We start from the raw sequence: 137,320 nt of genomic DNA, 5'->3' as shown, positions 1-137,320 counted from the left end.
CTCTATATGCATCTTTGAATCTGTGTTTGGTTGCACTGTGCATGCATCTTTGAATCTGTTCTTTTGGGTTTTAGAGAATTGTGGTTGCAAACGAATTACTTAGTTGCTGAAAAGTCTTCCTCTATGGGGATGACTTGTTAGGAAGCTAAGCAACATGCAACATTGCGTTAAAAAGAAATCTCAAGAAGGGTAAGGCTGCCCCCTGTCCTTGCTTGGAAATTGTTTGTGCATTTGTATTAAATTTTGATGTGTATTTGAGGATGCCAATCCAATTTCTGTTATAAGAGTTATGTGTATTCTTAGTGGTCATTAAGAATAATTTGTTTTATCAAGGTTAAATGATAGTGATAAATGTAAAACAAAGGGTTTAAACCCAATTATGAAGGAAGGAAGTGGTCTGAGAAATTGAGTAATTTAAATGGGTCGTATTTTGGGTGTGGTTGATTGCAGCGTGATAAATTCTTTTTATAAGCATTTATTGGACTACAGCCGTTCAGGACTGCATCTGTGGAGGTAATCTCCGAGTGAAAGGATTGCTCTCTTTGCTCCATTTTAAGGTATCGTATGCTATTGAGCAATTTATTAAAATCAAACTCGGTGAGTTTCTTGTGCATTGTAGCACATGAAGCTGACAAGATAGACATGCTTGGAACTGAATGACAGGTATAATGCAATTCCTAATAGGGGAACCACACAAGCACTTTGAAATCAACAAGTTTAAGACTTTAGCAATCTTGGACTGCTCTAAAATAGATCTCTTTCACCACTGTTATGTAATAAGCTAAAAGCTATATGTGCGTGAAATGGATTAGTATTTTCTCTAGTGAAGTGATATGTGTCCTCGTTTAAGTGTAACAGATGACTGTTCAAAGACTCGTGAAAAGAAATGAGATAGTACTAAAACATCTATCGAGTACGCGATTTCCTATATGGTGTAGATCAAGAATAAAGTTATGGTAAAAAACTTAATCAGCGCCCATATATTAAGTTAAGGATGACCTTTGACACATCTAGATAGAATATCAAGGGTGTTAGAGGACATCTACTATAACTTATTGACTTTGATTATAGAAGAGAATTAGAAGTTCAAACATATTTAATAAATTGAGATATATTGCTGAGTGTGGGTCATAAGAAAACATACCACTTTGGAACATGCCCCATAAACTGTTCATCAATATTTTATAAATTGAGATACATTGCTGAGTGCGGATCACAAGAAAACATACCACTTTGGAACATGCCCCATAAACTGTTCATCAATATCCCGTGCCAGATCCCTGCCTCTCTTTGGTTGCTGGTGGATTTTCAGACCCCTCACTAAAGGTTCTCATCGCATACCTAACTGGGTAGCTATCATGTTAGCCACTGCTGTTGCTAATTCCGATTTGTGCCTCCACAGGTTTGGGAGATGTCAAAGCAATGACAGCAAGCTGTCAATTGTAAGTCCATCAAAGTATGGAATAGTTTCAGTGTGATGGTTTGTTATTTCTTTGATTCTCAACATGCTATTATGAGTGCAATGCAAATGATCTTTTAAGGCAGTATACTTATTGTTTAAACTGTATTTTGATGGAATCAAATGCACACAATTAATAGAGTATTCTGTGAATTCTTTATACACTGATTACTGGATGAGAAATGTTTTCAAATATGGTCAAGCAATATAGCAAGTACCAAGACATATAACGAGAAAACACCATAGATGTTATAAAGCATTAGGAATAACACCCACTCGTATCTCTTTTTATTCAGAATGTGAGTCGAGATGTGTTTGCTTGAGGTTTTCTGTGAGACATGACTTGTTCGCTTTGTGTTAGTAAACTTGCAAAGCGCATGTGTTGGTATGTCCGCTTTTATTTTTCAAGTATAAATCATGAAAATGATTCCTCTTGAATTTTATTTTTGAGTCTTAGTAATTATTGGTGTGCTTGTTTTGTTTCGTCAAAATTCTATTTGTTAAGTATGACATCATTGCTTATCAATAAAGGATTATGGATTTAGGGTTTGCTTCATGCTTGCAGATTTAAAGGTCTGTTAGGGGTTAACTACTGATTTTGATGTATATGAGATGCCATTACTCTTTTTCTAAAGTATTTAGAGCGAGGTTAGATCTTTTTGTGGGTCGAATTCTTCAGCATGCCTAGGTTGCATCTTGCCGAAGCCTCCTGTGTTGAAGATCCAAATTTTAGTTTTTGTTTTGTCATATGAGCTGAGATCTGTATTTCTGGAACAAGTACAGAGCTTCTTCTTGTCTCTTTTTGATGTTAGTGTGCGAACATATACTGTACTGGCATAAAGACACGAGTTTCATTGAAGATGATCATAGCGTGAACTTAAGATTTTGGCATGATTTGATTGCCTTAAGTTCTCATTTGTGTTACGAGCTTGGTATTTTTGAAGTTTAGTTTGGAAGCATCTTCCGAATTTGTTTGTTAGTTTGGATCAAGGCATGAAAATGTGCCTACATGTTTGTTGTTCAATCATTATTTTAGTCAAATAGGTGGCCTGGTTTTCGTGTAGGTGCTTTTTGTGGTTGAATTCCTTTTGATATGCTTTTTAATGATCAACTTAATGATATAAAACCGCTATTTCAGCTTTTAAAGAACTCGGGACTCATTGTGACAAGGAACATAAGCTCAGATCATCATTGCTGCGGTAAGGTAATAAAATCATCAGCTTCGCTAGGCCAATTCTATCAATGTTTTCACTAGGTAACCTTTCTTGTGTGCTTCAGCTAATAGTATTAGCCACTGTTTTTCTGATCCAGTGATCTTTGATTCTTAATTTTCATTATTAATTCATATCAGAATCGTTCTTTCCTTTCGAATCTCAACTGGCTTTCATGTTTTGCCCTTATTTTTTGTAGATACCATCAAAAACGTTTTATATTGAATGGAATTTGTCAGTTGTTACTGCTTGTGTACCCTCATCCGATTCAATTCCCTAGAGTTCCTCCAGGTAATTCATGTTCTCAAGAGATGATCAAAACTTCGATGTATAATAAAAATAATGAAAATGCCATCCTTCACAAAGCGGCAGGAGCCCTACTGCAATTCTCTCTCTTTTTTCAACAAGAGGACAGATTTGAAACCATAAAAAAGAGAGAGCTAGAATGAACATTAGACACACGTTTTGATTTAGAGAAACTCTTGGACTTTCAAGAATTCCTCCATCCAGAACCTGAAGCTTTGGACATTGAGAATCAGGTCCAACATTCTCCTGTTTTTCAATCTCTTCAGTCTTCGTTATTGTTTCCTCAAGAATCTGTGCTTCGTCCTCTTTGTCCAGAGCAATTTCTCCACAGGGATTAGATATCAAGCTTTGTTCCGCAAAAGCCGCTCCTCGCACACAAAGCAACTAATTAGAAGTATGGTACTATAAATACTTTTCATACGGTACTCTAAAAAAGAAAACCCCACCCTTTTATTTTTGAGAGTTTTGGCCCAAGACTAAGAAATGGAGGATGGAATTTTACTTTCAAGTGATGAGTAAATTATGCTTAGAAATGTTTCTTTTATTTTGAATATATATATATATATCAGGGAGTCACTTCACAATTGCATAAACCATATAGGTGATTTATCCATTCTCCATCTGGAATATGAATATTTGAAGTAAAAATAATTGTATTATTTTTTACAATTTGTTCATGATATTTTTTATTTTTTTATTGTTTTTGTTGAGGGTATTATTCTTTTCCATTTAACTCTCAAATAAAAAATTTGTTACAGTCCATTAATTTATTTTTTATTTTAATTTTAACCCTTATTCTTTTAATTTCTATTTTTGTTTTGAATACTTTTATGTTGTTTATTTTTTTCCTTTTTTTTTCTTTTAGCGTTTCATTTCTTGGGAATTAGGCTTCATGATTTTTGCATGCATGACACTCCCAATCTGATGACCCGAGTTACAAGTTTGAAAAGTTAATGAAGGTTGGCTTCCTTTTTTTTTTTTGCTTATTTTCTTTTCTATATTAGTCATTAGATGTTTTTTTTTAAAAAAAAATTGGCTTTGTGGTTTTATTCAATTTCTTTTATATCAAGTTATCCTGATCTCATGACTTAGTATACGAGTTTTGTGGGTTAACCTAAACTGACTCGCCCTTTAATCCCCAAATTACATGTTTATCATGCTAGCTTAATTTGACTCATACGAGTTTTTTTGTCTATTTTTTACCATATTTCATCCTTCTATATTTAATTGGCTGAAAATCGAACAACATTGTATTCCGCTCTTGGATAAAGTTTTTTTCCTTAGTTATCATAACCGTTTTTTTTTTATCATTTTTTTTGTTTGATATTGTTACCTTTTTTTTTCATCTTATTTAAATAAAACTAACTCATTTGGCTGATCAGGTTATAACACGGGTTATTAATTTTTTCTTCTTTAATTAAAAAGCACTTACAACACTTAAACATTTTACAAAAAAAAAATATAACACAAACCCATGGTGTAGCATTGGGCCAATAGGCCCTTTCTAGTCGCTTGCTGATTGTTGGTACCAATCCATGTTAAATTATGATTTATTGAAAAACAAATTATCCTTAGAATCAAAATTTCTTTAACTTTCGTTCATGGGTTTTTTTGTATTTTTATCATAGTTTTTTTAGTTATAATCAAATTGATTTAAAGAAAATTTTGTCTTTTAATCAATTTATAAAATAAATAAAAAACAAAAAAATGGTTGATGTGTATGACACATGTACTAGCATATGGGATGCCTTCGCGTCTTCAGGTAGCGCGTGTGGAGGCTCCTTACAAACAAACATAGACTTCTACAGCAGCATTTGAATCTTCTCAGCATCCTCTTTATGCCTGGATGACATGTGTTGCCAATAGACCCGTGGTTTGACGCTGACAACCTTTTTCTCTCTCTTAGTTTTCAAAACAGCCCATCTATTTTTTTTTATTTTTTTTGGATTTGGTCAATGTTCTTTTGATTACTGTTTTTTTAATTTGATATAATTTATAAAATTAGATTTTTTTTTCAATTCATTCTTCAATTTTTTTCATCTATTAGATTTGGTGATTATTCTTTTGATTGCTATTTGTTTTGTTTTGAATCATTTTCTTAATTAATTTTTTTTTAATTTTTTCCCTTAACATTTTATTTTTGTATCAAAGTTAATCTTTATTTTTTTTATTATTATTTGTTTTGTTTCAAATATTTTTATTGAGACTTTCTTTTTTTGTTGAGAGAAAATTCAGCATGATAATATTTTTGTATTTGTCTTTTATAAAATAATCTTGATCTTCGAACTTGAAATATTAGCTTAAGTTGACTTATATCTTTTTCAAAATCTTATTTTTACAATATATTTTATTTAATTACATAATTTAATATTAAATTTATTAAGAATTAAACTTTATTATTTTTTTCTATAAAATTATTCCAATCTCATATATTAAGCTCCAATAAAATAATCCAAAAATAACCGAATAAATTAATCCAACAAAGGACCTCAACAAAACCCATCTTTATGATCCTCTACACCAGCCTAGAGTCCTAGACCTCAACAACCCAAATTTACGACCTTCAATCCAACGCTTCACATAGCAAGAAAGCAGAACTTCAACTTTAACATGATCACAAGAAGCGTTGCAAAGCATTGAAAAAGGCCCTACTAACCTCGTGTGGTTTGGTCAAATTTGACCACCCATGGGAAAAATTCTTTTCAAAAAGGTCCTGAGCTCAATTCGATTATGGTAGAAAAAGCTTCAAAGCTGATAAATCCCCAATAACTCAACTCAAGAAAGCCAGCCACTTGCAAGTACTAAAACTTAGTTTGTTTATGAATATACCATTTCTCTTATGACTTCAGTTCTTATTACAACTCAATAATTCATATTACTGTGCATAGAGAGTATCACTAGGACAATACAGCACTACTGCTTCCATTTGACACATTCCTAACCTACTTCAGTTATAATTAGGAGACTCAATAGGGACATTTACAAATCAATTTCAGCATCTAATCAAAGAGGATAACCCGAGGTTGGCTCAAGAATCTGTAGGCAAGAAAGTGTCCCCGTCCCATAATGTTTCGAGATTGATCAGGTCATCAAACTCAACCATCGCTTCCGAATTGTTTGCCCATTCATACATAGCCTGTAAGATTTACAAATCATAAAACCAATCAGATTATCAAAAATGCGTTTGCTGCATCCCCTTGAAAGCTAATGGTTGTCGTTGATTAAAGCCTTGCATTAAAGAAGGTTTCAATTAGGGATAATTCCAAGGTTACAAACTACCAATTTAGAAATTTTGAACATTTTCCCACTGATTTACATGTCCACAATTCATTTCAATCTTACTCTGCAGAGTGTATGAGGGCTCGAAATTCAAATCATTTCCCATGGTCCCAACCTAGTCCGCTTACCATCAGCTGTTTAACATATTTCTACCAGTAAAAACCTGACTTGGCATAATATACTGAAGAGAAGTTGTTTTAGTGAAACAACTACCCTTCACTGTTGTCTCTAATGCAAACAACTGTCAAGCAACTGCAAGGAAAACAAATAAAATAATAATCCGTTACCTTGGTCTCTTGGATCTCAGCAACAACATTGCGCAGCCTGTGATACTGTTCCCTTGCCTCCGGATGCTGATGCATGGATTTCACCCTTGCAAGGGCTATTTGTGATCTTTCTTCTGTTTGCTTTCTGCCTTCTTTAAGGAAATCATCATCATCATCCTTTGAAGATACAACTTGCATGCTGGAACCCTCAGTAAGTGCTTCAGATTTGAAGCCACGCAAACCGCTTCCTTTTCGTCTCCAACGCAAGATAATTTTATCCAAAATGCCAACAGACCAGATTATCTTCCTATAGTTTTTCCTGACCTGGTGGCCTCGTACATGGGCCTTCACAATAAAGCAATTAGAGTTAGTTTTCAAGAGTTCTATGCTTCATGCAAGGAAATAACTTGTAAGAGAGAGTTGATTGTACATAGAAGTCTAAAATAAGAAAATAGAAACTATAAAATAAAGGGGGCAAGAGCAATAAATGCACCTGAATTTTAACAATTCGCTGCCGAATTATCAAAAATTCTTTTCTACCCTTCCAACCGCGGAACTTGTTCTGAATTCGTATTGCCGCATGAACTGGCTCATCATATTGTCCTGCCTTTTGTGACTTGACTGCAATAAGCGAAAGAGCACGCTCATGTGACATTCCAAATTTATCATCACCGTACTCTTTTAACTGCTTCTTTTGGAAGGACTGAACTCTGAAAACTTGATGAATACGAGCAGCAGCTTGAGTAGCATTACAAACAGCAGCCAATGAATCCTTCAGGGACAGTCCAATTGGTATGTCAGCATCTTTGACTGGAGTTTCATTACAGTCTGAAACTGTCAGTGATGCTGGTATTCCAGAACTTTCAGCAGCATCACCATCCTGCTTTTCCAAATTCAGAGAAGATAGGTGGGCACTCAAAGCAGATTCAGCAAGAAAGCCGGAAATCCCTTTGTGTCCATTAGCAGAAGCTAAGTCCGCAGGTGTTCTGCCTGTGGGATATTTGGGAGTTGGATCTGTTAATGCTCCAGGAGCAGCGCCGAGATGGATTAGGGAAGCAACTGTTCGCTCTCTGATATTTGAGCCAAAGTAGAATAAATGAGTACCAATTCAATAAGCATTTTGAAAAAGGTAACCGACAAGAAATTGTAAGAGCCAATAACTGAGGATGTAACTAGATCCCAGCTAGGATTAAAGCTAGAATTGATGCCACTATAATTAATAATAGCATGCTGTCATTTGCAACATGATATTTGGTGATATCCTAACATCACCAATAATATATACCCCCGTGCATTCTAGGAGGTTTGCTGCCCAGTTTTTATATGAAGGTGGCTTGTTACCCTAGTTAACATTTTTCAGTAGCTTATTTGGTTTTCATATGGTACATTCATCAAGAATTCCTAAGTCCAATAAACTATCATGGTATAGCCCCAGCATGGAATATGAAGTGCAGAGAATGGAAAGGAAGACAAGGAAATGAATAAAAAACTCATTTCTCTCACCTGCCATAAGATGCTGCCCAATGAAGTGCAGTCCATCCATTAACATCGCGGAAATTGACACTTACACCAGCAACTATTGTAGGTTCCAGGGCCCATTCATAGCCAAGAGCAGCTGCAAAATGTAGCACCCCTTGGCCACCCTCATCTAATACACTAGGGCCTTTTCCCCCTTCAGCTACCTTCTGCAAAAGCCATTCATGTAACTGTTCCTTGAGTGCCTTTTGAAGAAGCTGATCCTTTAGTTTTTCTGAGGAAAATCCCTCCAGTGAAGTAAGCTTTAGCATCTGGTCCCATGTTTCATTGCCCTCTTTCAGCAATGAACTGATTTTATTGCTCAATTGGGAAATCTCATCAACATCACTGGAGTCATATTTTGAAGGGAAGGCAGAGCTCAGAGACAACAGTTTTGCTAATCGCATATGAAGATCTTCAGTAGCAATGTTAATATAGTTATAGGTAATATCTTGGACATGGCTATATTCAAATTCGCGCACTTCACTACATGCTACCCTATTCGAACATGTAACATAAAAAGGAACCCTTCCAGCCTTATGCGAAGGAGTAGTGCAACGAAGAATACCATCAGCTATAATCTCTGCTGGAACTTCAACTTCTCCAAACATAATTGACCATTTAAAGTTTTCTGCTTCTTCTCGGCTCTTCAAGAATCTTCCCATGACTAGGACCTGTATAAATTGTACAACAAATGAAAAAAAGAACATAATTATATTAAAATGAAGTGATTTATGAAACTCCAGCAAGGAGTGGTAGCTCAGCTTAGAAATCTCAGCATTCCATTCTATACTCCAGTACCTTGATCTCTGTGCCTGCATATGCCCAGTTGGGTGAGAAATCAATAATGCTAAAGAGTTGGTCCTGGGAGAGAGAAGGACCAAGCGTATATGTGTCCAGGTGTCCATGTGAGGGATTGTCAGCATCAACCACATTTTCACTTTCAGCCGAAATCCAGTATGTCCCAGAACTGGATTGCAAATGTGGCTGATCTACATCTTCAAGTTCTTTGCTCATCCATCGGGTGAAACTATCGAGCTTCTTCAAACCTTCTGTCCTTGAATCATCCAGAATATGCTGTTTCATAGATGTAGAGTAGATGGATTTCCCCTCTAGGGTCATACCATGATCTGAATTTGCAGGCTGTATTTGAAGGTCATTTTGGATATGATTATCATTTTCCTGTGCACAGAAAGGTTCCAAAGTATTGATAAAGTTGCCACTATCAAGTTGTTGATCATGAAACCTAGCAGTGAGATCCGAGTCCAGATGCAACTTTTGATCCAAGGACCACTTTGGCCGATGCGAATACCCACCCTCGATAGTCTGTTTGAAAGGCAAGTTAAAATAAGTGAATCGGAAAAAGAAAAGATAACACATCTTTAATTAACATATAACGAGACAAATGCATTGATTTAATAATTTAATGAACATTTAGGAGGCAAGTAATTCACAACTCAGCTCAACTAAGAATCAATCCCAAATTAGTTGAGGTTGACTACATGGATCTTTCTCCTTCATTCAGTTCTATTATGGGATAAGCTTTTTCTAAACTATTATAACACTAGATACTCTATTAATCAGAATGGGTCACTTCTGGTCTACATATCCCCTGGGTTGACCACGTGGATTTGTCTCCCTCATTCAGTTCTATTACGAGATAAACTTTCTCTAAACTAAGAAGACACAAGATCATTCTTTATTAATCAGCACACGTCATTTCTGGTCTAAGGCCCCCCTGCTTTCTCCTAAAACTTCAATATGATCGATTTTTCTCCCCAGCACATCCATAGGTTGAAGTTAAAAAATGGCAAAAAGAAACAACCATTCTCAACTTCCTAATCTTCCCACAGATGCACTCATTTCTTACTCAGTCTTATCTTGCGTTATGACTCATCAATCTTACAATCACATCCCAGCCATACACATGTATGAAAATTCATCTATTATAGATATCGACATCTGATATGTATGTTATAATCAATTGCATGAGAAGCAATTATGAGATTGAGACTTCTGTATAACCACTCATCAATTTTACTCATGAAGCATATGAATAAAAAATGGCTACCACCATTCTTCCATCCTTGAAGATTCACATAGAAGAGTTTGTCATTCACAAACTACCATTTTATCTGAATTAAATATGTGCTGAAAGGATTTATAACATACAGCAAGGATCACACCGACCTGCCATGCTTCTTGATCAAGTAGGTGACTCCCAATATCCTGACTTCTATCAAAGCTATTGGTAAGAAACTTCTCCAGTATATCTTCTTGCTTAGGGATGACTCCCACCATACCCTGCCTTTTATCAAAGCTATTGGCAAGAAACTTCTCCAGTATATCTTCTTGTTTAGGGATGACTCCCACCGTATCCACTTGTGACAGCAAAGTTGTCTGGAAAGGCACAGATTCAATTCCACGAGAACAATTTTCTAATACATCCTCCCATGATGGTAAGTCAAAGACTTTCTGGGGCTCGGATGCTGGTTCAGTACCTATAGTGTCTTTAGCTGTATCCACTTGGGCAGGTGAGATAAATTCCATCACAGGAACAGCTGGCATTTTTCCTTGATAACCACCTATTAAAATACAAGTATTGTTGTGTAAGTTCTTATGTATTACCTGAAAATATTGGCGCAGTTACTCTAGAAAGATAAAACATCAGAACCAATATACTTGAAAACAGCATGTGATCATAAGGAATAGATGTGCCTGTATCCATTTTCTCCATTGCTGGCCTTTGCACTTCGAGAAAAGAGTGAAATCTGGAACTGGCTTGGTTATTATATCCTGCGGTAAATACCATAGCCACATATGAGAATATGGAAAGCCAAAGCATTTGTCATCCAGAAAGCATTTGTCATCCAGAAAGCTGCAATACATCTTCTAAAGAAACTGACCCAGAAATTCTTGTTACTAGAAACTAATGCACAAGAAATGAAAAAAAAAAGGACCTGATTCAGCATCTTCATATTCTGATGCCAGAGCGCTATTCATGCTTGTCGAATCTGTCGTTCCTGTGGGTACCTGGTAACCATTAGAGTGGAAACTGGAAGAAACAGAAGTTTCCATCTCTGAATTCGGCATCATGTCTTCGGTTTCTTGGGAATAAGGTATAGGCTCTTCATACTCTTTAATGCGGTTAAAATTTGTCCTGGTTCCCTGATGAAATATGAAAATTAAAGCAGTTTAAACCCAATAAGAAGATTGCTAAGTTAATAGAAGATAAACACAAGCTAAAATAAGAGAATTGAGAAAATTTGATGAGGTCAACCTTGTTCCTCTTCTAGACTAAGTGATGCAACACTCATGACATCCGTTTAGGCAATAGCCACAAGACAACAATCATAACATAAGCAACTGTACCAAATTAGAGTAACAAAAATCTGAAAAACATGAATATCAAAACTGAATCGTGATTTTAAGCGTCAAAGACAAGAAATAAGTGCACATAGATTCTCCTGTCAGTACGGTGGTGCAAAAAGATTCTCATGAGCATTTCCAGCATGACATTCAACAGTAGACCTGATGTTTAATTATTTGAGATGGAAAAAATTCCAATCCCATGCGAAGGTATCTTATTAAATAATTTATTTGAGATGGAAAAATCTCCAATCCCATGCAAACTTGCTAAATAATTTCTGTTTACTGTTCCTGCTCTTAAGTCTGAAACACCAATCTACTTGTTTTCATACATGGCTATTGTACATATATTTCAGGTCTAGATTCAGCACTGCAAAAGTGCTACACATATTTATCATCATTTTATCATGCCAAGAATGCATCATAAATTTTTGTTCTTATCCAATGACTGCTATTTTAGTCTGATTCACAAATACACAAACAAATTATCTATTTTCAAAAACCCGTCTAAGGCTCAAATCTAAACATAGATTTATAATTTTAAGTACTCAAAATTCATCTATTAGCTTTTACACCAAAGATACATGATAGTCACTTAATCCTCAGATAAATAGTTATGTTTTCATTGAGTTTGTAAAAGACATCCATTCATTATAAAATGCTTCAATATCACAAAAAAATTTACTAGATACCAATTTAATGAAATGACACTCACAATCCAATGATCAGTTAAGGCATCATTTTCACCAAAAGGATCAAACCCCATGATATTCCTCTCAGAGCTAAAAGTCATCATTATATTCCTATTCCTAACTTAAAAAGGCCAGATGTTGGATCCTCAGAGGTGTGGCCAATCATGTTCACCATTATCCAATACATATTGACATTCTAAATTGTGGAGACAGATTGCTTTCCTTTTCCTTTAATTTTTTTCATTTCTATTCCTTTTTCTAGCATGAGAGGGTTCAGAGTATTGCTGTTGTGAACATAATAATATGGAAAATACAGATACCAACCCATTCAGGTAAAAACCCACGAAAGAAAAAAAGGCTAGGTAATATAAGTATTGGATTCTATCTTTCCCAGCACAACCAAATAAATATTTGACAAAGAATAAAGGCAGCAAAAAGTAGAGTCGTCTTTAAAGCAATCCAACAAAACCAAACCTTTTGGAAGACAGGGTGACAGATTAAAATAACTAAAAAAGACAGAAAATATAGGAGTGGGGAATAAAGAGTTACCTTTACTTCCCGATAATGGACAAGTACAATGTGTGAAAGTTCCCTGCAGTAGAGGTCAACTATGTAAGAAATAGTAGAAGGTCATCTGTCTCAAAAGTGGAATCTAGAAGAAAGAAACCAGCTATTATTTCAAGTGGGCATTTTAAACCAACGAGATCAGCTAAAAAGATCAGGTGGTGGTCAAAACTGTCAAAGGCTTTAGCTAATTTACACTTCACATGAAAGGGCACAAGCATAAAAAGATTTTAAGCATCAAAGCACTATTGTGCAGTATATGTGTGCTAAGAGAGAGAGATGAGTGAAAGTTAAGCATAACAAGAACAAACTTAACTTTCAGGCACAAATAAAGATTTTTTTTGTGTGCGCGCACATTGATAACTTGATATGCATTAGGCCCAAGGTTCTTCAGAAAGTTTGTGACCAAGCCTATAATTTTTTAGAAACACTCACCAAAAGATAAAAAAAATAGTGAAGAATTACATAGCCATGGAACTCATGTGGGTCAATAATTTCCTTAATTGCACAAAAAACTTGAAGCCTTGATTATCATGCCTCTGATTATTGGAACCCCAAATTAGAAAGTGAAATAATAGCAAAATCATATAGTTACATAGTGTTCCAAATAATATAAAATGACAGCTATAATTCAGTGTGGAATCCACATATATCAACACAATCAAGGTAGAACCAGTCCAATCTTCTAAATCTTGCCAATTATGCCACTTTATAAACTATTGCAAGTATGAGACCAGACAAATAGTTTGAAATGCAATCATTTAGATCCAAAAACAAGAGATTGGAATGATCAGAAATGAAAAGATTCAAGAACTCACTCGTCAAGCATCCAATAACTGCGCCTTTGAAAATTTTCATTGTCTTCTCCATGTGCATAATAACAATGCAGAACATCAATGCTTCCAGACTGGAAGAAAATACACTTTTTTCAGTAACTGTGATTTGGAAGAACACAAAAATAAAATATAAATAATGTCTCTGCACCTGAGTAAAATACGTTAGCTAGAAGACAAAGGCATACGCTGAAAGATGCTAGAATTAAAATTTTCCACCTCATATTCTTGATCAGTGCTTATGTCAATAGATAAAATACCTAATATGCTTACCTTAAGCCTCTCGTGTGCTTCTTTCACTGTTTTCCCATCTTTTTTCTTTCTCCAGTTATGGCCATCTTTTCTGAAGTATCTGAGCACTTTGCGATCAAAAAGGAACAATGAACCACCTGAAATTAGAGCCAAGATATGTTTATGACTGCAAATTACCCCGAGGAACTTAATCAAATTGAGGCCTATGTGCCCATAATGGAGAATATATCGCACTAAATGTAAATAAACACTAAAATAGGACAGAAGCACTCACACTACAGATAAGGCTGCTATCTATGAGCTTCTCCTAATGTAAATTACCTAGACCCATTAGTATTCAAACAAGAAAGGGGGAAGAATCCTTATGTGGGAACTCGTCATATAAAAGAAGCCACAGAAACTTGGAACTCAAAACAAATAGAATTGTATATGAAAAGCGACTGGAGTTGAAACAAACAGAGTTTTATTGGATAAGCGAAACTTAAACAAGCTGTTTTATCATTTCCTTTAAAATTTAATAACAAAACAAAAAATCAAAATCAAATCGTTGTTTTAGAATAAATGTGATTGCAATTTAATGTTTCAACTGCTGTAGACCTGTGAGAATGATGTCCAATCTGATGCCCGACAGAAAAGGTTCAAACAAAAGAGAGTAAGAGACCAAAAGGTGAACACATGATTACTGATCTGACAATCACTTTGATCTTAGAAACATAAAGCTACTGCAAATGAATCTATCAAACATATGCCGGTTCTATGGTCTTCCATCCCGTATGACACCTTTATCCTCAGGATCCACCCATTAGGCGAAACGAAAATAATAAAATGAGAGATAGGTCTGAAATGTTGCTTGCAAGACATTATCCTTGGCTCAAAGGCAGTTAGGATTTTTAACGAAACTTGCCACATGGATCACATGCAAAACAAATTTCATTGTAGATTCTCACAAAAGAGCAGAAAATAACTGGAATGAACAAGCTAAAAACAAAAAAGAACTACTGTTATCCCCCTAAAGACAATGCAAGGCAACTGGAGTAAAAGATTCATTGAATGATTTCTCAATGAAGGCAATGTGGTTAAAGTCTTACTTGGAGGCATATGTGCGGGTTCTGGGGCAATACGAAATCTCTGATAATTGCTAAGAATTTCAACTATTTCAGCAGGGCGTAGCCATCGATTCTGTGCTTCTAACAGTATCTGCTGAATATCTGCATTCCAACATAGGAAAATTTTTTGTTCTTTTTAAAAGCACAGCATGAGCAATAACTTTACAACATTTAAGTATTAAAAAGAAGAAGAAAAAAGACAAGAGGAGTGTATAAAGCATGAAAACCAATGCCACCATTGCTAAACTACTTTATTTCACCTTAAGCCTGCATGAGAGAAGAAGTTAGAGACTGATATAGCATGTTGAAACTATATCCTTAGCAATAAAACAGAAATTTCAGTCCAGTTTTTATCATTACTCTGAAATCCAGCTATCAATTGATGATAACATCTTGACTAAAACTTTCCTTCTTTTTCACAAATTCCCCTCAAAATCTCAAAGCCCTCCCCCAGAAGAACATCAAGATTATCACTAGATTCGGTAAATAAATTATCTTTGCTGGACTATTGCACTGGCAAACAAATAATAATGCTTAAAAGCTGTCCCTTTCGTCCTAAAAGTAAGAACTCACTAATAAAAAACCAAGCTTTGAGCCCGGATCACAAACTGAGTCCTACTAATTAATATCTTCTTCTCTTAAACATATACAAGCCAGTCATAAAAAAAAAATGAAATCTTCAAAGAAAAGTTCTACAATACACTATACAAATGAATCCAAAATCAAAATAAAAAAAAAGAAAAAGAAAAGTTGAAACACTCTTACCTAGCTGGTTACCAAGAGGGTAACGTCTAGAGTCAGCCATGATTGATCAGCTCCTCCTTTTCAGTCTCTATCTTTGTTTCTCTGCGATGTCAAATCTTGAAAAGAGGCATTAATTACTGTGTAAAACAAATAATTAGAAGCTATGTCTTTTGATCTAACTTTCTGGGAAGAAATCTGAAGGAAAGAAGTTGAAGAAAGTGAGTTTCTTTATTCTGATTGGAAAATTAAGAAGGAGATGGGAACAGAAGGAGAGGGATCGGGTAGCAGCCAAAATGGAATTTCGGACAGGGAAGGAGGGCAAGGCGAAAGTGCTGAGTGAGTTGAGTCTCCCTTTGACGTGATTTCCGGGATAGTGCTTGTTATGTTTCAAGTGTGAACACTGGACAGAACAATTAACTCTTTGACTTGCCCTTTTATTAACAAGGAAACTTCATTTAATCCTCTAGTATTATTATCAATTTTATCCAAATGTAATTGATGTTGGCAGGATAATGTCGCCATTCATCCCATTAATTGTTATTATTAACAATTAACGTTAACAATTAATAAAAAATTAATGTTTTTACTGTAGCTCTGGTCACAAATCAATATTTTTTATTTTTTTAATAATTAATTTTTAAATAATAATTAAATTTGAATTTTTAGTGTTCGTCTCACTTTCATAATACAGTTTATGAATTTTGTAAGTTGAACCTGTCTATTCAATTATTATTTTTAATTTTTTTTTAATTTTAAATTGATTGAGAATTAGACTTTATAATTTGTTTTATTTGTTTTCTATTAGGTTATTCTATCACCATAACTTAGAAATAGTGCTTAAAGAGTTAACCCGAGTTGATATGGTTTATTTTTTGTGTTTTTTTTATTTTATTTTTCTAATTTTATCATTTAAGACTGAATTAATTATGAATTCAGTTTCGTAGTTTATTGTTATTTATTTTCTATAATAATATATTGGTCTCGTGGTTAGGATTGTGGATTTTGGTATTTTAACCCTGATAAAATCATGTTGTTTTTATTTTTTTTTTCTAAAAGATTATATTGGTCTCATGATTCAGGTCATAAATCATTTAACATTAGATCTGCTTTTTATTAGATTGTCCTCATCTTGTGGCTCAGGTCACGAGTTTACCAGGTTAATCTAGTTTGCTTATTTTTTTCTTTTTTAAATTGATTTTTTTTTCAATTTCATAATTTAATATCGTGTTTGATTGAGAACTATAATTCATGATTTATTTTGATTTACTTTTTATTAGGTTATCTCGACCTCATGACTCAAAAATAATGCCTAACAATTAATCCATATTGACTCCACTCATTTTTTTGTCATTTTTTTAATTAGATTTTTTATGAATTTCATCATTCAATATTTGATCCGACATGATTAATTGAGAATCAAGCTTTGTAATTTATTTTTATTTTCTCTTCATGAGTTATCTTAGTTTCATGACCAGACTCATAAAATTGACAAGTTAATTCGAGTTAAATTATATTATTTTTTTATGTGAGGTTATCTTGGTCTCAAAACTTAGGTCATGGGTTTGAGGATTTGACTCGGGCTGTTTTCTATGTTCTTTTCTTAATTGATTTTTTTAATATCATCCTTTAACACTGGGCTAATTGAGAATTGAACTTTGTAATTTGTTTCGATTTACTTTTTATAGGGTTATCTCGGTCTTATAACTCGAGTTACGAGTTTGACAGGTTAACCCGAGTCGCTTTTTTAGGTTCTTTTTTTAATTTCATCATTCAACATCAGGTTGATTAAGAATTAGGTTTTATAAATTATTTTGATTTACTTTCTATATGGTTATCATATTCTTATAACTCGGATCATATATTTAACATGTTAACCTAAGTCAATCTAATATGTTGTTGTCTTAATATTTTAAAAATTAAATTCTTGAAATTGTTTTAGTCAAAATTTATTTTGACAGGTTATTCTAGATTTTTTTTGGACCCACAAAATCAACCAGGTCACATTGAATTAATTTTTATATGGTTTTAATTTTTTTATACTAAAAAAAATATTAGCAACATTTAAACATTTATTTTTCACATTCAAGAAAAATTGACTCAACTTGCAGCACAGTACAAGAAATGCTCTAGTTAATAATTAATAACAAAATCTAAAAAGCATAGATGTTTCACTATAGAGATCCATATTCAAACATTAATTTTTTCCCATTGAAGATAAACCATATAACTAGTTACTGAGGATAATTTAATGATTTTACACTTAAAATTAAGATTTTTTATACTGGCATGCAAAGACCTTTTTATATTTTTAATTTATCAAACATAATAAAATAATTTAAATATCCTTTTGATTACTATTTTTTTTATTTGAAATAGTTTATAAAATTAATTTCTTTTCAATTTAATCATCCTTCAATTTATTTTATCTCTCATATCTGATTTTTATAGACTTGATCCATGTTCTTTTGATCATTAGAGACTTGATCCATGCTCTTTTGATTATTATTTTTTTATTTTAAATAGTTTATAAAATTAATTCCTTTTCAATTTAATTCTTCTTTATTTATTTTTTATCTCTCGGATTTTGTCTCTATTTTTTTTTTATTATTTGTTTTATTTGAATTAACTTTTACAATTGAATTTTTCTTACGTTTTCATTCTTTTTTTGTTTTTTTATATCAAATTTGATTTTTATTTATTTGATTATTATTTTTTTATCCTGATAAATTTTTTAAATTGATATTTTTTTATTCTATTTTTTAATATTAAATTGATTGAAAATTGAGTTTCTTGATTGAACGTAAGTCTAGAATTTCACATGTTACGAATTCAGAAGATTAACCCAAGTTTAAAATATTTGTCAAGGTTTACTTTTTTTTGTTTTCTTATAAAATCTTTTTTTTTCCAGTTTCAACCTTTAATATTTATTTAATTAGAAATTGAGCTTTTCTAATTTAATTTTTTTTTATTTTCTACATGATTTTTTACTAATTTTAAAAATGACTCAGGTTATCTCAAGTTTTTTCATTTATCATCATCCCTTGTTAAATTTAATTTTTTTAAAAGATATTTAGTTTTTTAATTTAATTTAATTAATTAATTATAAGTATAAAATGCACACTTTATAATATTTTATTTAATTTGATGAAATATAAGCAAGACAAGTCATTAGATTTCATTATTAACCCATTGGCCATCCAAAAAAATTCTCATGACTTAGATTATTTTTTTCCGAGCACATTTTTTTTTTAATTCAGCTTGCTCAGCGTGTACTCCTAGCTAGTTTATTATCTAGCTTGCGTGTAATTGTTAAATGTTTCCGTCCAGGATGCTAAGAAATTATTAGATATACTTGAATCCTTTTTCTCATATAATATACCATAAAATTTATTCAAGAATTTAATTTTAATATAGTAAAATGTGTATAACTCTTGTTATACTGAATAATTTATTTCAATGTGATAAACTAAGCCCCGGTGGTTTTTTTTTTCTTCTATCCATTGCATTATCTTGTATAAAATAAATTTTTATTATGATTTAACATCCTTATACTTTAATATTTTAGATGGAATATTTTAATAGATGGATGGAGGGTAGCATTGTTTAACATTGATTACTTAGTTTCAAGGCAAAATAAATAAACTCAAGAAGTTGGAAACTTAATTGATCATATTAATTAAGGGCTAAATTAAGTTTTTCCCTTTTATTTACTCACCATTCCCTAAAATGCACTTCTTCACCTACCTTCACCCTGCACTGTGTCTGCTATCCGATGCCCATTTTTAGCTGGCGAGGGAGTGTGGAATTAGCAACACAAATAATATTTTATTTAAGTGTTTGTTTTTTTAGTGACACTAGACTTTTAAAAAATGTAAATTTATTTTTTATTTTCAATGAATTTTTTTAATATTTTAAAATTATTTTAATGCACTGATGTTCTTAATATATTTTTAAATAAAAAACAATCATTATCACAAAATCAAACACTACCGTGACATGTTTTGCTGGAGATGTTCGGGAGTAGCGGTTTCCAAGAAAAAAAATATTAAATCAATAATACATATTTTATTTCAAATAAAAATAATATAGATTCCAAGATTGTAAGTATTTAATATTAAGAAAATGTCTAGGTATCATGAATAAATAAAATTTAAGTTGCAGGACCAAAATTTATTTTTTTCACCATACGAGCAGTGATAACTTTTTGCCTCATTGCGGTTTTGCCTGTAATTAAGACCCCCTGGTTTTAATGTTTATAATAACAACGCCGGCGACGAGGAGGAGGATTGAAGCTACATAATATACTTCAATACTGCCAGGTGCTGACTGGGGTAGATTTATTTATTAAGCTGTTTTGACCACCTTGCCAAATACATTTGAGGATAATTGCACTATTAATTAGTACACTCTATTTATTCTCAATCCACGTGAATTTCAATTTTTTTATTTGAGTACATTGATTTTTTAAAAAGAAATCTCAATTAGGTATTTTCATTTGCCTTCTGTTAATTATTTGCACTGGCGTATATGAATTTTACTCTTTTTTTTTAATTCTGATACAGCAACTTTTTTATTGTTTAGATTAGATATTTTAGTCAATTTTTTATTTTTTTAATATGCATTTCTTTTTAATAAAAACAAACAGGGCCTTAAGAGTTATATTGAGAATGACAACGACTTTGTCAAGTAGACAAATTAGTGTCAAACGTTGATAGTAAATGGGTCCAACGATGACGAGCTGCATGATATATTGAACTCTCGAACGTTATTGCCATGTCGTGTCTGGAAATTGAAATTACAAGATTAATAGGTGCAGTTTTGTTGCTCTGAAAGTCAACCCTGTGCTTTTCAACAGAGGGTTTCAATTCTGGAGATCGCAACTGGCAATCCATGAAAAGTCAGCAACAGTTGCAAGATTGATTTCTAATTCCCTTACAGCACAGCCAATGTCTGGAATCTGCGAGTTCATGTCCAATTAATGCTTTCTGCTCCCGTTTTCCTTTGAACTAAACTGGGTTTTTCCCTTGCACTTCTCCTTTAAAAACAGGCAGGAAACTAGTGGATGGTGATTTTCCCTCATGGAGTTGACAAAGATCAGCCTCTTCCAGGTATTTAAGCACCAGAACAGCAGAAATTAATTGTTTGTGCTGCTCGACTTTGAACACTATCTTCATGGATTCTGATGGCTGTGCGTGGACATCACCCCATGCTGTTCATGGCTGCCCAACCACACCACTTGTTTTGAGCCGCTGTCCAAATGACCAGATTTTCTCCTCCTCCCCACTCCCACCTTTTCTGTTGCATAGTCTCTCTCTTTCTATCTCTCAAGAATCTTCCACACATATTTGCACCCATCTAAATATTTTTCCAATCGCGATGATATGCACCGTCCATTTACAAAATATTATTTTTATGATTAAATGATATATTCTCTATAAATACATACTTTTATATGAATTGGTGACACCACCTTTTACAAGGCATTACAATTAATGATGAGTACCAACATATTCATCATTCCTCAAACTCTCTCTCCAAATCTCTAAGCGTTATCATGATTTATAAATATTTAAAATTATCTCCTCAAAATTATCGGGTTAAGTTATAATTTTTATCTCCTCAAAATTATCGGTCTTCAATTAGCATCTGAAAAAAAGCACTAAAAAGAATATTCATTATCACTTGGCATTCCCGAGCTTTTGATATTAGTCTCCATCAAGAAAAAACTTTCTGCAACACCCAACCATCCACATAAAAAGTTCAAATACAACCATCTAGGTGGTGGTGCAGTGATAAGAACTTGGAACCAAGATGTTTGCTCTCTCTGTGGTCTCAGGTTCGAGCCATGTGATTGCTCATATGATAGCTACTGGAGGCTTACATGGTCGTTAACTTCAGGGCCCGTGGAATTAGTCGAGGTGCACGCAAGCTGGTCCAGACACCCACGTTAAACTAAAAAAAAAAAAAAAAGATTCAAATACAAAATCCTAATAAGTTTTATCTCTTTACATAATAATCATGGACATTACATTAATAAATGCCATCTCTTGAAAAAAAATAAAAAGATTAATCTCTAATCAAGTTCTATAAATACCTTAATTTACTAATTAAACTTGAAAGAATCATAATTTTTCCTAACACAATATTTCTCTATATATTTTCTATCTTGATTTATATCTCTCATATACCTACCAATTTAAATATTAAAAAATCTCTCTTTTCACGAGATGCTTATTTTCTCAAGAACAATCGAATCCATAACTAAATCAATCCAATAATCAAGTCCACATCTCTTGACCCGAGATCACAAACTTTAAAAACCTAATATTTTTGTCAAGTCTTTCCACGGCTTCGTCAAATTCGTACACAGAGTAACTTGTTGCATCTGATGGGAAAACCTGCTGGTTCTAGGTCGGTCCCAGATTTATCTCCCGAGAGAATGTTTCATCAAACACTGCAAACTTCAGCTAATTAAGCGAGATTAGATCATTTAAAAAGAAATTGGGAAAAACATCCGCATCAGCAGCCAGCTCCCATAAATCAAAAGTGCCCCTGAATCGATGCATTATGTACATACAGCAGTCAAATCCTGAACTGATTATCTTCGGCACAACGCAATTACAAGTCATAGATTCCCATCTTCCCATTGTTTAAAAATTGTTTTCTAAATTAAACAAGTTAAAGTTTATTTTTTAAAAAATTATTAATTCGAGTTTAACAAAAGTAACTGAAAAGTTACATAGTCGTTAATTTCAGAACTCGTGAAATTAATCGGGATACATAAACTGGCTCGAATATCCATGTTAATAAAAAAAATTATTTTCTAATCCTGAAAAATATAACCTAGTTGATCAGGTTTTAGATTTGTTTTCTAGAAATCATTAGTTTGAGTTCTATAAATTTTAGAATCATTAAAAATTTATATTATTATTAATTTTAAAATATATAAAATTAGTTAAGATAGGCAATCTAATCTTACATCTATATTAATTTTTTTTAACAAAAAACTGTTTTCTTCATGGACGATTTGAATCAAATAATGCAACTTTAAAAAGTAGCTGGAAATGTGTGGCTAAAAAACAGCTGACATTAATCACTCCCGAGCATAATCCATTGAAAGGACGTGTGATTGTGCAAATCAGAAGTTCTCAAGTCACAGGATTGTGTGGTAGGGGCAAATACCATAGAAACTTTTCTGTGTTTCAATCAAAAGTTAAAAAACAACTTAAGGCTACTGTTTAGGAAATTATTTTTCAAATTTTTATATATTTATTTATTATTAAAAAAATTAGTTAATAAAAAATACTTTCTAGTTAAAAAAAAAATTTAGCCTAATTTTTTTAAAAATATTTTCCTGCAAAATTTGGACAAAAACACTTTCTGAAAATTATAAAAAAATTAGAAATATTATATTATTTACTGATCATATCAAATTTGATCTCTAAACTTTTGATTGCTATATATATTTTATTTTGAATATTTATTTTTTAATTTCATCTTTTAAAATTTAATTTTTATATTAATTTTGATCCTCATTTTTATAATTGTTATTTATTTTTCCCTTATTATTTTTTATTGAATTGTTTTATCTATCAAATTTGATCCTCATTCTTTTTATCATTACTTATTTTATTTGAAATAATTTATGAAATGTTAATTATTATTATTTTAATTTATTCATCTTTTTTTTATTTTTTAGATTTGATCTCTATTATTTTGATTATTATTTATTTTATTTGAGATAATTTATGAAATTATATTTTTTTTCAATTTTATTCTCATTCAACTTTTTAATTTGTAAGATTTGTTCCTTATTATTTTAATAAATTTAAGAAAAATAAAATATTAATAAGTTATTTTCCAACTCATTTTCCATGACATAACCAAACACTGAAAAATGCTTTTCAACTTAGTTTTTATTACATTATCAAACATTAAAAAAATAATTCACTTTTCCATTCATTTTCCTAAAATTTATTTTTTTTAAAAAAATATTTTTTAGCAAATAAACATTGCAAAAGTAGTACCATATAAAACCTATAACGATACGTTGAGGTTATATCAATTTATAAATGTGTTTGTCATTACAATAGCTTTTACTGTTATAATTTTTTTTAAAAATTGATTAATTAAGTATTTTTAAAAATATTGTGAAGGTAAAACGTTACCACGCCTTAACACAGTACCAAACAGTGCCGCTTGACGAGCAATGCAGGACAAATCATGGTGGCAAAGACCGACAACCAGTCAAATCGATGGAGTTCTCAAGGAAGATGAGGGCAACTGCTGCTTTATGTTTCGAAAACTGCATCCAACTGTAAACTTTATGGACCATTATAATCTCTCTAAAGTCTAAAGTGTTGTTTCCAGCCCCAAGCAAAGCCTAAAAGCATTTATAAAGTGGGCGGTGGAGATAATTTTCTTTGTATTTATGCCTTCTCCACACAAATTCATGTTTATGCTGTTGGAACAGTGCTTGCTCGATTCCTTGGTCATCCATCCAAAAATTATTTTAAAAAGTTCATTGTAGTAAATGATCTGGCATTCTACAGCGTGGCGTCTATGTGGCAAGTCAAATAAAATACTGTTTTAGTTTAACGTGGATGTCCAAACTAATTTGCGCGTACCTCGACTAATTTCACAGACCCTGAAATTAATGATTATATAAGCCTCCAATGGTCATCATATAAGCAACCACAGGGCTCGAACTTGAAACTATATAAGAAGCAAACCTCTTAATCCTAAATTCTTATCATTAGATCACTATCTAAATGGTTATTCAAATGAAATACTTGCTCACAGAGGATATGTACAGTCATTTCGCACCTGGCCAGTATGGAATTAGAAAACAGTGCTTACTCTTTTCTGTAAAATCAATTTGTTTTGGGCCAAGATGTCTACGAGTTTTCGATGTTGTTCGAGGAAAGCAACGCCACTTCAAAATGTACTTCTCAACTAGCAGCTTTGTAGAGCTTCCTCTGCCAACAAGGAAGCAGATGTGCCTGGATGCTCAATTCATTTGCCAGAACCTCCTTGATTTACAGATGGATTCTTATTCACCATGCGTTGTGGATATAGAGGTTGAGGTGGAAACTATTGCGAAACCCAAATCTGCTGATATAAATGTTCGAAGTACAAAAAACGGAGAACGGATTGAAACCTTCTTGGATGTTCTGTTTTATTGCAGGTGCTTTCTCCTTTACCCTCAACTAGACTTGGGCCAGTTATAGTCGTGATTAGGTTTAATAAATTGATTTTATTTTAATTAGATAGTAAAAAATTAAATATTGATACCAAGCCCAAAAAAAATTGAAAAAAAAACCATAATAACTTTAAAAGAAAAATTTTTGGAATTATAAAATTAGATAAAAAAAAAACTCAGTCTTAATCAACACTTGAGATAACGTACTAGATACGAAACTTGGTTGATAAAAAGCGAGGCAACCCAACCCATATTAACCCATAAAACTCATAACTCATGCCATGATATTGAAATAACCTGACAGGAAAGAAATTGAAGAAAACTATAAAGCTATTTTTTTAAAATAATATCGAATGATGAAATCAGAAAAGAAAATAAGACAAAAAAATATCAACTCACGTTAACATTTCAAATCTATAACTCGAGTTATTAGACTAGAAGCACTACACATGCAAAGACCGTGAAATATAATTGCCAACAAATCAAACATTAAATGATGAAATTGGAGGATTGAATAAATTATAAAAAATAATAAAAAATATAGCAAAATAAAAATAAAGATAAAAGATAAATTAGAGGGTGAAAAAAATTGATTGAAGGGTGAAAAAAAAGTTTTAACAAAAAAATTAAAAAACAAAAAAAAGAGGTTCAAGTTGAAAAAAAAAAACTTTATAAATTTAGATTGAAAGATGAAATTGAAAACCAATAAAAATTATAAAAAAAATCAAGACGATCCAATTAAAAAAATCAAAACTTTATAAAATCAAGAACAAAAATTAAAAACTAAAAAAACAGAAATCGAATTAAAAAATAAAACAAATTAAAAGGTAACTTTAAAGGCCAAACACGAAAACAAAAGAGAGGAGATAAAAAAAAAAAGAAAAAAAAGAAAAAAAGAAAGGATTTCCGCCACCAGACCAGAGGTTGGTTCATGATACATGTCGTGCAAACATGGAGGGTTGTCGAGAGGATTTGAACTTGGCTGTTTGTGGTTAATTTTCATGCTGCTAACACGGTCTAATTCCGATCTCATGTGAGATTCCACAGAGACGATATTTTGTGTGTGCATGAAAGCTTTAAGTTTTAATGCTCTTATCTATTATTAAAAAAACATAAATCTTTGTTCTTTTACTTCACCACTCTATTTATAGTTCTTGTTGTGTTATTCGCTCTGAATTTGTAAAGGGTAAAGGCTGTGAAGCAAGTTCATTGTGAAACAGTCATGGCTTTGAAAAGAAAACCTAACTTGTCTTCCAATCGAAATCTGAGTGCGCTTTGACAAAAACGCAAGGAATTAATTGAAGAAGATCGACGTCGTTCAACTGTCATATATGAACATCTACGAACAGTTCATTTTCCTATACAACAAATTAAAGCAGGAACTGCAGCAACTTCTTATTGATCTGAAAGCACAGCTCCTGTCCAGATTATCATTCGCAGTGTATATATTCTAAGTCAAACTCATTTCCTACATCATAAACAAGTGAAGAATCCCGGATTTGGATTATTGGCACAGGACTCCTAAATCTCCATGCCCAGCAATGTCCCTGTGAAAAACAACACGCTTTCAAAATCTCGAACCAAGATTTGATTGATCATGAACCAAGATTTTTGACAAATAAATGATTAACAGGTCTACAGATCATCAAATTTAAGGATTTCATGGAAAAATGCGTGAAAAACAGTGTTTTTTTCCCCTGACTACTTCGAATTTCTTATGTTTCAATAATCGGCTTCAAGGTTAAGAGTATTTTTGAAGAGGTTATCAAACAAATGAGAACAACATTAGCTTCTTCAATCTAAAAAAAATGGTATTGTTCTTTTTTTTATTTAAAAAATAATATAAAACTTATAAAGGAGAAATATGAATAACTTCTAAAATGTGTTTTTAGTACAAATTTTTTAAAAATGAAAACTAGTTTTTCAATTTTCTAAATAGAAAAATATTCATTTGAGCAAAAAATTTCAATTTTCCTTTTCTAATTACAGTTTTCTTAAAAAAAGTAAAGTATTACTATATTTTTCTTCAATGATTTCATTGGAAAATAAAAAATCCAAATGCAAAAGGATTACACTTTTCTCCTTTACGTATGATTCTGATTGCATATACGGTTATGTTGCCTTACCAACTACTACCTCTCTGTTCTCAATATTTTGAAAACATTTTTTTCCCCTGTTTCATGCTCTCTCACAGTTTTTTTTTTTATATATATATAATTTACAGTGATAAAAATCAAGCCATCATCGAATAATCATCTTAATTTTTTTAAGAAAAATTATATTATATTATAAAACTTGAAGAATAGTTTTATATTGCGCCTTAACATCCAATAAGTAATTGTTTGGTTTCTCGGTGTCTTGCTAGCAAAGCAAGTTCCAGACGACCAAGCCAGAGTACTACACTCATTGGGTTGGCTGCCATCACTGCATAGTGCTGGCTTGAACTATCTTTCTTTCTTCTTCTTTTTTTACGTTAAACTGGGTGCTGGCATGAGTTGCTGCGTGGACTTTTGATGATGATGATGATGATGGGATGTTTTGTTCTTCTTGGATTGAAGACAAACAAAGAGGGTGGCTGGAGGAGGCATGTGAGCGAAGGAGTTGAAATTGAGGACTACTAATGTTGTCTGGATATCAGCTTAATATGGATTTATAAGGAACTTAATGTAATAAAATCTTAACTATAGGAGTTCAAATACAGTATACCACTTGTTGGAACCACAATCCAGAAACAATATTGGTTTTGAGATTTCAACTGGCTATTATACTTGTCTGATTTACTCGTAACGAAATTCGCCAATGATCATATCAACATATATCCATGTCATGAATTTTGTTCCACCAAGATCCAAAGAAACTTTATACAATGAATTCAAAATTTCAAATTACAGCCATCAATTTTCTTGAATCACAAAATGGGTAACCTAGAGATTACCTCCTATTGCAGTTAATATCTGATAATGGTTTTCACAAACATATCAAAGATTTTCCAAAATACAAAAAAGAAGAAAAGAGGAGAGATGTTAAATGGAATATATCTGAACGGTCAATTTTCCTATTCAACAAATAGCAGGAATCTGCAACTACGTCTTATTGATCTGAAATAGCTCAAATAAAAATCATCATTTGTCGGATTTCAATTCAGTTGGTATAACCTGGTATTGAAGGTGCTTCCTTTCCTCGATCTTCCTCAAATCCACTTCTCTAACATGCACAACCCCCTCCTTGCTGCTCTGCCTGGGAAGAATTGACAGTCGGCTTGAGGTTCACATCAACCATGTCTTCCTGTTTTGTGGAAGAAAGGGTTTCCATCCCTGGCAAGGCAGCAGCAATCTTGCGGAATAGAGGCTGCATTTTTTCATTCAGAAATCAGAATACAAACAATAACTAATAAAAAAACTTTAGCTACCTGCACAAGGAGAAATGAAATTATATGTTCACATAAGGCCTTATTTCCCCTAAGATTGGAGCAGCTTGACAATATCAAAACCTTGTGTCTCACTCTCACCTTTATATTAAATCCTGCTTTCGCACTGGTTTCTATAAACATAACTCCAAATTCACGAGCCTTGCCGTCTCCTTCCTCTATTGAAACTTGCCTGTTTGATCACCGAATAACATAATGAAAACAAAAACAAATAACAATAGTTTTGAATTGTTTCAAGCTAAATACAGAAGGCAACTAACAGAGAGGACTATTGACTCCAAGTTCTAAACAAAACAAAGGATCGCAACCAGCAAATTTCTTAATTTTTCAAAAGAGAAAGAGACTAAAAGAATCAAAGAAAAGCTTTCGTCCTCATAAAATTTAAGACGCGCGGCTAGGCATTCATCTTTCACTTCTCAATCACAGAATGTAACAGAAACCAAAATTAACTTCATGAATCGAATAGGCAGCAGTACCATGTAGAACTGCTGATACAGTTCCCCAGTCTTCTCGCTCAAACAAAAATGAGAACAAGAGGACTAGAGTAGAGCATACAAATTAATAAAGATGTTCATATTTCTCTTATGGAAGATGATGCTCGCTTCTCTAATGACATTCCTAGACGCTAAAAAACAGAGTGATCTCACCCACAAGGTGCCACGTAAAAGAACAAAAGCCGAGAGGTCACTCATATCTAAGTAATGTGGATATCAAGCCAAGAAACATCATCCATCATGCTATTCTCATTAGTTAATATCTTACCTCTTATCAACAAGATCGGTTTTGTTTCCAACAAGGACAACAATGACATCACCACCTCGCTCTGTCCGTACCTCCTCAATCCATTTAGAGGTGTTTAAGAATGATTGTCTATCTGCATGGACACAATTCAGCAAGCAATTTAAGAATTACTAATGTTACATGAGTACAACACTAAATATCGCCTTACAGGCAGCGTCCCCTCCCTTCCCCTCCTAAAAGAAGGGTGGAGGTACAAGCACACATGGGAAGATGTTATACAAGAGATCGAGGTTTATTTTCTAATGTACACACTAGAACATATATTTCCAATAAAACCAGAATTCAGTTCTTAAGATAACTCACTAGCTACATCATAGACAATTACAGCTACAGAAGAATCCCGGATGTAGCTCGGTATAAGACTCCTAAATCTCTCTTGACCAGCAGTATCCCTGTGAGTTAACATACACGAAGATTCACAAACTAGAAACCACAAGGAAAAAGAAATATACCATGGAAACAAGATACAAGAGCATTACAGCATGAATCAAGTTCTTTGACAAAGTAACTGAAATGTTGCGTATAATTATAACAGAGTATTTCATGAAAATTCGACTGACACAACACATTGTGCTCAATTCAGACCAAGGTAATAACCCTGTCTTAAAAGGGCATCATCTTGCACAAATTTTTTTCTTTAAAAAACAATGAAACAACGTTGTAGGTCCTCTCCACTCAATTAGCGATGCCAGCCACTACAGCAGCTTGTAAACAGCAATATTGATTATTTAGGGTGTCCATTTCCACGATCATATGCATTACCTTACTACTAATTAATTAATTTCCATAACAAAATCACCGACCACATAATTTTCTCAACCTTATACGCCTGCTAGGTATCGACATGATCTGGTAATCATCGTCTTTCGACTAAAGAATTATGATACAGGTAAAATGAAATGCATTTTCCCCCGATTTCATTATATATATGATAATCTTAATTAACAAAGATAAAATTGAGACAAAGGGGCTCACCAAAGTTGCAACCGAATGGTCCGATCTTCAAGGTACATTGTTTTGGACAAAAAATCAATTCCAATAGTAGCCTACAAATTAACAAAACAAAAAAAATAAGGGATCAAGAATTGAAATCAAGACTAATTAGCGTGCACAGCACGTAAGATTGCTCTTGGAATCCAAACATTGAAATTAATAATGATTAGAAAAGGAAGGAAAGATGGAAGAACCTGATAAGTGGTGTCGAATTTATCATACATAAAGCGAGTGATAATGCTGGTTTTACCAACGGATTGATCGCCAAGGAATACCAGCTTGTATTTCGCCAGAGGGGATACTGTTGCCATTTCTTCTCCTTCTTTCTTCTATTTATCAATATATATCAGATCTGTCTCATCCGATATATATTTATTTTTCCTCCGTGAAACAACTGTTGAGAAAAACGCAACGAAATTACGCAGAAGCGATGGCAGAATGATGCTTCGGTTTATGTGGAGGAGGGAGACTCTTTTAAGGGAATGAAAGAAACCGCCAACCAGGATGGGATGATGCGGCTCAGTCAAACTCAGTTTTTTTGTTGATTGACGTTTATGTCCTCCTTGGAAGACCCACCTACAAGGCTTTTGTTTTTACGCGTTAACAATAGCTGTTAAAATAATTTAAAATCAGTGTAATTATTCATGTTACGCTGTCAGTTTTATTTAAATTTAATGAATAGTATTATTTAATTTTAAAATTTATATTATAAATAAAAACTTAATGTATGCGCATAAGTTAATCTATTTAATTTTTATATAAAAAAAACCCATCACGAAGGTCAAATTATTTTCATAATAAAATATTGAACAAAGAGTATTCAACAAAAATAAATTCAAGAAATTGTCAAGACACAATTATATCAGAAAATAGTTTTTTTTTTTTATGAATCATTTTCAAAAGTTTTTCTCCATAAAACCCACTTCTTTTTTTATATATCTTTTTTCTTATATAAGAACATAATTTTTATTTATAGAATAATTCTTTTAGTGAAGACTTGTTGTGATTTTAAAAGCTAGGTTAAGTAAAAAGGCAAAAACATTATGATTTTTTTTAATAAAGGAATAATTCATTTGAGAAAATTGTATAAAACTACACAGTAGAAAAAATTAGACATTTTATTTTTATTGAATATTCATGACCTTCTTTTTGAATAATAGACATAGTAGTTTCATATATATAAGACTTTAATTTTATTTAAAAGGTATATTGTTATTGTATGATTTTTAAAATATCATTATAATTTTTTTATTTGAAAATAATTTTACTTTAGAATTAAAAAAATTAAGAAAAAAAAGTAGAATGGCCAGGGGAGCATTGTCTAGATGGCCAGGCTTGTGCACTAGTCTTAAAAAGGAATTAAAACGCCCATGCCGAAGTGCCTGCTTTTTTAATATCGGACGAGCAAAATATCATCAGTTTCGGTAGATAATAAATTCCAATAACTAGGGCTTGAGAAATTTTTTACACACACGTGAATTTAATTAATTAATTAATTGATTGAATACAAATAAAAAATTGTAATTAAATTCAATTAAAATAAAAGGTTTGTTCCAAATAGCCTATAAATAATCACAATATATAGCACTCAAAAGGGTTTGGTTAATTGAATGGAACTCCTTCCTTCCTTCGTTGCCTCGGACGCCCTAAAAACAATCTTGTGAAAAGTCTTCTTTCTTATTGGGACGCAAAGTAGTCATTAATTTTATAGTATTTTAGGAAGGATGCCGCTGTGATGATCGGCCGGCTTCTTGGCACAAATTTGACGAACTCTCCCACAGATTTCATTGTTTTGCCTGTTCAAAAGCAATCATCTAATACACGCAATTGACAAGATCAAGCATTGAATTTTAATCTCTTTTTTTTTTTTTTTAAGTTTAGATGAAGCATTCTTTTGTTTGAGCCTTTTTCTCCTTTCCGGCAACGACAATTTATATAAGACTGCATTTACAACTGTTATCAAACCCAAGGTGCGGATGCACCTTGGTCTCTTCCCGATTCCAAGAGGTTTTTTTATCCTTTTTTAAAGATATTTGGCTATTTTTATAAGGTCCGGTATAGTTTGATGTTTTTATTTTTTAAAATCGTAATTGAACTGAACCAAGTTTATTTCCTGGTTTTTTAAATTAGTTTAATCAGTTTTTTCTCTTAATTTAGTGTTTTTGGTTATTTTTTTCTATTTTTTTTTATTTCTTTGAACACCCTTGATCTTCACAACTATATTTCTCTACTTTCTCTAAAAAGAAAAAGGAAATCCAATTGCAGAATGAAAAGAAAAGGGAAAAGATAAATTAAAGTCTCTCTCCATAGACACACAAACACACACCAAGTTTGGTATACACGTGTAACATCTCTAATCTTCGAAAATCTTTCCATGGCTCTTAAAAGAAGTTGTTGTTGAAGGTAGTAGAATCCATAGCTATCAAGCTCGGCTAGGCTAAAGTGTCGACTCGGCTAAGAAAATGGGTTCCAGGTTATATAGAAAAATTAAAAAAAAAATGAGGTTTTAATATTTCAAATTAAAAAATAATTTAAGTATATGTAGATTGTATGTGTTACAAATAATAAAATTTAAAAGATTATTTTAAATGGTTTTTTATTTCCATATTGAAAAGATATTATATTCTTCTTTTAAGTTGAAATATTTAAATTAAATTTTTTTTATCCCATATTAAAAAAATATAATATTTTTTTTCTTATGAACATATAAAATACATAAGAATGGGCTTCCAATCGCATGTTGAAAAAATAAAAACTTCTTTTAGTGTTTATATAGTGAAATTTAATATGAGTTAGTAACCAACAAGGAAAAGATGATAGATTTATACAGATAAGGTTGAGCAAAGTAAGAAAAAAAAATCTATAATTGCCTCCCATGCTATAGAAAAATACTAGCGATTTGACTCGTGTCACACCGCAGGTCAAATAAAATTTTACTTATATATGTAATCAAATATGATCAAAATATTTTATTGGGAGCATGAGGGTCTAAACAAACCATCATCAAGGCCCTCTCATCTCATGTAATTCATGGACACCAAAACAATTCATTTTGGTGGTCGGAAATTGCTTGAATGATGATTTTTTCTCTCATTGCTGGAATCCAACTACTCTTCTCTCTCTTCTTTTTCCAATCAAGGATTGAAAAATAATGCAAAAAAATTTGATACCAAAACTGATTTTGTTATTAAACCTAATCAACTAGTCCTTGTACTATTATGCATAACTAAGCAATTCCTTGACCGCAATTGACCATCCCTAGTGTAATTTTTTTATCCAAAAAAGTTTGTTTAGTGCATACCAAAAATACATTAACAATTAATAATTAATAAATAACAAATAAAACTAAAAAATATTTTTTTTACTGTTCAAGAATTCATTACTCGTGACTCACAAAAAACTATACTTTTTTTAAATTTTCACTTTGATCCTGTATTTTGCATGTTTTATAATTCAGTCACTTAAATTTATATCTTTTCAATTTCATTCTTTTAAGTTAAATTTTCATGGTTTTATATACTTAAATATGTTTTGATTTGTTTTTTCTAACTTATCTAATGTGTTGTTAAATGTCTTGACATTAAATTAATGGCTAATTTTACAAAACTGAGTTTTTGCTTCTTAAAAAAAAAACAAATTGAGATATAGAAAACCAAAATTGATATATATAAAAAATGACTTTTCTATAAAAGACATGTAAAATTTTTATTTGATCCCTCAATTTTTAATTTTCTCACATTTCATCCCTCTTATTTTAGGTTGAGAGAGGAAAGAAAAGGTCATTGAAAAAGTTGAAGAGAAAAAAAGCTTTTAGATGGTCGAATTTCAACGACCAATAACTTTAATTTTAGTATTTATAGTTTTAACATTAAAAAAAAGAAAAATTAACTTTTGGTTTTTAATTAGCTAACAACTCTTTTTACTATTAAAATCCTTACTTTTCAAATATTTGAGTTTTTTATGGTAATATTATTAATTAATTTATTAAAAAAACTATATGAATATAATTTATATAATTTTGTTTTTTAAAAAATTATTCATAAATATTTAATGAGAATATGTTTTTGTTTTCTGATAATAATCTTTTCTAAGATTAATTATTCTCTTATATTGTTTCTTGGAAATCATTACATGATTTTAAACATAAAATAAATAAATAAAAAGAGAGTTTCTGCAAAAAAAATAATTGTGTTCCCTTTATTAGAATCATTTGATTTCTTGTGAATGTTTATTTCAATGGTGTTAAGTTTATATTCAAAAAATCATATTACTTATAAAAGACGCATGTTTTCACTGAGAGAAAAAAAAAACAAATGCATTGGTAAGAAAATAAAATTTGAAGTAAAAGAATTTTTTTTATAATTTCAATCGTTGAAATTTCTGAACATATTTATTCTTGTTATCACAAAATTAAATAATAATAAAATTGAAAATCGGTGCTAGATTATTTCTAATCAAATAGTTGGTGCATGGATGATGGGGTTGCGCAATACATGAGTAGTTCATACGTATGCACAGAGAATTTCTAAGAAAAGAAACTAAATTTGCACCAATGCCATGATGACATCAGGCAACCCATTAACAGATATAATGGACTTGATTTGGACAGTAAGCACATGCAATCTCGTCTCTTACCAGTAAAGAGTTGAAGGCCATGCAATTCTAACACGAACTAAATGCTAGAAAGTAACATACGTGGATGGAGATCGACAATTCAAAGCCTGACATTCTTTTTTTCCATGAGCTCGATAGATCTCTACCAGAATTTTCTGAAATTCTCAGCTCACCTAACAGTGCTCCCATGCCAACCACAGACTCACATCTCACATTTATGGCCATGCCCCCCTGTCTCCTCACTCATGTCCTCACCATTAAATGTTCAGGCTCACAGCAACAATGTCATGCAGCTTCACTGTAACCATGAAGAAGTCTCTTCCACCAGTTCAACCACAGAGCTCAGACAGTGATTCTGATGGTGTTGATCAAGTTTACAACCAAAGCATCATAGTTCCTCCCACAGCCATATCAATAGCCGATGGCTTCGAAAAGAATGATCACTCATGGTACAACTTAAATCAGCCATGATACAGGATTCTCAAGCCAGCGATTAGAACTAGCAACATTACTGCTAGTTTGTCGAAAGACAGCTAGCGTGTGTTTATTTCTGAATCATGACTAAGCTAATGTTAGAATATCTAATCATATATTTATCGTTTTGATCCTTTTCTGTTATCAAACTTCTTGTATCTCTTACTGATGCTTCTCTGTTTGTTTTCCACTACACAGGTTTGTCAATTCCCCAATCCCGACGGATCTATCAATTCAAGTTCAAGACATCACCTTTACTGTTCACAAGGTAACTAGCCAGCAAGAGAAATACATGGTCTAAAAGTTACATCTCACCTGCTCTTGTGTAAAATCATCTCTCATATATATATATATATATATATATATATATATATATATATATATATATATATATATATATATATATATATCATTAAACAGAATTATAACTAGGAGAGTCCATTAACTAAAGTCAGGGTGTAGGTTGATGGCAGTTAACTGGGTTTATAGGGGGTAAGAAAGGATAAGAGAAGGACGTGGCTCAACTTCATCAATGGTTAAAAACATCTCGATTTATTGTCTTATTTCTTCTGTTTAATATAGTAAATACAACTTCATGCTATGTTACACATAAAGAACAGAAAAATCAATTCACAAAAACATCTGAAGTTATGAACACAACAAAACTAAGATGACTTCGTCTGCGCTCACCAGAGTCATAAACATATTTCCCTTTTGCTCTTCCAATTGATTTATGAGTACAAATGTCAACAATACAAACAAGTCAATTCTCAAGGTATGAGCGCATCCTAATTAAGGTTAAACCTCCCTTAGTACCTGGCAAGATTTCACCTATAGCTAAGACAAAGTAAAATAACACACCAATGGATCTAATGCACTGTCTGCAAGAAATGAACTTTCAATGTGAATGAGCTGATATCATTTGATAACCACACTATTTCTCCTGATCCAGTATCCCTTGGTATCAAAAAGTAGCTACATAGGCCGCTTGGAAATTCAGCCTTCAATTTCAAATTTTGGGTACGAGCTCAAGCTTGAAAACTTCCCAGGTGGACCAGAAGCATTTGAAATCATTCTAAAGTTCTGTTATGGTCTTACACTAGACTTAAACCCTAGCAACATTGCTCCACTAAGATGTGCATCAGAATTCCTAGAAATGAGTGAAGAACTTGATGATGGAAATCTCATCTCAAAGACAGAAGCTTTCCTCACATTTGTAGTCCTCTCATCATGGAAAGACACCATAACTGTTCTCAAATCCTGCGAAACTTTATCTCCATGGGCAGAAAATCTCCAGATAGTTAGAAGATGTTGTGACTCAATAGCATGGAAGGCTTCTAGAGACAATTCAACAATAGGAGAAATGGTTAATGACGAAGGATGTTGGTTTGATGATGTGGCTTCCCTTCGAATTGATCATTTCATGAGAATTATAACTGCAATAGGGGCAAGGGGAACAAAACCAGAGATCATAGGTAAATGTATAATGCAATATGCAGAAAGATGGCTGCCAGGCATGGATGTGGAATTAGAAGGTCCAAGGGGGTATGGATATGGAAGGAATGAACTGCAGTTCAGTATTTTGATTGGAAGGAAGGAAGATGAGGGTATTGAGCATAGCCAGGAGCAAAAATCTATTATTGAAAGCCTAGTAAGCATACTTCCAACTCAACCAGGAGCTGTCCCATGTAAGTTTTTACTGAAGATGTTGAAAATGGCAATGGTTTACTCTGCATCCCAAGCTTTGATCTCAGAGCTTGAGAAAAGAGTGGGGATGATGTTGGAGAATGCCAATGTCAATGATCTTTTGATTCCTAATTATAAAAGGGAAGATCAGGGGAAATTTGTGAAGTGAGTATTCAACAATCTTAGTCTCCTTAAGATTGCTTGACCTTGCCTAAAAAAATGTGGCAAGTCTTTTCACCATATCTAATTATGATTCATGTATTCATACAGCTCACTTGAACAACGAACAATGCACGACATAGAAGTGATACAAAGAATCGTTGAATATTTTCTGATGCATGAACAAGAGCAGCAACAACTGCCACAGACAACAGGGAAATCAAGTGTTTGTAAGCTTTTGGACAGTTATCTAACTGAGGTTGCAAAGGACCCTAATCTCTCCATTACCAAGTTTCAAGTTTTGGCTGAAGCCCTGCCAGAAAAAGCTCGGACATGTGATGACGGTCTTTATGGAGCCATTGACACCTATCTCAAGGTTTGCCTTCAGTTGTCTTTCTGGTACTCATCCTTTTAGATAAGCATTATGACAAAGCCTAAAAACTCTATTATTCTTTCCAGGCTCATCCTTTGCTCTCTGAGCATGACCGAAAAAGGCTATGCAGAATAATGAACTGCGGGAAGTTATCACTTGATGCGTGCTCGCATGCAGCACAAAATGATAGGTTGCCTCTACGAACAGTTATTCAGGTAAAACATACAACAATTCTCAACTATAAATAAAAAATACTCATAATTTCTAAATCAAAACAAATATGCCTGTCATGGTGCCCGTGCTGTAAATTTATGTCTTTTCTTTCAGTCATTAAATCAAGAGCCACAACATGACAAGTATAAAAGAGGATCAAGTGATATGATTCTACAATGCTTAATAAAGGACATAGAAAACTGGTAGTTTAGCTGTTTAGAAGGCAAGGAAAGCTGCAATGTCATCTAGAGTATAAAATGGTAAAATCTGAGAGATGGCATCAGATCAAATTTGCCCATTTTGAGGAACCTTCCAAGTGCCAACAAAACACAATGCACTTCACATAATCACACATGCTCTAAAAGGTTTCCGACTAACAACAGTTTTATTCCCACAGAGCATAGGGGTCTGTTATCTGATTCTACTTTACTCTGCCTGAGATATCACTCAACACAAATTTTTCACCACCTTGAACTACATTCCACTCAAGCTTGCAACTCCTGCCCATATCAAACCACCCTTACCATCATCAGCACAAGGAAAAATATTCTAATTAAGTTATCTGCCAGTTGTTCTTTACTAACTTCATCTACTTAAATACACAGTCCTTCCAGTTCTGTCTCTCTGTAAACTAAAAGGGGCTCTGAATGAAAAAAAAAAGGATAGGGGGGTTAATGCAGTGAATGACACCTAATTACATAACATCTACAATAACCCTAATACACAATTCTGAGATACCAAGAAAAAGCTGCAGGAACAAACTTTTGGACACCAAAGCTACATGATGTGTATGTGTGTCCAAAACATTCCCATTTACTACCACTGACATCCATTTCAGCCATAGGAACCTAGTGATCAAACTAAATGCAATGTGTGCCATCTCTGTTGTTGTTTTTGGAATGTTTTATTGTAAGACAATGCCAACTTTTATACAAATTGCAACCACATAACAATGAAATAAGTTTTATATGACTAATTGGCTTGCTTTATTGTTAATCCCCACTCTGCCACATGAGAGATTGATGATATTGTAAAAAGCACGGTAATAAGCAATATTTCAAAACATTAGGTTAAATCCAAAAACCACTCCTACCAAAAGCTGCTAAAACATTCCCTGTCTTTGAACAGGTATTCTCAAAAACAAACCCCGGTGTAAATCAGAGACCTTTACAGCATGGTGTGCAAATATGCGCCAAAAACAAAGTGAAAGACTATAGGACTTTTATAATTCATCAAAATTTACATTTCTCATCTAAGATGAAATGGACATGCAGGTGTTGTTCTGTGAGCAAATAAAAATAAGGGCAGCAATGCAAGGAAAAGAGCCAGTAGCAAGTGGTAACAGCTCAGAACAAGAAATAACTCAAACATCAACAAAAACTGAGATCACGACCCTAAGAGCAGAACTAGAGAACGTAAAGACACAAATGACAGAGCTGCAGAGGGACTATTTTGAACTGCAACATGAATACGGAAGGAAAAACAACAAGCATATGAATAGATCGGCCTGGAATTTTGGTTGGACAAAGATCAGAACATCAGCTCTTTTCCATAGAAAATCAGAGGGGAATTTAAGTGGACAAGTACTTAAGATACCCAATTCACTTGGCCACAAAATGAATTTCAGAAGAAGACTATCCATGTCATGATTTTATATGAATTACATGTTTTCTTAAGGAAAGTTCACTTGTAAATAAAAAGGGCTTGGTGCATCTTTCTTGTTAAAGCATACAATAAACTATGTTGTAGTTTCATTCAATGTAAAAAAAGCTTGCCAGGAATAAATTCCAGTACATCACATCAGCCTCATTCCTATCAATCCTATAGGGGTATCCACTATCCCACTCACGGAAGCCAATACCAAATCCATAATTCGAAGCCAACTTTGTTTCAATAACAATCAACTGCCAAAAAGAAAACTTTGTTTTGCACTAGCACTCTACAAGCACATGAATCCTAATCTTTCAAATGACAATTTGCAACTGTGATAGCTACCATCAATGTAAGAACACCATTATCCCCATGTTATATAATATCTCGGCAGTACCAATCAAATTAAATCCGATAATATCCAACACAAATAATCATAGTAAACCAGAATTTACCAAAATCAACCAACATTTCTCATTTCTCAATTAAAATAAAACCCGAAAATCTACACTACCTAGAATTAGCAGTAGAGCTCCTCATGCTGCTCCAAGGAAACTTGGCCTTCTCGGCCGCCACATCACCACGACCACGACCGCCGCGACCACCACGCCATCCGCTACTGCTACCGCCGCGACCACTCTCCTTCTTCTTCTCATGAAGCCAGTGATTCTTATTATCCTCAACAAAACTACTCTCCGGTGCCTTCTTACTCATTTTCGCCCTCTCTTCCTCAATAACTCTAATCGGAAATAAATGGGGCGAAATCGAGAGGGGAGTTTTAAGCGTGACGTATGCTTTTTTATAGTCAGGCTTGGCGATGAGGAATCCGCCGCGTTTCTTCTTTTTTCCTTCCATGTTAAGAGTGCTTACCTTTTCGACGTCGAAGCCGTAGAGCGATTCGAGGACGCGCTTGATTTCGATTTTGGAGGCTGAAGGGATTGTTTTCAGTGCGATTTCGGAGATATTTGTGTATGTTGTAGGCATCAGGAGTTTTATGGGGAGGTTTGCGAAGTTTATTACTCTTCTTCCCAATCTGCCTGCCATCTGTTCGCTGAAATGAAGATGCTACTGACTCCGCAGTGAGCTAGGAGGAGGGTTTATAATTATGGATGGGAGTGGGAGGAGAAGCGGTAGTGTCAAGTGTGTAGTCAGTACAGTTGTGCTGGTGGATTTGGGCTCGAAAACCTTTATTCGGCTTGTGCTTGGGCCCTTACTTCCTCAGGCAACAGATGTCTGTCCTCACATGTGACGTCTTGATTTTTTTTCCTCTCCTCGTCCTCTGTTTAGTTATATTGTTTTTATGGAAATTTACTCCCTCTCTTATAGTTTAATTATTTTTTAATAAAATCATCATTTATATTTTATAATTTAAAATTTGATAACACTGTATATACAAGAAAAAAAATCAAATTATTTACAAGATTGGACTAAAAAGCTCTTATTATGTTAAAATTACAAAAGCAAGAGATATTAAAAATAAAAATAAAATCTAAAAAATAAACCCTAAAAATCCACCAATGAAAGAACATTAGCCTGCCTCTCTTTTCTATTCCACCGATAACACTGAGACTTTTTTCAGGCCTCTTCATGAAAATCAAAAACACCAACAACAACATTGTTCTTAATCATTCATCACCCACATCATAATCTCCTTCTCCATTCAAGCAAACACAACCCCTCTTCCACCCAAAACCAATCTTTTTTCTCGATCCTCCATAGCCATCATTTTCTTCAAACAACACTAGCCTTCTTTTCAATTTCTCCCATCGCCGTACTAGCCTCAATCATCTCCTCTCACAACACAATTTGTGACCACTGTCTAGGGGAGACTAAAATCCACACATAAAAAAAAATATCAATCTTCACTAATTTTCCCAAGCTTTATTTTACTCACACCATACCATAATTCTCATCCCCATCACCCTTCAAACTGAAACCATACTATTCACCCAGCTTCTCATAGTCCAACACCCAAGACACCCTCATGCTCTCTCTATTTTTCTCCTCAATTAACGATCATTTCAACCGCCATTGCAACCTCCTTCTCCACCAATAACCATGACAGCAACTCCAACCACCCACAAAACTATAAAAAAAAAAAAAAAAAAAACTTGCACATAGGCTACTATCACCAACAAAATGAGATCTAATGACAGAAACAGTAACACGCCCCATATGTGGGGGATTGAAGTTAAACAAAAACAAAACCATTCCAAGAATTTCAAATGCAAACATCATAAAAACCTTGAAAAATATAGGAAACCTAGAATTCAAAGAAAAACAAATCTGGTGACTTTAACTAAAAATCAAGGTAAAAAATGAACACCCACTGGAAAGCCAAACCCACAAAACCCAAATCTGAGGCTCAGAAAAAGATAAATCAAGGCCCAGACATCATTTCAAAACACGTGCATGGCTTTGTTATCTACATAAAATCCATTCTTACCTAAGTTCACACGTGCAACAAGAAAATATATTCATTTTGAAGGGCTTCAAAACATAGATTGAGATTCTAAAGAACTCTAGTCATCCGTGTCTCAAAGGAAATCAATACCATGTTCTCTTCCTTTTGGTAGGAATCAGTGTTGAATTCAAATGTTCTCGAATGAAGACTGCCTAGATTTTAAACCAAAAGAAACCTCTATCTACTGGTAGGAATCTGTATTGAGCAGCATTTCTCCATGTACAACTTGGATGCCTAAATTTTAAACCAAAAGTAACCTCTATCTACTGGGCTACTTCAACGAATTCCCTTTTGCTGTCAAGGTGACTATGATTCCTTCTTTTTTACTTGGTGTGGATATTTCTGGTATATTGAAATGCTGCTCATGACGAGTGGAAGAGCCACAAGACTGTAAATTGAAGGTGGCTTCCCTTCAAACAAGAACTGAAGCAAGGCCGTTACAAGAAGTGCAGAAACAATGACAAACCCCTGCACGCATCAAGAAAACTGTGGAGATAAAGTTTTTTTTATTTTAATACAGATAATTGCATTACAGAGTAATAATTGTACTTTAAGATTTTTTCTAATTGTGTGTGTGTGTGTATTGATTTTTTTTCTATTTGAGTACTTGTACTCTCGCAATTTGATCAATTACATATCTCCGTTAATTTTGTTCCCGAAATGCTTACATGACAGTTAACACTTCATCAGCTATTGATTTTGTTTTTCTATTTCACTAGTTGTACTCACAAAATTTGATCAATCAAACGCATCAATTAGTTTCTAATACAAATATGTTGATGTGGTATTTATCTCCATGTCAAATTTTAAAGATTGAGTAATTTTGACTTTTTTTTATTTTTTAAGACATTTTTTAAAAAAAAAAATGAACAATTTTTCTATCATATCCTCATACAGCTAAATGATATTTTTGAAATGAAAGATATAGTTATGTCAATTTTGATGAAAAAACTTGACAAAAGTACATATTGAAAAATTAAATATTGTACAATGATATAATATAATAGACATGAATTAAACCCTAACTAATGAATAAGAAAAATAAAAGTTCACCTAACTAATTAGTTTTATTGGTTTTCTTTTTAATATTTTGTTGTTTTTATTTTATTTTTTCAATTTCTTAATAGAAAATTGAAAATGTTGTAAAAGGAAAAAATGATGGTTATTTCAGTTTTTTTCAATTTCCTGATAGTTTTATTGGTTTTCTTTTTAATATCCACTTTAACACTGCATTTACCTTTCTCACGCCACCAGCGTAGCTTGTGACAAGGCCCACGAGAATTCCACCTAGAGCATTCGCTACAACTGGGATCTGAAAAATAAGCAAACACAGCTTGTCAGTGTTAAACCTTACATGATACAGCTGTTAGCAGGTATGCCATTAGAAGGAAAATTAAAAATGTTTTCCCTAAGATAACTGGCAACAATGTTCGTAAACTTAGAATGCAATACGGCTGAGGCTTGACGAAAAGAAGCTGGAGGAAAAAAGAGCATCATGCACACAACATATCAACTCACAACTACTCTAAACCAAATACCCCCCCCCCACCCCCCATCCTCAGATTTTGAATTTCAAAATATACATACTTCAAATATATAACGCAGATAAATTTCACAAATCCGAAGCAATATGCAACGCAAGATGCACACTTGGGTCCTTCAAATTATATTACTAACTGAAATTTTAACAAGCCCACGAGATAACCAGCTATCTATTGTTCCTTGAGTAGCCAGAAGAAGAAGAAAATTCTGAGCCACAGGAGATTGGCAGCAAACCAAAAACATTCCAAATCAAGGAAGGTATCCTAACACTAACAGCTGCCCAGTATGGATGAGCTTCACCATCCAGCTATAATTGTGTCAGTTCAGAAGATGTAAACCAAGGGAAGACAAATATGTTCTAAAGGCAATTTCTCCTGTCCTTTGGACCACCTAATGATTATGAGATGCTCTATACAGCAAGAAAACTTCTTCAACTGAAAAACCATGACCACAAATCAACTGGAGTTGTTTTCTATTTCATGGCCAGATTTGGACTGAGAACTTTCACCAATCCCATTCCAACTACTTTGTCACTTCAACTATTTTGCCAAGTATGCCAATGTCATCAATGAGAAAAATTGCATGAGGTATTGGATAAGATCATTACCATTGTTAGAGGAGTCCAACCATAAAAGTATCCATGCTGTCTGATAGCTTCTCCATCTGGAGACTTAGTGGTGCTGGCCAACAAGCATAAGCTTCCAACAATTGACATTTCTACAGTCATCAAGTATGATGAGTGTTTCTTAACCTGAAATGATGGGAAATAATGTTGGAAGGGGTGGAAAAGAAAAAACACTTGTAAGATCATTCAAATGCAAGTTTCAAACCTGAGAAGCCCATTGACACAAAGCTGAAGCTAGACCAGAGAGAACTGAAGCAACCAGGACAGGAATGATCCCATAAAATAAAATTTGCTCAGGATCACTACTGCCAGAGCCTTTGCTAGAGCCCTCACCGATGCTTAGAAGAACAGCTGCCATTATCAGCAAGAACAGAGCCCCGATTTGTTGAATTGATTGTTTCTGCCTGCACATTCCCACCAGAGAATAATATAAAGAGAGTTTCCAATACAATCCTAAAACTTATCATAACTGGTTCCATATAAATATATACAGTTGAGTGGCTTTTCATAATCTACTGCATGGAAGTTGCCCCAGTCTCGTTACAATTAGAGAGGGTGGCTTATTAAAAGATGTTGCATACTCATAAAATATCCAAAAGAGAAGGTCATCATATAGTAGCTCTGGAAAAGAAGATGACTTTAAATACCAGCTTCATCTGCATGCTATTTCAAGAATTCTTAAACAATCAAGAGCAAGAGATAAAGTCTACTAAAGATATAAACCCACAGCAATATGTACATAACAACTTGAAGCCTTTCTTACACTGACTAGTGAGCCACTGCAAGATATGAACTTGTAAGGAATTCGTTTGAAAATAAAACAGTAAGTTTCAAATCAACAAGACAGTTATTGGATGGAGCATAGCAAAGACACGAGAATCAAGCCTAAAATAAACCTAAACAAGGAATCATTTCAATGTTCTATATGATATTAAATGCTTGAACTTCGAGAATCATTGTTGCATGCTTAATACAGTTCAAAAGCAATGGATAATGTACCAATAAAAAATGGAAATTTATGAACATACCTCAATATTATGTATGTAAAGAGTGCAGTAAAAAATACTTTTGTCTGGTTCAATATTGAAAATGTAAGTGAATCAAGATTCTTGTAAGATATCTGCAGCAAGCTGTTTTGCAGAGCATAAATAGCTGCAGGAAGTCCTGATGCAGTCAACGACCCAACCAAAGTCCACTGACTGAACACTTTCTTCAAACTACCATCTCTTACCATGAGAATTACGGCACATACAACCTGAAGAACATAAGGAAAAGAGTAGATGATCATTTGTGTTTAAATATAGTATCCATTCTAGATTGAAAAAAAAAGTAGGTATTGCTCTTGACCTTGTCCACTCCTGTAAAAAAATCAATGAAGAGAAAGACTAAAATTAATGTACATGGGACTTTAATTACCTTAGCTACCTCACATGTCAAAACAGACGTAGTCACGATTACTTCACGTCTGCATGAAACTCAATGAATTAGTGACTGAAATTTCACAGGAATTACATACCAATAACATTTGTCAACTTATAAGAAACAGATAAGATCATAACAAATCACATTCATTGGATCCAGTAAAGCTTGGGCTAGATTAAGAACCCAAAACAACAGCCAGATTGTGCACAATTTCACAGATTTTCCGGACCGCAAGGGCGTCAGAATCAGGGAGTCAAGAAACAAAAGCAAACACGGAAAGAAGTCTTGATATTGATAAGATACGTCCAATGTAGCTGATTTTAACTTGGGGTCAAATAAAAGGAAGAGCTGAAACAACTGTAATAGACCCAGATGGTTTTGTAATAAACCACGTCAAGTCAAAACATAAAAGTATTTATGTATACAGATTGTAACCACCCGGATCATATTTGGTGTCCTTCTGATTGATTGTTGCAGTACTGCAAAACGCTAACATTGCTTCCTCAACTATGACCAGAATTCGCAATCATTGATGATGTAATAAATAAAGCAGCATTTTAAATCAAATTCTTTCAGGAGAATTGAATTCTAGCAGTACCAAATTTACATGGAAAAATAATAAATAGGAAAGGCATAAAATCGAAGGGGGGAAGAAAAAGGAAATACCCGGTGAAGCGTTTGGAGATGAGAGGCTGAGCTCCGTATTGAAGAGTGAGCAAAATGGAGTATAGCCAAACCCTTGGGTTCGTTCTCTCCGATCCGGAGGCTCCACCTTTCCGCTTCGTCGTCGCCATTTTTTGGAGAGGCGACCTTCTGACTCACTCTCTCTGTTTTCTTACCTTTTCTTTTTCCTGTGTTGTCAGCTCTGGAAATTAATCCATGAAGAAAAGCATGATACGTTCCTTGTCTTCTTTCATTCTTTCTTTCTCTCTCTCTGTTTATCTTTTACCACAGCGTTTACGTCGTCGCATCGACGTTTTATTTTTATTTTTATTTTCTCATTATCGTGAATGTTGCTGACTTGCAGTACTGTTTTAATATTTGCTGGGTAATAATTCTTTTTTAAAATGTTTATTTAAAAATATTTTTAAATAATATTTTTATTATTTTTAAAAAATTATTTTTTATATTAGCATATTTTAAAAAAATAAAAATTAATTTGAAGCATAAAAAAAATATTAAATTTTTTTTAAAAAAAAATACTTTTTAAACATAAAAATAACCGGACTCTTAGATTTATAATATCGCTTTACTCCACGGGTAAACTAATATTAGGTTATTCGTTTAAATAGTAATTTAAATGATATTACTAAAACAATACTACAACAATAAATAATTTGATAAAAAAAATATAACAAAAAAAAAATAACTTTATTCGAGTCATTCTAAATTATAAAATAACTCAATAATAAAGAGGTAAAATTAATATATATATATATATATATATATATATATATATATATAAACCAAATTAACTTGAAAACTTTGTGACCATATACGATATTGACATAATCACATGATAAAAAATACAAAAAAAAAATTGAACATCAATTCCTAGTAGACTAAATGAGAACATTATGACTCAACAAAAAAAAAAAAGGTAAAGTTAGATCTCTGATAAATAAAATATTGAAAGATGAAAATTAAAAAGAAAATATATTTTAAAAAGATAAAAAAAAAATCAATCTGAGCCCACCTAAGTCAACATGCAAAATCTTTAATCTAGTTGTGATACCATGGTGAACATGTTCAAAAGAAAAATGAATAATATTATGAAGTTTAATCATCAAATAACTTAATATTAAAGGATAAAAATAAAAATATATATATTTAAAAAAACAACGAAAAAAACATGAGTTGACTTAGGTTAGGCCGTAAATTCCACGATCATGGAAATCATAAAATACTTGAATTAGTTTCAACCAAGAAACTTAATTCACAACCAATTTAATTTTAAATGATAAAATCATGAAATATATATATATATATATATATATATATATATATAATTGATCGGGATAACCAGGCACAAAGGAAACGAAAAAATAATACGAGGAACAATTTCCATCAAATCAAATGTTAAATAATTCAATTTTTAAAGAAGATCTCAAAAAATAGTCAGTTTACACTAACTTTTAAAACCAGTAGCTCTGATTCTGAACCCAAAATTAATCTCGTAGCAATGAAAACAAATCTTAGTTAGCTCAAGTTAATCCGCAAACCCTGTGATTATAGTACAAGACTGAGATAACCCAATAGAAAGAAAAATAAATTGTAGGATAACCAATTTCAGATGAATTAAATCATGAAGGATAAAATTAAAATAAATTAATTTATAAAAAAAGACTCAAAATAAAATAAAAAATAAAATTATGTTAATCTCTGAAACTAGTAACTCTGATCATGAAACCGAGAATATTTCTATAGAAGACAAACCATAAAAAATAACAAAGCAAATCTCTAAAAAAGATGGTAAAAAAAACATTAACTTCTAAAAAGAAAAAAAAACAAGAAAGTTTGGGTAAACCTCCTAAGCTTCATCTAATATCCGAGACTCACAGCCCATGAAATATTTGAATCGGGTTTAATAAAAAACCTTAATTTTTAACTAATGTGATTATGAATGATGAAATTGTGAAAAAAAAACTTGCCTAAGAAAAAAAGACAAAAATAAAAAAACGAGGATCAAATTGTACTTTTATAGCTTATTAAAAAATAAAAAATAGTAATAAAAAGAACGATGACCAAATTTGAAATATTAAAAATGATGAAATTGAAAGATATATTTTTAATTTCATGGCTCTTTTACTTTTTTTAAAAAAAAAAAAACATATGAATTAAATGTGAAGGAGAAATAGATCGCAGGGGCAAGTATGATTTTTTGAAGGGGGCTAACGTGAAATTCAAGGATGGGTGAGAAAATAAAAAAAAAATTATCGTCGACATCAAACCCGATGCACATTATCTGCACGTGCTGCCTTATCGTGTTGGAGGTGCCGATAGCTTTCAAACGCCACCCTAAAAGGCTGCATCTGGTGGTCAGACAACCTCCCATGAACCGTCTGAATAGTGCGAGAGCGGTCTATACATCAACATGTGCAAGCTCCAACATGTTTTTTTAATTATATTTAATAAATTTAATTTACAATAATGCTTTTGAGGCCCTTGAAATTTACAATAAAAATAGTATAAAATGAAAAAAATACCCTTGAATGAAAGTTTTGCTGTTGTCTTTAAAAGTATCAAAGATTTTATATTACTCTAAAAAAATTAAAAATACAAAAATATCCTAGAATAGTAGGCATTAGATTTTTTTTAACAACAAGGTTAAATAATTATTTTTATTATAAAAAATATAAAATTACCAATTTAGTTCTATATAATTTATAAAAAACAATTATATCGTGGTAAAAAGATTATCTTCCCTCTAATATCTAGTTCCAAGATTTTTTTTGACTAAAGGGTGATTTTGTAATTATATTATTATAATAAATAATAACTTGTGTCGATAGCTAAACTAATGTCCCATTCAACTTTTTTTAAAAAAATTAATTTCAACAGCGAAAGTTTCATAAGAATACCATCTCATTGGTTTGTCATGAGACTAATATCCTGATAAAAAAATACTATGATAATTCATGATGATATAAAAAAATAATTTTAATGTTATAAAAATCAACAGTAAAGGTTTAGTGACGTTAATGTCAAAAAATGAAAAAGAAATCAACTTAGCCCCCGACGTGGTCTGTCACAGGTCAAGTTGTCTCCTTTCTCCACGTTGTTCTTTTTTTCCTATTATCAGCCTTTAATAAAAAACTCTAGGCCCAGTCCAAGTCAAGACGCGAATCAGCAAGATCCCGGGTAAATTCGGGCAAGCTGGATATACTAGCCCGTTTATTTTAGCGAAGTAGCCATGTTTTGTTAAAAATATTATTTTTAAATTATTTTAATATAATATATTAAAAAAATTAAAAAATTATTTTAATATATTTTTTAATTAAAAATCACTTTAAAAAATAATAGCAATAACAAACATTACGGTATCCGGACTGCCCTACTCATTAAAGGACAAAATAGGATAGGATCGTGTGACTCTGGAGCACAAAAATCTAATACAGTTTATCTCTTGATCTATCATTTTCATGAAGTGCATTTTGCCCCTTAATTTCCCTAATATTATGCTTCTATACGTATATCTTGAAACTTTTTTCGATTTGATTTTTCAGATATTCTCAAAAGTTAGCATGCACTATGGTACCCACTTAATTACAAAGTGTAACAATAACAAAACTTGATTTTTTAAAATATTTTTTAATATATCATGTTAAAAATATTATTTAATATATTTTTAATTAAAAATCACTTTAAAAAACAATAACAACACTGTAACAAACACTACAACCAGTATCCGGACTGCTCGACTCCTTATTTTTAATTTTTTAAAATTATTTTAATATATTTAATATATTTTTGATATTTATATCAAAACAATTCATAAAAACTAAAAAAGTAATTTTAAATATATAAATTTAAAATTTTAAACAAATAGCATGGACAGTCGAACATGCCCTGAACCTTCCAGCAATAAAATCTAATGGTTAAAACTTAAAAAAATATAAAATGAGAATGCAAACATACGTATGCACATTGAAAAGTTCTACATAGATGAATGGAAGATAAAGTATTTCTTTTTTTTAGTTTAATATGGGTGTCCGGGCCAACTTGTGCACACCTCGACTAATCTCACGGGTCCTGAAGTTAACGATCATGTAAGCCTCTAGTGGCCATCATATGAGCAACTACAGGGCTCGAACCTGAGACCACAAAGAGAACAAACCTTTTAATCTCAAATTCTTATCACTGGGCACGATGGTTAGATAATGTATTTCTTATTAGCCCCCCTTATTGACTTACTATTTACGCACTGTTTGAAAATGAAATTAAATAGCAAGCTATCACGACTTTTAGTGATTCAAATGCAAAAAGTGAAAGTCCAACTTGTCTGGCTGATCCCACAAGGTTCTCCCCGCTTACTGCTCAGCCGCACCTGGATGCATGCAGACTGAATTCTTAAAATGCGTCATCTAGGCATTTAAAATAAAATTAGTACAGTAAATTAAAAAAATTTAATGAATTAATACAGGTTCAAAAAATTCAATAAAATAATATAATTTGATCATACCATGCTTAAAAAGTGTAATATAATATGATCAAATTCGGATTATATACGTCAATTGATTAGATCCAATTATATTAATCAGTTGACTATTTGATATAAAAATCATAATTTTATAAAGTTTTACTTTCAAATATATTTTATAAGTTAGAATATACATTTTCAAATATATTTTATAAGTTAGAATATACATTTTTCCAACATGTTGACTAAAAAATAAATTTCAATTAAAATCTTAAAAAGTTATTATTAATGTAGTAGTGAGTGATTCTAAGTAGTTAGATGTGAGTTTGCCATAACTAAACGAAGATCTGTCCCGAAAAGATTACATGGATGGTCTGAAAAATTTATTTATGGACCAGTGAACTAAGTCAAGGCCCAAAAGAAAATCTGGTCACACTATATCAAAATAATAGCTCGAAAATATCATAATTGCTGATTCGACTGTTGGGCCACACTCAATTTTTTACAAAATTTTTCGAAGATCATTTTCTCTATAGTTGCTACTGTATCGTTACGCAGATTGTCGAATCTTTAAATATTAAAAATCTAATCGAGACCCCTCAATCTTGATAGTTTTAAGATTATCCTTATTATTTTCGAAACTAGTTCATCAATTCACTGACTATCATTAACTAATAGACCAGTTGAGTTAGAAATAATATAATTTGACCATATGCATGCCATACCTCACTAGTGCAATATTTATTAAATATCATTATTTTACATCATAGTTAAATGATACAATTTCACTAAATTTGTTTTTGAAGCAACATTAATTCATCAAAATTTTTAATTTACTGTACTAATTGAATATAAAAAAATAATTTATTTTTAAAAAATAAAAGATTTATTTAAATTTTTTTCAAATAAAAAATATTTTTAAAACATCTCCCATCAAAACTCTTATAGCAGATTCTAATCAACTCACTGTGCCCTGCCCCACCGCCATCTACCCACAGGATGAATCTTGAATACGCAAGCACAAACAACAAAACGAAAGGAATTTCGTTTTTTTCTTCCTTTAATTGATAGGGTTAGAATAATAGATATATATAAAAAAAGAGTTACGGTAACGATGGACGCCACTAGATCCTTCATTTGCTCATGTATTCATGTCCCACGAGGTTAATCAATGGCGAGGCTTCCTGGACTACAAATCCATGGAAAATAATTAATGTAATTAACCTCCTATTTTTTAATTCCTACATTTATCTTTTTTTTTTTCAAAAACAAGGTGCAAAAAAGCAGCTTTTTCATAGAAATGTCAAACAAGCAATGTTTTAAATAATAAATATTGTTTTGAGCCTTTTTGTGACCAAAAGTCTATTGAATATTATTTCGAAAAAGATTCATTTTTCATATATATATATATTTTTTAAAAGACATAAAATTAAACAGCACATATCATTGAATATTGATGATATTTTATACAAGTTACACCTATGAACCATGAGAAACTCTTGCACCATTTTTGTTTTTTCATTGCAAAATTGCAAAAGCATTTTTGAATTTTTTTGAATTTTAAATTAATTTTTGATGTTTTAGAATTTTTTTTTATATTGATGTTAAAAATAAATTTTAAAAAATAAAAAAATATATTTTTAAATAAATACTTTAAAAAATAAATCTAAACAGGCTCTCTAATCATTTGAGCAAAAGATTAAAACTATTAAGTATTTTGTCTAAAATTCTACACACTCCGCAGTAAAAATAGGAAAGGAAAAAAAGGGGAATCTTTTGAAATATATGTTAAAAAAGAGAGAATCAAAGGCCGCAGTTCAAGGGGCTCCTATAAAGCCATCCTATACAGCAAGCAGCCTCCAGTGCTTCCGCTCTTCTTTTCGCCCCTGCAGAGTCACAGACTTCCAGACCAGACCAAGCAAAGAGCAGCCGCCAATCCAATCCTCCATCATGTGCGGCATCCTCGCTGTTTTAGGTTGCGCCGACAATTCTCAAGCGAAACGTTCCCGTGTCATTGAATTATCTCGCCGGTAAATCAAATCAAATCAAATCTCTCATTCAAAAAATGAAAACAAAAAAGATTGAAATCCTCTTTTTTCTTTTTTCCAGGTTGAAGCATAGAGGACCAGATTGGAGTGGATTACATTGCCATGGAGATTGTTACCTAGCTCACCAACGTTTGGCTATTGTAGACCCTGCTTCTGGAGACCAGCCTCTTTACAATCAAGACAAGACTGTTGTTGTCACCGTATGTTGCCTCTTTTCCTCTCTATCTCTCTCTCTTTATTTTTTTCATGCCCATTTCATCTGTGGTTTTCTTGTCAAATTTCGTTTGCATTCGTGCATTTAACAACTGGGTCGATAGTTTTTTTTTTACATTTTATTTTATTTTCTTGACTGAATAATTTCTCGATTCAAATGAAGGCTATTTGAAAATGGAATCCTTGATGGTTTTTTTTTAATGTTCGGTTCAGGTTAATGGAGAGATATATAACCACAAGGAATTGCGGGCGCAGTTGAAGTCTCATACTTTCCGAACTGGTAGTGACTGTGAAGTCATTGCTCATCTTGTAAGTGATCTAGATTTTATAGACATATTACCATTTGCCTGTATTTTTATCATGTATATGATGATGAAGCTCTAAGGCTATACAAATGACATAAACACAAGTCACGAATAAGCTACATTATATGCTCATCGGAAAAGTCAGTCACATTGTTTGCTTCTTGAGTTGAATGTATTTTTTCTCGTCATGGTTCGGATCTTGCTGCATGCTATCCCTAGCATGCAACTTGAGTAAATTTACCAGGATGCGAGATGTGCTTTCCTTTTCCTGAGCTGTAGCATGTAAATTGGAGTCTACTAGCTTTAGCCTTTAAATAACTCATTTTTTGCATTTCTTTTTTCAAGTTGTTTGACATAATTTTGCTGTTTGTTTTTTTCCAGTACGAAGAACATGGAGAAAATTTTGTGGACATGTTGGACGGCATGTTCTCATTTGTCCTTCTTGATACTCGTGACAAAAGTTTTATTGCAGCTCGGGATGCTATTGGTATTACCCCACTTTATATCGGTTGGGGTCTTGATGGTACGTCAGATTGAATTGGTGTATTTGCTTCATATCTGCTATATAGTACTAAAAGACACTTGGAAGATGTTCTTTCTTAATATTCTATGGTAATGATTGCTCCATATCAGCTTCACTTCATCACCCCTTTCTGGGTGAATTTGAATATCACCCACCCAAGTTTTCCAAAGTTGATGTTTTGAGGTTGCATTTTCATGTTGTATTTTTTTCCCTATATAAAAGAAATGCCAGCTTCTGTATTAACCAAGCACCAATTCTTTTCAGGATCTGTATGGTTTGCTTCAGAAATGAAAGCATTGAGTGATGATTGTGAACGATTCATGTCTTTCTTGCCGGGGCATATATATTCAAGCAAACAAGGTTTCCATTTGTTTATGCTGTGAATGATGGATGCGTGCTTTCATTTAAATTAAAGATTGATTGCAAATGATCACCCGTAGCATGGTCTTTACTTATCAACCTTATATCTGTTTTATTCTTCCTGTGATTTCATTTACCAGTGCTAGAATTTTTTTGGTTCATATTGTTTAAACTTTGCACAGATTTTATTAATAATAGATTTAGTTACCCTAACATATGGGAGGATAGAGGTTCAGTGAAAAGATTATTAGTCCTATGACATGGGGAGCAATCCCTCTCTTTTCTATACAAATCCCTGCTTTACTTACCAGCCACTTCCAGAAAGGGGGAAAGAAAAAAGCTTGAGAGGAAGTTTGTATGTATGTGCAAGATGCGGCCATTTTGGATTTGCAATGGTTTGTAGGGTTAAAGGAGTAATTTCTTTCTAATTGTGTTTTTTGTCAGTTTCTTGTATCCTTATGCAGATTGTTCAAATTCATGCTTTTAAGGTCACTATGTTGTTTTCCTCGCATGCCTGCAGGAGCGCTTAGAAGGTGGTACAACCCACCATGGTTTTCAGAACAAATACCCTCATCCCCATATGATCCCCTAGCTTTGCGGAAGGCCTTTGAGAAGGTATGTTCTGGACTCTCCCTATATGCTTGTTTAGTCTATGCAATATCTTTGTTATATCAAACTTTACTGAATAGTAATGATTGTCTGTGAAAACATCTCCTTTTCTATCTATTTGTCTTTCTGTTTTAATATTTTCCTAAGTTGTGAGTTATTCTTGTATAAAATCTCTAACCTTTCATCTTACAGCATGCAGTTGTTTTGCTGTTATTTGTAGAATGAGCGGTTGGTAGTTTTGTTTTGTCTTCCTTTTTTGATCTGCCTCATTGATGCCAAAGCCGAACAGTGATTTTTTTATGTATACACTTTGCATTGTTATCTCTATATAACCCAAACATAATTATACTTGAGGAACTTTATATTTATTCTAAACAAGTGTCTAGTGAGAAACATTAGGCATAAGCAAGCAGTCAATTTAACTGCTGCAAGTACTTTTCACACTATAGGCAGGCACTATCTGTGCGACCTTGCACCACAGCAACAGTTCAGTTCATGTTATTTCCTATCATTGAACTAGTGGGCTATTATGATCTAGGCTCTTTAGATTGTCACTATAGGTTTTATTATCTTTCTTCTTTCTCTTTTTCCAAGACTTGTTTTTGAAGAGACTGAACATTGTTAAGATCTGGAAGTTTAGGGGCGTAGTTTTGGATTCTCTTTATTTCCCTTTTAATCCTACGGTTCTAACTATGTACACTTTATTTTTCTGACCATCTTCATGTAGGCTGTAGTCAAGAGACTTATGACAGACGTACCTTTTGGTGTGCTTCTGTCTGGAGGACTGGACTCATCACTTGTTGCTGCTGTGGCCTCTCGCCATTTGGCTGACTCAGAAGCTGCTCAACAGTGGGGATCACAATTGCATACCTTCTGTATTGGTTTGAAGGTGCCTTGCTGCTAAATAAACATGTTTTGCTCTTTTTTAATATTTGGACTGTTTGGCCTCTGAAGGTTCTATAATGATTTTGACTAACATATTGCATTAGTTGAGGACTAAAGAATGTAAAGTATTCAAAAGATCCATTTCCAACATGGTTTTTAATGCATGTCATGCTTCTAAAGGGATTAGTGGTAAGAATTATCTGTGGTTTTAAACTGTAATTGTGATGACCTTTCCACGCTACCTTGTTGTCATTCCCTTGGCATGTGATGATTAACTATTCAGTATCCACATAATAAAGGCATTGATATTGACATTATTATCTGGCCTCTCTACAAGATGCTTGTGAAGTAATGTCAAAAGAAATTGAATTGGTCACTGGTGCGTACAATAGTGCTTTCCTCATTCATGCACATGCTTCTACTTTTTTTGCTATTTAGGGTTCCCCTGATTTGAAAGCTGCAAGGGAGGTAGCAGATTATCTCCGAACTCGCCACCATGAATTTTACTTCACTGTACAGGTAAGCACTGCTTTTAATTCTAAAACAAAGAGAGAATCTATGCTGTGCATTTCCAGTACTTAAGTGTTGTTGCTAAATCAGGAAGGGATTGATGCTCTTGAGGAAGTCATCTATCATATTGAAACATATGATGTGACCACTGTTAGAGCCAGCACTCCAATGTTTCTTATGTCACGGAAAATAAAATCTTTAGGAGTGAAAATGGTTATTTCCGGGGAAGGTTCAGATGAAATCTTTGGAGGTTACCTGTATTTCCACAAGGCACCTAACAAGGAGGAGTTTCACCAAGAGACATGTCGAAAGGTATTATTTTTTTCTTTTTGATGAGGAATGGAACTAGGAATCAATAAACTATGCTGCACGCCAATGTTATTTTGATTGAACATATCTCACTGCATGCAGTATTTTTCGCAGTTCTGATTGTTATAATTTTTCAGATTAAAGCTCTTCATCTTTATGACTGCTTGAGGGCCAACAAATCGACTTCAGCATGGGGTGTTGAGGCTCGTGTTCCCTTTTTGGATAAAGAATTCATCAACATTGCAATGAGCATAGACCCTGAGTGGAAAATGGTAAAGGCTTTTCCCCTGCTTTACGCTCCCTGTTTCATTATTTGATACAAGTATATGTGACCCCTCACAGAGAAAAGTAACTGAAGCAAACATATTCCAGCACTGCATGAGGAAATTGCTGAACAAAAGATGATAACTGATCTCTTTCATGTTTAACACTTCATATGCAGATCTGCTGTATTTGCTTCTTTCTCCTGCTATTGTTCTGTATTTGACTGTTCAATGAGCCATAGATTGTGTAGTTTCAAATATGAGGCATGCTTCCCTGCATTTGGTTATTTTCAATGTTGTCACCTGCTACATAACATGGAATTGCAGTAGTTGTTTAGGGCCTTTAGGCACATTTTAATGCTATGTAGGTCTTGTCTGCTGATTTCTGTTGGGATAAGATTGCTGATGAAAATTACTAATTATATAAGATTAGAATCTAATTATTTGCTTTCATCCTTGCAGATCAGGCCTGATCTGGGAAGGATTGAGAAGTGGGTCTTACGTAATGCTTTTGATGATGAGAAGAATCCATATCTGCCAAAGGTTTTTCTTCTTTTTTTTATAAAAAAATTCTAGTTAGCTTTTGCTTCTCAGTCCCTCATCATGAGATTTATTTTTTGAAATATTTCTTTTTCCACTTGGTTTAGCACATATTGTACAGGCAGAAGGAACAGTTCAGTGATGGAGTTGGGTACAGTTGGATTGATGGTTTGAAGGATCATGCAAACAAACAAGTATGTATACTTCGAATTGTTAGGGGCTTTTGTTTTGGATTCTACATGTCAGCCAGTTTTGTTGAAGACAACCCCGGAAATGGATGCTTTTCTTGTAATTTATGATTCCATTGATTTCTTTGTTTTATTTTCTAAGAGAAATCTAGTTGTAGATTCAAACTTTTGCTGCTGTGAATTCTTCATTTAATGCCTTAGCAGGATATGAACAACTTCTAGCCTCTGTTATAACTGGGCAGGTCACAGATGCAATGTTGATGAATGCAAGCTTCATTTACCCAGAAAATACTCCTACAACCAAAGAGGCATATTACTACAGAACCATCTTTGAGAAATTCTTTCCTAAGGTGCAATGTTATTCTTTTCTAGTATCTGAGTTTTATTCTCCAAGGTTTCTCTGCAATATAAAGGAGCAGGATTCATTTACTTGGCTGCTGCCTATAAGAACCCTTTGTTTAACCGTTGCACTATTGTTAACTAATTTCCATTTTTGAACAGAATTCCGCAAGGTCAACAGTTCCTGGAGGTCCAAGTGTGGCATGCAGTACTGCAAAAGCAGTGGAATGGGATGCCGCGTGGTCAAAAAATCTTGACCCTTCTGGTCGTGCTGCCCTAGGTGTCCATGAAGCTGCGTACGAGGAAACAGTAGACACCAAGGCTGCCAGTCAGAATAATGGGTCCCCCTAGAAACCACAAGGCACGCTGGAGAAAACTGCAACAGTTGCTTGATTGAAGACACTGCAGCGGTTTTGTTTGGCACGTATTTGTGGGGGAAGCTGCTGGTGACCATGGGAGGAAGGTACTTGGTTTCTTGAGCGGGATGATATTATGCCAAACTAGTCCTTTCTCTTTTTTCATTATATTCTTTCCTTTGGTAAAGCCCTACACAATCAAGTGGTGCGCTAATTTATGCTGCATTCCTCCATGATATTACATGACATGCATCTTCTGATTTTGTCACAGATTCTGCATCGAAAGCTTGTGCGGAAGATCGAGGAATTTACATCATCAGATGTTGAATAGCTAGCTGTCTGTTCATACTTGAATCAATGGTTGTTTTCGTTCGCTTTAGTTAGGGTACGTAGTCCTTCTCGTGATCTGTGCCCCTCTCCTGTGTTTTCCTAGGTTTGTTGTGCTAGTGAGTATTGTGCATTCGAAGAAGGATAACAAATTTATCTATCATTTGGCACCTTTATTAGTCCATATCCTATGACCTTAAATGAGTTTCCTGTTGCCTTTTCAGTATCTTATACGAGCATCACTCCCCCATCTTTCATGTTCCCAACTGCAATACGGATGGGTATTCCCAGTATTTTTGTCTGGGCGATTAAAAGAAATTACTAATTAGAGGCATTATTTTTTTTCCCAAAAAAAATCAAGAAATACTCGTAAGATTAGTAATATTATCAATGAAACTCTTGCTTAAGTACTGGAGCGTGCTTCAAGTGAGTGATGGCATTGCCTGTATGTATGGTTTTAATGAAGTGATGGCAGGTGAATTTGATAAAATTTGAAGAGGGTACACTAGGCATTGATCTTAAATTGGAATCAATTAATGTTGGTGTTGTTCTGCTACGTGATGACTTGAAGACGGAAGTTCTGTGAAGGCAACAAGAAAAAAAAAATGCTCATGTATTAGCGAGTGAGCGAGCGAGCCATTGGGTCTTGTATAATAAATGCCCTTGCTAAATCCATTAATTCATGCCATATTTAATGTGACTATTATATTTTAATTTTTTATTAATGATTATGCAAGTGATATTTATTTTTTATTAATATTATCTAAATAAAATTATTCTCAAGCCGGTCCATAAAAAAACAAGATTTATAAATTATAAATATTTCATGAATTCTTCAAACTTTAGGTTCATAATCTTTTCATTCTTGATATTTTTAATATATATAATTTTAAAGTCTATCTATATAAAATATCATTCTTTCTTTTCTCCCTATAAAAATAATTATTTGAATATAAGAGAGTTCTCACTTCTATCAAATATTAGGAGTGAGTAAAAAAACTAAAAAACTGATTAAATTGAAAAAATCAGAAAATAAAATAATTAAAAAATCGAATCGTGAAAAAAATCAATTATAATTTTTAAAAAACCGACCGGTTTAGTTTTGATTTTATGAGCCTAAAACCGAAAAAAATCGAGTCAAACTAAAAGAAACCCTGTTTTTATTCTAAAATAACCGAATCGAAATTAGCCGGCTTGAACCTTTAGCCATCAATCAAAGGAACAGATTCAGCATTCCATTAACCACTCGGTAAGGATCAGTAGCAATAAGAAATTTGCCCTTAGAATTTAGAAAGGCGTGCTTTAGCTGGTCATATGCAACAAAATGCAATGCTCCAAAATGTTACTTCAAATCGGAAACCTTCTCTTTTTAACGCCAAGGGAGTTCGTGTTTTTTCATGTTTAATTTGCCAAGCACAATCAGAAACTTTTTTCCGCTGCTTGATGCGTGAGAGGCTCCTCCGTGTTACTTGCGCATGAACGAGCCAAGACTTCCACCTTGGCAGGTTGCATGCAGGCAAAAGTTGATTTTTCATTTCTACCCAGGAAAGTTTTGCTATGATGTTTGTTCATAAGAGTTCGTAGTAGAATCGAAAAATATTTTAAAAAATAAAGCTATTTAGTTGAAGGGTCAGGTCATCATCTTTGCAGCCTTTTTTGCTTGGGCACATTGTCCTGAGAGTGCTAAGAGTCATCGTGCTATGCAATCACAAATATACTCTGATATATATATAGAGAGTTGCTGAGACAGGAAAATAAGAGTACAGGCAACAAAAGGAGGTCATATACCTCATGAACTCGTTAAGCAATTAAACATAAAGCTCTTGGCAATATCATTGAGTATGAATGTGAACGGCAGCATGTGCATTCTTCTTGTCATATGATCAACCGGCATTACTGTCAAATCCAGCTTCCATCCAAAATTGGCTAGTAATATCATACAAAAACACTCCTCGTCTAAAGGTTGAACATCTATGTACAAAGGTTGATAGTAAATGCCATCTTCACATGTACCCACTTCCATATGATATATACAACAGATTGGCATTCAGCATCATTCAGTAGTATCAAAGGAATCACTTGATCCATGTCATAGTGAATTGAGCCCTGTCCTGTTCTTTAACATTCAAAACCGACAAATCCCAGGAGCCTCGGTTCTGCTTAAAGCAAGTATTTCCTCATACTTTGAACCATGTACAAAGCCCCATAGCTTCAAGGAAAGGAAAAGACAGTGACTTCTGTCAGTTATCCTGTAACCAACTTAAAAGGCATTTGACCCTGTGGAGTTGGTGAACCACAGTAGATTGTGTGCTGTGTGCGAGAAAGAGAAGGAGAAAGGGAGAGGCTCCATGCATACCTCAACTTCCTTGACTTCAAAGTCTTCAGAATGTGCAAGGCAAGGGTTCCCGTATGTTTCTGAGACCGAACTTGATCCATTTAATCTTTGCATGGAACCAACAAAAAAAATTAGATCCTGTATATATTGCAGAATAAATACATAAATAACAGAGAAGCAAAGGCAGGGCTTACAGATCACTGTCCAAGTAGAGTGCAAAGTGGCCACCTCCACCAATTGCAAGAAAGTCGGTGGAGCACAAAGTGAAATAACGATTAGCACCTGCTTTAACATAGCTGTTAGTGCACAGATTGGTTTTAGTGAAAAATAAATAGGTTTGAATAGATGTTAAACTGAAGCCCAGTAGGGTTTCAAGAAAACACCTTTCTGAAATGGCCATGCATCATGCAATTTGACATGATCTTGCGATTGAAATTCATATTTCAGGCATAAGTTCCAGAAAATTATATCTCCGAGCATTTCAAAGCTTCCAGAGAAAAATACCACGAGAACAACATTTTGGAACAAAAGGGTTTTAGCATGTCAAAGTCCTTGCGTAGAAGGACCAGCACATTTTATGTTGCAATTAATGAGTTCACTGTTCTCATGGCCACGCAGAATCGCAGATATACCAAGTTAATAGCAATAAGTATGTAGCATTTGCTTGCAGCTGTGCGCTGCGATTACTTAATCTAAAAGTCAATGAACGTGAAATGCACTGTACATAATGCAGTTTTTATCCTCAGTTACAAATTCTGTAACACAAACTTTGTTTAGGAAAGCAAAATGCACCGACAGAATAAGAAATCATAACAATTATGTCTAAGCTGCTCCCAAGTTTCTTGTAATTCCAGGGGAACATCATTTTGATTAACATTTTTTTAACCCATTCCCACAGGACATATTTGAACATGGACGTCCAAACAACATCCATAAGCAAAGGAATAACGCTTTGACACATGAACAAAACAAGCCATATGCTTCCAACAGTAAAAACGTTAATTATAATCAAGAGTTGTTGCCTAAAAAGCTGAGAAAGAGATACCTGTGGGACGGAATATGACAGGATGGCCAGGTGTATTTGTAAAAACAAATGTACTATTTGATCCCTGTTCAAACTTGAAGGTCAGCACAACACAAAAGAAATTACTATCTATATGAATTAATAATTTTGTATCTACCTGATATTTCTTGTTGGTTGGCCTCAGGGGAGCTTCAACCAGGCCACCAAATACTGCCCCTTTGCGATCTCCAACAGCCTGGGAGAAAATTAGCATGGTGAGATACGTGGAGCAACTCCAGATCGAAAGCCCACATGCATGGCAGGTAACTTTTGTGCAAAGATCATAGTCACCGGGATGGATCTAGCCATTCAACTTCCGAATAAACACCAGCCATAAGGTAAAACAGATTCACCACATCTTCTTGGTTACTATGCTCACGGGAGAAGTATCTAGAGAGAAAATTCCTTTGTAATCATTGAAATTTTTTCTGTTATTTTATAATGAGAATTATGTGCGCAATGTAATAGTAGAATACATTACACCCATATAATGTATGAGAGTTCAATTTTGACAATGATTCAAATATATGTGTGTTTTTTTTTGAGTGTCTGTGTGTGGGAATCACAGTTTTCCACTTGCAAAATAGCCTCCAGGAGACAAATCTAATACATACAAAAAGAATTGCCCTTAGCCCAAAATAAATGGGCATTACCAGCAGACAAGGTCCAGGCCAAAGCATGCTCCTTCTATACAAGGTTGAAAGCGATATCCCATGCCTCCATGTACTGCAAGAACTCCAGGGAAAGAGAAAGCCAATGAAGGACTACTGTTTTATTACTTGGCTATCAATAGCATTACTATATATAATTGAAAATCCAAAAGTTAATTTTTTAAAAAATCCGTACTCTTATACCTGTACAGCAATAACCATTTTCTCCCTTGGACAAGTGCTGGAAGAGATACATAAAGGGTGCTCCTTGCTTTCTCTGAAAGAAGCAATGAAGGTTCAGAATTGCCTGAAATATCTCCCAAAGCAACAGGCTCTTTCATGTTCTGTTTCAGCATACTTTTTATCTCAACTGCATCACCATCATTATCATCAGCAATTTTCAAGTCTGAATTTTCCTTGTGTTCTTGACTTTGATATCTGTCTATTCTAGTAGCTTGGTAAATAGCTCCAAGAGAATGCTTGGCCCTTGAAAGCAATCCCTTTTTTGTGCCACTCTCTTTTGCTACATTCCCAGATAACTGGTCATCCATTTGATCTGAATTATCATTTTGCTTATCCAATTTTGCATTATTTCCAGACTCTGAGGACGTTAACAAAGAGAATAGGAATGCGGTGAATGATGAAGTATCAGGCTCTTCAGCTAAATGCCCTGTCTCCTCTTCAGTAATGGACTCTAGCTGACTCGTTTTTGACTCACTGGCATCTTCCTACCAAAACAGAAAGCAAATAATTACAACTTCGCAAACCGTTTTAGAGTCTAAATATAACATTGCTATGTTATCAAATACCTATTCGGATATGACTTAAAGCATGTCAGCTATCTATCATCAGGTTCATTTTAGTCATGGTTTCTAACATCAGTCACCCTTTTAATATTCAGTGAAGTTCCATTTCTGCTCTGTTAGCTAAAACAAGCAAGAAGAAACAGAATTTGATTCTCCTAAATCCCATGAGAAACCACATTAGAGAAACACAATGAGCTTCCACGGTCAAAATTATAGCTAGAACAGTCCAATCACAGTAACAACCAAATATCCATCCAACCTCTATAGGCAAATGATTACAACATAGAGTTGGAACTTGTCATCGTTAAATTAAGCTGCTGAACGCAGTAAAGAAAAAACATCTACTTTGGTAAGATTATCAACTATTCACTGTTAAGATTATCAACTATCCATCGTTGAACTCAATTCAGTCTTGGTTAAAAAAAAACTTACTTTTACTTTCCAAGGGAGTTCCTTTTCTCTTCTGTTAACTAAAAAACCAAGAAGAACACATACTGATAATTTCATAAACCCTTTAAGTTAAACCCCGATAGTAAAATGCATTGAGCTTTCCTTTCTCAAAATCCTAGTAAAAAATATTTCAGTTACAGTAATTCTTGAAAATTATTAACCAAACCTCAATTTGATGGCAAAAATAACTCACAAAAGAAACAAAAAGTAAGATTTACAAGATCAAATGCCAAAGTCCCAATAACAAAAACAAACTAAATCTTCCAGCCTATCATAAATTTAGAAGTGGGTATTGAACCAATTATATATATACAATCAAGTTGCCTTATATATATATATATATAAGACAACAATTGATCATAAGTCTCAAACTTTAAAACCAAAACATGAAAAAAGAAAAAAAATAAGAGAGAAGAACAGAGATGGGCTTACAGGAAGTGGACGAGGACGAGGAGTCGAATGCTTGGAGGGTTTATCAGAGATAGGGTTAAGGATGACAGTGGTGAGATCAGACACAAAGTGGACTGATTTGCTCCTTAACGACTTTTGCTGTTTTCCCATGCTTTTTTTTTTTTAACAACAAAATGGGTAGAATGGATTTCCACCACACAAAAAAAGAGAGACTAAATGCTTGACAAATAATGCTAAAGGAGATTCTGTTTACATATTATTCCTTTTATATTCTCATGACAATGGCATCCCCAACTTTTCTTTCCTTTGGGGGTTCAGCAACAGATGCACGTAGAAAAGGCCTTATTTTTTCTCTATCTATACATAGAAGCAGGCAGGAGGGATTTCTTGCTAAGGAAGGAGGTGGAAGGGAGAAGAGCGTGTTCAAAGTCTTGTCTTGCTAAAAAAATGGTGATGATAACTGATGACGTGGGACTTCGCTTTTGGGCATTGTGTATTTATAAAGGGTATCACGTTCGACATCAACAAGAGGACTCCATGGCCCAATGGATAAGGCGCTGGTCTACGGAACCAGAGATTCTGGGTTCGATCCCCAGTGGAGTCGTCCTCTCATTTTCCCTTTCCTCAAAATTATTTTAAAGAATGCTGTCTGGTTAGAACCTTCTTATGTCTAGCTGCTCATGGACATCTATTATCTAATGAGCAAAGATTCGAGATAACTTTTTTTTTTTTATTACCGTGAATATCTAAACCAGTTTTTTACAGTTTCGAAATTAACGATGAGATTAGACAGAACTTGACTGCTGATGATGTTGAGTGTTGTCGATTTTTCTTTCGGTGGGTTAGAAACTTGCAGTCAAGCTCCCAGAGATTGTTTCTGGGTTAGGTCTGTTTGGTCTCGATTTGTTCCAACGTTTTTACAGCTAGCTTCCAAGAGTTGATTTACTTGGATCTGATCTGATAATATCTGATAGTATAAACCTTAAAAATATCATTAAACTACACAGATAGTCTCAATCTTAGTATTAAATAGTTTTTTTATATCGATGCGAACACGGATTTGATGAAAAGAATAACACTTTGACTTACAAAGAGAAATTAAGAAAAAAATAAAATAAACAAAAGAAAACGTCGAGAACGAGTAGCCGAGTCAGGCATCAACGAGTACGTTTTTCGCGCCCCCACCGTCCAACCATGTGAATGAGAAGGCAGGCTGGCTCCACAGACTCGAATCGACAAATTCAGTACACCTACTCGATAGCAATCCAACGATGGATAACATAGCCATGTGCGCTTGCTTTTTTTCCGTTTAAAAAAGCAGGAATTAATGTTGTTAATTTAAAATTTATTATTTAAAAAATAAATTAAAATAAAGTTGTTTTGATTTATTTTTTAATAATTAAATTGAATTTTCTTCAAGTAAGTTAGATTATAGATTAACTCGTGAGTCAATCAGATCATACGCTAATCAATTCTTAAATAATTTAATTTAAAATTAAATTCAAGCAAGAAGCTATATTAATATATCATTAGTTTACATGTCAAGGATGAGGAAATATTTGAGTAACAAGAGAATCACTTATATATATATATATATATATATATATAAAACAATATTGTTTTACACCATTGTTTTTCAAAATAAAGTTAGTAAATTAAGGGTTATGTTTTAACTGGGTTACCAGGTCAATCAAGTTTTTTATTTTACTTTAATATAGGTCAATTAAAATTTCAAGTCAATCGAATAATAAATCAACCTACTAAGATGATTCGGGATTTACAACTATACATGCAATACAAGTTTAATAACCTTTAAGAATGTATGTGTGTTATTTTTCTCAATTCAATTCTAAAACCAAAAAAATTCCAACTTCATTCTAAATTAAATCTTTTCATAATTTAATATGGCATGCAATTGTCATTATCATTAAATCAAGGGTATGTTTGAAGAAGCAATGAAGGTTATTTTTCAAAATCTTTTTTATTTAAAAATATATAAGCAATTAAAAAACACAAAAAATTAATTTAAAGTTAAAAAAATTTAAATTTTTTAAAAAAACACTATTAAACCATAATATTAAATGGGGTCTAAAACATCCATTGAACAATCCAAATTGCAACGAAAATAATTTCAAAGTCTCAAATTTTTTTCCAAGATCTAAATTCACCCATATAAAAATGAATAGTGATGTTTGTTAGAGAGTTTTTGAAAATTTAAAATTAACTTTTTATTGGATAAACTTGGCAGGCTAATAATTTTTATTAACTAATATCAAGATAGTTTTAGGCATATGGAATTAGACAAAGTGGAATGCTACTTGAAGAGATAATTTTGATTTTAATCTCACTTATAATGGTGTCCATTACAAGTATGAAGCAAGATAGAAAAAAATAAAAATTTAGTTTGTTCCGTAACCATATGTCTAATCCCTCCTCTCTTCAAGTTATCTCTCCATTGAGTTTGATCTAGTTGCATTTGCTCATCCAAATACAGTACATCACAGAGGAGGAAAGGGCAACATCTCGTAAGAGATGATGAATTTTAGGATGAAATTGAAAGCTTGTCTGTGGCTGGGGATGGATTAGGATGGAATTGAAAGCATTTGTAGTCTGGGGTGAAATTGACAAATCGGTTTTACATTTTTTCCTTGATAACAGCACTACTCCAGCTAATATCATCATGACGTGACCAAATTCATTATTGTCTTTGTCGCTGGTAAAATAATGAAAAGCTAGATAATGACGAGCGGGAATTTCGATGATTTTTTTACACAATCACATTTTTGGCAATGAAATAACTTTTATTTAATTTTCTTTCCTTTTCATGCGCTATAAAACAAGTTCGGAGATCTTAATATCAGCCATCGTTTCCGATTCTTGGCAAACAACAAAACAGAGAGTGAAAACAGAGTGAAGAGTGAAAACAATGGCGTCCCTTAAAGTTCCTGCTTCTGTTCCTCCTCCTTATGAGGATGCTGAGCAGCTTAATAAAGCTTTTAAAGGTCTCCCCTTTATAATTCTTCTTTAAAGACTCATCACTCTTTTTAATGCTTTGTGTTTGATCATGTTGGTTCTTATGTTCCGATCCGAATTCCGCACTTAGTTATTTTGCTTGCATGATGGATCAATCCTTTCTTTTTGTTTATTTTGTCTTTCTTTGTTGGGCCATAAGATGCAGATCATAATGTAAACTAACATTCTTTGTTACATAATTTGGTAATCTGTGGCTGAAAATTTAGATTTCGATTCGTTTTTTTTTTTTTGAAGAAAGGATTAGATTGACTTTTTGAGTCATGAAATGAGTGGTATATGTTGTTCAGTGTTTGATCTCTATACTGATCTCCATTTTAAGTTCTTGAGTTTGATCTGCAGAAATGACAGCTAGATTATTTTCTGTGGAATAACATTAATCGTGCCTGGTAAATTATTTGTCTTTATTATATTTCTAGCTACTTTCTTGATGTTGATGTTGATGTTGAGAACCGACCAATCGTCGTATAAGATAATGGAATCTTTGCAAATTATTTGATGTTGATGTTGTAATTAGGACATAAAAAACAGTTCTTTATCCATTTTTTCTTTCATGTATTGTCCTCTTCTTGTACTAAATGTATTGGTACTAACGTTCTTCTTTTTTGGTTTGCAGGATGGGGTACAAATGAGGGATTGATTATCTCCATCTTGGCTCATAGGAATGCTGCACAACGCAACTTAATCCGACAGGTTTATGCTGAAGCTTATGGGCAAGATCTCCTTAAAGATTTGGACAAGGAACTGTCTAGTGACTTCGAGGTCAGTCTCGTGCATCTTATGTTAGTTTTAATTAGTGCGATACTTCCTCTCTAGCAAAATTAATTTGATGGCAGGCCCTTCTCTCTTTTGTGGCAACAATGGAAAAGTATTGCATTGACATTGAGATTGCTAATATATTTTTTTCTCAAATTTTGTTCAAGCAGAGGGTCGTATTGCTATGGACACTGGATCTTGCTGAGCGTGATGCATATTTGGCCAATGAAGCCACAAAGAGGTTCACTTCAAGCAACTGGGTTTTAATGGAAATAGCTTGTACTAGGTCCTCACATGACCTTTTTAAGGCGAGGCAAGCATACCATGCTCGTTATAAGAAATCTCTTGAGGAAGATGTTGCATATCACACAACTGGAGACTTCCGCAAGGTAATGACTTGAACCTCGTAAGCGTTCTGTCAGGGAGATTTTAGCTCATGTCAGTTGTGCTAGTTTGAATCAAATCTGTATGAGTAATTCATTTTTCTTGCCTTAGAATCCAAATGTACTTTTTACATAAATCTTGAGTTTTGATTGATCTCCTCTTAGACTTATGGTACCTCATTAGCGATATCAATTCTGAATCGCTTAGTTCTGTGTTTATAATTGTTATGAGCAGCTGTTGGTTCCCCTTGTAAGTGCATTCCGATACGAGGGAGAAGAGGTGAACACGATGTTGGCAAAATCAGAGGCTAAGATACTTCATGAGAAGATCTCAGACAAAGCTTACAGTGATGATGAAATCATCAGGATTCTGACTACAAGAAGTAAGGCACAGCTTAATGCAACACTTAATCACTACAACAATGCATTTGGAAATGCCATCAACAAGGTATTGTGATCTAATGTGACTTCTATCAGTTATTCTTTGTAACCATTCTCAATGCAGAATTCGAGTTAGTCAATTATGATTTCAATGTTTATTCAAGGGGCAAATAAAAATAACAAATTTGCAATGAAGTACTGAATATAACAAGCCAAGGTTTTTATCTAGCTCTTAAAGTAATAAATTTTCTAAATGTATTCTAGAAATTTGCTTCACTTTGAACTGACAATGGCAAATCTGGTTGCAGAACTTGAAGGAAGATGCCGATAACGAGTTCCTTAAATTACTGAGAGCAACAATTAAGTGCTTGACCTACCCTGAAAAATACTTTGAGAAGCTTCTGCGGCTGGCCATCAAGAAGATAGGGACAGATGAATGGGCTCTTACTAGAGTTGTAACCACCAGGGCAGAGGTTGACATGGAACGTATTAAGGAGGAATACCATCGCCGAAATAGTGTTACTCTTGATCATGACATTGCTGGAGAGGCTTCTGGAGATTATGAGCGAATGCTTCTTGCCTTGATTGGCCATGGAGACGCTTGACATTTCTTGTGGATGCGGAAGAGTTGTGCTTTGTATGAATGTTGTTTGTGTTGCTTTTGCTGGACACAATCTTCCCGACGTGAGCTATCATCTTTACTTCTTTGTATTTGCTTATTTTGAGTATCTCCGTGAAATGTTCTGCTGGCTTAATAAATCTTTGAAATGGACCAGGTTGGAGTTTCATATCTTGGTGAGTGTTGACTGTTTGCTTTCTATATGTCACTACCTATTTAATCCGTGTATACTCGATGATTTATTGAAATCAATAAAAGATAATAGAAATATAAATATGTATGCTAGAAATATTATTATAAAATAAAGTTTATCTTATATAAAATAAAATAAAAACCTATAAAATTAAACACAATACAAAACATTTTTAAAAAAACTTTTTATTAAAAAAAGACTTATAAAATTCATGGTTTAAACCATGAGATGAAGATAAAAAGATAGAAATTACAAGATGAAGATAAATAAATAGAAAAAAAAATTAAAGATAAGCAGTAAATTATTTTTTTAAAATAATAATATAAAATGATAAAATCATATAAAAATAATAATAATAAAAAAAGATTTCTAACCTTATCAACTTTTAAAATTCGTGAATCGTGTCATGAAAAGTAAACATCACAAATAAAAAAATTATAATGTTTAATTTCTAACAAATCAAATATTAAAGGATAAAAAAAAAAAATCAATCACACAAAATTATAATTAAAAGATTAATGGTGAAAATCAAAATAAAAATAACTTAGAGAGCATAAAAAAAATAGATTGGAGGGTTAAATTAAAAAGAAAAAAAATCAAAAAATGATGGCTAAATTGAAAAATAAAATATTAACTTTGATTGAAAGATGAAATTGAAAACAATAAAATCTTAACAAAAAAGCTAAGAAAAAAAATTATATATCAAAAAAACAATTTTTATATATATCAAAAAAATTATATACCATCCATAAAAAAATTATAAAAATATTTTCACTGAAGATTTCTGTCTTCTTCTTGTAAATTTCTATTTGATCGATAAAATAATTAATATTACGCCACTAATTATATTCTGAATATTATAAAATTACTCGTTGATTTTGTGTTACTAAAATAAAATTAAGCACATGAATGGAATTTCTTGCTATTTTTGCCCGAATCATACTCCATGTATTTTCATCTAAATTTCATGGAAAAAAATAGTTGTCAAAACAACTATTATAAATATAAATAATAGATTTTAAATTTAATTTAAATTACGGCTCGAGTGATCGTGTTAGTTTAATTCAGATTAGTTTTTATTTTTTAAAAATTCAAAATAACAGTTTTTTTTGTATTAATTTAGTTTAATTCAGATTAACTTTTATTTTTTTTAAAATCAAAATAACATAGTTTTTTTTTTAAGTAATTTTTAACCGGGTTTTTTCTAAATTTAAAATCAATTTAGGTTTTTGCCTATTTCCACCGGGTTCTAGGTTGAGCCAATGAGCTGGTATGATTTTCTTAACTATGATGTTCACAAACCCATAAATCTAGAATCGTCGATAAACCAAAATAGATTTACTATATACTAATTTTAAAGAAAGTTTCTAATTATTATTAAAAAAGGAGAAGTAAGAAAAGTTCTCTTGTAATCTCTGGAACCAAGAAAACCCACCGGCCCGTGACGAAGTGCAGGTGGGCTAGTACAACTGTTTTGATTCATATAGATCGAGTCTATGAAAGAGGCTTCAATGGAACATTTACTCGGCTATATTTGTTGACAGTGCCATCAGTAAGGGATTGTCTTCTTCAGCTACGATTATAATTTGGATGCGAGCTTCATTTTTATTTGGGATTTTTGGCATACGAGTAGTCTTGACGCAGCACAAAGTTGAGACAGAGGAAGATTGAAAGCACACAGTTGAGACAGAAGAAGATTGAAAGCACTCAATCGGCCATCTAAGGTTAAAAACTATATTACACTGATTCATTACCCTAAAAGGCACGTCATCAGTCAGAACAAAGCACTCATATAGGGATAAGAATCCTCTCATCATGCAGCTTGATTGGTGCACTATTATACTAACGCAATGCTGCTCTCACCGCCAGGGGGCTTGCGGACACCACCAAGATAATCTCTGGATGCTGCTTTTCCATCAGCAAAGATGTCACTGCCACTCATTTCTTTCAGTTTTGCCGTGCTTAGTGGTTTTTCAGCAGATCCAGGAGGAACATCTCCCTTGAAAATATCATTGCCGGTCAGCTCATGAAACTTCTGGTCGTGTATTTTCTTTGCTGTCTTCATGACTGGTTCTTCACCAAACAGGATATTACTCTGAGCTCCAGCAGGCTATAGAAGTTACGGCCAAAATTCAATGGGGATTAATTAGCTAAAACCAAAGATCACCGCATATCCACAGAGAAGTCAGGATAGTTTCAACAAGCACATGCATCAAGGAAACCAAAGTTGACTTTTGCACTTGCCAATAAAACAACCACAGATATGGGACCCTAGTCATTAGGATTAGATTTAAGAAGCACACGTGCCTTCCAACATGATGCTTGCAGATGATTGGACTATTGAGATGAATATATTCATATTTACGGAGTATAAAAAAGAACTATATTCATGTTTCATTGGTCAACAGAAAACAAAAATGCAGACAGGAGATAAGAAAGGATAAAACATAGAGCAACTTAGCATCCAATAGATTCCGTGCCAGAATAAAAACTCTAGAAATGACAAACATCGGAAATCTTCTATGATATAAGACCACTTAAAACGATGCATGATAAGGTAACATACCTAGTCATGGTGGGAAACTCTTGCAGCATTTAACAATCATGAGAGAACTGAGCTGCGCTTGTATTGACATTTTGCATTTTACTAGTTCGATGTAAATCAACACATGGTAGGGAGGCTTCTATCAAGTCACTATTTCTATAGATGGACCTCACTGATGGTAATGACCACTTCATAACTCAACATTTGGCTCAAAGACCCCATAAAGGTATGTAGAACGCAACAACATGACACTAACTGTACCTTCCTACTAGAAATAGAATATCAACCCATAAACAAACAAAGACAAGAAATTTTTTTATCCAACACATGATGCAGAGACTCACATTTGAAACTTTGATAGATGTGTGAATGTTTCGAGGTGCAGGTTCCCCGATGTCTTTGTTTTCTTTAGTTTCCAAGGAGTGTGCAACAGCCAGTGACCGGGGAACAATTTCATCAGGAGGGGAAAAAATGTCATGCCCACTAATCTCCTTGAATTTAGCATTTGATATTTGCCTTTTGCTCTTCATGTCCGCATCATTTTGCATTGTCCCACTTAACTCACGCTGCTTTGCCACTTCTGGGATAGAGGTAGGCTTCTTAAGGGAGATACTCTCGTCAGCACTAAATGATATTTGGCTCATTCCAGTCACTGCTTGCTGAAAATCCAATAATTGCAAAGCAAAAAGGAAATAGCCATCAATATTGATCTTTGCTACACAAGTGATTACAAATGGTGATAATGAACTTTCTTAATAAAGATCACCAAATAAGTACCTGATAAACACGCACTGTGGTTCTGTTATTAGGATTAGCACCACCAGATTCAGATTCACCATCTTGACCATTAAATATGCTACTGCCACTCATCTCATTTAATTTATATCCTGAACATGGCTTTCTACAAAAAACATGAAGGGAATGATTCAGATATGCTCAGAGAAAGCACACATGAAAAACTGATATTGATTTATGAAATAACCATTGTATGCAAAGTTTGAAGGTTGCTAAGTTAGAAACCCATTAGGAGCACGAAAAATATTGTTGTGCTGTATGTTAAGGCGGGTGTTAGTTTGCTTGAAAGTCAAAACTAAATCGTCTGCCAAAGAACAGACCGATCTACCTTTCTAGAATAATAAGACCATGCCAATCAATTTAGATAAATTGCAAATGCACAAGTGAAATCAATCATCGAAGTACTTAGTAGGATTCAATTAAAACAAGTAAAACTATCAAATTGTTTGCACTGAAGAATCGCCTAAACTCAAAAGTTGATTAGTTTTAACAACGAGGAGTTCCATATTCAAGTATCTAACAACTTGATCATAAACTGATAAGGGCTCCATATCATATTGAAGAACCACCATACCTAAGTGTAGGGATGCATATGATCTGAGCCGTTCATGAGCCCCCACAAAGAAATTAACTATAACTTCCTACAAAAGTTCACCACCAACCATTTTCTTTTTCTATTTAGACAGAAAGCAAAAAGTTTTATCTATAAAAAATTAAATCACTTGCCATATCTGTTATCACATTAACTATCTTTACAAAAAGAAACTAATCCATTTCATCAACGAAGTTACTCTTCAAAACCCATCAATCAAATTTTTTCCTTTCTTCAAAACTTTCAATTTAATTGCTTATTATAGTCACTAACAACCAAATAACAGAAAATGCAGCCATGATCCGATTCCAATAGAGAAAGGGGGGAAATAATAATAAAAAGAACAATTTTTCACAAAACATTTTATATTTAATAAAACAGAAAACTTAAAACACAATATATATATAATCAAAGGGGACAAAGGGGGAATCTTTACTTCTTCATGAGACTCTCTGCTTCTTCTTGAGAAACCTGACCTCCAAACAGCACTTTACTGATTTTATCAGACGGCTGTGAAATAATGCATCAAAAATTCAGATACAGAGGAAAAAATTGACTATTTTATGTAATAATAATAAAAGATGTAACGTAGTACCTGGTGAGGGCGGTGTGAAGAGGCGGAAGGAGGAGTGGCAGAAGGAGGAGACGCCTTCCACGTCAGCAGATCGGCGGTGGAAGTGTGTGGTTTCCTCACGGCTGCATTTCTCTCCATTTATTCTTATTTTAGCTCTTTTGACGAACTGTCAGTGAGAGTGAGTGCATGTGTCTGTTCTGATAGATATTTAAGAGACATATTTCAAATTTGATTTCTTTTTCAAGTCATCCATAATTCTGTAGAGGTAAATATATATCCCTAAGGTTTTTGAAATGTTCCACTTTAGTACCTATTTCTTATCACTTTTCAATTTCAACCTTTCATTCTCAATTTGGTGTAGTCAATGCCTTAATCAAATTGCTAGCAGCTGACGGTAAAAAGATTTTTTTCAACTTAAATCGATTGTGTTTTTTCCCTTATAATTTGTAAGCTACTTTTTTTCTTGTTCATTGCACATAAAAAAATTATAAAATATATCGTGAATTTTTATTTTTGTGTTTTTAAAATGTTTTTTTAAATAATTTTTTTTATTTTTTTATCATATTGTTTTGTTGCACTAATATCAAATATAATTTTTTAAAAAATATATTATTTTTAAATAAAAAACATTTCAAAAAATAATCTTTATTATAATACTAAAGATGCAGCGTTACAACTTAGGATGTCTGTAGGTCGGATCATGGTCTTTCATGGATATAAAATACGTTCATAATCACGATTATCGTTGCTGTGATTTGTGAATGCAATAATAAAAATATAAAAAAAACTCAATTTTGCAAGTTAATTGTTATTAAATCGTTATTAACCAGTTGTTTGTAATAAAACGATCATTGCCGTTATATAATAACGTTATAATCATTATTATTGGAGGAGTAATATTAAGGTATTTTGTTTTAATTAAATAATAATAATCTTTCGCTATAATAATAATTATATCATTATAGGTCGTTTTTTTTAAAAAAAAAAACTATCATGATTATTATATATACTTCAATAATTGTGTTTACTATTTATCTCCGTAACTTTCTTACTTCACTCATTTTATATATATATATATATATATCCTCTAGCAAGCCTCAAGATATATATCACTATTATTATTTTATCTTTTGTCTTCGCTTTAATGACAAAGTGAATTTCACCATAATATAAATATTGTTTGAAGATTATGCAGGATTATATTAGTAATTATGTTTTTAATGTATAATAAAATTATTAATGTAACCATTGAATAAAATAATTTAATACCTTTTGCATAAGATTGTTTTTGTATTTTCATATTTGATAGAACAATATAATTACTATATTATCCTTACCATTTAAATTTTTTAACCTTGACTCCAGGAGTTTGGTTGTAATTTCATCATAGTTTGTTTGTTATTAATGTTTAGTTCTAAGAGTATTTTTGATTTTGTACAAATAATAAAAAAAAAGTTACTGACATGTGCCTCGTATGTATTATCCGCTTCGTTGCCTTCTAACGACATCTATGACTAATTCTGGTGGTTGTAATCGTGATTTCATCATGTTATTTGATTCATTTCTATTTTGGGGAGAAAAGAGAGCATAGGTTTTTATCTTGCTTGAGTTGAAAATGTTTCCTTAAAGAATAACACTCGTAACTCTTAGTAGTAAGAGTCAAGATGTAAGAGACTTGCCAATTTACCATCAATTAATGTTTTTCTAAGCAGGAAAACTCTATTTCTTCTGAAGTTGGGTGAGACAAACAAGGAGAACCGTTGGATCAAGGGACTCGATCATGGATCCTTTTGTCAACGATCCTCCGGCATTAACGCACCTGCTTGATCGGTCCCTTGATCACCCGTTCTCAACGGTCTCTTGTTGTGAAACGTCATATAATATTAAACAAAGAAGAAGGTGTGGGTGTTTGTTGGTGTTTGACCCTCTTTCTTTCATTTCAATTCAATTCAATTCTTTGGGTCCATCGTGTCATCATTTCATGTTTTCGGTGGATCGGAAATGGATTTAATTGAAAAATAAAAAGATAATGTTTAAACTTAATAAAAATGAATTGAGAAATATATGAATTGATAAAGAAAAAGAAAGTTATTGAAGTGAAATTAACAATAACTAAAATTGATTAATATTTTACTATAGCGTGAGTTATTGTATACTGTAAGTGAATTATACTATTCTGTATTTTAGCGTGGATATTGTAAGTGTTTTTATTGTGGAGTACTATAATGTTTAATGGGGGCATGTATGAGATTGCCTGTGAGCTGGGCACATCTCAGTGCATACATGATGCTTGAGTTGCACCAAGACCTAACTATTCTTGAATTTCGCATGCTGCAGAATCTAAAATAGCCCTGAGTTATTGATCCTACAAGATTCAAAATAAACTCCAAATAATCTTAGGTTTTGGTAGTGTCACAACCCAACTTTTTTATAAAAATAATAAAAAAAGCTCGCAGCGTAGCGTGTACCGCTCACCAGTAAAGAATAAAACAAGAAACAAAAAAAAATTAAGCCTTTACGTTGTCAGTTGTATTTTCTCGGTCTCGTTCAATCAATGCTGTTCTTCGTTTCGAGCTGGTCTTTGGCCTTTTGCCTTGTCCCTTCTCCTGTTCTTCCTTTCAGAACCAAACAGAAATTATTAGGATTATTGAATGTTTTGAAGTTATATTCATATCTGAATGGATTATTGAATGTTTTGAAGTTATAAATATCCACCACTTTTGATCTTCTTGGTCGATGTTTCTCAGTTAAGATATATACACCTCCTGTACTGCTCCGCATTTACTTCCCATTTCCTGGAGGGGCGCAAAGCAGGCTATAAATACAAATATACACACAGAAATTATGCATCACAACATACAGCAGTTCCGGTGCTGTAAAGTTTGCACTTACATAAATACAAATTAACAGACCATAATTAAATAGTTAATTACAAGAGCACAAGTGTTTTGGAGAACAAACCCTTCTTTGAAGAGTCCAATAAATTTAATTTCAATATCTTGATCATGCATATACATACATTCACGACTACCATGCATGACAAAATCTCCACATGCCCAATCAAATAATCGTGAAAAGCAAGTAAAAAGAAATATTGACACCAGCTAACTAGTGGGTACTTAATTTGCCAACCATTGGTGCTTATAGTGCTTCCAAAGCAACCACTAGGGCAAAAATTTCATAATCTTCACACCTGCACCCACTATCCTTGCAACAACCACATCCATCTCTCTTCCTCAACCTGCCATCTCTCCTGTTCTTCTTCTCCATCTCTGCCATTTCTGGAACTCTAGCTCTCATTGCTATTTGCACTGAAGGAGGCTTGACGTCGTCAGGAACACTACCCTTCTTTGGAACCAACATAACCCACCTTTCCATTTCCAAATTTGGTGATTCAAGAACTGTTTTCCATGGAACCTCAGCTCTACCTAGGAGTTGTGACCCTCCTATTTTAGCGAGGATTGGATTTGTGTTTCTCCATCTGAGCTCGAAAACTACAGTCTCTTGCTTTAGGTTGTTGATGGAGTCTTCAGTGCCTATACACTCCAATGAGAAGGACTCGTTCCAAAAGAGGTTGGACTTTGAGGAGATTTCACGGCTCTTCAGTTGGATTCTTTTGTTCTTTCCTGCAGAGAGATAGTATCTAACAAAAAGGTTCCCATGGGACTTGAGCTCTATATTTTTGGCTTGAAAGATTTCTATTTCAATGCCAAGACAAGTACTCGCGATACCTTCAGTAGCAGCAGCACCCATTTTAAGAAAGAGAGAGGGTGAGTAATTGGTTATCTTGAGAAGAGAAGCTTTGGTTTGTTTTTGATTTATTTGGTGAGGGGAAGTTATGGGCTATGGAGTGGTATATATAGATGCATGCAAGGATATTGAAGGGATGGTGGCATTTGCTTTCGAGGAAGCTGCTTCCATGTATAAAAAAATGTGCAGTGCGGAGAATATAGCCCACCAAAACCCTAGTTGCTTGCAATATTTGCAAGGGAAATTTAATAATGTCATGAAATAAGAAGTGAATCACATGAGATTGCATTGATTTTAAAATAAGCTCTTGTGAATCATGAAAGGGTGGATATACATCTTAATTTGACCCTTCCAAGTACAAAGGTATTGGGTCACAGAAGTTTTGCCATTCATGAGATACCTAGATGGCCGGGTTCAAGATTAATTCTGTATATAGTTGGCAACTTGGCATGGAGAAAGACAAGACTATAAAATCTTTTTGATCCTTTTTTTTCTTAGAAATAATTAGAGGTTCACTATATACAAATCTAATTTTTTCCCCTTACACTGATAATTTTCCTTACAACACACGAGTGCTTAATTTCCAGTTATGAAAGAAGAAGAAGAAGACAAGAGTCAAACATCCAAAATAAAAAAAAGTCTCTCTGTCGAGATCCTCTTTTCTTCTTTTGGTATTAGAAAAGCAACAATCTTTGTTTACTGGATCTCTTGAAAACGATCCTACAAGACACTGAAAATTGCTACTATATATGTATAATTAATTAGCAATTTAGCACAACAGTTTAAATAATACAATCTCAAGATTCTTGGATTTCACTCGACAACAAGTTGATTATCTTCAAATGCAAAATTGGGTAAAACTGGACCATTAATTGTCAGCACAAAATAACAAGTATAGAAAACTATATATCGACATCGCAAGAATCTCTTTCTGACAGTACTTGTTGCACGAGTTAATTACGTATCTTAAAACCTTGAGCTAAATCTTCTTCTGAGCTTATCAGACAGCGAAGGTGTTCGACTTTACAACTCAGAAGGTCCAACGAAAAAGGTCGCATCCCTTGGATATCCTCAAAGGATATCCATTACTATGATAATTGGTGTGTGCAATTAGAAGTAGAACTGTGAGTTCTTCTTCTTTCCGCCCTCTACATAAAGAGAAAGTTCGATTCAATGGTGAAGAATGGCCCTTTGTGATTAACACGTTGGCAAGACACCAATGCCGTGAGCTTATCCACTGCCAACCCAATCAAAAATACCTCCATGCGCGCGATGTTAATCAGCTCAGTGATTTCTTGGCTGCCAATAGCACACGAGTAGTAACGCGTTTTAGTGCCCAATGGTCCGCATTGATAATCCTAACTATTTTATTAAATAGATAAGCAAAGATGGATACGATAGTTTTATTAAATATATTTCAAACAAAAAAACACAACTTTACCACATTCTTAAAAACCCCCCGAACACGCTGCCCTTCCTAAATTTAATAAAAGTGAAACTGCAAAGACATAGGGAAGACAGAAGACGGGTAAATTCTTTCCTGCGACTTTATTCATGGGCCAACTTCAATAACTTAGGCATTCAATTCTTACAATATAAATGCGTAGCGATTTTTCAATTAATAGCCCAAGAAATTAACTTGATAAACAAAAAAAAAAGGGTCTGTACATGGAGATTTCTATATACCATACGATTTCAGACTTGATTTCTAACAGTTTCTCCAATAACCTTGTGTGATTGACTTCTCTTTGTGGGCCCTGTTGACGCTTTGAGCAGAATAACTACACTTGCCGTATATGATCAAGATTATCAAATCCTCGAGGCAAAATAAAAACATGGCGTCTCCTCTTTGCCGGATTCATAATTTTGAGTTTAAATGACCACGATTTGAGATACACGGAAAACAATGAACTCCGATGACTGCCCAAATGACTTCGTTCCTCTACACCGTCTATGAGGTCTGAGAGCCCATCTCACGTGCTCCAGTTACACAATGGCAGAGGCTATTGTCAACTCATTGCTTAATTGCACGAAGCTCCCAGTGGCCCTCGCCATCAATAAGCCGCAATTCCAGGGAGTGGAATGGTATGAGAGCAGGACGCTGTCACACATGAGAGCATAATCAGTGAAGGAAAAGTAGTCGTCTGATTAGTAGAATACAGTCACGGTAGCTAGGGTGCTTAACTGATAACTCGCAAAAAAAAACAGAAACAGTGCTCTCGAGCAGATCAATTATGCAGTAAATAATTACCACCAATTATCAAAGCACCACTTACCTGAGAGGAGGTAATAAATGTGATGCCCATGTCACTAGCAAGCCTATAAAGTTGCTCCTCAACATCAACACTTGTTGCACTGCCACCCAAAGCACATAATAAAAATTTTAATACTACAAGGTAACTGGCAATATTTCTTTAAAGCTTAACAAACGCCAAGTTTGATGACATACTTGGTGCACTCATCAAGGATGGCAAATTTAGGCTTGTGAAAGAATAGGCGGGCCTAGAAAAAAAAAAAAAGTAATTGTGTCAAACAGTTAAAGATCCAGTAGAACAATCCTGAGATCGTTATTCAAACAAACTAAATTTGAACTCCATTAGCTTCCTCACCATGCCTAATCTCTGCTGTTCTCCAAGAGAGAGAGTGTCTTCCCAATTCATATTTGCATCCCAACCGCCTTCTCTCTCCAAGAGATAATTTAGCCGAACATTCTCCAGAATATTTTTCAAACACGAGTCCAGCATGTTTGTTATTTCGGTGGATAGCTTACCTGAGATTTTGCCCAATTATAATCCCCCAGGAAAACAATTGATTAACAGTGTCAGAAATCCAGAAAATTGAATGATTGTTAATTTGTTACAATAGATCTTGAATGAAATCAAACTCTTTCTGCTGTAAAGCTATTGGAAAACCAGTAGAAAATCTAAATTCACTTAATTCTGCCGTTCAACTTTAATCGCTGTCTAGATGTCATCAGATGAATATAGCAGGGAGCCGTAGAGAAACAAAGAGCTTTAGATCAATATCTCAAAAATTCCACATAATTTTCAGTGCAAGGATTCAGTAACAGTTGTATTCACTATATACAATTATACCTTCAAATTCAGGATAGCTTAGGATGTACTCCCTCTCAATCTTTTAAGCAAATTTATAGTCTGGAACGAGTGAACTGTCAGACTTTGCATAATTTCATGGTCAGCCAGTAGCAGCCAAAATAGAAAATAAGCACAAATGAAAAAAAAAATGTTTTCAATAAAGGGGCCTTTCTTTTAGCTATTTTAAGTAGAGTTTCAAAAGTTGAAATTGGAACATCTATTTCTGTCCTTTTCCATTCTTTGGGAATATTAATAAAACTTAAATTCATCCTTCATAATAAATTGGATAGTTAAAATTGAGACAGACGGGTGCCTATATGTACTCATATGTAATGCTATAGCCACTAGCCATCCATGAAATGGATTCGAAAGAGGTGGACAACAGATGCAATGCTAAATATTCAACTTAACATGTACATACAGGAGACATGAAAATAGAAACTAGAGAGCAAAACAAGGAAAAGGAATTTGTGCAAGCATGTTACCTTTTTCATACAACTCTAGTGTCATGACTTCTGCTTCATCACGAGAGAGAGGATAGATAATTTGATCTCTCAAGGTTCCCAAGCATGTATATGGTCGTTGAGGAACATAGAAGACAGCACAACCTGATCCAGTCTCTTTACTAATATGTTGCGATGGTTTAGCAATCCTTCCACTAGCAATGGGCCAAAGACCTCTGAGGACTCTAAAAACAGAACTTTTCCCACTCCCATTTGGACCTTAATAGTTTGACATCCATATCAGGTGTGCAATTGAAATAACAATAGCTTGTTTGATAATATAACAGTATAACAAGGTACATAAGAAATCACTTCACTAACCAGTTAGAAGCAGGCTTTTTCTTTGTTCTATGTCAAATGTCAACTGCCTCGCCAACAATTTCTGTGCTGGAGTAATGATATCGACCTCCATAAAGGAAATGGCATCTTTTGAGTAAAGTTCATTGTTCTTAGATGGAGATAGTTTACTATTCAAAGAATCCCCTGGGCAGGCAAAAACTTTATAAGGAAACTATCAGAGTAAATGTAGACCTTTTAAGAAATAGAACCAAACAAAAACCTAACAATGGTAATGGACTCTTCGCATCGGCAATAGTTATTTGCATAATATAGAGAGAGAAATAAGCTTGGTATAACAAGAATAGTCATATTGGAAGAACTGAGAGAGAGAGAGAGAGAGAGAGATCCAAATGCTTTCTGATGAGACAGTACATTTTACAAACAAATCCCAGCTCAATCCCACAGTATCCAGATTTATCTTCTTCAGAGACACTTAAAAGAACTTTGATTTGCTTAACTCTCTCCAGCATTGCATTGAAGATGAAATTATCTCAAACAAGTTTGTTTCTTCTCCTTTAAGGTTTAGGCTTCTAGATTGCTACCATTGGTGACTACTACTGACCATTTATGAAATATGAACACCAACAATTCTAACAGCAATTACTTTTTTAGTGAACTCTGGCAAGAATTATCCTTCTAGATAGGTATGTGATATTCACTACAACCAGACCATCACCTGGGAAGCACACAGGTATACATCTCAAAGACATAAGGCAGATCTCTAGAACTTTAAGCACTTAATACTGCTTAAAGTCCCCAAGAAAGATAAGCTAGATAAAACTAATTGCTGCTGTTGCAGCACTTATAGTGTGCTTGTATATAAGCCCAAACCTTTGGGAAGGGAAAAAGGATTGAAGTTCATGTGCAAATACATTAATGTTACATGCTATTCTATATATATTAGAAGTCAAATGACATTAAGAAACTTTTGAAATCAGCAGTACAAGTACCAAATTAAACCATTCAACCCTTTCATAAGGCATCTCTTACGCACACCCATGTTTTTCCTCGGTGGCAGGACCAGAAAATCTCACTAAATCAGCTTCTTCTATGAAAAAGCAAGCATATTTGGGGAGATTTGAAATGAAGGGAAGTAGAATAGCCAAGAGGCTGGAATGGTAGACTCCAAGCAATATTTTATTTGATTTCTTTGGGAACGTCACGTTCCCTGGGCATAAGAAATATTGCCTAGAATTGACGCATTGTAGCAAATTAATATTCCCAGGAAAATAAAGTTATAGATAATAAATGTTACCTTATTCCTATATAATTTTTCCCTGTTTTTGTTGCTCAACTTCAAGTCTTTCTTCCCTAGTTTGCCAATGTCGCTGAGCATTATTAATTGAGTCTATTTTAACAATATTGCTTATTCATACAATAGTGTTTTACTTGGTTCCAGGGATAAAATTATATGTTAAACCTTTTAACCTCAGCAAACAAGGCATGCATTTTCATTTAATACTGTCAATTCATTTTGTTATTTTTGTAGCTCAACTTGAGTGTGTTCTTTCCACAGTTTGTCATGCTGTCTGTAACATGCAGTTTTGTTAACTTGCTTGTAGAATAACATGAAAACAAACTTTTCATCTCTCTTCTTCTGCACCAAAGGCACATGAAATAAGAGTGATATAGATAGTTAAGTAAAGAAGGATGTACCAGACTGAGCAGCATCCAGAAGCTCTTCAAGCTCAAAAATTCTATTTATACTGCCAGAAAGCTCAGCAAACTTCTTGTGCAATTCAAGGATGTCTCCAAAGGCTAAAAAGCTTTGAGAGACAACAGATGCTAAGAACCGCAATGCATGTGCCAGTTCACCTGAAAAAAACTAGCTAGCATAAGAGAATGAGTGAGAGATGCAACTTAAGTTGAGCATTCTACTGATCTCACCTTGAGTTGAGGTCATGGCTCGATCTCCCTTGTGTTCCATGGCATACAACAAGCTCAAACCCCAAGTTACATTATGTGGGAGTTGCTTTGTCACAAAATCATCGAGTATGCCATATGACCATTTCTTTTTCAAAAGCAACATGGAATGGTCAAGAAGTTCCCTGAATCTTGACTCAATCATCTGCTCAATTGAAAAAAGAGCAAACCATATGAATTATGGAGGAAAAAAAAAATATAAAGAGAGAAGGATATTCCACGCTGCATTGCAACAATAAAGTTAGGTGATACAGAACAATTTATATGGAAGACACGAAAACAAATTTACAATCAAAAATCAACTTCTTAGGATGCAAAGATAGAGGGCAGAAATCAACAGCGCCATTTTAACATGCATGGTACAAATGGTAAATCAGTTGCTACCTCCATGAAGAGTTTCAAAGCTTAGACATATTAACCATCCTTTGTGTTTATAAGGATAAAAAATAGACTGGGTAAGGGTGCTCGACAAATAACCACATTAAAAGATCATACACGTGTATCCATGTCCATTTGAGATGCAACTTTTTCATGTCAGGTTAAATGAAGATGAAGTAATACATGCAAAAAACAAAGGCTTTTCAGAAAAGACACCGAGGTGATGCACCCAAATACAGAGACAAGTTTTTTAAAAAGAAATCCCTGTAGGCCAAAAGTATATATTGCTACTCCAATAATCAATTCAAGAGAATAAGAATTTATCCCCCACTAAAAGTTGTTCTATTGCAATCCTTCCAAATAACAGAAAAAATGGTTTTTTTTATAATCTCTTTCTCTACTCACCCCTCAATTGACCTAATTGACAGCAGCACATCAGTCTCAAACTTATAAAATTTTGACTATATACCCAAAAATAAAAAGAACAAAAGAAAAGAAATGAAAAGGGAGTAGGTTTTGACACTAACTAGCCACTTAAATTTCAGCAATCTGTAAAGTTAAACCTATTTTCCATAATAAATTAGCCTGTGAAAGTAAAATTCAGGAAACTAGCAGACACTTAACACAAGCAAGATGACAATCGATAATATGTTGATCAGGCTTCAAAATGTTATGTAGTGTCAAAAATGACACCAGGGACCCTGCTATATTAACATGTATCAGCAAATAAACTGAGTACTTCACTTTTGAGAAATAAATGACAAGCAAGTCCTATCATCTTTTTATATGACCCTAAAGTTTAACTTTCAATTTTTCTTCCAAATGAGTTAACCTTATTATATTTCCTATCAAACCCCAAAAATAAATTGTTTACCTTTTCTAGAATACTCTATAACATGTATGTAATTTTTTGCTAATAAAATATTTTTCAGCTTTTCAGCCAAAAATAAATTTAATGATTAGAGCCTTGTGGATTATGATGTGATTGTTTTATTCTTGCTATGATCATTTTAAACTATAAAAAGTTTAGAGTACCTCATTATACCAATGAAATCTTACTTTTTTATTTTTCAAAAAAAATATTTACAAATATAAAAGAAATTTGTTTTCATTTTTTTTATAATTACAGTTTCATTTGAGTTTGCCCAAGATCTGCAATGATGATATGATAGAAGAATTGTATTCCAATTATAAATTAATATATAATTAAAAAATTACAAACTTAAAAAAAATCTCATAAAAGTTTCTTGAGCCAAAGAAAAAAGAAAGAAAGAAAAGAAAAACCACTAGAATGGCCATTTTTTACAATATATGAAAAGGATCGCATAGGTAGTATAATCAAATATGAACTTCATTAAAAAAGAAATATAAAAGTGAACTTATTGGTATTTAAAAGATACAATAGAACTTTTTAATCTTTTACTTCATTAAAGGAACCTTTCCGTACCTTTTCCCACTAGATTAGCAAACATATTTTATTTGGCCCATTACAATGATTCAAGAAGCAGCTAAACAAAAGGTACACATTCATACTAAGTAGTTCGAATAATATCTATTAGTTTTGGATCAACCACGCCTCCAGTATTACGAGGCAGTATTTACCAGAAAACAAGGATGTACTCCCCCTTGCACATTGAATCCAAAATAAAAATTGCCGGTATTCTATCTATCATTATAGACTTTGATGACTTGACCTTTGAACCACACATTCAATTTATAGTGCATTATGCATATGTAAAGACCAAAGCCCAAACCATTGAGAAGTATTACTCTAAAGCACCAATTGACATTTAAACTTATGAAACAGTACACTGACAAAATAAAAGCAGCTTACAGCTTTTTCTCGTTTTCCACCTCCAAAGAAAGCAACAGATTCAGCATGTGTGCGCAGTCTCTCATGCATGAACCTGAATTATTCATTGACAATGTAAGGACAGTTTTTTCACCAAAAAAAAAATGCAGCACCAATCATGGTTGTCCTTGGTATCTTCCATATTCAGATATACTTTGATATCTTTTTGGAAGGGAATGGACATGTAAAAAATACTTCAAGATCAAATATGCAAGGCAGAAACAAGATCTGAGATTACCTAAAGGTTCCTTCAAGTTGTTGCTCTTCACTAGCAAGATCACCAAAATCAGGAGTAACAGCCCTCAGAAAACCCAAACCAAGCAACATATAAGTATACAATATGGCAACTCCCCTCTGACCTGTTAAGAGCTTCATTCTCCAGGTGAACCTTACAAATTCAATGGAATAATTATTTTAAAGAGGGAGGAAGGTTTTGTGGGGGGCTCGAGAACTTATGGAAGTATGAAAGCACAAATAAATCAAATAAAGTCTACACAAGTACTCACCACAGGATATCTACTAATGGCTTCACCATTCCAGTTACCAGTCCAGACAAGTCCGTGGTTAACTTTTCCAGATCATGTGTTATTCTCTGATCTGCATCAATATTTTTGCTAGACATGTGGAAAACCTGCAAGTATATTTGACATGAATTAAAACTGTTAATATTAGATGCAACAAACAGCACACGAGAAATAGACATAAGCTTCAACAAATGGAAAACCATTCTGAAAAATGCGCTGTCATTGAGTGAGAAAATTGCAGCATGTAACTTGCATAAACAAAATGTTCCATTCAACACTGACAGCTGGCTAATTATACAAGTAATTAACTTATTCTACAATGCGTTCCGAGCAAACAAGCTCAGTAAACTTCTGCTGCTCTGCATTCAAATAAAAGGCCAACAACAAGGAACTAATTTAAGTATATGGGATCCGATTACCTTGTAAAATGTATTGTTTCTCAAATAGTTCTTTAGTAGATGTTGAGTCAAACGAATCCTCCATCCAAGGGCCAGCCGAGTTGTCAAGTGTCTGTGGAACAAGAGATAATTTATAACAAAAGTGTAGATTACACCACTAAGTGTGCACCAAAAAGATACGATAAGTTCTCACCATTCAACCCATCACACCATAGTCAAGCCTAATAATATTGGAGTATTCTTAAATGCAGCAGCAAAAAATGTTTTCTGATAGCATCAAAATATGAAACTTTCAACCATGAATTTGGGATGAAAGATTTAAAATGACGCAAGTGCTTTGTAAACCACCCCCAAACTGATTCTTTCCCTTATAGAAAGATGAATGCAAGACAAGAACTTCCCCGGAGGTCACCCATCCTAGCTCTTGTCTAAGCACATTTAACTGATATCTCGAGCAAAGGAAAAGGGAAAAAAGACATCAGGGCCATTCAACTTTACTGTTTTTAACTCTCTGTCCAGTAATGAGGGCCATTCACACTGGCCATGCAGACAAGAGTGATAAGAAAACCATGAAGTATAAACATTTGTTTCCATGTGAAAGGTGAAAAAATTAGAGTAACAACCAAAGACTTGCAAATTACAAGGATCAAATAGTCTAAAAAAATCTAAAAGGCAGCACCCATAATACTAGATCAATGGTTCTGCTTGACTTTCTATGCAAGTTAATTAATCATCAGCAATACCTCAAAGAAGGTGCAATAAAAGACGACGCAGCACTTTGAAGAACACTAACACCTATTAATCGAACAAAAGATGCTTTGTCCTGCTCCAAAACAAACTTTACAGTTGTACCTGCGAAAATTAATGCATTCAATAACAAGAATGCTATCCCACAGAACACCAAATGCATAAAACCAAATTGGATATTAGTACCATTCAATGAGGCAATCCGATCTGAGACAAATGTTCTTGAGATAACAAGGAAAGCAACTGCTAATAAGTGTGCCCCTTGTTTGTCAAGTATAGTTGGTACCTGAAACATAGGTAATAAAAAGATATGCAAGGAACTAAAAGTTAAAACAAACAGGAGACAGATAAAAGTTTTACGAGACACTTCAGATTCACTGCAGGTCTTAAAAATTAATAGCGCACACCAGCAAAGGTCTATGCAAGTGTGGCAGTTTGTCACAATTCATAGTCCAGCAAACATAAAGGTATCATATGTGGTGCAGGGGAGGAAGAGAAAACAACACAAAACAATGATTACAGCATAACAATGGCTAAAATATGGATGAAATTGAAGTTGGAGCAGGAGAATAAGGAAGGTTCAGGTTCCATAAAGCAACCTCTAAATTTCAACTTTACGAAGAAAAGCATACAACAATTCAATTACCAGCGCAATATTAACAACCTGAATCTTTCTTCAACTAATCAAACCAATGTTCTACCTCACATTCAGTTTAAAATCACCCTAACAAAAAATGAAAGAACTTAACAGTGAGAGACTAAATCATCTATAAATAAAGTTTTCAGATTAAATTGTAATTGTCTCTGTATTGAAACATGATTGCTTACCACCGACTATAGCTTTGAGGGACTTAATCGAAACTGAATTTAGAACCAAATTGATTTTTTGAATAACTAAATTGATCATTTAAGGAATAAGTTAATGAAATATCCAAAGTTGAGGGAATAAAATGAGTTTTGCCCAAATTGGACGTTGCAAATGATGCACCACCCAAGGAAGGCTCTTCAGTTTAAGATGTTGCAAGACAAGTTTGAAATAGCGACGACTAAGTTAACAAATCCTCAAGCCATTAGCATGTATCATTACACCATTGATTTTGAATGGACTCACCAATATTTTAAACATGGCAGCTACTCTCAGTGGCAATGCCCTTGGAGCCCTTTGAAGTGGTGGAACAATGGGCAATAGAACATTATGGTCTATGTTGGGTGATGCTGCTATCACTTCTGAAATATACGAGTGTGTGGCCTAGATAAATGCCGCCAATGAGTTCTAAATGAAGTAAAATAAATCCAATGGGGCACTATAAATATATGTCCACGATAAAAACATGAGAGCATTAATAAGACCTTATCACTTGTGGAAAATGCTTTTTGAACTATCATGGCATCATTTTTGCGTTCTGTCTCAAAATCCCCTGTGAGATCACCCCCAGCTTCAGTCAGGGCTGGAGAATCCTTCCTGAAGTTCAAAGGGTTTCAATTAATGCATCGATGTTTCACATGTGCAAACAAAAAAAAATTACCAACTTGAAGTACTAACCCTTTGTAATTAACAAGCCAGCCTCCTTCTCCATCCAAGGACAAAACCACATCATGAAATGCAACTAGAGCTGGACGATGAGATATGGTTATGCAAGATGTTCCCATAGCTTGTACTTGAGCACAAAAACGTTCCTCCATATCAGTAGTCACAGCACTAGTGCACTCATCAAGAATTGCAAATTTTGGCTTATGGTAGAACAGCCTGGCCATCCCTAACCTTTGTTGCTCCCCCAGTGACAGTTCCTCACCCCAATTAACCTCCTTCTCGGGTGGATAACGGTCTAATAGATACTCAAGGTCAACCTAGAATATGAACACAGAAACATCAATTACACAAAAAGCATTTACAAAATTTCAATACAGCTACAAAAATGTTAAATAATTGATCATGAAAGCAAATTTCAGGAACAAAGGGAAAAAGTGAGAATTACATTTTTTAACAGCTCCACCATTCCGCTATGGGTCAGTGGTTCGATCTCTTGGTCTGCAGTAAGAGGATAAATTAATTGATCACGGAGTGTGCCTACAGCAGTGTATGGTCTTTGTGGAACATAGAAGATCTCCTTGTTAAGATCAGAACCAACTCCTGGTTTCACAATATGGCCAGAAACCAATGGCCACAGGCCACCTAGAACTCGGAAAAGTGAGCTCTTCCCACTACCATTTGGACCTTCAAGAGAAAATGACAATATACTTTATATAGCAGCATAAAAACAACAAACCAAGGAGAGCAGTGATCAAAGAGCAAGGAAATGGAGTAACAATATCAATAAAAAGACGTTGCAGGAATGAGATGCTCTCTCGAGTTCAAAGGGATACCTGTAATCAATAGATTAGATCCTGAATCAACTTTAAGAGTCAGGTCTTGAACCAAAACATTACCACTTGGGGTGACAACCTGGAAAGCACTATTGGTATTAGAACATGGAATCTTAACCAATATAGAGTAACAGTGTCTGCAATCATCATGATCAATAAATTCCAAGTACCTTGACACCAAAAAACTCAACATAATTAGCTTCACTGAAGTAGTTCCTACTTCCACTTCTTTGCAGTGATAATTTATCACCATTGCTCAGCTCTCTCGATACGGCTATTAATTCATGAATGCGGTCAGCATAACCACTGTGATAAAGCACAAATAAATTTGTCATTGCAGACATACATGCTTGAAGCTTTTGCATGGGAAGTAGTCAAAGAATTGGTAGGCAGGGCTTTTTTAAAAAAGAATAAAGTTGAAGAAATTATAATATTAATGCAATAAAAGGTCTCGTTTTAGTCCATGACTAAAAGCATCATAATGTTACACATACCTGAGACGATTCAGTCGTCTTGAACTTATAGAAAGAGTTCCCAGGGACTGAAATAGTGATATTATCACGCTGGTATGGTATCTTAAATTGCTCAACATTTCTGCCCTTCCCAAAGTTGAAGCATCAGGTCTAAGTTGGCCAGCAAAAAAAGGCTCAATAATCAAAATAACAGCTACAGTAGCACCAAAATACTTCAATAGAAAGTCCTGAATCATTCCAAACCACCAATGGTCATGTAAGACAGTTCTCATGTGTCCAATCAGGGTCTTAAACTTCTGCTGAATATGAAATTCTTCTCTATTTTCTCCACCATAAAATGCTATGCTTTCAGCATGGGTCCTCAAACGGGAATGTAGCTGCCTATATTCACCTTCTAACTGCTGTTCTTTAGACATTAGCTTCCCAAAAGCAGGAGAGAAGTTTCTAATCAAGGTTCCTGCTCCCAATACATAGGCCTAGACATCACAAGTAAAGTAGCGAACTATAAGACATCAATCTTATTAACTGGAGAAGACCATCATCAACAGTCATGCAAGAAAATGTCTTCATAAAATCTATAATGCCAATATTTCCTATCTAAATATTAGAGAAAAAAAGTCAAATAATTACCACCATCCAAAACAAATACTTAGGGCTGGCATATGAACAAAGGCGCCAAGTATAAAGTAGACCATCAGTAACTGCAGTCAAATCATCAAGGACAAGTTCACTCAACTCTGAACAGAACCTCGGTACATCACTTGCAATTCGTTGTTCAGGGTTAGTAATCCGACCGTCAACATGTGATATTTTATAGTATGCCATGTTCTGAAACAGAAAGATAAGCTTAATGAACAACTGAGAAAACAATGTTCAAAACTAAGCAAAGTTCAAAATATAGTCATTAGGCAGCATCTCATCAAAGATTGCCTTTGACCAAATCAAAGAGTACATTGCAAGCCGCATCTTACTTTATCAGTAAATGAATTTCAAAATTTCCATATTCAATCCTAAATTGCAAGCGCCATCATGAATGATAGAACTTCCCCTGGGGGTGGGGGGCTATCACAGCAACTTCAAAAGGAGACGAACTATAGCAGAGAGATAATTGTACATGCCAGAGAAAAGTTAATCCTTCCCTAAAAGGAGATCATTTTACCTCAAAATAATGTGCATGGATAACTTTCGTCAGTATTTTTCGGAAACAGAGACTTAAGGTCCCAGTTACATACTTCGAAGTAGAATTAATGGTGGATAGAAGGAAACAAAGTAAGATATTTTCAGATATCAGCCGGAAAAATAACGGTACACGTTGGAGAAAAGCAGCACGGAATAAAAAGCCCTGCACTTTCGCTAATCTGTTGCTCAAAGTAGTTTTCAAGACCTGCACAAAGGATGTAAACACATACTTAGATAATGCCACAAAGAGCATTATTGTTCATGAAAATACTGCCAAGCTAAACTGAAAGGGTGATAGCACGTGTTTGGGGAAAACGGGTGCTTGAATTAATGAATAAATATTCTATACCAAATAAACCCACAAAAGATCCATTTTGCACCCACTTCAGAAAATAAAGAAACTTCAAAGTAAAAGTCTCCTTTTATTTTCTAACAGTTGAGCAGAAAGTACAAGCATGAAAGATAATGCCTGCATAACATAAATCAACGGTTTCCGCTCTCCTTTTCTCATTCAGCAATAAATAGCTCTTTTGTCATTCTTTTATTTTTATTTTTTTTTCATTACATTGTTGAATACTGGGTACTTAGTTGCAATTTGGGAGACAGCATGAAGATGATCTTAGAAGTCAACTGTTACAGTGCCAGTTTTTACTCTAATCGCTGGCTTGATGACACCCTGCAGCTGCAAGTTCAAACCACAGTAACAACAGAGTGCACCAAACATCTAGAGTATGTCATAAATCCTAATTCCATCTTGTGTTACTATTAGCATTATAATGTTAAGAAATCCTTGTTCTTGACTAAAATCATCCAAAAATCCAACATTTTACAAAGAGATTTATCAGGAATATAACAGGTTCCACATAAAGAGGTACAAAGTTGTTCTAGTGATTCTATAAATGAAATAAACCGAGTTAGTGCCATTATCAACAGAATAAATAAAAATAACAACCCCTCTTCATCTAAATAAAGACATTGAGAAATGTTATTGGGAGATCATATCATCAGGAAACTGACCAAGACACGCCAGTTTGCTGCTACTCATCACCATCATCTATATTCAGTTGTGACACCTGGTTAATTTCTTTCCCATGACCTAGCTCATTTCTGACGAGTAAGATAGTGATACCATGTACCAGGAGCAATTCAGTTACCACACATCTAATGCCACTCTGTTTCAATGCTTCCAGTCATATTCTTATACATAAGTGAGTTGCATTTGAAACTTTTTTTAGATTTTTGTTGCTAGATAAACTGGAAATAAAATTTATAGTGAATATAAATCACAAAAAGTAAACCAGTGTTATATATACACTGTGAACCTAGAAGAAATCCATGCAAATATATTGCTTTCTCATACAGATTTAGCAGCAAATTTAGACACCCCTGAGGATGGGGAACTTAAAAAGATATAGATATTGATTGATTTAATAATTATATTTGAGTAAGCAGAAAAGAAAAACTTACTGCTATGGCAATCATAGCCAAAAGGTCCTTGGCACCTGTTTTACCCATATGGGACAGAAGAACTGAGGCTAGAATTTGCAGTGCCTTTAAACCTCCTTTCTTTTGTACAGTTTTCTTGCCATTAGTAACCAGCTTATCTGATATCTTTTTATCATCTTTGATCCCATTGTAATAAAGAAAAGAATCAGATTTCTTAGACCTAATCCGTGACTGCACATACACAGCAGTCCCACCAGCAGCTAAGATACCAGCTGCGAAAAGTAGAGATTTCCTGCATGGACAAAAAAGGTTACCTGAATGAAGCTTCATTGCTACAAAAGTTCTTCGTTAAACTGTATCAAGAGCAACAGCATGTATGAACAGTTCCAGAATGGGTTTATGATTTTTCTGACCATCTTTCTTTCCAAAATTTCACACACTCGGATTACCGACTACGAAAGGTTTCTAGTCTAGTGGAACTAATGACACACAACGGCGCCAATAAAGCACATCCTTCCTTTTACTTTCAATTGCGAAACTGTAAATAACCCCCCCTCCCCCCCCCCCCCATAACCTTCAAAGGAAAACAGCATGGCTTCACAAGATTTATCAATTATTAATTAATTAAATTATAACCAAGGATCAGAAATCTAACATCATCCTCAATTAAAAAATAAATTTTAAAAAAACAACAGAATGATTTTTCAATACTGTTTATCAAAAAACAAGCCGAAATAATAATACAATAACTGCTTAACTAAAAAACCTACCCACCACAAAAATCTTCCCTCCAAATATGATGAAACCGAAAATATAACCTCTATTTGATTATCTAATTTAAGCTACTAATATTGTTGTTTAATAAGTAAAATTTTAAAAGAATCTAAATAATCTCTACCTGTTCAAGAATCCGAATAAATGGATGGGAATAAAATGAGTACCTTCTAGAGGCCAAAATGCCTCGACCATGCTCGGTTAATTGCAAGAGTTGAAGAGAAGGCATGGCTGAGACCAATCAAGCAGCAGCAGATGGACACGTGTCGCTACAAAAGACACGAATCATTCATTTCATTTCTTCAATTTTTTCTTATATCAAATAATTGCTGTTGTTGATCGAGAATGAAACCCTAGAATTTGATTTGTTTTCAGCGAACACTAAAAATAAATGGAGGGAGAGTAGGTAGCAAGAAGGGGAGAGAGACGGGGACAGAGACAAGATTGGGGATTATTGAAGGAGCGAGGAGTAGTTTCCGGGATTCAAACTTTATGTTGTTGGTAGTATTATTATTATTATTATTATTATTATTAGTTTTTAGTTTTTTACTATTTGTTTGTTTCGTGACTTTCCTCTGCAGATAGTCAAGATTATTTTTTTAAGAAAACAAAATTAACCACTTGAGGAATTCTCGGATCAATTCTTAGTCAGCGAAAATCATATCCATAGATGAATGAGAAATCTTCTCCATGATATTGTCTTCTGTTTATTCAAATTTAAATCATAGTTTTAAAACTAAATTCAAATAAAATATAAACTACCTAGTCAGCCGAATATAGGATTGAAAATGAATTGATGGAAAAAATATTTATATGAAAATAATATATAAGAGGTGGATTAAAGCAACTGCCATTATAAAGTGTTTTTAAAAAATTTTAATTTTTTTAAATTAATATGTTTTTGATATTTTTAAAATTGTTTTGATGTGCTAATATCAAAAATAATTTTAAAAAAATAAAAAAATATATTATTTTAATATATTTTAAAATAAAAAACACTTTGAAAAGCATTTATTACTGCACTCCCAAGCACTCTTTAGTTAATGTTTGAGATTGTGATAATAATTGTTTTTAAAGTGTTTTTTTTACTTGAAAATATATTAAAATAATATTTTTTTATTTTTTAAAATTTATTTTTAATATCAATATATTAAAATAATTCAAATAAAAAAACCAAAGATTTTTTTTCACCGCAAAACAAACATACTTTATACAATACACTCACTCTTGTACTGAAATGATGGCTGGAAATTGGAAATAAAAGAAATATACATTTTAATATTTTTATTTGGGTTTTTATATATTTTGACAGAGAACAAAAACATTTCATTTTTCATTCTTATCCATCCTTCCATTTTCCTTTTTAACCAGAACGCTGATAAGGATTATCTTCTTCTTTTTGTATTTATATAACCACACCAAGGATTACTATAAAAGCTTTGATGCGTGAGGCTATGGGACGATAAATTAGAGCATGAAAAATAATAAAATAAGATAAATTATCTGAGCTCAATTTATTCTTCAGGTTATCATAATTACGGGGACCGCGAAGGGTGTAAATTAAACAATCATGCCAATTTCAATTGTCTAATTATTTGAAGTAACATGTTACGATTATTTATGATGGAGATGACGGTTTGGTCTTCGCAACATTATGTTATAGCTTGCTCGGGTTATGCTGGGGTTAAGATTGATTTTTTTAATATAAAAAAGTTATGTGTTATTAATATGTTTTTTTTAGTAAAAAAATAAATCATGACTAGATCTAACTTAAACAACTTGATAGATCTAAAACAATCTGAAAAACTGTTGGGAATATAATTTGACTAAAAAAATTAAGACGGCATATTTAAAAAAAAAATATTGAAATCAAAACATATTAAATCGGCTAAGGTTAACTTGTCAAATCTGACTTTAATTATGAGACCGAGATAGTCCTATAGAAAGCAAATTAAAACCAAGATTGAAACTCGATCCTAAGTTAAACAAATATTGAATGGTGAAATTGAAGAAAAAAATCAATTAAAAACACAAACAACTCAAGTCAACTCCGGTTAAATTGTTCAAATTGCAACTTGGGTCATGCAATTGGAATAAAATGAATAGAAAACAAATTAAAATAAATTTTGAAGCTTGATTCAAGATCAATCTAATGTGAATAGTGAATTTTTTAAAAAAAATAAAAAAATCTTGAGTCAACTCAAGTTAGCTAGTCAAACTCGTGATAAAGGTAACGAGACCGATTTGAAGACTAATTATAAATCAACTAAATATTGAATAATGAAACTGATAAGAGAAAATAAACTCAAAAATGAATAAAAAAAATTCGAGTTAACCCGCGATTCGGGTAAGCAATCTCAATGTTGAAGGAATAAACTAAGAAAAATTTCAAAAGTGACATGAGTCAACTAAGATTAACTTGCCAGACCTGTAACCCAGATAATGAAATCAAGATAATTTTATAGAAAAAAAATAAAGTCTAGCTAAAAAACAACTAAATATTAAAGGATAAAATTAAAAATTAAAAATATATATATAAAAGGATTGACATGAGTTAACATGTTGAACCTGTGACTCAGATCATGAGATTGAGTTGACTTGTATTTTTTTTGTATTTTACGATGTGTTCCTTTATATTTTAACTTGTTTTTCTACTATAATTAAAAATTTTATTTAATTGAATTAGATCATAAAAGAATTTAATAAAAAAAACTCGAGAATAAAATTACGACAAAAAAGAGCTGGAGAGCAAGTTCACTATTTATATAAACAGTAAAACCCACCCCAACTCTTATACTAGCTAGTAATGTTTGTTCATATCAAATTTAATGTGCATGTATACAGCGTCATTTGCAATTAACCCAATGTTTTTTTCAATGCCATGAATTACTGTCTTAATTTGCTAAAATTCACATACTCGTTTGTTTATTTAATGAAATACAAACACACTTGTGTTAATAGGTGTGTGGCGTAGTGTTGTTTTCTTAACCAAAAGAGAGTGAAGTTTTGAATTTGTGTCTTGCTCTAATGGACTCCAAAAATAAGCACAGCGTTGTTTCTTTTGTTTTTAGTTTAACATGAGTGTCTGGATTGGCTTGCATGTATCTTGATTAATTCTATGGGCTCTAAAGTTAACGACCATATAAGCTTCCAATAATCATCATATGAGCAACCAAAGGGCTCGAACCTGAAACTATAGAGGAAGCAAATCTTTTAATCCCAAATTTTTATTATTGGACCGCCACCTAGATAGTTAATTGCTTGTGTGGAAGGAAGGTAAGGGGTGGTTAGGCTGTCTAATTTTGCAATAAATGGTAGTTGAGGACAAAAAGGCCGAAAAAAAAACAGTACAGTTTGTATAAATGTTATTACGTTTTAAAATATTTTTTTATTTAAAAATATATTTAAATATTTTTTTATTGTTAATATCATAACATCAAAATTATTAAAAAATAATGTAATGATTTTTTATATAAAATGTATTTTTAAAACATGTTTATTAGAGCCTGTTTGGGAGTGTGATTGTTTTTCAAAGTATTTTTCACTCAGAAATATATTAAATTAATATTTTTTTTATTTTTTAAAAATTATTTTTGATATCAACGCATCAAAATAATCTAAAAACATCTTAAAAATTAATTTAAAATAAAAAAATAAAAAAATTTAATTTTTTTTTAATATTTTTAAAACACAAAAATAAACCTATTTTAACGCATATAAAAACGTAATTTCAATCAGCCTCTCATTTGAGTAAAGGTTTCGGATGGGAAGATGCATTACATGGAACGACAATGACACTCGAACAAAATTTAGGATTCGTGACGGCTATCTGCAAGTGATCCCTTGACATGATTTTGTATTAATTGCTTGTTTGGTTTTAGTTGAGCTTAATGGTGCTTTTACCCTATAACGTTGACGCGTGTTTGATTATCTGGTAATTAAGCACAGTATCATGTTTTGCATTTATAAATTTATGTTCATTCTGTTTGCAACAAATAATCAGTAAAAAAAGTTATAATTAGTGGTTTTCATTTAAAATAATTAGTGGTAATAAAGTACAGTATCATGTTTCAGCGTGGTTAGAGTTGTTTTTTAGAGTATTTTTTATTTAAAAATATATTAAAATAGTATATTTTTTATTTTTTAAAAAATTATTTTTGACATCAACATATAAAATGATTTGAAAATACTAAAAAATATTAATTTAAAATAAAAAAATATATTTTTTTAATTTTTTTAAAAGTATTTTTAAAATGTAAAAATAAATATCTATTCAAAGTTTTTTAATAATTAAATTAGAAAATTAAGATTTATCCAAAGATTATTAAAAGGCACAAAAATATTTTTAATAATAGCCAGGCTAGCTCGTTTATTAGCCTTTGAATAATTATACAGTAATCTTCTCCCCTAAAACAAGTTTATTACGAGAAAGATTTTTTGCGTGATACAGTTTATGCAATTATTATATAGGTTTAGGTTAACTAAACGGGGTAAAATGAAAAAAATAACGAGGTGGCAGGATCATCACGTTGACGTGTAAGAGAAATAAGCAAACAGCGTAACAGATTGGGGCAGCCTGGGGAAGTCGTTCTGTCACTTCTACGTTACTTCCCCACGGGAGGTGACGTTTGAGGCCTGTCCTTGCGGACCTTGTCTTAAATAATAATAATACAAGGAAAGAAAACGATAAATAATGATAGCATTAATTCGTATTAGAGGAGACGATGTTATTAATGATCAAATAAATTATAATTATATTACAATTATTAACATTAACAGTTAACAGAAAACTAAAACACGTGGAAGAAACACTCTGTCATGTGGGACCTGGACAGTTAATTTTCACGCATCTTCTTCTCCCAAACCAGGAGGCGGTTTTGTGTTTCTTGCAGTGTATTTCGGGTTTGGGCACATTTGGCTGGGGATGACTTTCCTGTTAATCCTCGGAATTCCAGGCTAATAATTTTTATTCTTTACTGTATAAATATTTCATATTATCTTTTTTTTTAATACTCTCTCTCACTATCATTTGTATCTCTCGAATTTAAACGTATCTTAGACACCATAAAAAAATTATTGGAGCTATTTGGTTATAAGAGTGTAATTGTGGTTATTTTTTAAAGTGCTTTTCATGCCGAAATGTATTAAAATGATGTTTTTTATTTTTAAAAAATTATTTTTGAGATCAACACATCAAAACGATCCAAAATATAATTTTTTTAATTTTAATAAAAATAATTAAAATTTTTAAAAATATAATTTACAACGCATTTCCAATCCACACGCATTTCCAATCCACACGCACCACTGCTCACACACCAATCATTTTGATTTACGACACCGACTATCCTAGACACCATTATCAGCCACATTACCTTACTAACTACTAATTACTCTAGCTTCTCAAAAAAACTATTAATTAATTATCTGAACTAAAAAAATAAAATAAATTATTAGAATTAATTAATTAATTATTCAATACATAAATATTATTTTTAAACTACCTAGATTTTTTATAACACTATTAAGAATAATATGATACGAAAGAGAGTTGTCTTCCACCATGCTTCCCTTCCTACCTTTCTCCTCTAGTTTTTTTATTCTAACACGTTGCCCTCTTGTGAATCGTAGGCGAAACAACATATCCAACCTAGCAGTAATTTCTCATTCACTGGTGATCTTGGGAAGTATCCTGGGATCGATGACTTTTCTTTATTCTAGTGTTACTGAGCGGACTTACGGGTATGTTATGAACCGTATTAGTTTCAGGTTGTCTAGCTGGAAGGCTAAATTATTGAATTCTGCGTGTAGAATCACTCTGGCTAGATCTACCCCGCGAGGAGTTCCCTTTCACTCTATTCAAACGGTGTGCATGGTTCCCGAAAGCAGTTCTGTGTGATGATATTGGTAAATTGGTCTGGTCTTTTCATATGATCTTCTAAGCAGAAGGGGAGGGGTCAGGCATCAGAATAGAGCTTTGCTAGGCAATTTAGAATGATCCTAGGTGTCGGGAGCAGATAGCAGAGGTAATTATTTTCGGTTCAGTTCGGTTTTTATTAAAAAGATAACTAAACCAAATTTTTTTAAAAAAATAAACTGAAACTGAACTGAAACCGGGTCAAATCGACCGGTTTCGGTTCGGTTTTTTAGGGCAAAAACCAATTCAAACCGGTTTGGCTCGGTTTTTCTGATTTTGGCTCGGTTTTTTCCGGTTTTGGTTCGGTTTGGTTTTTTTGCTTATAAAACAGAAACCGAACTGAACTGACCGGTTTTTTTAAAATTTTAATCGGTTTAATCGGGTTTTTTTTCAGTTCGGTTTTTTCAGTTATTTTTTTTTTATTTTCTTAGTTTAATTAATTTTAAACTAATATTAGGCATATTTCATCATGGATACTGGACTTTAAGAAGCCAGTGTAGCCATTCCTTTACCCTCTATTTATTCTAGTTTGGAAATTAAAGATAATTCGGGTTTGGCTTTGAATGTTATATTATAAAGAACTATTTTAATTCAAGAATTATTAGGTGAGGTTTAAAATAATTTATATTATTTTCTAATAATATATACACTTTCAAACCAAGTATATACACTTTTGAGGTCTAAAAGTACGGCTTGAACCTCTGGGAGTGTGGAAGATTAAGGGTTTGTTTTTTATTGTATTTTTTTAATTTAAAATATATTAAAATAATATTTTTTCAAGTTTTTATTTTTATTTTTAATATTAGTACATTAAAAAAATTGAAAAAAATCTTAAGTGCATGAATTTAATATTTTTTAAAAAGAAAAAATAGCTTGAAAAACATTTTTGTAGTTTTATATTGCTTGCGAACACTTCTCTTATATTAGCTTGCAATGAGATGCGATTTGATTGGGGTAAAGCAACAATATTTTTTAATTAAAAATATATTAGTATATTAAAAAAAATAAAAAGCATCTACATACATGAATTTAATACTTCTTAAAAGTAAAAAATAGATTGGAAAATACTTCTTTTACATTGCCTACAAACAATTCTTTTATGTTGCTTGCGGGACAAGGGTAGTCTTAGATCAGGTTGAGTTTTTTTTATTGGTCGTGTAGCTGACCTAGGAAAATTAGCTGGCCGAGTAACACCTAGTCAACATTTTATTTAAAATGATATAATTTAATTTTTTTAAAAATAAAATTATCCTAAACAACAAAGATTTAGATAAAAAAAAAACCTTTGACATGCAGTTATTTCAGTGCCAGCATGTCCAGAATGAGAACTAGTTAAACAACTTCAATAAGACACCAAAATGCATAGTAAATATATGTAATGATCACTCGAGAGAAAAGAATTGAGAGTTGCAGATGGTTTATATACACAAGCCTCCATAAATCACTCAAAAGCTTCGCATTCTCTAGACTAAAATTGTACTCTACAATCAAAACCTTTTTTTCGTTCAATTTCTACAGTGAAATCAACAAGAATCTGGGAACAAAAATTAAAGAAATGAACAAAACTTGGGGAACAAGTTTGCTTACGGACACCATAGCCAATCACATGTTTCTATCGTACTTGCTTCTCATGAAACCATACAGGATTTGTTGGTAGTTTTGAATGACTCGTGCTGACCTATTTTCATGGTGCCTCTCCATCGTTGCTTGAATTTATGTCAACATTTGAGCGATCACCAGCTGGCCCGGATTCAAGATTGATCTTCCGCAAGATGCACATTGTACCCATGCTTTAAATCTGAATGAAATCAGGTATTTGGTAATGAACAAACATATTCAAATTCATCACAAACCACACCAATAATTTACTAGAAACATCAAATTTTACCTTTTAATGTTACTTTATCATATTTATCTTTCCTCTTATCCTCGTTCTTCCATTCACTATCGTCGTCATCGTCGTCACCCATTTCAGCCCTTCCATCGTTTCCTATGTCACTTTCACTCGCTGTTTCCCATTCTGAACCATCACTTTCCTGGCCATAGACGTCACCAGCATCTCCCTCACCATGGACACCCCCATGTTTGATGGCTGCCTCTCTAAATAACCAGGCTGCACGCATCTGCTTTTTGACTAGTCGCTCAGCATAGTCAGGAACTTTGTTCTGCCTCAAAGAGAGGTCAGGATCATTTGACTGAGAGCATTCATTAATGAACAAAATGGCATCTAACAAGCTCTCTTTTGCCAAGTCAAGCATGTCATAAGCTTGAGCTCTTCTCCAAAGGCTTTTGGCATGTCGGTTAAGAGGGCTGTGGAGACAGAGTGCACGTGTAGCATCACTTATTGCTGCCAATGGCTGTTGCAACAGAAGATGACACTGAGCTCGATTACTGTACAGAACAACTCTCTCTTTTTTGGATCTCATTGGACACAATGACAATGCTTCTGAGTATTTTGATGCAGCTCCCGCTATGTTTCCTGATGAGAATAGGGAATTTCCTTCAAGCTTGACCACCAGTGCAGCTGCCTGTTTAATATGGAGATCCTCCTTGGGCATGCTCTTTTCCCATTTCAATCTCTGTTTGGAATTCAATAGTTCCTCGATCAGTTCCTTCACATGATTACTGATAGGGTTGCGCCCTGTCCCTTGTGATTGCAAACATTCCTGAAGAACATTAACAATGTAGTCCCCTAGTTTTTTGTGATCGCCCAGATTTGTAATCTCTGCTAGGTCTACAAGTGCAGGTACTGCCTTATCAATGACCTATTAACAGGTCAAGAAGAAGTAAGAAAAAAATATCATACTTTGTATTTACAAATCTAAGACATGCTACAACAAAAGAGCTAAGTAAATAGGTCAACAGAGACTTTGTATCACATATCTGAAATATATTTCCACGCAGCAATGTAAGCATGATAATTTGAAGATTTAAATCAAGAGAAAACACCATGTGATTTTCATAAGAAAAATACAAACAAAGCTGTAGCAGAATCTATCTCAGTTAATGGGAATAGGCATTAATATTTAGAATGCATTGTGATAGTTCACATTTAAGCACAAAATCTGATTACTGAACTTAAAAAATTTGAAAAGCTGCATGGACATGTTCCCTGGTTAATAAATTTAGGAAAATGCAAAGGTTATATAGTTACCACACAGGCATGCACCAATGATGAGAGGTTGCCTTTTAAAACCATTAATGCAAAGACTTAATAATATCTTCCACAGCATCTTCTCATTTAAGTGGTTGTTAAAGAGCTAAACTTTTCTGTGACAAGAAATAATTTTCTTTTCAGTTTTGTTTCCTTTGATAAAATAAAAAACTCGTTAGAGATTCAAAGGAACACTATCCAAGAACTGGATATGCAACAAGTGAAGAGTCAAAACTGAAGATGTCAAGAATCAACAAAATCCATAGAAGAAAAAAAGGATGGGGAGCTGCAGAATCACTCAAAAACAATAACAATAAACAAGCCTCAATTGCAAAATAGGCGGGGTCAGCTATATGGAAAATGAAAATGAAATATGTGCAACCATATGCATCTTATACCCCATGAGATTAAGTCTCCATCCCTTTCAGGAATTCAACCATCCCAATCTATCAATAGGACCATATGATACAAACAGGGAAGTAGAACATCCTTGTCGGAGTTTCCAACAAGATTAAAAATCTTCAAAGATTGAAAAAAAAATGTTTCTGCAACTAGAACTAACAAAAGAAGCATGTGCAGACCACGGATGTAATTATTCAGCCTAAAGAAATCTTAAACACAAGATGTCAATATACCATAGTCCATCATGCTATTGCAAGATAAATTTAAACGCACCAAATAATATTGGAATAAAGAAGAACATCTCATGCAGCACCAAAGTAAAATAATAATAATAAAAAAAATCAATAGATATTCAAATTACCTTATGGCATGAACTTGGATCTTGGATCAACCAAAGAAGACAGTCTATAGCCATATACTGCCAATCATCTGATGACCTAGCTATATTACACAATGCTTCAATAATACCAGGACAGCTAGCAACAGGTCCCCTACCAAGCTTATGATGACAGATTGTTCTTAATAAACCAATACCAGCAGGTGAGTTTTCATTAACAAGCCCACCCCACATGCCTGGCAGTTTTACCAAGAATTCAGGCTTGCATATGGTAGGAAGAAATTCGGGCTTGAAAGCAAAGCAATTAATGAGTTGAAGTGACCAGCACTGTAACTGACTAGCCCATTCCTCTGCTTTCCTGGACTCCATTTCAACACCACCCATGCCACGGGTAAGCAAATCGCAATGATAACTAAGCCTTCTATCAGCGTATTGGTAAAAATGTGAGTAAACTATTTCTAGTGAACTCATTGCTAGTTGGATGGCGAGTTCAAGGATTTCACCATGACTTGCCACAGCAGGGAAAGTGTTGGTGTATGTGGCCAAGTGTCCTAGTGCCCGTACCGCTACTCTTTGTTCAACCCATGTCAACCTCCCCCTCAAGAGCTCAACTAAGGGAGGAGTTACACCAGCATGGATAGCACTTTCTGCAAACTCTTCCATGTTCATGGTGTAGGATCCGATAATATGAGCTGCATAGTAAGGAATGTATATGTTCTGATCATGAGAAAGCCAGCGGCGATTCTTTAAGCCTTTCCATATAAGAGCAACCATGCATTCAAATATTCCCAATTCAATGAACTCAGGGTCATTTGGATGTGCCATGGCAGTGTTCCAAAGGCCACTGATTGGGAGAACCTGGCCATCATCATCCTGCGAAGGAAGTTCTCTGAAGAATTTCAGTATACTAGCTCTGCGCTTACTTGGATTCCCTTCCTTCATGACACAAAAAAAGCATCCTGGATATGGACAGTCGGGGGATACTTTATCCATTTTCAGACAGTCAACTACTCTGAATTCATAAACTGCAAAGTGAATTCGTCATTGAACATGGTGATTCATACAAATACATTAAAAATTGCATACCTTACAATAAAACTCCCACATTAGTTCATGAAATTTCAAGATAGGATCATACGGGGGTGGTCACTTCCATTTTTTTCCAAAGAGAGTTTCCTCTACTGTGTATGCACAGGGATTGCTAGCCAAGATCATAACGGTAATGCAGAGAACTAACACAAAATTATACTGAAGCAACTAGGATATTTACCATCACATCCAAATTCATTCAATCACGAAATTCAGAATATCAGTGCCACGCTAATGAAAATGGCTAGCTAAATTAATCTCCATCCCTCCCCCCTTTTTTTAAATACAGGCTTCTACTATTTCTTATATAAGTTCTCTGAGCCTTGCTTTTATAGCTCTTGAATGCTTAAATCAGTTCCTTTAGATGTTTGAATCAATTACGATGGACTTGGTCATTTTCTTTTTAACTGGTTGGCAACAAAAAAATTATGTCAAACAAGCAAAGAACTCATAATAAAAAAATCACCTGAGTCCAACCTAAAACCAATTGGATCTACATGAACGAAACTCTAACACACAAGATTCAACAACACCAAAAAAGTAAAATCAAGTCTTTAAACAAGATCCAAACCCATCTACTGACCCAATCACAGAGACAAATAGACTACAAAACCCCCCCCCACCCCCACTCCCAACTCCACCCCACAAAAGAAAACACACACACAGTACTAGAAAATGGCATACCGTTGAAAGAGGGTTCCTTGGAGAGATAAGCAAGGAGAAGAACAACAATGAATTTGTCAGGAAAAAGGAAGAAAAAGGTGTTTTTCTCCTGTGCTGTCTGAAAGCAGATTAAAGTAAGGCCTGCTTTTTTGAGTTCGCTCTTGTTAGAGACTGAGAAATGGCTAGAGAGAAACAGAAGTGGAGTCTGAGAAAAAGGGGAACGGTGTTCTCGGATTTGTTTGATTCTGACAGCGGGGAGAGAGAGAGAGAGAGAGAGGCCCTGGTAGCTGTTGTAATGAAAACAGTGCAGTCTCTCAAGCACTGCTATTTTTTAAGCGGCCCTGCTACTTCCTGGTTTTAATGCAAATAGCATATATAAATATAAACAAACATCCATTTCTTTCAAAGCCACATTTATTAAGGAACCATTTATTTTTATGCTGTAAAAACATTTTAAAAAGAATATTTTTTTTAATTTTTTATTATATTTTAATATTGTTTTAATATAATAATACTAAAAATAAATTTTAAAAAATAAAAAAAATATATATTTTTTAAATATAATATCAAACATAATCTAAATATACTCTCATAGTTTCGCATTACTTTCAGGCCATGTTTTATTTCTGGAAAGTAGTTTCCGGAAAATTACTTTCCAAACTTTCCTGTGTTTGTTTGTCATTAAGAAAGGTTGTCAACGGAAAACACTTTCCGGTCAACGGAAAACACTTTCCAGTCAAAGAAAAACACTGGAAAAAATTTTTTGACTTGGTTTTTAAAAAAGTGTTTTTCTTTTGGCTGTGTTTGTTTTCCGGAAAGTGGTTTCCGGGAAAACACTTTCCAAACTTTCATGTGTTTGTTTGTCATTAGGAAAGTTGGTCAACGGAAAACACTTTCCAGTCAAAGGAAAATTTGACTTGGTTTTCAGGGAAGTGTTTTCCTGAAAAATTTGGGCGGAAAACACTTTCCTAAAGTTGTGAAAAAATTAGAAATATCATTATTTGCTTATTATATCAAATTTGATCCTCAAACTTTTGATTGCTATATATATTTTGTTTTGAATATTTATTTTTTAATTTCATCTCTTAAAATTTAATTTTTATATTAACTTTAATTCTTATTTTTATAATTGTTATTTGCTTTTTTCTTATCATTTTTTTATTGAAATTTTTTATCTATCAAATTTGGTCCTCATTTTTTTTATTGTTACTTATTTTATTTGAAATAATTTATGAAATGTTAATTATTATTATTTCAATTTCTTGATCTTTCAATTTTTTTTTATTTGATTTCTATTATTTTGATTATTATTTATTTTATCTGAGATAATTTATGAAATTATATTTTTTTCAATTTCATTCTCATTCAACTTTTTAATTTGTAAGATTTGTTCCTCATTATTTTAATAAACTTAAAAAAATAAAACTTTAATAAGTTATTTTTCAGCTCATTTTCCATAACATAACCAAATATTGAAAAGAATTTTCCAACTTATTTTCCATTACACTATCAAACATCAAAAAATACTTTCCCGGAATTCACTTTCCAAAAGAAAATTACTTTCCAGCAAACAAACGGGTATTGTTTTATATCTCAATTTATTTTTCAGCTAGTATTTTAATAAAAAAAGTTCAAGAGATTTTTAATTTAATATCACCATTGGGCAATATTTAAGGTCATTATTTATGTACAGAAATTAAGTCTTGGAAGAACTTAATTTTTATTTTTATGATAGAACTTATTGCATTGATCATATTTTCTACGAAAGATAACGTTAATTGTGTGATTAAAAATATTTTCTATCATTTTTTTCTATTTATATGGTATAATATAAGATTAAATAGAGTTTGAATTCGTTTGATGCCTGCAAGTCTTCGAAACTAATATATTTTTGGCTTAAATTTTTCACAAGTCATATTATCAAATTAAAAGAAATAAAAGCTTCGATAACATGAGTGTTTCTTTTCAAACAATAAAAAATTCCTAATTACATGCACGTGCTCGTTTTTATTTTTAATATAGTATGTTGTTGCTGTTGTCATATGTTGGATTTATTTCTTAAATTGTCCCTAAAAGGTGATTTTTAAATAAATAAATAAATATAGTAAGATATTTAGTAGGTTAGAAATTTGAATAAAATCTCAACTTGTATATTTGAAACAAATAATTTTTTGCTGAGTAAATAAATTAAGAGTATTTGAGGGTGTAATAGTGATTATTTTTTAAAATGTTTTTTATTTAAAAATATATTAAAATAATATTATTTTTATTTTTAAAAAATTATTTTTGATATTCATATATAAAAATAATATGAAAAATTAATTTTTTTAAAATATAAAAAAGAAACAAGATATGTATATATACACGCACACACAGAGACAACGATGATTATGGTTCGATTGAAAAAAATGAGCAATCTTTCTAGAGTTGAAATTAGCTGTGTGTGTGTAGGTGTGTGTGTGTGTGTGTGTGTGTGTGTGTCGGCGGCGGCGGCGCGTGGAGATGTGAACATAGAAATGCAAAGGTTTGAAGGATGGGCCAGGTATAATTGCACCAACTAGAACACTGTGGTTCCCTTCGTTTTTCTCGGATTTGGTCCCATTTCTTACACGCCTGTCTTTCTTTCTTTCTGGTCTTGTTAGTCCTCCTTTACCCTTTTTGAATCGCAGAAACTTGAAATGCCACGAATGCCCCTCTTTGTTTCCTCCCAATAAGAGAGTGTTTTTAAAAAACAAAGGAACTATAGAGGTGGTACATTCTTTTTACGAACCAGCCCAGTTGAAATATTTTAAATCTTAAATCTCACATAATATTTTAAAATTTTAAATTAAAAAAAATTTTAAATAATATTTTCTAACACACTCCTACCTTTTTAATATGTGTCTAAAAAAAATATCACTAGCTTACTTAACGGGTAAACTCACTCACCATCATCACTTCACAGTACTACAGGATTTGATTTGATTTTTTTTTGAAGATTCTAGTGATTTTCACTAGGTTATTACACATCCGACTATACATAGATTGTTTGTGGAAGACAAAACACAAGCTCCGCAAAAGAAAACAGAAGCCAGCTAATGAACAGTGTACGTGATGCATGGGAAAGACAACGTCAGAATTTCTACCAACTCACTAAAGCTTGAAAACTCTCGTCATAAAAACAAATAAGAAGGCCACGTACGTACGTACCTCTGGTAACTTCTTCTGATTTGAGGTTATATTGATGAATGTTCATGGCCTCTCCCTATCAGGTGCGGTTGTTGCCTTCTTTTACTGTCATTATTTCTTGATGAAAAGAGTAACTGTAGCTATTGCCTTTAATTAGTCTCGTAAAAAAGAAGTAATATATTATTGCTTACTAGTGATTAGAGCAACGTTAGGATTCAAGAACTTCTTGTTCGACTTATGAGAAGGTTTAGATCCATATTTAAACCAAGTTTATATGTAGATTAAGGGTTGTTCGAGAGGGTATTTATAGTTATTTTTTAAAATAATTTTTTAAAAATAGATGTTGGCTGCGTTTTCAAATATTCTTTAAAATTTTCATTTTGAGAAAACCGATGAAGTTTCAAGTATATACCACGTTAAATAAGCTAGATAAAACCTCCATAATTAACAAAAACAGCTAGCCATACTGAATTAAACCATATAACTTGGTAAATAGCATGTTCAGATATGCACATCAATTTATTAACATGCTTGAAGGTTTTGTCTAGTTGATGGGTATAAGTTTTTTCGTAACAGTATTATTTAAGGACTCGAATTCTGAGAAAGATTGCCAGAGTTTTTTTTTTTTTTTTTTTGGTGCTGGGATAACTGTACCGGTTAGATAGTATTAATCTACTGGAATTTTCACCGGCAATGCGTTTATAAAGTTACAACTGATATGGAATGATGATGAATCGCTGCGGCGCTGCCGTTGTCCCAGTTTGACCCCCTGCAAAGGAACAGTGGCGAGAGCCGAGAGGAACCCTACCACGACACAGACAACTCATGAACTCTGCATTTTTGGATCTGCCAATTTGATGTCCATATCGATGAGGTTTACAAAATCTCACATCTCCATGCATTACGAGTACATCCTAGTACATGAATGCACATCAACATCTTGCATCCTAGTGATGGGGAGACCTTGGGTTTGAATTGGTGTACAATTTGTTCTAGATGGAGATTAAAATAATTTTTTTATCATTATTATAAAAATGAGTTAAAAAAATATATGCTGTGTTTGATTTGATTTTAACAGGCCTTATAGATTGTTTAGATGTGTTTTTTTTAATAAAAAAAGTTATTAAAATTGCAATTTTTGACAGTATAATTTTCAGATCGCCAAAATCTAGGAAGTTTGCCCAAATTTCGAAGTGTTGGAGAAGGAGATGCACGTACAACACGTCATCCGTGTATGAATTCTTTGAAGAAAATGAACGGCTTGGACCTGAACCCGAGTGCACCTGAACAAAGTCTAGGAGCATTTTTCAGTTTTTTTTTAGCATTTTGTTTTTTTAGTTTTCTGATTTTATGTTTTTATTTATATTACGCACACATTGAAACATTCTTTCTTTTTTTTGTATTTTTACAACTTTTTAATGTTATTATATTTCCATGCTATCATTATTATTAAATCAACAAAAAAAAAAATTGTAATCTTATTTCTACACCATCTTACTATCAAATCAATATAATAAAAAAAAATATTAAAGAGTAATTTAATTGGTTAAATTTTGAATTTATTCTATAATAATTACGAGTTCGAGTCTTTTCAAAGCCACTAAAAACTTATATAGTCATTAATTTTAGAATTCATGTAATTAGTTAAAGTATGTACAAACTGGCTTGGATATCTATATTAATAAAAAATAATATAAAAAAAAATAATAATAATAACAAAGTATAAATTCAAAGTATAAAATTCCAGATCCATATTCTAAGCATAACGCACAAGATTGTGCATAAAAATAAATTAGACATCATCTATATATTTTACATGTAATCAAAGGAAGACAGAAACTAGACGAAATACAAAGTAGTATCGTCTCCAGCATCTAATCCCGTCCTGTCTTGTCTCTGTTGTCTTGTCCCTTCCAAACCCAACTTTATGGCGGTGTGCATGCACTTGGACATCTTGACAAGTTGCCTGGAAACAAAAAATAATCACTCCATGGATGAACCAGGACGTTCTGCATCGTAACTTGACTCTAAAAAATAATCACTCCATGGATACGGTGATATCAACGCATGCATCAAAGTTTCTGGAGATCATTCACTAATTCGGTGCTGAGCATGGGCGACTGTTGATCTTTTGTCTTGTTCATCTCTGGAATTGCAGAAATTCGTTGCACCATTGAGTAAAATTGAATAAATAAAAGTGTAATAAGTATGTTAACCTTTTATTTTTAAAAAGGCTTCAAATTGATGATTATTATTAATTAATCATCACAGGTGTTAGCTGCCTGGGATTCATAGGAGAAACCATTTACTTGAATCTAGCTCTGTTATGGGTTAGATTTTTTTCAATAAAAAAATTAAATATACAAGTTTTTTCAATATATTTTTTTATAAAAAAAATATTAAGTGTAAGTTGAAAAACTTATGAATATATCTAATTAAATAAATTGAGAATTATTTATATCAATAAATAAAAAATTATTAATAATAATTAAATACACATCTTGAAAAGTCAAGAAACGAATGTAGATTGAGATATTTAATTTTATAACACAAATTATTTATCCTATTGTGTTCAATAATTATGTTTTTAAAATTAATTTTTTATTTGATAAAATGATAGTGAAAATAAATACATGCATAAAATTAGTAGAATAAAAAAAATATAAATGTCTCGTAGGTTGCACTTATTATAAATAATTTTTTTAAGAATAAAGTTTAATTATATATAACATAAAAACAATTATAGATGAATTAAAATAACTTTTTTAAAAACTAAATACATATAAAATAATTAAAAATTAACTATTATCTAAAATAAAAAAAAATATTAATTAAAATATAATTCCAAAAGTTATTTTAAAATATACATAAAAAAACATGATTTTTTTTCAAAAACAAATTACAAAAGGTAGCATATGCCATTGAGTTCGGCCTATTTAAGGCAGAGCCCGCCGCGCAAGGCCCTTTTTTTTAAAAAAAATGTAACCGAGGCAAATTCATCATATTATATGTAACGTATGACTCGTCGGCTGAAATTCTCCATATTTGGTCGTTATGGTAGCTAGAAATATATAGTATGTTTTTTGAAAAAAAAACTCATTTTCAATCTTTTTATAACCAAAAGCATACAGTAAGGAGTCTAAATACCTTTATAAATCCATAAATAACCTTAAAAAACATTTAAAAAATCAAAATCAACTAAAAACTGAAAATCTTCCTGAGCTAAAATTTAGTTTCTTAGGCAATTTAAAGATTAAAAAACAAATAAATAGAACTTTCCTGACCAAACTGTTGACACCAATATTAATCATTTTAGTGGTTAGAATTGGTAGAAACACTGATTTTCTCTATTTATTGCTGGATTTCAGTGACTTTTCTTTCTTAACTCTCAAATTAGTAACTGAAAAATAACAAAAATAAATTTTTATATCAAAACTAAATTGAAAACATGTCGAGAGATCAAGTCAAATTTATATAAGTTGTAAGGTTTGAGAACTAAAATGAATTTTTTATATGAACTTTGAAACTATCACTCATTTGTGATACCCTTTCTACTTTAATCTCTTATCTTTTAATTTTATTCTTTATCAATAAATTTAATTTAATTATCTTTGAATTTAGCACAAAAAAAATGCAATCATACAAAAAAAAACATTGAGGATCAAATTAAAAAAAACACAAAAATTTATAACAGTATGTCAACAATAAAAGTGAGATGGTAAATAGTGTGGTGTGTGCACAATGAAATGGCCACTCGTTTTAGATTTATAGTAATTTTATAGTGCTACTATTTGTAGTTTTAGTCACTAATTAATATCTCATGTCATCGTCACATGTCATCAAATCCAAAAAATTATCAATCATGTCTAACTTTCTATCCATAACAACTACTAATACCGGGAAATTAAATGCAAACAATTACTTTTTTAAAATAGCCAAATAATATTCATGATCATCAGTAATTTACCTTTAAAAAATAATTATGGTGATCATCGTGACCAATTTAATTTTAAAAAATAATATTTATTCTGTATAATTCCGTGGTATAAATTAAAATATATTTGTTATGAAGAAAGTAGATTGTAGAATGATTGTTTCAAGATATATATCACCATAGCAAGCAGGAGGGAGGTATATAATCGAGGTATCTGGAAGTGTGGTAATAATTACAGTTAAAAATTTTTTAATTTGAAAATATATTAAAATATTTTTTTTTATTTTTTAAAATTTATTTTTAACATTAATATATCAAAAAAATATAAATATATATAAAAAAAATTAATTTTAAATACAAAATTTTAATTTTTAAAAAACACAATTTCAACCATTTTTTTAAATACCAACTCACAAAGAATCTTAATGGCAAACATCGCTTTATCACCATGAAACCCAAGAATCCACGACCAGACCTCTCTGATTTGCTTTGGAATTACTTGTTTTTGAGAGAAAATAAAATGGGGTGTTTTTGGAATATATATTTTATTTGGAATTATTGTAGTAAATCACATAGTCTCCAGTTCGATTTATTTTTGCTTATTTTTTATGATTTAAATTTAAATCAATACTATCAAAAGAATTCCAAATGCATAAATTAGTTTAAAGCAATGGCCCATGCCATGCCACGTCTTTGATGATATATATATATATATTCTAATGCGGCAACTGTGTTTTAAAGAATAATAATAAAAAAATCGCAGCTGCTCAAGTTATAGAATCAGGTTAAATAAATTGATTTTATTTTAATTAAATAATAAAAAACCCGGCAATATTAAATAGAGCAAACAAACAAATTTTGGCCACAAAAACACGAGGAAAAAATCTTTTGCAAAAGAAGATAAATGATGCAACTTAATTTTTAGTTGATTAAATATAAAACAATGAAATGGAGTAAAAAAGAACAAAAAAAACCATACCTGAGTCTACAAAAGTTGGGATGACAAATCTTTAACTCATATTATAAAGGTCAATGTAGATTAAACAGTCAATCACAATTTTTTATTTAAAAAAATAATATTAAATAATAAAATTAAAAAAAATAAGTAAAAAAAAAATATGAGCCAGTGCTAGCTTCTTAAGCCCATGACCCGGATCTTTAGACCGAAAACATCCTATATAAAAACACCATGAATTTTTATTCTCAACTAATTAAATGTTGAAGAATGAAAAAAATAATAATTAAAAGAATAAAAATAAAAAAATAAAATAAAAAAAACTATAATTTTTGGATTCTAGGATTGAGAAAAATAATTAAAAGAATGATGATTAAACTAAAAAAGTATAGCTCGTGAAAAAATAAAATTGAAAGATGAAGTTAAATAAAAAACAAATGAAAAGATCAAAAATTAAAATTAAAAATCAAAATAACAATGATGAAATATGAAGGCAAAACAAATTGAGGAAAACCTTTAAAACTTGAAGTGTTGAGATGTGAAAATTGATAAGAGAGAGAGAGAATAAAAATAGAAAAGGTCGTCAATATTAAACAAGAAATCTATTCATAACATGCGCGGGCCAAGGTTAGAGTAATTTGGATGTCGATCTAGAAGTTGCTGTTTGGCTACCAAGTGATGTTGCTCAGCAAGCACAACAACAACTCTCACACGTCAATCATTTTTTTATATATAATATTTATTACCAAGTAAAATATCAATTTACCCCTGCCCACTAAAACTATAACAAAAAATCACATGAAAAAGACAAAAAAGTTTATGGAGCAAAGTAATTTTTTTTTACTCCAAGGGCAACCCAGTGAAATTACCGTGCATTTAAAATGAGAAATAAACTTCATCCTCTCCCCCTCAATTTCTTCTCCTTTTCTATGCTGGTTTTAATTTCAGATTCTACTGTATCATTTCTATTATTTATTCTTTCCTTTTATTTATACCTGATTTTATTTCAGATGCTTCTGACAATTCTTTCATTGTTGAGACATAAGTTTGCTAAGGTACTGTAAAGTGTTTGTTTTATACACAAGAAATGATTGATCTTCATCATGGTTTACTTTGAGTTTCAGATATTATCTACATCAATGTTTTGTGGAAATATATATGAGATAAAGCATTCACAAAGCAAGCGCTAAATCAAATATTCAAACACACAAAAACTCCCTACATATCCCAATGCATGAAGCTCATTTGGCCTTCAGCTAGCTCGGGATGGTGTATTGTCCAAGATTATATAGGAAGTGGTGGGTTGACCCGGTCGATCCGGGGCTAGAACCAAACCAGGTTTAAAAAAATAAGTGAAGATAAAAACTCGGGTCACTTGATCAAAAATCCATATTGACCCAGTAAAAAACTCAGTTACAACTCATTGACTATTTATTTTTTTATAACAAAAACAACATCATTTTGTTTTATTAAAAATGATATGGAAACCCGGTAAAAACCCAATGATTCAGTTAAGACTCGTGACCCGGGCTCTAGAATGGGTCGATCACTGGACTAAGTTTAAAAACTATGAATCATACTCAACCTCATTATTTTTAATTACAACGCCTGGGTTTTAAGCTTGTATCATATAACTTGTTAAACCAAGATAATTATATTATACTTTAAAAGGCGCGAGAAAAACACTATGCATGTACTATAGACATAAACTCATTGTACTGTAGATCACACTGTAGACATAGAGTGTTTGCATCATGAATGACAATGTAGAGCCATGAAGGTGTTGTCTTTGCTGTTTTTTAGTAGAAAAAATGCCGCTGAGGGTGTTGTCTTTGTTGTTCTCTAGTTAAAAAGTGTTGTCGGGTCTGATTTAGCAGGACTCAATAGCATTAGATCTTGATGGAAACACTGTGTATGTACTATGGATATAAACGACACTGTAGCGCAATGAGAGCGTTGTCTTGTGTTTTTTAGTTAAAAAATACTATTGGGTTTGGCTTGACCGCTAGATCCAATAGCATTGAATATAATATTACTGTAAAATCCAAAACACTTAATATATTTTCTATATTCTTTAAATTTTTTTTTACATTAAAAAAAATTATTATTAATACAATATGCTAATAATAATAATAATAATAATAATAATAATAATAAGTGATTGAATGTGCTTCCAATAGCAGAGGAGTTCTTGATGAGCGCGGGTATATTTTTTTACACTTAATATACCCGGGTATATTATTATTATAATAATAATAATAATATTTTTTTTTTACACTTAATATATTTTTTTCTTATATTATTTTAGATAAAGTGAGGGTCTGACCGTTGAACAGAAAGGTTGTTTTGAACGTGGAGGACCCATTCAGCAACAGAGCCCATCAACTCCAGACTTGACTTGCCAGAAACCACCACGCCGGGCTTCTTCTGTTTTTTCCTTTTCTTTTTAGAGGGTTTGGGCATCGCCGTTTATTTCCAGACCACTCATTGCCTGTCATGTGATTGTGTTACATATGATTTCAATTGGGGCCGCCCACTCTTGACTTTCACCGTGGATGGAAAAGATCAGTATGCTAATGGCCGGAGAACTGTGCCCAAACCCTTTGAACATACATGGCAGAACTGAAAAGCTGAAAACTTAAGTGCCTCCATTTCATGGAAGAAAAGGCTGCACCATTTTCCATGGAAAATTGTATTTACAGGAGATAGACTCTATAAGAATCTTGCTGCTGCCAAATGAGTACCAATTTATATATATATATATATATATATATATATATATATATATATATATATATATAAAACTAAATTACCTCTGGAAAACACTTTCATATAAGATACAGAATATTACGGGTTGAAACAGTGTTTTATATTTTTGCCATCTCTGTAAAAAATAATATCATTTTTGATTAAGAAAAATAAAATCATTTTTTTCTCGTAATTCATTGGGTCATATTGATTTTTTTAAAATCTTTTTAGCATAATAAAATTACTTTATTATCCTTCAAATAAAAAATTAAACTAACAACAAGGGGTTTTTTTTTAAAATTTTCTTAATCATAATAACAAAATCATCCTTGGAATAAAAAATCATTAACCTAGCTTGCATTTTTTTCACCTTATATTTTATTATTATTATTATAGGAGTAATTTGATATTTTAATAAATATAAAATAATATTTTAAACATGCTTTAGAGTGTAGGTGGGCCCGTAGGGCATCACGCAACTCGTCTCAACAACCCCTCTATTTCATGATCAGAATTCTAAATTTTTCTTACTCATTTAAAAACACTTTCATCCCTCGAGCATATTTTCTGCGCTAAAAGAAATTTAGCTCGGCCCATGTAATATAATGGATACCACCTATCTATTCTTTATTCTAAGCCTCGTTAGAGAATCCACATCCTTGCTAGCCTAACCCAATCCTTAGCTATAATAGCAAAGTGGAAGTGAATAAAAAAAAAAAAACGAGCATTGTTGCTCTCTCACTGTAGCACTCCTCAACTGACTTTCAAGGAAGGCGCGAGAGAGGAGAAGGTCGCGGGAGAAAAAGAGAGATTATACATGGCATCTGGATTCTGTCTTCTGTTCCTGGCTTCAATTTTCCTAGCAATCAATAGTTCAACGATGGCGATCCTGCACGAGAGTTCATCAGGATCCGTGGTGCTATAGAGTTCATCAGACAATACTCCTTAGAGGCAAAACACACTTAATTTCTCGTCTCAAATCTCTCACCCTTTTATAGGTCTCTCGCTCTCCTCTCATATCCCTTTTATTTTCTTAGAGGCTTTATGTCGAACACATTGTATATTTCTCTTCTCTTCTTTTTTTCCGGGTTTCTCTTATTTTTGCTATTTCCAGCGTTAAAAGAATCGTTGAGTTGTGAAGTCTTTGGTTTGCATATGTTTTCATGGTTTTTTGGTTGTTACAAAGCATTTTAAGCTAGCCCTTTCTTTCTGGTTTCTCTTGTGCAGTTTACTTGATAGAAAGTAATTTTTAATTTTTTTTTGTGTTTGTTTGATAATATTTTTTATTGGGGAACAAATTTTATTTTATTTTTTAAAAAATATTTTTTAGATGAAAAATACTTTTTAGAAATTATAAAAAATTTAAAAATATTATATTATTTATTGATTATAATAAATTTGATTTTTAAACTTTTAGTTGTTATATATTTTGTTTTAATTTTTTTTAATTTTACATTTTAGAATTTGATTTAATTTAATTTTTATATTAATTTTAATTTTAATTTTTTATGATTGTTATTTGTTTTTTTATTATTATTTTTTAATTAAAAATTTTTATCCATCAAATTTGATATTTGTTTTTTTATTGTTAATTATTTTATTTGAAATAATTTATAAAATTATAATTATAATTATTTTAATTTCATCATATTTTAATTTTTTTTATCGGTTAGATTTGATTTTTATTATTTTGATTGTTATTTATTTTATCTGAGATGATTTATGAAATTAGATTTTTTTTTCAATTTCATTCTTATTCAACTTTTTAATTTGAATGATTTATTCTTTATTATTTGAATAAATTTGAAGAAAATATTAATAAATTATTTTTTAACTTATTTTTCTTGATATAACAAAAAATTAGAAAGTATTTTTAAATTTATTTTCTATGATACTACTAAATATCAAAAAATAATTCACTTTTTAGAAATTCATTTTCAAAACAAAAAATACTTTTTAGAAAATTAAACGGAGTTTTAATTTAAGCACAGATTTACTTCTATTTTTGATTAAACTATATCTTTGATTATTTTGGGTTTTGTTTGATTTCTTATAATCAAGAAACAAGATACTGGATTGCTCGTTGACATGTAAGTTCTTTGTAAACAATGAGATTACAAATTTTGGGTTCTTATATACAAAAAAGGCAAGAAATAGGGTTTGTGGTCTTTAGAATTTTAATAGCTTGTTAATGGTAGTGTTTTCTACTGTTCATATATTCTTAATTAGATCTGAAAGATGAGATGCAATACCCTTCTTTAAAAAAATAGCATCACAGGAGTAATTATCCTGTCAAAAAGTATTTAATTGAATTTGGTTTGTTGGATATGAACCTCTAGATATATCAACAATGTGATATTCAATATATATTTATCTGTGGTACTCTGTTCTCTATTGGCATAACAATTTGTTATATGAAGTAGTTTTTTGCTGGTGAACAGGTTTGTTTTGTTTCTTTTAAATTTCTGAAGAAATGGACAGGATCTATGGAGGGTTAGATGAGGCGAAAGCTGAGATTGAGAAGCTCAAAGCAGATTTGAAATGCAAAGTAGAATTTTCTGACAGTTTCAAATGCTTCAGGAGGCTGATATTCAGGAAGTGGGAAATTCTTCTTCTTTGGAAAAAATGCAAAATAAGCTAAGAGTTTAGAGCAGATGCACAGAAATTGCTCTGCAAATCTTAAAGCTAAAGAAGCTGACCGGAGCTCTCAACTGGAGAAACTAACTGGAGAGCTGGATAATTACGGGTCTGCACTAGAGAACAAAGAAACAGCAATAAAAGAGCTTGGCATGGAAGTGAAAAATTGCCACTCTATGATATTGCAGTTGAAGTTGCAGAATGAGGAGGCTTCATCAATGATACTGGTATTGAAATCAGGAATAACTGAGGCTTAATTGAACACTGAGAATGCTGGTTGTTGATTTGGAAGAACTGAGCACCCGCCCATCTTCTACTCTCCATCCCATCTTCTCTTTATGTTTTGCTTTGATTGTTTTATTCTCGCAGCAAGTATCCTATAATATTATCGGGAATGGAAATGTTAGAATCCTTAGATTTTTTTTGCGGCAAAGAAATGTTTATGTACCTGCAATGTTCCTAACCATACACAGTTAGAATCTGCTTTGTATTCGAAGTTGATCAAATTGGTGCATATAAAACCTGCAATGTTCCTAATCATTTCATTTGAATAATAAAAAAAATAAAAAAATATTTATGACCTTTTATTTTAAAGATAATGTACGTTATTATATTTTTTTTCTTAGAGAGCCAGCTAAAAAGCACGGGTGTTGAAATTATAAATAAAAAAAGAAGAAAACAAATAGGATGAATTAAGAGATCATGGAGCCCGCTCTAACTTCTGAGAAATCCTTGACTGACAGGAAAAAATAATGCACATCTTCTTCATGCCCTATCAAGTTATTCAGTGGAGATAAGATAGTCTTTGGAGAACAGTTCTTAAGGATAATCATAGAGGCTGCACTTTTTAGGTATATCTTTTACATTCTAGTATATTCTTCTGAATTCAACTTCCATGCACAAACAAACAAAAATTCAAAAGGTAGTCGCCATCTTAATGTAATATTATCTTTTTAGTTAGGTTTCTTTCAACTCTTGGTGCTATGAGCTTTGAAATCTTAAAGAGCTCGAAATGTGCAATTTTAAAGGTCAACAAATGTGGGTTAAAAGTCAACATCACATCAGAGTCGCCGGACATCGATCTTAGCTGGGGCTCTCACCATCTACTTACCAGTGCTATCTTCAGTGGAAAACTACTTGCAACGACAAGTACACGAAAGGAGAGACGTGGCAAGAGACTATTGTCGAAGGGAAATACGTGGTGTCATATACAGAATATTAAAGCCCCACCGACAGGCCACACCAAGACCGTCGGCAGATAGAAAAAACAATCCACCGTCTCCCGCCTTCCCATATGCAAAATGGTAACAATGGAGAGATTAAAGTGTAAAATTACTAGTTTCATTCTTATTTGTAATACAAATGCAAGGATTATATGAAATTTGATACAATTGCGAGATTCTTCTATTCTACTTTTGATGCTCTGGTGTAACTCCATGGTTGCTTGGCCAGTGGCATTACACTGCCCACCAGACATTGTGGTGGTGTTCTCCATTCCCTCTTGATAACAAGAGATGGGAGCAAATGAAACTATCTAGAATTCAGACATATTTAGAGGAAAAAAGCAGATGACAAAACGAGCCTTATTGCATTTTCTTCAAAATCTTTACGAACTAGTTCTTCTTACCCTCTTCACCACCCTCTTCCAAGTAAGCCTTCTTTCTCCTCTCAGCGTTAGCAAACAGACAAATCACGAGGAAACACGTGGCATAAATCCCATGAACCTTCCAATTAGTCTTGGGTGGTTGGTGCAAGACAACCCTATGAAACACTGCCACGTAGTAATGCAGCCCAACTGCGTAGCCCACCAGGGTCTGACCCAGGCCCAGAAACTTTGAGCTCAACCCACACTCCGTGGAAAAGACCAGGATCAAATACATCAATAGCAACAACAAGTACAGTGCATAGCCAAGGGTTTGAAGAACCATTAAGCAAACGTAAGTGGACTGTGAAGTAGCATAGAAGAACTTCAAGGGCTCAAGCCCAGTAACTAATGAAGAGAGGCATAGAATGGTGAAGTAGATTGAGAGATAAACTTGGATGAAAATCAAGATCTTTTGTATAGAGAAATAAGCTTTGATGTGGTTAAAGATAAGAGAAACCAGAAGTAGAGGTATTAGAATGAATGCAAAAGAGACTATAGAGGCAATGGTAGGTGCATACTTGTTTCCAACAATCGGCTTGAACCCTCTGGTCAAATCATTGTTGGCTTTTGTAAGATACTTCTTGGAAGTTATTGAGATTCTCTCAAGGTCTGGTATGAGAGTTTGATGAAACTTTGATGGAAGATCTCTGAATTCAGCAACCAAATCATCTTCATCATCTTGTCCAATCCAGCTTGGTTGTTTTTTAGATTGGGTGGTCTTTTTTTCATTGGTTTGTTTTTGGTTTTTGTTTTGTTTTTGAGATTCTTGGTTACCGACTTTCTTGTCTACGAGGGATTGTGTTTGCTTTGTGGAAGTGGGTTTAGTTGTTTTGTCGGTGGATGAGCCTAGTTTGAGTAGATCTGGTGTTTTCTTGGTGGAACCAGCAATGGATTTGGTGGAGTTGAAGGTTTTCGAGGTGGAATTGAGTTTCTTGAGCTGCGAAGTGGAGTTTAGCTTTTTGAGCTGAGAAGTGGTATTGAGCTTCTTAAGCTGATTCTTGGATTGGGAATCGGCGAGTGTTGCTTTTGTTGAGTTCGTAGATTTTGTAATCTTGGTTTGGTTCTTGGTGGATAGGCTGCCAGTCTTGATGGGCTTGGTTTGGTTTTTTGTAGATAGGCTAGGGCTGGTGAGCTTGGTTTGATTCTTGGAGGATAAATTGGTGTTTTTTTTCTTGGGTACTTGGTCGTCATATGTTTCCACTTCCAACATTCTTCTTCTAACAAGAAATCGATCGGTTTGAAGCTGCTGCTGTTGATCACTGTCTGAGGAGGCACAGAGGAGAAGAGAAGTAAACAAGAACAAAACAAGATAAAGCAGAGGTACCTGTCTGAGACTGAAACAGATCAAGTACTTGGGTGGAGCCATTTTGAGCACTCTAGCCTAGGTTTGTGTTGGCCTTGAAAGATCTAATGGGGACTGACTTATAAGAACTAGAGCTTGGATATGCTGGATCCAAAACTCAGAGAGAGAGAGGGAGAGGGAGAGGGAGAGGGAGAGAGTGGGATGGGGGGAGCCAGAGAGAGCATTAAGTGAAAGTATGGATTTATATAGTATTATTTATGTTCATGTAAGTGAAGACTTAAGACGAGAAATTAGCAGAAGATGAGGTCAGGCAGTCACATGGTGACAATATGTAAAGTTCCCTTCCTAAAAAAACGCGGTTTTACAGGTCCCGGTGTTGCTGCTGCCTGCTTTCTCTGCTGGCACTGTGTAGGCCCAGAAATAATGCCCTGGTTATTTACCATACTTTCACTCATGGGACACAATTTTCTAGGCTAATCAGTTCCTCAACCTGCGACACTCTTATTAACTAACTGGGTTCAGACCATGACTCCATTGGTCGGCATCTGTTTCCTCAACGTTAAAAAATTAAATCTGACTGCTTTAGGTCTTAGAATTAGACTGCAGAACAGGCAGTAGCTTATCATGTTCCTTCTTTGGGTTTGGCAAAACCCTTTCTTTGTAGTGTGAAGAGGTTGAGCTGACCAAATATCAAGGGTGAAGTATTGACTCTCTTTTTTGCCATTTATTGAAAGAATAAAGAATTTCTTTACTCACAGGATGGATCACCGGCAGGGTAGCTGAGATCTGATCATGATGAGAAATTATTAAATCAACCGAATCTATTAATTTCAACTCGATCCCACTATCGTCATTTACTGCATCAATTCGTTACGAATTCCACCATACCTCTTTATTATACCTGATTTGACTAAACAAAATGAATTCACGTGAAAATCTCTTGAAATGTGAGAGTCGAGGAATGCTTTTGATCTGTTGTTTTCTTGAAAGTGGGCAATGTTAGTAGAAATTAGGTGTAATATTCAAACCTTTGTGTTGTTTCGGATCATCATAGTTTTATCTTTAAAACATCAATTTTATTTTGATTTTTACAAAAATTATATCAAAGTTTCTTGGATCAAGATATAACTTCATTTCCTTTGGAACACTCGCAGTTTTCTTATTTAATGCCCTTTTTTTTTGGGAAAATGCATGTTTTTTCAATTAAATATAAAAATACAAAATAATATAAAACACTATTTAACATGTCAATATAATAGAAAAAAAGTTGGATGAAATATATACACCATAAGCAATCATTGAAGATTGACAGTTACAAAATTATGTTATATCATGCCAAACAAAACTTCATATGAGCTTAGCATTGCTCATTTAATAATTTCAAATGATGAAATCAAGAAAACGACATTTGAATTTTATTAATTATAAAAATATTTGTTTTGTTGGATAATGATGCATATATATATATATATATATATATATATATATATATATATATATATATATATATATATATTGAAAGTTGATCTCAAATTAAAATTATTATATGCCGGTAGCAATTTCATTGATTGTGAACAAAAATACATTATGAAAATAATTAAGCTAGATAGATATATAAAGTAGTATTTAAACCAAATTTTGGTTTGTGGTACATTCCAGGTTAGACTAAGTTTTTATTATAAAAAAACATAATAAAAATATAAAAAGATTGCTAATATGTTTTTTAATAAAAAAATAATAATCATAAAGTAAAATATTATGTATGTGAAGGGACAATGTTTTTTAAATACTGAATGACTTCTTCATTTTAAATACTAATATTAGAAGTTTATTTGAGGTTGTATTAGCGGTCATGGTTTAAAATATTTTTCGTTTAAAAATACATTAAAATAATTTTTTATATTTTTTTAAAATTATTTTTAAAATTAACACATCAAAATAATTTAAAAACATTAAAAAAAAAAAGATTCCAACTGAGTTTCCAAACATGATCTAAATCGATGAAACCAACCTTAGTGCAGTTGCAGCTGATGAATTATTAGGAGTCACAAAACAAGCTCCTTCCAATGACCGGCTGCTAAATTCAAATGCATCTCTTCCACTGGAATGTTTCCGATCTTATTTAATTTGCATTATTTCCTTAAATCTCTCCATCCTCGTATGAAACAAAAATGTTCAGTAGCCTTTCCAGAAACACAATGACCACAACATCCACCATGTCTTCTTCTCCTTCTAATTAAACAGATAAACAGAAAATCCTTAATCAAAATTAATTTTAGATAACACAAGGAAATTAAAATCTTTAATCACTGTCAATTTTAGGTACAAAACAGGACTTCTACTTGAACTATCAAGCAATCGATGCATGAGCTAATTAACAATATAGGAAATGGTGGTTGTCGGATGAAATTTCAAGTATTGCCTTCAATTTCAGAACTTCTGCATAAACCCATCATGATTCTTAACAGCTTGGCAAACCCAGAATCAATAACATAGAAAACTCCAACCACACCACCCCAAATCTACCACAAGAGAAACGTCAAATTAATTTGGCGCCTTTTTGGAGAGGCCAAGTCCATGCTCTCTTGGCTCGATTGACGTCTCTCATGATACCTGAACCAGTCATGGCTAGGTTTTCGAGCCCAACCCCCCCCCTTTCTCTTGAAAATTTGGAAAACAACAAAGTAATAGATGCACCAAGCGATGGTGGATTTGTCACTCTTCCATTTATTTGAATAACAGGGAGATAAATGCCTTGGATTTGAGTTGAATCAGTTTGGGTTGTTTATTTATAATGCTAATGTTAAGCATATACTTTAAATCTCCAGGCAATTTAAGAGAAAATTGTAATATTTAATATAAAAGTATTTTAGTTATTAAATGAAAAATAATAATAATTTTGTAAATAATTAGATATTTTTTGTTGATTTTTTGGGAGAATTTTAAGTGTTAGTATTCCTATAAAATTTAGAATATAAAGTGTAATTTTATAAACTATAATAATTAATTGTAATTTGGTTGAAATTATAGGATGTTAAGGTATTTATTTAAAAAACTTTATCTAAATTACAATTGATGACATTATTTTTTAGAGTGAGGCTAAATTTAAACTTGAAGTTCCATAAATTTAAGGTTTGTTTGTAAGTGAAATATAAATTATTTTTTAAAATATTTTTTATTTGAAAATATATTAAATTAATTTTTTTAAAAAAATTATTTTTGATATTAATATATTAAAATAATTTAAAAATAAAAAATAAAAAATTATTTAAAACTAATTTTTTTAAAATTACAGCTAGATATTAATGCTCAACTAATCCATAAACATAATTACTTTAATTAAGCATACCTGTTGATGCGATAGCTAAATGATTACTAATATAATTGCACTGTATAAGCTTTTTTTCTTTTTTCTTTGATTACCAGAAAAAAATAGATATTATTTAAGGTTTTATTATTTTTTGTTTTTTTTCTATACCACCACTAAGATATATATAAAATTACTTGATATTTATATCTTATTTATTATTTATAAGAATATATATTATTTATTAGATTTTGGGTATTTATTATTAACTATATAATATTTTTTTATGTTAATATTAAGATATGTATATATATAATATAGCATTAAAAATATAATTATTTTTTACAAATACTTCTATACAATATAAATATACATTTCAACTTAGATTTTAAAATATTTTTATTATTTTTATTATTTATGAAGTAAGATAACTATTTAAAAAAATCAATTAATTTAAATAAAGTCAAATCAGTATTTAATTCAGATTAAATTACCATCTAGCTAAAATATTAGAAACACATCGAATCGATGTCGGTCTCATTGTTAAAAGACCAAAGCATGATCTACATCCACAAGATCTCTTAGGATTCTTTTTGTTAATGATTTTTCTTCTGTTTCGTGTTGTAATTTATTCCAGGAATTTTTTATGTAGGAAATGTAAGAGACCAATAGTTGAAATCGTTAGCCATGTGGACGCCTAGTTGTACTTGACAGACGACCTGCAGTCCCAGTGGGGAAAAAGAGAAAGAAAAGTATTAAAACCAGTGTCTAGTGGCCCGTAGATCATCCGTCATCGCCATCTCACCTGATTCAAGCAGGGGACAAGAAAAACCAAAGGATATCAGGCAGGAGGCCCCCGCAGCTGCGCTGCCCAGCATTACAGGGTTCGTTTCATACTTTCTCTGCTCATTATTATAGTGTTGGAATCGGTTCAGGCAGTATGGTGGGGATTTCTTGCGTTCCATAATCTGTATAATTTTGTCACTTTCATGACCTCCTATCGTCAAGTATGGTAGGATCCATGAAACCTCCATACAATCTTTAATCCATCCTCCTCCATCAAACTCACATGTTTAAATGAAAGCCACCATGTTGCCTTACCTCAAAGGTCAGAAAGTTTTTGGCTATGTAGACAAACTCCATTCACCAGCCGGATAAAACCACCATTGCCTCTGATTGTTCTACATTTCCCCACCTATCCTATACTAACAGAGAAACCCAAGATAATCTTATCTTTAGTTGCACAAATTCTTCTCTTTCAGAAGAGGTATTGACATAGGTTGCTCATTACAGCACCTCCCTCTAACATTTGGATGGCTCCAAGTTCTGCTTTTGCATTAATTACAGTCTCATGCTAAAGCAGTACAAGTTCAATTTCAACTCTCTACTCTACATAAAGGAAGTTAATCGTAAGTAATTATTTCATGACTATCGACATCTCTCGGATGAGTTGGTTATAGCTGGCTAGACAACCTTTGATGAGTGATTATAACTTTAACAGATTTTGATTAGAATTGAAGTTATGCTCAACTAAGACCTACATTAAAGTCCTTAAAAGCTCATAAATCTAAATGAATCAAATCAATACAGAAAGCCCAAACCACATAAACATAGGAGCTTCAAGACATGCTGACGATAGAAGCAAAAACAAAAGCTATTTTTTTGCACTTCTTTATGTGTAGTCCAGTTTAGTAACCTAATTTCCAACAGCCTTGTCAACACCACATACAGTAAAGAGGTCTTTAACAAAAGCAAGCACAATTCAAAACCTAAGACAAAAATTAACCTAAAATGCAAAAATCTTGAGACAAAGAGAAGATTAAAGATTTATAATCAAACACCCTAATAACAAAAACATCACCATGTTTCAATTAAATCCAAAAACAAGTAAAAATTTTAAAAAGAAAACAATAACCGGCGTTTGGGGTTTGGGGTTTGGTTAAGCACTGTCAAGTGGATGTGTTGTTCATGCCTAGGCTGCGTGCTATGATCTTCAAAGACAGAGGACCAGGATTGTGTGGCTGGTAGGTGGTGGGAGGGTGGTTTGCGGGGTGAAGTTAGGAATTTTAGTTTGAAGGAGCTAAATTAAATTTTTTTTTTTAGGGAGGTTAAAACTTAAATTTTTTTATTTATAAAGATAAAAATCTAATTTATTGAAACAAAAAGTTGAAAAATAAATAAATTCCTGACAGGACCTACCCCTACCAACCCCTCTAATTCCGCCCCTTATGCTTCGTTCTATTGGTTTCTGAGCTAATGAAAATATGAGGAGGAGGATTGACACCAAGTGATGGCCTCCTCAGTGCACCTCCCTCATCTTCATTGCTACGGTCTCCTTTGTTTCTAACCCCTAAGCATCGTCAGCTCAATCATTCAACGTAAATACCTAAATTTGTTTGAGGAACAATTTATACAAAATATTTTGTTCAAAAACTCAGAAGGCTGGGCAGCATTTACCCTACGGAATTTTTTTTGAACGTGATTTTTTTTTCCAGGGAGCATAACCGATCTTCTAAGCTATATGTGATCTCATTATAAGTAATTAAAAGTGAAAGTGGGATAGATTTCCCTCATGATAATACCACTTTGAATCCACACACAGTGAAAGTACTTCCAATTAATGCTGCCAAATTATAGCAGCATTTAAAGTGTCGGTGCTGATGCAGTTTATAGCAAGATGGCCAGAGCTGTGAGACCGCAGATATGTTCGGTCAATTTACTCGTAGTTAAAGAGGCTGTCCAGTTTTTTAAAACATCGAGGAAATTATACAAAGTTTGGAATTAAATGAGGATCATGTGCTCCGAAATCCAACATTTATGGTCTTTACAAGAGTTCTTAGATATCGAGACCCTCAAAAAGAATAAAAGAGAGAGTTCGAAATATTCATAAAGACCCTTCTGCACAATAAAACAAAGGGTGAGAGAGGCTCGACCTCAGGTTTTTTCCCTCCTTTAATGTCTTTTTTTTGTTGTTGTTGTTGAACAGGTAGTTCACTTGCTTATTAATTATTCTGTGGGATAATAGCTAAAATATAGCTAAATTAACCTTACCTTTTGTTCTTGTATTTTGAGCTGTGAGGTTTGAAGAACCTCATGATAAAGAAGAAAAAAAAATTGGGGTGAGAGAGGCTCGAACTCTCGACCTCAGGATAACTCAGAAGCTATGAGACCTACGCGCTAGCCAACTGCGCCACCACCCCGTCCTGTTTCTTCGTTTTCCATTTACTCTATTTAAATATAACTATTCCAGCATCACGCGCTTTCTCTTTCTTATTCATATGTTCACTTTAAATAGTGTATATAGCAGACCAAATGACTTTCATGTGTTGGAAAACAATGAACATCAAGTTAATTTCTTATTCAAGTTAAATCACACCTCTTGATTGGAATAGTAAACTGATTAGTCCCCATGATAAATTTAATCATTTACAAAGTATGACCATTAACCGTTAATTTGATATGTTGGTTAACCATTGATGGTGGATAAATTTTCACAAAAAAAAAAAACAAATCTCCAAACAACCTAGTTCATGAACAAAATGGCTCCCTGTATTTTATTATCCCATTTTGATCTTGAAAAATTACTTTTGAACTCGATCTATAATTACAAAAATTCTTAGTTTTAACTATGAGAGGTGTAGCCTAACTGATCAGGTCCTGAGTTTGTTTCTTAGAAGTCACCAGTTCGAGTCCTGCAAATCTCAGGGCCACTGGAGACTTATATGGTCGTTAACTTTAGGATTTGTGGGATTAGTCGAGGTACGCACAAGTTGACCCGGACACCTACATTAAAAAAAAAATCTCAGCTTTTTCATATATCTTAATGTATTTTTTTACTCCAGATAAATCAAAACATGGTGCCTAAACCAACTGTATACACAAGCGTGTTTTATATATTTTATACAAATTTCATGTAAGTACAAACTCCCTTATGGGTCGAGCGCTCATACTTTTTACTAATAATCGAAATACAAGCACGCACCTATTTTCATGCAAAGCAAGCGACACGTTTTTCAACCATGGACTATTTCCAAGTCAACATGTCATTAACATTAAGTGTTATTCCCAACAACAATAGCGCAAGACTTTACAATCAATATGGGATATCAATGTTTCCACTAATTACTTGTTATGCCACTCTTCACATTTAAGGTAAATTGACGTGACCAGAATCTATAGATACTTTAGTTCACCATGTAAAGGAGGCGAGCTTTCCCGAAATATTTCTCTATATTTTCTCTCACATTGCAAGACACTCTCTCTCACATTATTTTTTTCTTGTTACTACTGACTTAAGTATTGGAAAGGTTTTGATTCAATGTAAGACTTATTTTTCAGGAGTACTTGAGCTCAGAAACGAGTCTCTCACAAGCATAAAGAACCTAATTTTACATGAGAAGTTTTTCGCGACTTAATCAACTATGACACAAATCCAAATGTCATGAATTTAATTATCACATGGTCATTGGAGTTAGAGGACTTTTATGGAATTTTTTTACCTTTACCCATTCTTGAGGGGCTTATTTGGTATTTGTGTGTAAATAGAATTTTATGCTTGACATGTTGGTGGAACTTCAGGGACTGTGTTTGTATTTTTGCGTATGGTACTCTTCTGCGGGTTTCGACTGAGATTTTGGTGAAACAGGGCTTGGCCTAGAATTGTTTTCTTCGTGGGTTATGTCCTTGCCTTCTCATTGGGCCTGGGGCGTAATCAAAATGGAGTGAGTTGAACTCGCTGATGAGCCTATTTAAATTTGAATTTGAATGTGATTGATGGGAAGGCACTTGACTTAAAACCTATATTTAATTTTCATACTCATAATATCGCATGTCTCCGAAGAGGTTTTAAGATTTATAATATAAATTGTTGATTTAAGGCTCGTTTTTGGGCTGTGTTCATTTTAGACCCATTGAGTCTGGAATAGGGTTTGAGGTCCGAGGATTGCTTTCCAACATTTGGATACACTTAAAACACAAAATGGTTTGAATGCCATTTGGGCTCGAAGCCCATCATCGAAATTAACGTTGAGCTGGGGCCTTTAAGCCGAATCCAAAAATCACTTAAATAATTAGGTATGCTTTGTAATGACCTTAATAACCTAAAGTCACTAGCAAGGCCAGAAAAACTAGGCAAATTATTAAACATACTAAAACGTCTGTAGCTTCACTGACCAATTATTTTTTTTGGCATATTTTTCTTTCAATCACAGTGTTTGATGGCCAAACTATTGATTAATTTGTCAAAACATTTTAAGGACAGACACATTAAAAAAAAATGAGGTGTAAAACGACGAGAAATAACATGGCCACTCTATAATTTTTGGAAAAATGTACTTTTAATCCTCCTAAGTTTAATCTGGTATGAAAGTTTATTTTTATTGCATTTTGGTTCGCGAGTTAATTAGAGAAAGAAGAGAGAGAGTCGATTAAAATCAGTGTTTAGGTTTTAAAGCACTCAATTAAGCATATTTTTCTATATAAAAAAATATGTCTAAATATCCACGTACAACACATTCTACTCTTTTTTTTTTTTTTTGAAGAGTGGACTTTGTTTCATTGGAGACGAAATGTTTTGTGTCAAAGAATTCTAACGAAAAAGCTCGGTTAAAAATCAAAATCATCTGAAAATAAATCGATGCAATTCCTTTTGAAATTAAAATTAATATTAACCCAATAATTACTATGGGGACATTTTTCAGGTTTGCCCTAGTATCTTTTTTTTTTAGTTTAATGTGGGTGTCCGGGCCAGCTTACGTGCACCTCAACTAATCCCACGAGTCCTGAAGTTAACGACCATGTAAGCCTCCAGTGGCCATTATATGAGCAAACACAGAGCTTGAACCTGAGACCACAGAGAGAGCAAACCTCTTGATCTCAAGCTTTTACCACTAGATCACCACCTAGATCGTTTGGTTTGTCCAAATACTTGTGTGGCCAGGCCCCGAGGGGATAGAGTGGGTCCCAGGAATGATGTGGCTTCCTAAGCTGACTCACACGCCATGCTACATTAATATTAATTAATATGGGCTATGGGAAATGGCATGATGAAGGAGGAGCAAACGTGATGGGGGAAAGGACGGGGTGGTTTTGAGAAGGGTCCACACAACCCTCTGTCTCCAACTGGTGCCACATTCTCAATGTGTTCTTGCTGTGGGCTTTTGCTGGCAGACAAATCTAATCCGAAGAGCACTCCAATATTTATTAAAAAGTTGACATGCCTCTGTGATTCTGTAGGAAAGTCATCACTGGTAAATGTTCTCTCTTCCAGCGATACTATCCTTCTCTTTTCTCCTCGAACTCTACCTTCATTACCCTACAAAAAACTTTATTGCCTTGGAAAAACTGTGATCATGTAAAGCTCAGCTGCAAACATACATGTTCTTGTTCGATTCCAAGCATCCAGCCGGCCTATGCCATTACATTATCTCCTCATCATAAGGCACCTACACGGGCCACTAGCAAATCTGAAGAGTTTCAAAGAAATGATTCCAAGATTTTCCACAAACTTGGCATACCCTTTTCATCGTAGTTAGCTTTATTATGTGGAATTCTGCAGAAAGCCATCAAAATCCCAATAAACCAGGCCCAGAAACTGTCATTCATCATTGCGAGAATTGTACATTGGTAGCATCAAGATCTGTTTCCGAATGATGTAAAACGTCTCTTTGTAACCTTAAACTCTTGTGGTTAAATCTAATCAAGGAGGTTAGTTGATTTGGAGGGAATAAAAAGGGACATCTTGCTTTGTGGAAACTATGCTTGCAGTGTTTTAACTTCATGGTAGTGGCAGACAATTGTGGATCCCACCAAGGCAGACAAGCAATGATGTTAAATAAGGACCACATTCGTGTGTTGTAATGCTATTTTGTTTTTATAAAAAGTGTTTTTTAATTAAAAATATATAAAAAATAATATTTTAATATTTTTTTAAATAAACAAAGTTTGAAAATAGTTTTTTGTTTTTTGTTTTTTTTTTAAACAACACACTATTGGGTACTGTTAAACCGAATTTTACTTCCGAAAGTCTTCCCGAAGGAAGTCGTAGCGATTAGATTTATCAATGGGGGAATATATATTTCTTGGCACCACATCATCAAATTTAACATGTAGTACAATTGGACGATTAATAAAATCAATATAAATTTAGATTGCCAGATAGTGCACAAGAGTATCTTCATATATAATTCTTTATTTCGCCATGGATGCTTGAAACCAATCCAAGAACATAAGCTCCAGCAGCATATGGAAAAGGAAATAAAGCAATGAAATTCAGCATGTTCATCCTTTTGAAAGAATTTAAATCCTCACGTCCTGTCTTAAGTAGTAGCGTACCCATTCTCGAACCAAAAGAAAAGAAAAGAAAAGAAATTTGATCTTTTAAAAGGTGTGCGAACCAGAGAAGGTAAGAAATTTGACTTGCGAGAGTTATTAGGGTTGCTCGCTGAAGGAAGAAAAAAACATCCGATCTCCAATAAGTTTTCTATGAATTTAATTCGTAACTTTTTATCATTAATTTAAATCACAGGAATATATTGCTACAGCCGACAGTAGAAATGTCGGTATTATCAAATGAAATAGATGATGTGATAAATGGGATGAATTCAAAAGGCAATGTGATGGCCTCGACACCTCATCAATTTTAAGTTCATTTTATAGAGCTTCGTTTGCGTACCTACTTGACTAATTTTAGTCCTAAACTAGGCATTGCTTACGCTACGATGTGTGAATCTATGAAATTTTTTTTATAAACAATAATATTTAGGTACCACAAGTATATTTAAAAAAAATAAAAAAATATCACATTTAATAAGTTTGTTTAATTTTAATTAGATAATAAAAAAATAAACAATAATAGCAAACAAACAATTTTTTTAAATGAAAAGGATGAAGCAATGCAATGGATGGGGAAAAAAATTTCATGGAGATACAAAATTGGATAATAAAAGGAATAAGCCACCCTTAGATAATCTAGATAATAAAAGGAAAGCCAACTTATAAAACTCATAGTTTAAATAATGAAATTGTAATAATCTAATAAAAATAAAACCCATAAGATTAGATGATGTAGACGAGGCTAATCAATTAATCATATAACAATTAAGTTAATATCGAATTATCAATTCGTTTTAGTTGGGAATAGGGACAAGCTAGCTTTCAGAAAAAGAAAAGAAAAACAGAGTTAAAACATTGGAAGCACATTAGCTTCATAAAAATCCTACCTAATTATACAAAAATGGGTTCTAATATGAAAATATAAAATCTTCATTCTGAAGATACATCGAAGAAGAGAAATACAAGGACCAGAAAAACACAATGAGACATCTTAGCCCTAGACTGTCTCACTTATTTCTAGTGTGTGTGGAGTTTCTTTTTTGTTAGTAAAGATGAATCTAAAATCAATTGTTTAAAGGGAAGTTTTTTTTAACATAAATATAGAGATAAGTATTTAAATTAATGTGTTACGGTGTATATCCTCTAAAGGTAAAAAATAATTAAAATTTGTTTTTAAGGATTGAACTAAAATTGTTTTGAGAAAATTAGAGAGCCAAACATGTCAATTACCTAAAGAGATAGAGAGTCAAGTTTCTATGTTTGAAGGACTTAACTGTTGGAATTAGTTTATAAAACATGTAAAGGGTTTTTAAAGCCAAATTATATGTGATCAGGTCTATTGCATGTAACCTAATTATTTACCTTCATTTTTATACACATTTCAAAAATTAGAAAACAAATCCAAAAAATATGTATTTTCACTAAGTTTACTTAATTTCAATCATTTCATTATTTTTACTTTATTTTTAAATCATGAAAAATCATAAAAAAATACAAATATAAAAAATAAATTTTGGGCCATAATTGAAGAAGAAATTGATAATAAAATGAAGCCTAATAAAATGATAATATTTTTATCTTTTATAGATGATTGGTGGATCTAGGAATTGAGATATAATAATAAATTCAATCTTTTTAGAATCTTCCCCTTGTTTACCTTTTTTTTTTATAAAAAATTTGATTTCTTTTTAATTTCTTGCTCTTTGTTTTCCTCTTCTATCCAAACAATGCATGGATCGACAATATCAATCACATCACCTTAATTTTTTCCTTCTAATTTCAATTTTATTCCCAAACATAATCTAAAACGACAATAAAAAGCTAGACCTTACCCCTAGATGATTAGGCATTTTGGTTGAATAGTCTACACACACACCCACACATAGAAGGCATGGACGTGACATGTGTTACATGTATAGATGCATAGCTAATGTGTTGATCAGGAGACCCATGCTACAAAGTTGAGGTGCACATAAGTCAAAAAGTAAGAAGGATTGGATCTGCGCACTGGGGCTAGTTCTAACCATAGCTGGTTTCTTCTCTTCTATTTTCTTTTTTAATATATAGTATTAGGATAGAAACTTGGCCTCAATTAAACATGAGACGTGGACTTTCGAATATGATACTATTATTCTTCAAATGTGAAAGTTTGAGGGAATGGCTTCAAGAGAGGATATGGAGGGAGCCAGCCATTCGACGAGGATGTCAAAAGTTGTACATCTTTTTGAGCTTGGCTAGAAAATGTAGGGCACTACCTTTTTAATATTTCTGTACAGAGAAAGAGGGTGAAAAAATGATGTCTTTGCCAGTTCTTGAAACTGCTCAGCCTTTGACATAAGCCTGTGGGCTGAGAGATGGTGAAGAGTGAGACCTGAGCAAGAGAGGAGCCATCATTGCTAAAGAGCAAAGGCTATAGTTATATTCACTGGCATGGACCACCCCATGATGCTAAAAGAAGGGTCACAAGTCACACCACCCTCCTCTCTCTCCGTCTATCAGCAAAATGCCTGCCTGTGGCTGGCCCTTTATAACTCCCAAAATCCCATGGCTAATCATTTGAAATTTATTTTCCTTGAGAAAGCATTGGATAAATAAAACATGGATGAATAGTGAGAAAGGAAGGGGACCCTTTATAAAAGTTTACAGCCAGAATCCTATATATTAGCCATTCATAATTCATATGTATCCCCTTTCAGCAAAAAGATTCACAAAATTTTGAAGCCGCACCACTCCCTAGCTACATAACCATATATATCCGGCCCTTTCTCATCATTCAAATTTTAAATACCAAAGATGGCAGTGGTAGATATTGTATAATTGAAGTGAAAAAGATCATGATCTATCAATCAATGGGATGAAAAAAAGATTATCTACTTTTTAGTTTTATATCTCCATTTCATGCAAAAGATATTGCCCACTTTTGATCATGATAACTGTTTCAGAGGAGTGCCTGCTTAACTAGCTATGTGAACCTTTTCTCTTATTTTGAGAAATTCTACTATTTGGCCCTGTGCTTCTTCTCGATTAAAAAAAAAATTTCGTTTCTCGGGAATGATCTGTTGTCAGGTATCATGCTCTGACAAAACCCTACATCTACATCTACACGGATTTTTTTTTTAAAAATAAGATTACAATTTGATCTGAATGCCGGACAAAATATTTATAATTTTTTTTATACGATAATAAGTGCCTTTAAATGGGAGGCCTAGCCTTTGCTTAAGCTTTCGCGTCCATTGCATGGGTGGCTCGAACCAAGAATGATGGTATTCGTTATGGAAGCAAAACCTGTGGATTTGGCATGACTGCATGCTTATGCATTGCATTTAATTGAAAGGGTGGTAAATATTTGGGGTTTTTTTCTTTTTTTTACAAGCTAGCATCTTCCCATGGTTGATTTGATGCCTGGGCTTCTTGTTTGAAATATTGCTAGCAAGTTTTTATGGATTTTGGCATTTAAAGAGAGTAAATAATTATCACTGGATTTCTAAATATATCTGGAGTAGTTTATCTGAGAAAACACAGAATATCTATTAGAATTCAGAACATATTTTGCATGAGAACGACTAATTATAGAGAATAAAAATCTTCTAGAGTCTTTAAGTTGCAGTCTGATTTAATCAGTGAAGAACTTGGTGGTAACAGGGTGTGTGCAAAAAGTTCAATATCGACAAACTTTATGAAGCCTTAAAAAAATATATTTTTGCTTCCCTTGAACAAGATGTTACTTTCAATCAAGTATCTAGAAAGCTGTAATACACCTAAAAAATACGTGTAATATTAGCAGCTAAATATTATTCTTGTCCACACATTCTTTGTCTGCGAATCTCACAAAATTTGGTTTTAGCTGATTATGCACCAATATTTTTCAATGTAAACTTTGTGATAATCAAATCATATGTTCCGATATCTAATTATAAATATTCCTCAAATGCAAACTAGATCACTTGGAAAGCGAGATTATGCAATTTCTAATGCCTGTCCATGGTTTCTTAAAGCTCTTTTTTTTCACATGAAGTTTTTTTTTTTAAAAAAATACCTCCTAGCATTTTATTAATGTATTCAATAACCAGCATGGAAATGGAGCTTTTGTCCAACAGGCACCGTCGGTCTCTACTTGGTGCTGCCTTTACACTGACAATGCATTACATATGCTGCTACAAGCATAATTTTCTTTTTAAATATATATTTTTTAGATGTAGATGATGTATTTAAGCTTTTTAAGAAATAATTTCAATATATGAAGAAAGTTGATCTGATTATATCTCTTCCACAGATTCAAAAGAAACATTATGTAATTCTATCAAAACTTCCAATTACCATACATACATGACTTCATTTGTTAGCAAACTGAAGTAGCATTAGGTAAACAGAAACACACAATAGTAATTGAAACAAAGTTTGTAAGATCAAAAACTTTTTGACTATTTTTTCTGTGGAAATCTGTAAGCTTTAAATAGAAAGGAGTTTCTCGTTCTTAAATTTGTGAAAAAATAATTAAAGCTACTTGTCAGTAATAAGTTTGTTGGAAAATTTAGCTACAAATCTCCCCGAATTTTTTTTTTATGTCCTATAAAGATCCCGTAAGTACGTAGATTTAAGATCTGCATATTCAATAGTTAAACTTTTCCATTATAATAAATTAATATAAATTTGGCATTACTCAACTAAAATACTTCATCTCACAAATATATACCTCCTATTATATATATTCAAAGAATATTAAATAGAATTATTTAATGAAAATTCTTGAGTAAAGTTTCATAAGAAATCATGCTATTACAGTGTCCATGTAAGAACTGATATTCGTGTAGTAGAAACGAAAGGAACAAGGAGAGGAGTTAAAGAAAGAAAAACACAGCACCACGAGAAGAGATTTGATTTATCTAACAAAAGATCGCGGCGGCTAAGGATTCCCCAAATCCCGCCACCAATCACTCCCTAGGCATCACACAAACTTATCAGGGAGATAAATGTTTTTTTTTAACAAAACGTTATTTAACAAGGGGATATATATTAGAATGATAAATCCCATAACTACGATCATGGATGGAACAAAACCAGACAAAATACCAAACTCATGTGTTAAGTCTTGTTTTTTTTCTTCTTGTTTTTTGGTTAAGGTGGCACTAATTAAACAACAAGGGTTTTTGTTCTTATTTTCCCATTCTTGATAACCAAAAACCACACAAGTGATGAAAATACGAGGAAATATGACACTTCCGATGGGTTCCGTGTTTCATCGTTC

At 32.9% G+C, this 137,320-nt stretch overlaps 13 protein-coding genes, 1 long non-coding RNA gene and 2 other non-coding genes across 19 annotated transcripts; 5 read left to right on the top strand and 11 right to left on the bottom strand.

Annotated features, from left to right (window-relative positions):
- Positions 1-5,788: 5,788 nt before the first annotated feature.
- Positions 5,789-16,011, bottom strand: LOC133693772 (calmodulin-binding transcription activator 3-like). 2 transcript variants are annotated; one of them, XM_062115083.1, is made up of 13 exons: positions 15,618-16,011; positions 14,835-14,954; positions 13,768-13,883; positions 13,480-13,568; positions 12,647-12,689; positions 10,997-11,204; positions 10,719-10,832; positions 10,227-10,621; positions 8,838-9,362; positions 8,025-8,710; positions 7,015-7,591; positions 6,543-6,866; positions 5,789-6,112 (listed from the first exon to the last, which is right to left on the bottom strand). In XM_062115083.1, exons 1-13 carry the CDS (start codon positions 15,655-15,657, stop codon positions 6,005-6,007), a joined length of 3,345 nt encoding a protein of 1,114 aa, XP_061971067.1. In that variant the 5' UTR covers positions 15,658-16,011; the 3' UTR covers positions 5,789-6,004. The 2 variants fall into 2 exon arrangements, with proteins under 2 accessions (XP_061971067.1, XP_061971068.1); XM_062115084.1 differs by having other exon boundaries at positions 10,755-10,832.
- Positions 16,012-27,620: 11,609 nt separating this feature from the next.
- On the bottom strand, positions 27,621-30,508 carry LOC133694142 (ras-related protein RABH1e). Its single transcript, XM_062115595.1, has 6 exons — positions 30,214-30,508; positions 30,002-30,072; positions 29,330-29,418; positions 28,988-29,099; positions 28,307-28,397; positions 27,621-28,146 (listed from the first exon to the last, which is right to left on the bottom strand). Exons 1-6 carry the CDS (start codon positions 30,328-30,330, stop codon positions 28,003-28,005), a joined length of 624 nt encoding a protein of 207 aa, XP_061971579.1. The 5' UTR covers positions 30,331-30,508; the 3' UTR covers positions 27,621-28,002.
- A 4,241-nt stretch (positions 30,509-34,749) lies between these two features.
- LOC133694469 (BTB/POZ domain-containing protein DOT3-like) lies at positions 34,750-39,250 on the top strand. Of its 2 annotated transcripts, none has more exons than XM_062115985.1 (6): positions 34,750-35,082; positions 35,306-35,375; positions 36,060-36,958; positions 37,064-37,328; positions 37,412-37,540; positions 38,813-39,250. In XM_062115985.1, exons 1-6 carry the CDS (start codon positions 34,895-34,897, stop codon positions 39,185-39,187), a joined length of 1,926 nt encoding a protein of 641 aa, XP_061971969.1. In that variant the 5' UTR covers positions 34,750-34,894; the 3' UTR covers positions 39,188-39,250. The 2 variants fall into 2 exon arrangements, with proteins under 2 accessions (XP_061971969.1, XP_061971970.1); XM_062115986.1 differs by having other exon boundaries at positions 34,943-35,204.
- Positions 39,251-39,539: 289 nt separating this feature from the next.
- On the bottom strand, positions 39,540-40,354 carry LOC133694471 (uncharacterized). The gene has a single exon (XM_062115988.1). It carries the CDS (start codon positions 40,230-40,232, stop codon positions 39,699-39,701), a length of 534 nt encoding a protein of 177 aa, XP_061971972.1. The 5' UTR covers positions 40,233-40,354; the 3' UTR covers positions 39,540-39,698.
- A 1,285-nt stretch (positions 40,355-41,639) lies between these two features.
- On the bottom strand, positions 41,640-46,178 carry LOC133694470 (UDP-N-acetylglucosamine transporter ROCK1-like). Its single transcript, XM_062115987.1, has 7 exons — positions 45,908-46,178; positions 45,236-45,284; positions 44,848-45,074; positions 44,025-44,223; positions 43,802-43,945; positions 42,890-42,964; positions 41,640-42,120 (listed from the first exon to the last, which is right to left on the bottom strand). The coding sequence occupies exons 1-7, from the start codon at positions 46,033-46,035 to the stop codon at positions 41,959-41,961; spliced, it is 984 nt and encodes a 327-aa protein (XP_061971971.1). The 5' UTR covers positions 46,036-46,178; the 3' UTR covers positions 41,640-41,958.
- A 6,033-nt stretch (positions 46,179-52,211) lies between these two features.
- On the top strand, positions 52,212-58,360 carry LOC133695017 (asparagine synthetase [glutamine-hydrolyzing] 2). Its single transcript, XM_062116749.1, has 15 exons — positions 52,212-52,411; positions 52,491-52,629; positions 52,856-52,951; positions 53,329-53,470; positions 53,735-53,830; positions 54,351-54,445; positions 55,167-55,328; positions 55,763-55,843; positions 55,925-56,146; positions 56,281-56,415; positions 56,869-56,949; positions 57,054-57,140; positions 57,377-57,484; positions 57,636-57,936; positions 58,101-58,360. Exons 1-14 carry the CDS (start codon positions 52,332-52,334, stop codon positions 57,822-57,824), a joined length of 1,713 nt encoding a protein of 570 aa, XP_061972733.1. The 5' UTR covers positions 52,212-52,331; the 3' UTR covers positions 57,825-57,936; positions 58,101-58,360.
- Positions 58,361-59,852: 1,492 nt separating this feature from the next.
- LOC133693265 (uncharacterized) lies at positions 59,853-64,351 on the bottom strand. Of its 2 annotated transcripts, none has more exons than XM_062114448.1 (8): positions 63,893-64,351; positions 62,409-62,932; positions 62,208-62,310; positions 61,673-61,750; positions 61,537-61,600; positions 60,686-60,773; positions 60,513-60,597; positions 59,853-60,365 (listed from the first exon to the last, which is right to left on the bottom strand). In XM_062114448.1, the coding sequence occupies exons 1-8, from the start codon at positions 64,019-64,021 to the stop codon at positions 60,282-60,284; spliced, it is 1,155 nt and encodes a 384-aa protein (XP_061970432.1). In that variant the 5' UTR covers positions 64,022-64,351; the 3' UTR covers positions 59,853-60,281. The 2 variants fall into 2 exon arrangements, with proteins under 2 accessions (XP_061970432.1, XP_061970433.1); XM_062114449.1 differs by having other exon boundaries at positions 62,208-62,280; positions 63,893-64,340.
- A 51-nt stretch (positions 64,352-64,402) lies between these two features.
- TRNAR-ACG (transfer RNA arginine (anticodon ACG)) lies at positions 64,403-64,475 on the top strand. The gene has a single exon. It is a non-coding gene; the product is annotated as a tRNA-Arg (tRNA).
- Positions 64,476-66,637: 2,162 nt separating this feature from the next.
- LOC133695089 (annexin D2-like) lies at positions 66,638-69,211 on the top strand. Its single transcript, XM_062116890.1, has 5 exons — positions 66,638-66,873; positions 67,518-67,663; positions 67,828-68,046; positions 68,276-68,488; positions 68,730-69,211. Exons 1-5 carry the CDS (start codon positions 66,798-66,800, stop codon positions 69,024-69,026), a joined length of 951 nt encoding a protein of 316 aa, XP_061972874.1. The 5' UTR covers positions 66,638-66,797; the 3' UTR covers positions 69,027-69,211.
- A 1,703-nt stretch (positions 69,212-70,914) lies between these two features.
- LOC133693547 (uncharacterized) lies at positions 70,915-73,931 on the bottom strand. The gene is made up of 5 exons (XM_062114779.1): positions 73,761-73,931; positions 73,602-73,675; positions 72,556-72,679; positions 72,123-72,437; positions 70,915-71,343 (listed from the first exon to the last, which is right to left on the bottom strand). Exons 1-5 carry the CDS (start codon positions 73,875-73,877, stop codon positions 71,071-71,073), a joined length of 903 nt encoding a protein of 300 aa, XP_061970763.1. The 5' UTR covers positions 73,878-73,931; the 3' UTR covers positions 70,915-71,070.
- Positions 73,932-76,880: 2,949 nt separating this feature from the next.
- LOC133694854 (uncharacterized) lies at positions 76,881-77,492 on the bottom strand. The gene has a single exon (XM_062116551.1). It carries the CDS (start codon positions 77,490-77,492, stop codon positions 76,881-76,883), a length of 612 nt encoding a protein of 203 aa, XP_061972535.1.
- A 1,520-nt stretch (positions 77,493-79,012) lies between these two features.
- Positions 79,013-93,978, bottom strand: LOC133693282 (ABC transporter D family member 1). Its single transcript, XM_062114469.1, has 25 exons — positions 93,652-93,978; positions 92,732-93,002; positions 91,245-91,469; positions 90,716-90,913; positions 90,107-90,561; positions 89,783-89,918; positions 89,613-89,691; positions 89,225-89,463; positions 88,792-89,096; positions 88,599-88,710; positions 88,360-88,497; positions 87,435-87,534; positions 87,245-87,353; positions 86,523-86,613; positions 86,086-86,210; positions 85,818-85,967; positions 85,562-85,634; positions 83,314-83,494; positions 83,083-83,241; positions 81,409-81,570; positions 81,070-81,306; positions 80,099-80,259; positions 79,939-79,991; positions 79,766-79,844; positions 79,013-79,590 (listed from the first exon to the last, which is right to left on the bottom strand). The coding sequence occupies exons 1-25, from the start codon at positions 93,711-93,713 to the stop codon at positions 79,504-79,506; spliced, it is 3,987 nt and encodes a 1,328-aa protein (XP_061970453.1). The 5' UTR covers positions 93,714-93,978; the 3' UTR covers positions 79,013-79,503.
- A 6,769-nt stretch (positions 93,979-100,747) lies between these two features.
- LOC133693274 (uncharacterized) lies at positions 100,748-105,382 on the bottom strand. The gene is made up of 4 exons (XM_062114460.1): positions 105,068-105,382; positions 103,319-104,319; positions 101,290-102,166; positions 100,748-101,199 (listed from the first exon to the last, which is right to left on the bottom strand). The coding sequence occupies exons 2-4, from the start codon at positions 104,285-104,287 to the stop codon at positions 101,153-101,155; spliced, it is 1,893 nt and encodes a 630-aa protein (XP_061970444.1). The 5' UTR covers positions 104,288-104,319; positions 105,068-105,382; the 3' UTR covers positions 100,748-101,152.
- An 11,020-nt stretch (positions 105,383-116,402) lies between these two features.
- LOC133694428 (uncharacterized) lies at positions 116,403-118,980 on the top strand. Its single transcript, XR_009842284.1, has 2 exons — positions 116,403-116,849; positions 118,293-118,980. It is a non-coding gene; the product is annotated as an uncharacterized LOC133694428 (long non-coding RNA).
- Positions 118,981-119,807: 827 nt separating this feature from the next.
- LOC133694747 (uncharacterized) lies at positions 119,808-121,684 on the bottom strand. The gene has a single exon (XM_062116432.1). It carries the CDS (start codon positions 121,497-121,499, stop codon positions 120,102-120,104), a length of 1,398 nt encoding a protein of 465 aa, XP_061972416.1. The 5' UTR covers positions 121,500-121,684; the 3' UTR covers positions 119,808-120,101.
- A 6,174-nt stretch (positions 121,685-127,858) lies between these two features.
- Positions 127,859-127,943, bottom strand: TRNAM-CAU (transfer RNA methionine (anticodon CAU)). Its single transcript is given in 2 exon segments — positions 127,859-127,894; positions 127,906-127,943. It is a non-coding gene; the product is annotated as a tRNA-Met (tRNA).
- Between the last annotated feature and the right edge of the window lie 9,377 nt (positions 127,944-137,320).

This window comes from Populus nigra, chromosome 5 (assembly GCF_951802175.1).
Source record: "Populus nigra chromosome 5, ddPopNigr1.1, whole genome shotgun sequence".
Taxonomy (NCBI): Eukaryota; Viridiplantae; Streptophyta; class Magnoliopsida; order Malpighiales; family Salicaceae; genus Populus; species Populus nigra.
This window is presented reverse-complemented; position numbering and strand designations above follow the sequence as displayed.

What these genes read in the sequence shown, in the direction of transcription:
- LOC133693547 (XM_062114779.1), bottom strand. Translation starts at nt 73,877, where the DNA reads ATGGAGAGAAATGCAGCCGTGAGGAAACCACACACTTCCACCGCCGAT. An exon ending in CTTCACACCGCCCTCACCAG is followed by an intron (nt 73,676 to 73,760) that starts GTACTACGTTAC and finishes ATTATTTCACAG; the next exon opens with CCGTCTGATAAAATCAGTAA. An exon ending in CCACAGTGCGTGTTTATCAG is followed by an intron (nt 72,438 to 72,555) that starts GTACTTATTTGG and finishes TTGGATTTTCAG; the next exon opens with CAAGCAGTGACTGGAATGAG.
- LOC133695089 (XM_062116890.1), top strand. Translation starts at nt 66,798, where the DNA reads ATGGCGTCCCTTAAAGTTCCTGCTTCTGTTCCTCCTCCTTATGAGGAT. An exon ending in GCTTAATAAAGCTTTTAAAG is followed by an intron (nt 66,874 to 67,517) that starts GTCTCCCCTTTA and finishes TTTGGTTTGCAG; the next exon opens with GATGGGGTACAAATGAGGGA. An exon ending in CAACTGGAGACTTCCGCAAG is followed by an intron (nt 68,047 to 68,275) that starts GTAATGACTTGA and finishes TGTTATGAGCAG; the next exon opens with CTGTTGGTTCCCCTTGTAAG.
- LOC133694471 (XM_062115988.1), bottom strand. Translation starts at nt 40,232, where the DNA reads ATGGCAGGCAGATTGGGAAGAAGAGTAATAAACTTCGCAAACCTCCCC.
- LOC133693274 (XM_062114460.1), bottom strand. Translation starts at nt 104,287, where the DNA reads ATGGATAAAGTATCCCCCGACTGTCCATATCCAGGATGCTTTTTTTGT. An exon ending in ATCCAAGTTCATGCCATAAG is followed by an intron (nt 102,167 to 103,318) that starts GTAATTTGAATA and finishes ACCTGTTAATAG; the next exon opens with GTCATTGATAAGGCAGTACC. An exon ending in TGATAAAGTAACATTAAAAG is followed by an intron (nt 101,200 to 101,289) that starts GTAAAATTTGAT and finishes GATTTCATTCAG; the next exon opens with ATTTAAAGCATGGGTACAAT.
- LOC133695017 (XM_062116749.1), top strand. Translation starts at nt 52,332, where the DNA reads ATGTGCGGCATCCTCGCTGTTTTAGGTTGCGCCGACAATTCTCAAGCG. An exon ending in TATCGGTTGGGGTCTTGATG is followed by an intron (nt 53,471 to 53,734) that starts GTACGTCAGATT and finishes AATTCTTTTCAG; the next exon opens with GATCTGTATGGTTTGCTTCA. An exon ending in AGAATCCATATCTGCCAAAG is followed by an intron (nt 56,950 to 57,053) that starts GTTTTTCTTCTT and finishes CACTTGGTTTAG; the next exon opens with CACATATTGTACAGGCAGAA.
- LOC133694142 (XM_062115595.1), bottom strand. Translation starts at nt 30,330, where the DNA reads ATGGCAACAGTATCCCCTCTGGCGAAATACAAGCTGGTATTCCTTGGC. An exon ending in ACCGATCTTGTTGATAAGAG is followed by an intron (nt 28,398 to 28,987) that starts GTAAGATATTAA and finishes GTGATCAAACAG; the next exon opens with GCAAGTTTCAATAGAGGAAG. An exon ending in AAGCAGGATTTAATATAAAG is followed by an intron (nt 28,147 to 28,306) that starts GTGAGAGTGAGA and finishes GAAAAAATGCAG; the next exon opens with CCTCTATTCCGCAAGATTGC.
- LOC133694469 (XM_062115985.1), top strand. Translation starts at nt 34,895, where the DNA reads ATGTTCAGGCTCACAGCAACAATGTCATGCAGCTTCACTGTAACCATG. An exon ending in CCATTGACACCTATCTCAAG is followed by an intron (nt 37,329 to 37,411) that starts GTTTGCCTTCAG and finishes TATTCTTTCCAG; the next exon opens with GCTCATCCTTTGCTCTCTGA. An exon ending in CTCTACGAACAGTTATTCAG is followed by an intron (nt 37,541 to 38,812) that starts GTAAAACATACA and finishes ATGGACATGCAG; the next exon opens with GTGTTGTTCTGTGAGCAAAT.
- LOC133694470 (XM_062115987.1), bottom strand. Translation starts at nt 46,035, where the DNA reads ATGGCGACGACGAAGCGGAAAGGTGGAGCCTCCGGATCGGAGAGAACG. An exon ending in TGTGTCAATGGGCTTCTCAG is followed by an intron (nt 43,946 to 44,024) that starts GTTTGAAACTTG and finishes CCATCATTTCAG; the next exon opens with GTTAAGAAACACTCATCATA. An exon ending in ACGCTGGTGGCGTGAGAAAG is followed by an intron (nt 42,121 to 42,889) that starts GTAAATGCAGTG and finishes TGATGCGTGCAG; the next exon opens with GGGTTTGTCATTGTTTCTGC.
- LOC133693265 (XM_062114448.1), bottom strand. Translation starts at nt 64,021, where the DNA reads ATGGGAAAACAGCAAAAGTCGTTAAGGAGCAAATCAGTCCACTTTGTG. An exon ending in TGTCATATTCCGTCCCACAG is followed by an intron (nt 60,774 to 61,536) that starts GTATCTCTTTCT and finishes ATGTTAAAGCAG; the next exon opens with GTGCTAATCGTTATTTCACT. An exon ending in TTGAAGTCAAGGAAGTTGAG is followed by an intron (nt 60,366 to 60,512) that starts GTATGCATGGAG and finishes CTTTCCTTGAAG; the next exon opens with CTATGGGGCTTTGTACATGG.
- LOC133693282 (XM_062114469.1), bottom strand. Translation starts at nt 93,713, where the DNA reads ATGCCTTCTCTTCAACTCTTGCAATTAACCGAGCATGGTCGAGGCATT. An exon ending in AGACGACTGAATCGTCTCAG is followed by an intron (nt 89,919 to 90,106) that starts GTATGTGTAACA and finishes GCTTTATCACAG; the next exon opens with TGGTTATGCTGACCGCATTC. An exon ending in AACAGCAGAGATTAGGCATG is followed by an intron (nt 79,992 to 80,098) that starts GTGAGGAAGCTA and finishes TTTTTTTTCTAG; the next exon opens with GCCCGCCTATTCTTTCACAA.
- LOC133693772 (XM_062115083.1), bottom strand. Translation starts at nt 15,657, where the DNA reads ATGGCTGACTCTAGACGTTACCCTCTTGGTAACCAGCTAG. An exon ending in ACCCGCACATATGCCTCCAA is followed by an intron (nt 13,884 to 14,834) that starts GTAAGACTTTAA and finishes CTCTAATTTCAG; the next exon opens with GTGGTTCATTGTTCCTTTTT. An exon ending in AGCGAATTGTTAAAATTCAG is followed by an intron (nt 6,867 to 7,014) that starts GTGCATTTATTG and finishes TTTATTGTGAAG; the next exon opens with GCCCATGTACGAGGCCACCA.
- LOC133694747 (XM_062116432.1), bottom strand. Translation starts at nt 121,499, where the DNA reads ATGGCTCCACCCAAGTACTTGATCTGTTTCAGTCTCAGACAGGTACCT.
- LOC133694854 (XM_062116551.1), bottom strand. Translation starts at nt 77,492, where the DNA reads ATGGGTGCTGCTGCTACTGAAGGTATCGCGAGTACTTGTCTTGGCATT.